The 144,179-nt window shown below is 39.8% G+C and overlaps 1 protein-coding gene and 1 long non-coding RNA gene across 4 annotated transcripts; one reads left to right on the forward strand and one right to left on the reverse strand.

Annotated features, from left to right (window-relative positions):
- Window positions 1-2,179: 2,179 nt before the first annotated feature.
- Window positions 2,180-104,613, forward strand: HHIP (hedgehog interacting protein). 3 transcript variants are annotated; one of them, XM_020783097.3, is made up of 14 exons: window positions 2,180-2,558; window positions 21,998-22,190; window positions 32,259-32,415; window positions 33,735-33,936; window positions 70,876-71,027; window positions 73,518-73,691; window positions 74,238-74,381; window positions 77,184-77,305; window positions 80,587-80,710; window positions 83,155-83,285; window positions 85,144-85,225; window positions 97,022-97,170; window positions 103,067-103,195; window positions 104,139-104,613. In XM_020783097.3, exons 1-14 carry the CDS (start codon window positions 2,286-2,288, stop codon window positions 104,147-104,149), a joined length of 2,043 nt encoding a protein of 680 aa, XP_020638756.1. In that variant the 5' UTR covers window positions 2,180-2,285; the 3' UTR covers window positions 104,150-104,613. The 3 variants fall into 3 exon arrangements, with proteins under 3 accessions (XP_020638756.1, XP_020638757.1, XP_020638755.1); XM_020783098.3 differs by having other exon boundaries at window positions 103,067-103,191; XM_020783096.3 differs by lacking the exon at window positions 104,139-104,613 and having other exon boundaries at window positions 2,181-2,558; window positions 103,067-103,400.
- Window positions 104,614-107,359: 2,746 nt separating this feature from the next.
- On the reverse strand, window positions 107,360-136,462 carry LOC144589632 (uncharacterized). The gene is made up of 3 exons (XR_013545871.1): window positions 136,375-136,462; window positions 136,203-136,292; window positions 107,360-108,187 (listed from the first exon to the last, which is right to left on the reverse strand). It is a non-coding gene; the product is annotated as an uncharacterized LOC144589632 (long non-coding RNA).
- Between the last annotated feature and the right edge of the window lie 7,717 nt (window positions 136,463-144,179).

Consider the following 144,179-nt stretch of genomic DNA (forward strand, 5'->3'; position numbering starts at 1 on the left):
TATTTTTGCATATTGGAAAGATATAATTACTGTATAAGCAAACAAAATTTATATTTGCTATTGTGTGCTCTGATCCCACGTCAACCTGTTTTCAGACCAGACACCTGACAATCTGATAATTAAATAATACAAATAATGTTCTGGATAGTTGCAAAGTACATTTTGTTAACTGCGGAGTAGCCATCTGGCATCTCTGGACGGCTGAGTTAATTTGTATTGCATGATGCTGTATTTTTATCCAACCTCTTCTCAAAGGAAGTCTTTGTCCAGGAAACTTCAGGTGCCCACTCTTCATTTATCTCAGCCTGCGAGATAAATGAGGCTGTGGGGAATAACTGGCCCAAGGTGAGCGTCTTTTTCACACGTTCTTGAGTGCCTTGGCATTCCATTTAGAATTGAATAACCGTTGCCCACAAGGACTGTAAATCCACTACTGTTCTTACGACTGCCATGTTATTCGTTTCTTGCCAAGTTTCCAGTGCCTTAAGCACTTGTGTGAAAGATAGAAATGCCACAGTAGGAAATGTTACTATTTTATTTATAACATTTGTGTTATTGCCTATCAACATATGTTCTCTGGGCTGCTTATAGAACAAAAAAGGAAAATTACGTACCATATGATGAGTAAAATGCAACCAAAAATGCAACCTAGACTTGAGTCCCCCCCCCTTTAATTTTAGCTGGGGGTGGGTAGGGCAATTAAAATGAAGCATACTTCAGACCTTCAAAGTTATGTTTCAAAAATTCAAACTGGCCCAAAGATGTTTCAAAATCCCTTCCAAAATAAACTGGTGTCCGCCTGGCACAAGGGAAGGCACCAGGCAAACCTCCCAGCTGGTGTTGTTACATAGCCAGGGTACCACCAAGGCTCTCTTGACCATTTTCTGGGGGTCTCTTTACGATGACTCCACTATATAAGGCAAGAGAAGCCAAAATCAGGCATAAGGCCTCCCTGTGTGTGGAATTTGCTGTTCAGAGAAGCTCACCTGCCACCTTCATTACAGTATTTTCATTCCAGCGTCAAGCAAAACTGGTTTTGTTTTCCCAAGCATGTACAGTTTTAATGGTTTTTTTTTTTTTTTTTTTGCTGTTTTGGAACTTTTATACTGGTTTATTTGTTTAAGTTAAACCACTGTGGAAGCAAAGCTTGAGGGTGTTATATGTCTGCAGTAAGTACATGAACTAGCATTATTGCTTCTATTGCTATCACCAGTACATAGGAATTACACCACAGAAAACAGGGGAGGGACAAATCTCCGTCCGTCTAAGTCCCTTGCACAATACTTTAAGTCCCTTGGTATTCCCGCCAAATTCCTTCCACAGCTGCCCAAGGCACTCTGAGGGTGTCCCCCAGCGCAGCTGCTGTCACGCTCGGTATCCTTCCTCAAAGCTAACCGTCTTTGGGTGTCTCTCCCTCCCTGACTCCCGCCACCCCGCTCTTCCCGACCAAACCTCTTCCCTTTCTTCCCTCCCCGAGTCCCTCCCGCTACCTATTCCCTCAAGCTCGCCCTGCCCTGCCCAGCCCAGCCCAGCCCGCGCCCTCGCTCTCTTCGCCTCATTGGCGCTCCCGCCCTGGGCGACTTCGCCTTCCTCCTTCGCCTGGTGCTCCCCGCGCGCGGCGGATACGCGCGGCGCTCTCCTTTTCTCCCCGCGAGTCCCTCTTTCGGTGACGTGAAGGGGGCGCGCGGTGGCAGCACCTCCCCGCGCGCTGCTTAAAAAGAAGAAGAAAAGAAGGAGCGAAACATGAGAGCCCTAGTGAGCGCCAGCTCTCGCCGGCAGCAGCAGAGAAGGCATCCCCCCCGAGCAGGCTGCCCTGGCGGAATTGCAGCCTCCTTTATAGGGGACAACGGGAAGGGACGACTGGCTGCTGCCGTCTTTGCCGGCCCTTTTCCGTCCGGCGCCCGCCTCACCGGGAACCTTCGTCACCCTCAGGTCGTCGTTTGGCGCCTGGGCGCCTCTGCCGCGCGGCTTCTTAAACCTGCGGCCGCTCGCGCCGGGAGCAAGGGTGCCTCGAGCATCTTCCCCTCGCGCGGCTTTGCCCACGTGCTGTGTTTTTTTCCCCAAAGCCCCAGTCTCTCATCCCTCGACGTTGCTCCCCGCACCCGCCTGGAAGGGGGGGATTTCTCTGCCCCCACCCGTAGCCACGACACTTCATTTGTATCTCCTGCCCCCTTCGGATGTTTGCTTGTGCGTCTTAAAGAGATCTTGCTCTTGGATCGCCTTAGGATTTTGTCACGCCAGCAGCAGGGGGGCTAGGACTTCGCCGAGAGGAGCCAGAAGAGGCCATGGTAGGGCTGAAGATGCTCCCGCAGAAACTGCTCCTGGTGGCCGTGGTCCTCTGTTTCTTCGAAGGGGAAGGCAAGTTTGGGGAGAACATGGGCAAGAAGAGAAGGTGCTTGAACGGCAGCCCCCCCAGGCGCCTCAAGAAGCGCGAGAGGAGGCTGATGCTCTTGGAGCCGCCCAGCGTTGGGGAGTTGATGTGCCGGGGCTTCTACCCCCGCCTCTCTTGCTGCCCCAGGGCGGAGAGCCCGGGCTTGCTGCAGATGGAGAATAACAAGGTAGGCATACCCTATGGGGCGAGGATCGGCTGCGGAACGAACGGGAGCGAGTGACGCGGTGGTCAACTTTAGGAGATTTTTTTGAGTTTGGATTTGGATGCAGGGGGCCCTTTTATGATGTGCAAGCGTAGAGGAGAGTTGACCGGTGTGGGGGGGGGGATTCCTGTCCTTAGGGAAATCAAGGAGGAGAGGAACCCCAGAGGGTAAAGCAGAAGGTGAGAACAGCATCGGAACTGTGTGGGGTGAGATTTGGTGGGGCCTCGGGCTGCCACATCCACTTTGCCAAAAGTAATGGAGCCGGGATCGTGGGGGAGGTCGGAGCAGGTACTGGACGATCTTTGGGTGGGGAAGGTCAGGGTCCCGGAAGATTTAGACCTTTTTTTTTTACCTGACCATGGGCGTGCCTAAAACTGCAACCCTGAACTTATCCAAGCTAATACTCTGAACGTGTGAATTCGTGTATCATCGGGTTTTTGCTCCTCTTGGGACCTCACTGGACTGGACTGGGCTACAAGAAGGGTCGTTGGAAGTTCTCTAGAAGTGGACGCTTCGGAGGGAAAAAGTTTATCCCAACACGTCCTTATTGAGCAAATGACTGTGCTTTTGTTTTGGCATTGGGCCGTTGAAAGATTAGCCCGGGTTTCTTTGCATGGTTGATGTCAAAGGACGTAGCAGTGAAAGATTCTGAGTGCCCGCAGGGATATCACAGTAAGAGAAGGAAGCGAGCATTTGCTTTCTCGCCCCTGGTATAATAATTTTTCAAAAAAATTGTGTGCGCGCCTATGCTTTCAGGTCCCTACGTCGCCTTTCTAAGGTTTCTCCTAGCCCTCTGAAACGTCATTCACAAAGTTGGAAGAAAAACTTATTCAGGGTTATGGTTCGTAACTGCTTTGGGGTCTTGAAATGAGGACGATGGAATGCCTCAAAGCAGCCTTTCCCAATCCGTCACCCCATCAATATATTTCCCATCTTCCCTGGCCACTCGCTCTGGACGATAAATAACAAGGGTACCCGTGATCAAACTCCGCCCGTTGGAAAGTGACAAAAAAAGGAACAGAGAAGGAACTTCTGCAAACCATCGTGCCAGAAGGTCCCATTTGGAAGACAGCAAAAGGAAGTTCCCGAGTAGAATCTCCTCCACCACCCCAGTCAAATCAAGGATGGATAATGGGGAGGAGAGTGGGTGGCAATGCTGCTGGTAGCGGTAAGGATACTGCCAATAAAGTCCGGAGGATTTTCTTGGAATCCCTCGGCGTCCTGGCTAACTGTAAATCAAAGGTGGCTGTGGTTTCCCGTTTGTTTTTTCTGAGGGTAGAAAAGTGTGTACGATTCTGTCCACATGTTTGGTCAGGAAGCTTCGAGTAGCAGATGGTAACTGGAAGAGCAGATGATGCCAGAAGGTTGCAAACTTTTTACGAGCTCTTCCACCGATTAAGTCAGCGCTCGCTGAGAGAAAAAGGGAGGGAAGAAGGGAGGGAGGGAGGGAGAGAGGATCCCAGTAAGTTGTTTCACTGCAGACTGGAGTGGGATAAACACCTATGGTGTGTGAGTGTCACCCTCTCTCTCAGTACGGGATAAACTGAGAATACATCTAGTGTACTGTAATCCGACACCCACCTCTCTAAATTCTGGCCCTAGACAATTTTAATATACAAGTCAATGAACAGGAACACTGCATCGCCTCTTGGTTACTCTTGGTGACATTCTAGAATCAGAATTCTAGAATTAAGAAATCCTGGAACTCAGTGATGTAAGTTTATCAGGCTATTTGTTTTAGTGGGGAGGGTGATACATCTAGAGAGGGAAACAGGATGAATAAATGTAATTGAGAATCACTGCACGTGAAATAAACAATCAGGTGTCCTGCTCCCTCTCTTCCCTACATCCTCCCTCTCCAGCTTTTAGGTTTAATTAAGAATTCCTCCATTACAACACTGCAGTTGTCAAGGTCTGAGAGCGTCTTGGAAAACTTGTGTTTCAGTCTTTCTGGCCCAAGCATTAAAAAAAAAATACCCAGCCTGAATCGAATTTTTATGCTCAGTTCACGGTAGATTTCACCCCCATTCTCATGTAAACAGCTTCTACGAATCAACATATGTGTCTGGGTGGTATCTCTCACTTTGTTTTGTAACAAAAAGCCATATTGCATCATTTAATTTGCTCAAGCCATGCAAATAGGGGGAAAAAATCAATAGGACAAAAAGGGGTCGACTTATCCTCCACCCCACTAAACTGCTGCCCACACACAGAGTCCTGTTGCTTATGGCAAAAGAATAACAACAACACCATTGTGTTTGTTGGTTGGTTTGCTAATGGGTGAAACTGGAGAACATCATTCTCCTTCAGTCCCCTAGTTCTGTCCAAATGTTCATGCCTTTGGAGGGAGCATTTGTCCTATCGCCTCCATTCCCAGATGAGTGAGAGCTGTCTTATTAGCTGCAGGGATTTGAGCGAAGGGAACTCTATTCTTAACAGATGCAGCAGGGGTTTGGATGGATATTTTCTCTGCCTGTTTGGCCAGAGGTAGTGTTAGCAAAGCTCCTGTGTGGTAATCACATTAAAATACACACTAACTACATTCAGATAACATCCTACAGGCTCTAACTCAAACCCGCAAATGCCTGAGAGAAGCTAGGGAGGGAAATTGTCCTTAGTTTACCCTGTTAGCAATATCCCTAGTCACTATAGCAGCAATACCAACAGCATCTGCTTTGAGAACTCGCTGGAAGCCTCTGTAATAGACAAGCTTTGTTCATATGAGAAAATAAAGGTGAGAATTTTGACAATGGTCACCTTTCTAGGTATTTAAGAAACATGAACTTTGTATCTTGCTTTGAACTTTGTAGTTCTTTCATATTTGTGGCTGGTGATCTTTCAAAGCACTTCTAAGTGAATGCATGGTGTTTAGTGTACACCAGAGAACACATGCCTTTCTGAGTTGTACCATCTATATCAATAGATTACTTGGCTGTAAACATGATTTTTGCAATGAACAAAATCACACTGGCCAGAATCTTACTAGCATTCACCCGCAGTTTTCCTGGCTTGCCACAGCTAGTTGCAATTAATTGATTAGATGCTGGGACACATCTCAGCCATGTAATTGGGTACATAACAAGGCTTGTGACCAAGATGTGATTCAGCACCTCATTAATTAGCTGCAACACATTATGCAAACCTTACACAAACAACAATAGAATTCTGGCCATTCTTTCCCTTTCAAAGAGGTTTTTCTCTCAATCCCAACACTCTGCACGCATGTTTAGTAGGGACATGGGCAAGGGTCTCCTTCTCTGTCACTGCTCTAAGACTCTGGAACTCCCTCCCATGGGAGGCCAGGCTGGCCTCATCTTTGCTGTCCTTTCACAAGCATATGAAGATCTTTCTCTTCAGGCAGACTTTCATCTAAGTCAGACATCGCCAAAGTGTGCACTGTAGTGCCCTACAGCCCTTGCTCCCTGGAGCACCTCCAAATCAGCCAGAAGCAACACAGAAGCTTCTCTTTGCTTTTTTGCCAAGCCAGCGGCAGCGACAGTGCTGCTCTTCTTCCGGCTCTGGCTCCTTCGTGTACCTTCACCTCTATGAATGCCCCACACCCCCTCGCCACTCCTCCTGCTCTCTCACTATCACTGCTGCTGCCACTCAGGGCAGCCACAAGTTTGGGAACGATTGCTCTAAATGATTGGTTGAACAAGGGGATTTTTTATTGTTGTTTTACTTGTGTTTTTAATATTGCTTTTATTTATGAGTTTTAATATACGTATCTGTTTAAAGCTTTTTAAAATACTTTAATAATTTAGCATTTAATGTTGTTTCTTTTCATATTATAAGCCACCTTGGATCCTTAGGAAAAAAAGGTGGCGGATGGATGGATGGATGGATGGATGGATGGATGGATGGATGGATGGATGGATGGATGGATGGATGGATGGATGGATGGATGGATGGATGGATGGATGGATAGATAGATAGATAGATAGATAGATAGATAGATAGATAGATAGATAGATAGATAGATAGATAGATAGATAGATAGATAGATAGATAGATAGATAGATAGATAGATAGATAGATAGATAGATAGATAGATAAGGGTACTTCTTTCAGACAATAGTGTGTCTTATACAAAAGTAAACCTCACTAATTTCATTGGAATTTATGCTGAGATCTGTGTTCACTCAACAGTGTGTCTTGTTGGGTACAACTGAATTTGTTCCCAAACAAATGGTATAGGACTGATGTCATGCTTTTAGTCATGGGACAATTGTCAAGAATTAGCCATTTTAAATGCACAGGATACGTAGGTGGTTTTATGATCAAAATGCCTACATTAGATCTAGAGATGGCAGACAAGATATTCTGGAAGGGCTCCAAGAAGTATATACATATATCTTTGATGTTTCACTTGTACAGATGATATATTCATCCAAGACAAAGATGACTTTTCTAAAGAATAGGTGTTTCAGCAATTTTTAAAAAATAACCAAGCATGCACAGCATTTGCTTTTAATTGCAAGTAGCTTCTTGGATTAAGACGAGCACTTTCATGATCAGATTATTGATCTATTGTTATAATGGAAGTCCTGCCGTCCTTTTAAACAGTGAAGAGCTGCATCAGAGGACACTGTTTCAATACAGTGACAAAAGATGACACAATCTGCCTCAGTTATTTGGCAGAGTTGGAAGGATGATGTCACTGACATTTTATCTTTACCTTCTGGTGCACTGGATTATGTTCATCATTTGATTCACTAAACTCATAAGCAAATAATGCCATGCCAAAGTGTCTCCCCCTCCCCACCAAAGTTTGCTTACAGGCTGTCAAGCATGATGATCTTCTCTACCTTACATGGTTTCACAGCCAAGGCTGTCAGGGAATGGGTGAAAAGTAATTGTTTTCAAGTGTGCCCTTTTGCAATCATTTGTTTGCTCTAGCTCTTTCCTGAACAAAAGCTATTGTTGAGCACATCCAACTAAACAAATAAGTCATTTTGGGGTCCCTTTAACAGCTGCCTTGGTACAATGATCTATTTACATATGGTCCTAAAACTGAAACCGAACTCCTTAATGACATAATTCAGCACTATAGTACCAAAGAAGCATATGTTCAAACTAGCAGCTGAATACTCTTGCAAGCATTCTGTTTTCAGAAATAATTGCTTGCATTCCAAATATTGCTTGTTGGCGGTTAAGTACTATGATTCTTCTTCTAAATTCAAGACCATTTTCCTGTGTGTACCTGTGTCAGCTGGTACAGACTGAATTGGCCAAATTATCTTGCAAAGATTATGGAAGTGTATCCCTGTATGTTACTTTGCCTTTTTCCATTAACTGAATAGTGGCAAGCCAATTTTTGCGAACTATAGATTCCTCTGCATTTCTTACATATCACATTTCATCTTCTTTGGATAGAGATTACAGGATGAGCTAATGTATATCATAAATTAGTCAGCAGTGGGTATAATTAGTAAGGATAGTGCGTAAGCTTAAAATATTATAATTTAATGTTTTTATGAGTGGTCCTTAAGTCAGAAAACAAATCATAGCACTCAGGACACATCCAGATAAGGGAAGTTGGATTAGTCTGGTTCACGCTTAAAATATTCTTATCTTTAGAGAGATCTATTTCATCTTTCAATTGAGCAATCCTTACATTCATACTGATCAACACTTTTTCTCCTGTGAGAAGAGTCCAGACAGATCTTTGGATCAGCCCAATGTCTCCTCCTTTTTATTAATGACACTCCCCTTCCATCCCGCTACCCCACCTTTTTCTACAGCTGGTCATTCAGTGGACCAAGGTGACTCCTCTTTTTTCATTAAATAAATAAATAAAAACCTAAAACAGTGAAGTTGAAGAAAATAGAGGTGGGCAGTTCACCACCACCCTTTTCAAAACCACAAACCATCAAACATGTCACAAGGTTTTCATGTCAGATAACACCGCTCACAGCTCTATTTTAGTGCATAACTAATCATCCGCACAGGCTACAGAATGGGCTAGTTAGGAGTTCTCCAAATTGCACCAAAAACTGTAGTCCTACTGCTGTGCCAAACAGGAGCAGGATAGCTCTAAAAAGGGGAGGGATGGATCACTCTAAGTCAAAGTACCTGTGGACCCATAAACCAAACAGTACCAAAAGCAATCCAGGTAGCAAACTATGCTGGCCGTGCAGATGTGCCTTCAGCTTAGATGTCACCATTAAGCAGCATTTGGCATATAAGTAAAAATTGCTCCTGAAAACTGTATGCTTTAAACTTTTAAAGAAACAGTCAAATAATTTGCATATAACAGCAAAATACATTTATCTTCAAATGTGGGCCATTTTATATACAATTGCTATCCTGAAGCAAGTGATAAAACGTGGTGGGATAAGAAACATTTGGTTCAGCAAGGGTGACCTTTAATAGTTTTTGTAAAAATGGGAATTTCAGTAGGCACAGTATGTAATAAGCTTGTTCGTCTCTCTAAGCAATATGGAATTCTTTTCCACCTGGACACTTTACCTAGGGCAAGAAATCAAATCACACTTTACAAAATGTTGCAGATTTCCCTTTTTGGAGTATATGAGCTCATTTCATGCAAATTCCTTATTTAATGAAACATGGCTACTATTCTAAATATGTTATGAGACATACACCATGAACATAAGCAAGTACTTGGATATAAACACCAGTGATGTAATTAGAGCTGATATGAGACAGCACAGCTAGACCTAAGGAGCTGAACTTAACCATTTTTCCTGACATTGGGGAGCAGTTTACTGACAGTGGGACCAATCTGTAAAAGAGCAGAGGATTTTCTCTTATTGGAGATCTTTAAGCAGATGCTATAGAGCTGTTTGTTGAAACTGCTCTAGTTCAGCTTTCTTGCATTCCTGGATTAGATGGTTTCAAAATCACCCTCCAACTTTATGTCTATAAGGCCCAAATCTAATAGCTACTCCCAATTAGAGCAGATAATTTAGTCTATTACAGAATGGTGTGATTGCATTTATGTCAATTCCATTACCTGAAATCTCATTGCGTTGTGTAGGAAGTTGCAACTAGACTAAGTCCATTGGATCAGTGGGGATTTGCTAAGTCAACTCCTCCATAAATTTCATTGGATCTATTCAAATTGTGATTTACTATGCTAAGCAACAGGATTTCAGCTATTGATTCAGTGGATCTCTACTCCAACTGGGGCGACCAGTCAGATTCAGGCCTAAGACTGGTTTAAATTCCATGGGAGTACTTTGCCTTCAAATGGAATCTACATAATCACACTCAAATGCTCCTTTCTGTAGAGATGAGCCTATGCAGCTCTGTACTATTTAGCAGAGAGGGAGTGCAATGGAACATGCTGGAAAATGGCTAGAGTGCATGTGCAGGAAAACTTATGATGGGTCTGATAAAATGTGGGTTGGACTTATTTAGGCTTATTCTGAAATAGTGATGAAGACAGAGAAATAATTGTTCTCTTAGCCATTACATTCTTACAGTATCATCTTCAAGTGGTGTGGGACTACTTCAATCTGGCCTAGTGGGGGACTATAGTAGATTAGAATTCTTGGTAGAATGTTGTGACACATTTACAAAATCCTTTGATGGCAAAATCACATCCAACAGCCATGACTTTTACATTGCAATCAGTGCAGTCTCACCAATAAAGATGTTCAGAATGCTATAGTTTATTTTCCAGGATATTTTTCAATTGTTGAGATAGTAGACAAAATGCTGAGCTGAGCTCAGCAACTCAACTCTATGCTTATTCTGTGGTTTACAAAATCTAGCAGGGAAAGCATGTCAACCCAGGTCCTGGGGTTGTACATGCTGTTCTCAGAAAAGGAGTTATCTAAGGGAATGGACAATTTAGACAGACCTTCAGTCCCTGCCACAGGCCACATGTGGCCCCGAAAAAGTGAAAATGGCAGTCTAATAACAAACCAAGCAAGCAACAAAATCAAAATTAGAGTGCCCTGGTTGTGGCTTCTGATTATTATTTTAAGTTTAAGTGAACACCACCCGACCAGATTAAATAAGAAAAGAAAAAAGAAAGAAAAAGGAAAAAAGGAACCAACCAACAGAAAATAGTTTTGTTCATAAAAAAATTGGTAAGGGAGGGCTTGCAGAGTTCAGGGTGGTTTGGAGGCCATAAAATTATGTGTCTTCCATGCAAAACAGCTCGTAGTGGCTGGTGGGATGCAAAGCTGAGTATCCATTTTTGCGGCCATACAGGTCTACTGTTATCCCCCTTTTTTGTTATGGTGTGATGTGAAGTCATAATCAACTTATAGCAATACCAATAGGGGCTTTCAGTGTAAGTGAAACATTTAAAGATTGGTTTTACCAGTTCCACAGACCCATGACTTTCCATGGCTGAGCAGGAATTTGAATCAAGGCCTCCTGAGGTGGGTGAGCAGGGAAATGTTTTCCACATTTCATCAATTTGTCCATAATTTAAGATGGGATGAAAACAAAAGCTGATTATAAAATTATTTTCAGTTTCACACAAAGACGGACAAGGAGATTACTTGACAGAGAACATGACTACAGCATTAACTTAGAAAGATATGTGGAGATAACATTTATCAATAGTTATAATCTGTGATATCTAAACAGAACAACCATGTTTAGTAGGAGTACTTAGACATCTCTGTAGGAAGCTTTTCTCTTCATGCCCATCTTATGAATTCTCAGAAGTATTTAGTTGGTTGGCAGCTAGGAACAGAATATTGGATTGAATGGCTCCTTCAGTCTGGTCTAGCGAGCCTCCTGTTAGGGTAAATGGGTACTGTGCTGTTCACATGACTACAGTAGTTTCTTATGGCAGGCTTGGGCATTGCCAGAGAAGACATACTCATGTATCCTAAGGCTACTAATTGTTGTGCTAAGGTGCTGAACGAAAAAAGAAACAAGCTGCTGTCTGCACTCACCCCTTGAATATTTTTAACCTCAGAGATGGAGATCCTCTGTGTTTATAGATCACAGCCTACTATTGAGTCTGTCACAGTACGGTACAGCTTAATTTGCTAAACTTTTTTCCATTTTCTGGAGCAATCAATTTTGAACTTGTAACCATTGAAGTTTTTCATCCTTGCATTAGTTGTTGCAAATGCATGACAAAATGAAAGAAGGTTATTGGAAGAGGCAGTACTTTGCTATTATGAAAAAATAATGCTTAGCAAGTGGTTTAAAATGTCCTATGATTAAATTAAGCATTCCTATGCCAAGTCAATCCCAGTGACTTCAGCACATTTCACTGGCACAAATGCATTAAAACTGCAGACTGATTACTTTAGCATAATGAAACACACTCTCTGATCTAATGCGACACCAAGTTTTATGTGGTTGCCACCAAGCATATAAAAAGTGATGAATCCAGACTTACATTACATCACTTCGATGTCTCAAAAGAGTCATGATACTGTGTGCACTACAGGGCTAGATCTAAACTGAATTAGCATTGCTGAATCTGGCACAGAAAGTGTTTAATTCAACCAGAAAGAATGGAGTAATACAGTGAAAAATTACTGTAATTTACCCAAGAAATTGTTCTATCTGTTGTTACAAGACTAATACACCACACATCCCACATACTCCATGGTCTAAATAATATTAGTAAGTGTTGAATATCAAATTGTTTCTAGGTTGCAAAATCTTCCAAAATGTGAATGTGGCTGTGACATTATCCATGTTGAAAACAGTGTACTGCAGGTGGAGGGGGATATAATAACCCATAAATAAGCATGCAGAGTTAATGGCCGTGGAAAGCTCTATGCAGTTCTCAAGGTTACAAATCCAAAATATTAAAAATAAAATATGTGCTGTTCCTAAAAACACTTACTCTTCACAGAATAATGTCAACATAATTCCTTGAATCCTATGATTACTTGTATAGCATCAGTGTTAGGCAATAGGCATATGTTAAGCATGCATACTTTAAAAAAAAGCCAAACACACACACACACACACACACACACACACACACACACACAAATACAAACAGGCTTCAGATCTTGTTGCACTGTTCTCAGAAAAAAGAGTATCTATGACAGGAGATAAGTATCTTGTGAGGAGGGGTCATATAAAATAAATATTAAATTATGTATGATTTCAATGCCGGGATCTAACGTTTGTTGTGGGTTTTTCGGGCTCTTTGGCCGTGTTCTGAAGGTTGTTCTTCCGGATGTTTCACCAGTCTCTGTGGCCGGCATCTTCAGAGGACAGCACTCTGTGCTCTGGTTGTATGATTTTATTTTACTTTCAAGTAATGAGTATGGAGAGTGTAATAGTGGTTGGAATTCTGCTGTTTAAGCCAGTTGATTTAGTGGGAATTTGGTGAGTAAAATACTCTGTAAGTTCCATTGCTCCAAATGGACTTACTCTAATTGTCACTATGCTAAATTAGATCATAACTGGAGTAGGCCCATTTGAATCAATTGAACTTACTGAGGAGTTGATTCACTGAATCCCCATTGATTCAGTGGGCCTACTCTAGGGCAACTTACTACACTAAGAACCAGATTTCAGCCACTGTCTTTTGACCTTTCAAATATATTAAATAGTCATGCATTATTTATGTTGTAGGCTAATGTTGCTGAGAGGTGGAATCGAGAGATATGTAATAAAGAGGTGGAGTCAGAGAGTGAGGCAGTCAGAGAGATCAGAGTGGAGAGATAGTGTGTGGTATTTGGAAGATCTGAAGTGTAATTAGAGTGAAGAGTAAATAAGAACTGCATAACAAATAGAAGGTCGAGATTGAGGATCAATAAACCTGTAAAAGTTACCTATGATTAATAATAAAACATCTGTAATCAATAAACAAGTTTTATTTAAAAGACAGTGAAGTTTGGACCTGCATCTTCATCCTTCCATAATTAATGTTGATTCAGTGATCAACTGGTGGCAGTGGGGTAAAAGGAGTATTAGTTTGCCTTCTTGTGCTCTGTGTTTGGAGAGTCAGGCAGGGGCCACGAGGTGCAAACGTCACAATTGGTGGCAGCGGTGGGATACGAAGAAATCCAGTCAAGCCTGAGTTTAAAGAGAATTTTTCTTGAGTCAAGGGTACCTTTTAGCCAGCAGTCTGTGGTAAAGAAGTTTGGTTACTCACTAGAGCTTTTGGGAAAAGCTTAGTGGTGGGGGCTTCTAAACCCAGATCTGGGGGGGTCTAAGATAGGGAACGACTCTGAGAGAAAATTCCTGTGTATTTACCTCGAGATTTGAAGACCCAGTGGGCTAGCTTAAGGTTCAAGGCTCTAAGAGTTTAGGGAGCGCTTGTGAAAAAAGCAGAAGCCAGGGGTCAGAGCAGATCTGAGGGAAGAGAAGAAAAAGCTAAGGCTTGAAATAGAAATCATTTCAGTGACTGGAAGTAAAAGAAGAAAGACAGGTCCATTATAAAATCAGTAGAAACACATTCTAGAATATGTAACTCAGATAAATATGCCTCCCAAAGAACTAAAAGGCCAGTAATGGTGGAAACTGAGTCTCCACAGGCACTAAGTTCATTACCTCAGGAAGTGGAGGGAAATGGGAACCCTCTAGACTCATGAGGGTGCCTCAGGGAGAGAAAGTGATCTAAGCTCTCAAAAGTTTGAAAATGGAGGTTACAACAGGAATTCAAGCTTAGAGAATTAGAAATTAGAGAAAAAGCCAGAGCTGAGGCTCAGGAACTACAGCTCAAAGCTCAGCAAGTGGCCAGACAAATGGCATTTGAGCAAGAGGCCAGACAAAGAGAAATGGAATTAAGACAAAAAGAGATGGATTTTCAAATACAGATAAGACAATTAGAAATAACCTCTCAAAATAACAACAATAATAACAGCTCCAATGAAGGAATTCTGGCTAAAATTGATCTTAAGAAGTTTCCCCAATATAAGAAAGGGGACTGTCCTGAATCTCTTCTTATCGCTTTTGAGCGTGCGTGTTAGGACATTAATATCAGAGATAGTGAAAGGATTATTGTTCTGAGGTCACAGATAATGGAGAATTGCTTGAGATTTATTCTCACATTCCCCTAGAACAGGCTAGAGATTTTGAAGCCTATAGAAAAATGGTATTTTCCAGATATTGCATAAATGCAGAACATCTCAGGCAAAAATTTCGTACCCTTACTAAAAGACCTGAAGAACTGTATGCTCAGTTGGTGTCTAAGTTATACCAGTATCTGGACAAATGGATGACATGTGAAAAAGTTACTTCTCTAGAAGTGATGAAAATTGTGATAGGCTTAGAAGAATTTTACTCTATTTTACCTGGGGAATTGTGCTATCTAGTTGGTTAACAGGCAGATCATATTAGGGAGTACAAAGACTCCAGATTTTCTGAGGTAAAAGTTAACAAGCCAACCTGGGACAACCATAAGAAATCCTTTAGCCAACCTTTCAACAAACAGTACCCCAGTAAAACATCAGGGAATGAAGGCCAGGGTGGTGCCTCATCTAAATTAGCATGGCCTAGTCCTCAGAACCAAATGACCCCTGAGGAAAAGTTTACCAGATCTCCTCAGAATGAGAGAAGGAATTATAAATGTTACAATTACAGCCAGTTTGGACATTTACAGTTCCAGTGTATGTGTAATAAACAAAAACGTACTGTTTAAAACAAGTTGAATCCTTTGAGGGAAGCAGTAACCAGAGTCCTGTTTCCATGGCAACCACAGCTTCTACTGATCTTGAGGAGGACATTCCTGAAGCCTCTGTAGTACATTATTATATCAAAAATGACAATACCCTTCTCAAAAACACCAGTGAAGAGATATTAATGGGAGGAAGGAAATAAATTGCTACAAGGGACACAGGATCTCAAATTTCTATAGTACATTCTGATTTGATACCCCAGGATGACATAATTCCAGGCATAACTATGACCCTAAAAGGAATTGGGAAAGAAATTGTAGTGCTGAAAGTGGCAGATGTTCAGATAAACAATGGGAATTGGTCTGGAAAGTGGCAGGTGGCAGTTTCAGACAAAATACTAGCTGCTTTTCTAATCGGTTGGGACTTAATAGAGCATGTCAAGAGTGCTTTTCTACTTACACGCTCAAAGGGAAGCCAAACATCACCCACTACAGCAGAATTGGATACAGTAGCAGAGGGAGGCAGAGAGAGAGAGTCCCTTGGATAACCAGATTAATAGTGGTGCTGAAGCTGATCTCATGCTTATGAAGAATCCCAATAAACATTATTTTGCCAGGAGCGGAAGGAGGACATTAGCTTGGGGGTTTGCTTTGAAGCATCCAGAATGCCCACTGTATTGTCTCCAGAATGCCCTCAGAGATTTTGCTTGTATAAAGACCTTTTGTATAGGGAAACTTTAGCCACTCCATACAGAGGAAAAGGAGAACCCCAAAAGCAATTAGTGGTCCCAAGTAAATACAGGGAGAAAATCATAAATCAAGCTCACAGTAGTTTGTTTGGGGCACACATGGGGATCACACAAACCAAAAGAAGGGTTGCCCAGAACTTCTTTTGGCCAGTTATGGGTAAACAGATTACTTATTATTGCAGAATTTGTGATGTCTGTCAGAGATGAGGGGCAGGGCAGGGCAGGACTAAAGCCAAATTATGTCACTTGCCAGTCATCTCTACCCCATTCCAAAGGCTGGGAATCGATCTGGTGGGTCCTTTGCCTAAAGCCACCAGAGGGGGGAATAAATACATTCTGACCATTATGGATTTTGCCACTAGCTATCCTGAGGCAATTCCTTTACGTAACATGGAAACTGACACGGTGGCAGATACCTTAATCAATTATATGAGCTGATTGGGATTTGCTAGCGAAATAGTCAGTGATTTGGGAACTAGCTTCACCTCCAGAATGATAAATAGGTTATGGAATGCTTGTGTGACAACCCAAATCAATTCTAGTCCACATCATCCCGAGACTAATGGACTAATTGAAAAATTTAATGGCACTTTAGTGCGCATGATTAAGGCCGATATAGCAGAGAACCCAAATGATTGGGACTGCAAAATACAACCTCTATTATACGCCTATAGGAGCATTCCGCAGGAAAGCACTGGATTCAATCCTTTTGAGTTGTTGCTAGGACGGGAGGTGCGCGGACCTTTAGATTTGCTTTGCATGAACTGGGAAGACCACAGTGAAAGTGACCCAGAGTCAGTAATAGAATATATGAACAGCTTGCAAAACACCCCGCAAAGGTCTCTGGAGATACCCAGAAAGAACCTAAAGGCTGCCAAGACCAAGCAGAAGACCTGGTATGACAGGAAAGCCCGGGAAAGAACTTTTGGGCCTGAAGATGAAGTTCTTTTACTTAGGCCAGCCAAGGGTCACAAGCTACAATTAGCTTGGGAGGGTCCCTATAAAGTAGTTTCAAAAATGAACAATGACAATTATGTAATTCAGAAGGAGGAAGATGTAAGCCCTGATGCCTTAAAGAGGGACGCATCCAAAGATGTTTGGGAGGAGGAGAGGGAACTGCCTACCCTTTCCCCAGCTGAGCAAGTGAAGCCCTGAGCCAGACTTAAAGCAGACATCACTAAGAAAAGACCAGCAGATGACATCCAGTGGACAACTGAGTGGCCAATGACCGCCAGTCGATGGAAGAGATTGTGGAAGAAGGAGCCAGTGATCAATAGAGGGATTCCTTAGTGCCAGCAGATGTGTGTCCAGTTGAAGGAGGCAGTAACAACCAGACCAGTCCGTGGTGCACCTTATTATGACAGGAAAGTTAAAGACTTGGACTTTGCAAATTTGGACTTTGAACATAGACTCAGATCGTGCCTCGAAAGCCCACAACATTGTCGCGGGTGCGCTTTCCAGGAGGCTAGGCAAATGAGGCAGGAACTTACAAAAGAAACTGGAATGGATTACTAGTTAATTATTTTATGTAAAATAAATTTATGTAAAGCTTCCTGACTGTGATTTCTGTAAGGTTGGTAATGTTAAATGTAAAAAAAAAAGCATCACTGATAAGGTAAAGTATATTATTGAACAGTAGTGAAATTTTTATTTATAAGGTATAGTAATTGTTATATTAATGTGGTATTGCCTATAGAATTGTGTTATATGGTAAGTAAAGTTAATGCAATTGTGCCTGTTTGTTTAGGAGGAAAAACTCATTTCCCCTCTGAAACAAACATATTTAAGGGGGGAGGTATGTAGCGTTCTTCCTATTATGTTAAATAGTCATGAATTATGTAAAAAGAGGCGGAGTCAGAGAGTCAGTCAGTCAGAGAGTAGAGAGTGGAGAATGAGACAGAAGGTGGTATTTGGGAGATCTGAGGTGTGATTAGAGTGAATAAGAACTGTATAACAAATAGAAGTTTAAGGTTGATGATCAATAAACCTGTATAAGTTACGTATGATTAATAATTAAACATCTGTAATCAATAAACAAGTTTTATTTAAAAGACTGTGAAGTTTGGACCTGCATCTTCATCCTTCCGTAAGTAATGCTGATTTAGTGATTAACTGGTGGCAGCGGGTAAAAAGGAGTATTGGTTTGCCTTTGTGTGCTCTGTGTTTGGGGAGTCAGGCAGGGGCCACGATGGGCAAACACCACAACATAAGTTTACTGCTGGACTTTAAAGCGTTCATTGCTGGACTTTTAGCCACAACATTATCAAGTCTTCTATATTTGTGGGAACCTATTATTTTCTCGATAAGGGTCTAAAGAGGCCTGAGGAAAGAGTGGCCTGCTAGATGTTTTGAAATATAACTCCCACAATATCTTGCCATTAGCCATGTTGTGTGTGAATAACAAAAGTTGTAATCTAAAACATATGGAGGTCCAAAGGTTCCCCACTCTGGTGTAGGTAATCTCCCTCTTCAGTGATGAGGTAGTTTAGTACAGTTTGATCCTGCTGGCATGATCATTTCACAGCTATGGGCAACACACACAGAAAAACATACAGTGTATTTATCAGCACTATGAAGTGCAACTGTGCACAGATTTTTTAAGTCCTTACATTGGCCAGATTAATTTGTGCAGCTTATCAATGCTGTGAGTTTTCAGTTGGCTTTCCCAGCTTTGAAATTTGCATGGAACAATAAACAAGGTTCTGAATAGAAGGAAATTTTGGGATCAGAATACCAATGAATCAAAACTTATTTTTTAATATACTTGGAAATTTGAGGTGGGTGGCCTGATATAAAACTGAGGAACCTATATTTAGTACATCTTGAAAATGTGAAAGAGCAAAGCATATGCTTCTGGTCACTCTGGAATTTTTTTTACCAATTATCAAAATAAAACTGAGAAAGGTGAGACCATCACTTAAATGCCCTGGATCCATTCCAGTCGGGCTTCAGGCCGCGCCATGGCACAGAAACGGCATTGGTCGCACTGTTGGATGACCTGCTGAGGGAGGCTGATGGGGCAAAATGTCCTTGTTGGTCCTCCTCAATATCTCAGCCGCCTTTGATACCGTTGACCATGGTACGCTCCTGGGGAAGCTCTCCGAGTTGGGAATCAGCAGGCTGGTGCTTGCCTGCCTCTGATTCTTCTTGGAGGACCGCCCTCAGAGAATACAGCTTGGGGAGAGTGTATCGGCCCTGTGGAGTCTCAACTGTGGGGTTCCACAGGGTTCAATTATCTCCCAAGTGCTGTTTAATATCTATATGAGGCCGCTGGGTGGGGTCATCAGGGCGTGTGGGCTTCGTGCCATCAGTACGCTGATGACCCTCAGCTCTACATCTCCTTTTCACCTACTTCAGTGGATGCCGTTCTGTCCCTTGGAGTGGATGCAGGTGAATAGGCTGAGACTGAACCCGGACAAAATGGAGGTCCTGAGGGTTGGCGGCCCCTCCATTGGTGGTTTGGGAAACTCCCTCTCTTTTGGAGGAGTGATTCTTACCGCGAAGAGTGAGGTTCGCAGCTTGGGGGTCCATCTGGATCTGGCACTCACCATGGGAACTCAGATGGCATCAGTGGTCCACTCCGGCTTGTACCATGTGTGGCGGATTGCCCAGCTGCGTCCCTATCTTGATGGCGGGGCCCTCATCACTCTGGTCCATGTGCTTGTAATCTCAAGATTAGACCACTGCAATGCGCTCTACATGGGGCTACCTTTGAGATTGATGCGGAAGCTTCAAATGTTGCAGAATGCGGTGGTCAGACTTCTTAGTGGGACAAGAAAAAATCAGCATATTTCTCCCGCTCTGGCTGCCTTGCATTGGCTGCCTGTTCGTTTCCGCATTGATTTCAAAGTGTTAATGATAACATATAAAGCCCTAAGCGGTTTAGGACCTCTATACCTAGTGGAACACCTTCTCCCACCTAGATCTACTTGAGTCACTCGTTATAGCCAGGAAAGATGGTTGAGAGGCCTAACGCCAAGGGAGGCCCGGAAAGAAAGAACAGGAAACCGGGCCTTCTCGGCAGTGGCCCCTCAACTCTGGAACAGTCTCCTGTCAGAGATTTGCCTGGCTCCCTCGCTGGGTGTTTTTAAGAGCCAACTTAAGACCTGGCTCTTTAGGCAGGCCTTCCCTCCTGTCACTACTTGATCTTTATTTTTCTATCTATTTTTTTCCATTTTGAACAATATCATTACTGTATTGTTGTTTAAACTGCTGGTTTTTAATTGCTTTTATGCTATTTTTATTGTAAGCCACCCAGAGTAGACATGGTCTAAATGGGCGGGGTATAAATTTAATAAATAACTAAATAAAATAACATAAAATATCTGCATTGATTCAGACTGTCTTACTCTTTAAGTAGAGCATGGATCATTTGGCGATTGGACCTAGCTATTAGGACAGCTGTGATGATGGAAGCCTCTGACTCAAATATAGGGGCTGTGGTTGACTTTCCTCCATGGAGGTGCCTATGGAGGCAAAAAGTGCCATCCCTCTATTTCACTTGGGGAATAGAATATTCAAAGCAGATGGGTTTCGCTATTCTCCCTGGTTTTCGTTCCATGGAGTTGGCACCAAGGACAGCTGCCAACAGTGGTGCCTGTTCTCACCACTGTTAAACCTTTGTAAGTACTGTATTATGTCATGATTCTATTAGCTCACATTGTCTTACAGTAGCTGTTGCTACTTCAAAGAGAAACTGAGTAGCCTCGGAACAGGCAGATAACTGGTTATGGGAGTCTGAAGACATGGTCATAGAATATAAAAGCATAAAAAAACTTTTTGTTAAATTCAGTTCCAGTGCTCTGTAATTGCTCTATGCCTCTGCTACGCCTAAGGAATGTAGGCAAAAACTGCATTTGTTATTATTTTGCTGTGAAAATGTGGTCCATCATCACATTGAGTATCCCATCTAAATACACATTGAGGAGTTCTCACCACTTAAGGTCCATTCAGTGAGAATGAAACATGGTTCAGAGTTTATCTCAGCAATCTGTGGGGGAAAGAATGAACTTCGGGTCCTCTGTATTCTAAGACCAGTGTAAAGCAATGGCAGGAGGGAGACAAGGGCTTGTTTCCTGCGATTTCTTTAGTAAACTCAGTTTTTCCTCTCAAGCCTTTTCTACAGATGCTAAAATGAAACAAAAAAACCCTTGATCTTTGTATACAGGATGTTTGTATATAAAACCCCAAACAACTTGGGACCTGGATACTTCAAGGAATGTTTCTCTCTATCTATCCCTTTCTGATCAATAAGATCTGCAGGGGGAGGCTTTTCCATGCCCCACCATGGAGAACGGTCCACTATTCAGTGACATGGGAGAGGGCTTTCTCATTTGTGGTACCTTGCTTCTGGAATGCTTGCGATCATAAAACATGCTGATTCGCCCAGGCTTCTGAGGATTAAGGCAGTAGGCTATGGAAGCTTCCTCACTGGTATTGAATTTTTAATGCAGATATATATTTATAATGTTTTAATGTGTATTCATTTATTTAGAACAATTATATTCCACCCAATATCTTGTTATCTTGGCAGACTGCAGCAATAAAAACAATATAAAAACAATTTAATGTTATAGATTTGAAACATTTTAAAATTAAATAGCTTTTAGACTGATTTTATTGCTATACTCTACCTGAATTTTGCAAGATATATAGAGGAAAATATGTGTTTGAAACAAACAAACCAAACAAACAAATAATAACTAACTCATGAAAATATTTTAACTTGTCATATGGAAATGAGAGACCCTAATCTGCACAGCTTGAACAAGAGAGGATATTACTGATGATAGACTTACTTGGGCAATTTTACACTTTGCAGAAGGTATGCCACTGTCAAATTTAAAAGGCTGAATTAAATGATACACAGTAGGAGTAATTTCAACAGAATATGTTTCACTTTTCTTAAAGGAGCAACTCTTTAAATGATCCAGATCAGATTATTCATTGTGTATTTAATCCCTTATAATACATTTATTTGTGTAGCCCTTATAATGTTAATATCAAAACTGTATGTTTGTTTTTAGGCTTATTTATGTATAATAGTACATTGGCATAAATCATTACCTAAGTTAATGGTATATTTTGAAAAAGACAGGAGAGCTTATTTGTCTCTTATTTGTTGATTGCAGATCTTTTCTGTTATGAACAACACAGAATGTGTGAAGCTGCTGCAGGAAATCAAATGTGCACACTGTTCTCCAAACGCTCAGAATCTGTTCCACACACCTGAGAAAGAAGCACTGGAAAGAGAACTATTTCTTCCTTTCCTTTGCAAGGATTATTGTAAAGAATTCTATTACACTTGCAGAGGTCACATTCCAGGTAAAATTTTGCAAAACAGAAATACATTGAAATTATGTATAACTTTTATTGCTTTTGCATAGTGGAAAGCATCATATATCTATTCTAATGTGTTTTGCCATGAAAATACTATTTATAGGCTTTCAGCTTTGGATTGGAATAAATATATCTGATATTGATTCTATTAACTTAATGCTATGGAGCACTAAGTGAGAAATAGCATATGATGTCCTTTAGATGGAGTTGCTGATTCTCAAGTAACAGTTTCTAGATGACAAACTTTAAATATAAATTCTGGAGACAGAGTTTGGACATGGAAGTATTCCCAGATAAAGCAGAATCCAGAGTTTAACTGACCTCTTATGATTCTGAAATCTAATATTTAAAGAGAATTCCAGATCTTATCCCAGAATTCTATATCATACCTAATAAGATTAAGGCACTACTCAAAACAGAAGTTAATACCAAAGGAAAAATTAATGCTACTAACATCTGGGCAACCCAACTACCATATTCTTTTGGAACTCTGGTGTGAAAATATTGTGATTTTGATTATTTAAATAAGAAAATCCAAATCCTACTGTCGAAATAGCAGCCCCATTATCCAAAGGTATGTATGGAGTACCTTCGTTTGCCCAGAAATATGAGCGTGTGTGGACTTGTGGACATAAAGAATCTCCGTATGGGTCAAATAGACAAACTTTGAAACTGCTTCCATTGGATCATACTCCCACTACATCAGATGATGGTAGAAAATCATGAAGGACTAACAGTATTATAACTTACAAGTGAGAACCAACCTACATTAATGAAAGCCCCACAGTTCAGGGATGCATGACTTGAGAGACCATTACATGGACGATAATATCAATAAGCAACAATTGAACCTATGACTTTAATTAGGCCATCTCCTGGTTGAAATGGAGGAATTCATATGCAGAATCGAAGACAAGATTATTTGCACTATTAGAAAATAATTGTGAAGCAAGGTTATGTGCTATATGCAATATCTGTCACAAATCCAAAGAAACAATTTATCATATTGTAGCTGAACACCTTAAATGGATTACATTTGCAGGCATAACCATGTTGCAAATATCATATTTCAACAACTGACTAAATCTTATAGATTAATCAGCTATTTTCCTCCATATTGCAAATTCCAGCTACCTCCAGTTTAGGAAACAAAATTGCAATAGTATACTGGGACAAGCAAGTTATTATGGATAGAACAGTTGATTTTAATAAGTCAGATATTATATTTATGGATAAATAATAAAGAAAAATAGACCTTACAGAAGTTGGAGTCCCATCAACAAGCAATCTCAAGGTATATAAAGTACAAAATACTGCAAAGTGCCAAACAGTAAAGCAAAAACTTAAAAGCATATAGAAGCAAGATAAGGTCATCCTCCTCCCCATATACTGTAGATTTCAGCAAATGGAATCTTCTAAAATTTCAGATTACTTATTTAAAATAATTGGCAATAGCTGCTAATTTGCTTCCTGAAATCCAGAAATCAGTGATTTTGCATATTATCTAACCTGCAGACTTGATTCCTCATTTTTATGAATGCCTCCAAGTACTAGCAATTCTGAGAAATAAGAAGTGCAGTGTAGTTAAAGTAGTAGTAGAAGTACAGTGGGGTCTCTACTTAAGAACGTCCCTACTTAAGAACAATCCAACTTAAGAACAGCTCCATTTGCTAAATTTTTCTTCTACTTGAGAACAGAAATCCAAGATAAGAACAGGAAAAAAAACCTTTCCTGCTCTTTTTTTAACCTTAGGTCATCTTAGGTTAAAAAAAATTCTCCCCCTAGTGGTAGAGTATGTATTAACCAGCTTTGCATTAGTTCCTATGGGAACTAATGCTTCAATGTACGAACGCACCTCTACATAACAAAAAAACAGCCAGAACGGATTAATTGGTTTTCAGTCCATTCCTATGGGAAATTTTGCTTCAACTTAAGAACGTTTCAACTTAAGAACGCCATTCCAAAACCGATTAAGTTCTTAAGTAGAGGTTCCACTGTAGTTTCTATGGACGGAAAAGAGCAGATACGGATTAAATGGTTTTCAATGCATTCCTATGGGAAATGCAGATTCAACATAAGAACTTTTCAACTTGAGAACCACCTTCCAATACGGATTAAGTTCTTAAGTAGAGACCCCACTGTAGCAATATTTTGTAAACCAGTTAGAATAAACTAAGTACTGTACTTTGTTGCAAATAAGAAAAGAGAAAGCTCTGTCCAAAGAAAGAGTGATATCATGTTCATATTCCTAGGAAACAGAGAAAGGAAAGATTTTGGGGAGTTCCCCATGTGCTCTTTTCCACACCAAATCTCATCCAATGGGTTGGAAGCATTCAGCAGGAATGAGAATTCCCTGGCTGTTTATATGTTTTGACATACAACTTCCGCAGGTGCCACCCAACATGATCCATGGAAAGTGCGGTGGTTCAGTCCATGCTAGTCAAATGTGCAAAGCTATATTTGTAAATATAATTGGTGACAGTTTTTTTATGATGAATGACTGTGAGTGCCTGAATAGGCTAAGTACAAGTATGATTGGATGATGGATGATAGAATGTTAAGTGCAGTGATGAATGGTGATTGGCTGGTCTGACTGGAATGTGGCAGTTGAATGGGAGTTAGTCTGTTTGAGAAGTCTATTTTGAGAAGTCCGCTAGTAAAGGTCTGTTGCAGAATCTGGTAGAGAACAGTCAGGGAGAGGAAGAGAATTAACAACAGACTGTCTTGTGATAAAGAGTTGAAAGGAATCTGATTGAGACTGTGCTCTGTCGAGTCTTTTAACGTAGTTATTCTAAACTTGAATACAGAAGAATATATTTACAATTTGCTTTACCCTTTATCTTATATATTGTAGAATCTACCTTTCCCTTCCTACCATTTACCTATGTTTCCTTTGTTATTACTCTTATGAGTAACTTAAACCATATTAATTGGTCTATAAATAGAAAACATTAGACCCACATCACACACGGCTATGTAATACTAGTGGCAAGAGTAATGATTATAGTAGAAAGAAGAGCCTTTTCATTAGCATCTGAATATAAAACATAGACCAGCTTTGAGCAAGAAAGGACGCTCAGTCTGGGGCATAGGAAAAGGGGCAATCCTAATTCCCTGGTAGAAATTTTGGGGATGGTTGGCCTTTGAGCTAAAGCCTAACCTGGTGAATAATGAGAGGTGGGTAGGTTTAAGGGTAAGGTGTCAGAGAGATGCCTGCAACTACCTAGGGTGTATGTGACTTGCTTATATGAAAATTAGTGGGGAGGGATGCCTCCTTCTAGAAGAATGTCACAGTTAACAACTGTGGTAATTGTAGACCAAAAACATCTGGAGAGAAAACATTCCCTACTCCTGTTCTAAAATGAGTGGGTACAACTATTCTGTCACACATTACACTGCAAAAGAATTGTGTATGAAATATGTATAACTTATTTCAAAGTTGTATAAGTAACAACTGCTGCACAACAAGAAGTAGACCAATGTGGAAATAGTTTAGAACAACTTTTTAAAAATGATTATGTACAGAGTACTTTTGATTTCTTTGAACTTCCAGGGATGTAGACATTTTTTGTCGTGTTCTCTGAATGACTTGAGAAAACATTTTGAAAAGAGTTGCTTTTTCCCTTTGGTGTGGTTTAACATGTATCTAAACTCATTCAAATATGAAAATATTATTATTGTCTTTGTAAACTACACAGACGTTTCTAAGGCTTTCTTAAACCAGCTGTTCTTTGCTCTTTATTGCATTCCTCAAAGCAAAACAGAATATATCAGAGTTGCCAAGACTGCCTGCTGAGCAGTGATAACAGATTAGATTAAAACTTTGGCTCCTTTTGGAGGCCCCCAGGAAGGGCTGTTTTTTTTTTTTAAAAAAAAAACCCTAAATAAATAACATTTTTAATTCGTCTATATGAAAAATCTATTCAGCAAAACTTTAGCACTATCTCTCTCTCTTGCAAAAGTCATTGTTCTTGGGGGAAATGTTCTTTCAAGCTGTGAAAAGAATAAGATGCTAAAGGAAATGGGGTAGTGGGGGGGGGAAGAGAGGGAGAGAGAGAGAGAGGGAGGGAGATCTGAGCTGCACAGGAGCTGGAGTCGAAAGAGCCTCGCTGCCCAGATCAACATATGTGGTGACGAATGACAAATTTATTTTCCTACAGAGTTTGTGTATATGTAAAACTGCTGAAGTGCATCAAGATGTCAAGTGCTTTTTGTGACCACCCAGGTTGCCTTGAAAGATAACCAGATGAAAACATAACTTTAAGCACTAGACAGAGCACTGGGTTTAGGAGGAAGCAGCTTACATGCTGTAGCATCAGCTACAACAGTGGTTCTTAACCTTTATTACTCGGATGTTTTTGAACTGCAACTCCCAGAAACCCCAACCAGCACAGTTGGTGGTGAAGGCTTCTGGGAGTTGCAGTCCAAAACTCCTGAGTAACCCAAGGTTAAGAACCAGTGAGCTACAAGAGGATTTGTCTTGCATCAGTATGCTAATAGTCATTCTCAAGACTCATTCTGAAAATGGGCAATTCTGACAAAATAAAAAAACAGCAAAACAAACAAACAAACAAAAACTATACACCATGCCCAACCAAATTAATTAATTTGGTTGACAGATTGACCACTGACACAAGTGTTAATGATTCCTTAAAGAGTTAGGGTTAGATTTGGTTCTTCTAGGAACAAGAAGCCAATGGCTATACTAGAGAACTGTGACTTTTAGAAAGACATACACTCCGCACCCACTTTTAAAACTGCCACCATTCTAAAAGTCAAACATTGGTTTTATTTATTCATTTATGTAAATGTTTAAAAGCTGACACTCTGGACCAGTCCCAGTGATGATGACAAAGACAAGAGAAGTGGAAAAAATTAAATATATAAATATTTGTAAGCACAAATATAAAAATGCCTGCCTGGAAAGGTGGAACCAAATCTCCAAAAGTAACAAAGGCATTAAAAAAATGTGGCATTGTGCTTCCTTTGCTCCTCTCCCTACCTCTAGCAATCTCAACACTGCTTGGAAACTAGTTCTGGGCAATTAAGGCCTCCAAAGCAGTATTAAAGGTTATATGGGGATGCACTGGGAAAGGAGGATAATTGCTCTTGATTTTGCTAATGAAAGCAGGTGCTTTGCTGGATGCAGGCTTTACTTTTTCATTTTTCTTAGAGACATAATAATTTCCCAAGGAAACTAAAGCTGAAGTTCTTTATCCTTCTGTTTGAAGTCAAGCAGAGGTAGCCTTCTCAACTTCTAGAAGTTGACTGCCCCTCCATCAGCAGAACAACAATCCTGTGACATTTGACCGGCTAAGAGGTAGTAACTGTCTGAGGTCACCCATTGAGGCTTGTGGCTGAATCAAGCCGGTAAATCCAAAGTCCAACACTAAAAGCTAAACATGAAAGAAACATCGGAGAATACGTTAGGGAGTCCTAAGAAAAGTCCACTTTTCTCATTTTCTGTTGCGTCATGAAGGCATAAGCAGTGCAAGATTGTGACAGTTTTACTTTTGAGTAAGTTAGAAAGTATATCCTAATTTGTATTAAAAATAAACTTTATGAAGTAGATGTGCAAAAATGCAGCTATATAGTGACAGTAGAAAACGTTGTTAACAATTCAGTGCTGCTAGATAGAACCCTCCTACTTGAACCTTTCATGAGTACTAAAGAGTACTGCTTGCATTCTGCAACAGACACATTCCTGGCTGCCTTTGGAATGCTATCTCCTTCATTTCAAGACTTGTTTAAGTGTGGCCAGACCGCTGTGTTTTATCAGACTTGTGGCTTGGATTACTGCCTTCTGCAGTGTTTGCTGCTGTTATGAGGTAGACTTGGTTTTGTGGGTTTTGGGTGAGAGGCATTAAAATGTCTAGTTTTCAAACACTTCCAAATTGTTGTATCTTAAACACATACATTACAAATCAACTTTCCACCTGTTGTACAACTACCTCAAGCAGCTGGATGTTCCTATCAGAAAGTGCAACTACCGCATAATAAATAATGTAGTAGAAGATTTGCATATGCTGACAAATAAGTCACCAGGAAGGGGCTTTGGCTGTCTTTGGCTAAACTGTTACGAACCTAAAAGTGGCCAACCTACAGCCTGTGTGGGCTTTAGACTGACAACCCGATTTCAACAGTGCTCTGCAAGCAATCTAGTCAGATCTCTGGCAGGAATTATAAGTTCCTTCCCAGGTGGCCAACTATGTCAGGAGAGAGGAAGAAACAGAGAGAAAGAGAAAGGAGATGGAGAGAGAGAGATAGCAGTCTTAATCACTTTGGCCACTGCTTCTACCCACTACTCACTTTAGCCCTTAACAAACTACTTCCAATGGAATGTGGGACCACAGAGCGAAAAGTTCTCCAATACCCCTCATATGGAAAATCAGGATGAGAAAGAAGTATGGAAAGAAACAAGACCCGTTCAGGTTTTATTGTGCCCATTTTCATCAGCCTATGAGCAAGGCAGTGCCTAGTGCCATCCTTTCTATCATTGCTTTCCTGAAGCAGTATATCTGAAGAGGATGCAAGCAGGAACCCTAGAAAATCAAGGACTTTCCTTAGGTACAAAGCCAACGTGCGAGCAGAAACCTCTCCTATCACTTTCCATGTCAATGAAGTAATGATGGAGTGAGGGAAAAGAGAGCTGGAGGACAAGTCTGCTGGAGGCTGCATTTGGTCTCTTAGGGGCTACATGAAGCCCTTGAGTTGCATTTTGCCAACCAGGTAGTGGTTCACAACAAAAAGACAATTAATGGAAGAGGATGTTAAGGAGGTGAGAGTTTCTCCTTAGGATTACAGGAAGAAGAGAAAAACATTCAAGGAGAAAATTCAGATCTCAGAAAGAAACTGTTTTTGAGATTCTTATTTAGAAGACCAAGATCTACAGTAGGTTTCCAAGTCAATATATTACCACAGTAAATATCTATGATTAACAAGGTCTTCCTTGCTTATTCCAAATTCTCATTCACCAGGAGGATTCTGGGAATTCTTGGGGGGGAAACTTCTTCCAGGACTTCCGCCCTAACTCCAGTTATTCAAAGGCTTAAATCTTGTTGCTTAGCACAGTAAATCACACTAGAGTAGGCCCAATGAATCAGTGGGGACTTGATAAGGCAGACCTTCCATAAGTTCCATTCATTCAAATGGGCATACTCTAGTTGTGACTTGCTTTAGAATAGTAAATGGAAAATGGCTAGCATTCAAATTCTCTCCTCCCCACAGCTGGTGTCTAGAAGTCCCTGTTTTCCTCTTCCCTTCCTGTTCCTTTTCATTTCTTTTTTTTTTTCTTTAAAGGCTTGCTGCCCTAATACTAGGACAGCTAGAGATGATCAAAGGGAAAAAAAAGAACAAGGAATTGGCAGAGAAAAAGGAGGAGGAGGAGGTTTTGAATCAGCCTTGTTTCCAGATTGTTAAGGTAGCTCTGCTGTAACCATGCTTCCTGCACATCTGAAGGGCCAGAGGAGAGCTACCCTAACAAGGCAGAAACAAGGCTGACTGAAAATTTCCTCTCCTCTCTCTAACACCTTGCTCTATTGTTCCCCACCACCACCTTTGGTCACCTAGCTGTCCTCACATTAGGACAGCAAGCCTTTACAAGAAAAATAAAAAATTTGGAATGGAATGGAAGAGAAGAGTGGTAGAATATACCAGATGGGTGGGATATAAATCAAACAAACAAATAAATAAAATAAATAAGAGGAAAACAAGCAGACCTAGGCAACAGGTATGGGGACAATAGGATTCAAATACAGTGGTGCCTCGCATTACGATAGCTTCATTTAACAATGAAATCACATTACGATGAACTTTTTGCGATCGCAAAACAATGTTTCCTATGGGGGAATTTCGCTTTGCGATGATCGGTTCCCTGCTTCGGGAACCAATTCTTCACAAAATGACGATTTTCCAACAGCTAATTGGCGGTTTCAGAATGGCTGCCGGGTAAATAAAATGGCTCCCCGCTGTGTTTAGGGACGGATTCCTTGCAAGACAGGCAGCGAAAATGGCTGCCCTATGGAGGATCTTCACTGGACGGTGAGTTTTAAGCCCATCGGAATGCATTAAACAGGTTTTAATGCATTTCTATGGGCTTTTAAATTTTGCTTTATGATGTTTTCGTTCTACAGTGATTTTGCTGGAACGAATTAACATCGTAATGTGAGGCACCACTGTAGTTAATAAGCTGCAAACAAGGCTGAATGCTTGTTCCACCACCACCCTGCCTCTGGCTCCTGTGTGGTCAGCTGAAGAAAATTAACCCAACTTCCTGGGTCTGATTTCACAGAGGATCCAATTGCACTTTTCCTGCTATGTATCCACACTCTCCTCATTTTTATGCCTGTATGTTTTGCTTACAGGCATAAAAATGAGCTATTTTTCTTTTAAGTTTGCTGAATTTGTAACTTTATGGTCATATATATGGCCATGTATATACAGTATGACCATAAAGTTACAAATTCAGCAAACTTAAAAGAAAAATACCTACATTCTATAGGCCAATTGTACTATGAGACCACACTGTCTGTTATTTGTTCCATATTTTTATAATTAGATATACAGTATTGCCATGTTATTTGTTTACATAAAAGATGTATGTAGATAAATTAGCACACTCTGTTTCTTGCAGAGTCCAGTTCTGAGTTGTTTGGCATGACTGTTAATAAGAGTTCCTATTGATCTACTCACTCATGAAACATGATTTATTTTAGTGCAAATTTGCCATTACTAATCAAGGAAGAAGAAAATTAACTGGTCGCAAAATATGATTCAAATGTATTAATATACTGTACTCTATTGTGTATAGGAATGTAAGGATGGAGCTACAATGGGGCCAAGTGACAAGTATTCCCAAGAGGACATTAGTTAGGGTCCCACTGAGTTACTCTGGATACTCTGAATGGCTCTGTAGACTACAATGATGTAATCTATATGGATCATTATGGATTGTCTAGGACATTCACATTACATGAAATCTTGAATGCTCTGCATTTTCAATGAGGAAAACTTCTCAACATTAGCTAAGATGAAAATATAAATAAAGAGTATGTGTACCTGTTCTTTGCATCTCTCTCTCTCTCTCTCTCTCCCTGTGTCATATATATATATACTATATATGCAAAGAAACCTTAAAGGATTTCTGTAGCACATTATTCACTAATATTTATTATTTTAAAGAATATATATATATAGATAATCCACAATACTGATTTTTACTGTGGGTTTATCTGAAAATAGGCATGAAACTACCTGTTTCACGTATCCTGCTTTAATGTGAACTCTCCCATCAAAGCAGGACGTGGAGCAGTCCCCCTCCTACAATTCTGGGCAGCACTGGGAGATTTCATCCTGCTGCTGCCAGAGCCAGGGTTGGAACAGCCTCATCTGCTCACCATGCTGGCAATAAGGAGCTGCTGAAGCTGACCCCTTCTGAGCCAAAACAATGCCACCAGCCAGCCACTGCCAAGGTGGCTAGAAAGCCTTCCCAACATTTCCTAGGCAGCCACAATGTTGGAGAAGTTCCAACAGATCCATATTTGCCACATGTTGAGCTCAAACCCTGGCAATGTCAACAGCTAAGAAGCCTTTAAGTACTAGCTGACTGGGATGGAAGCCCTGGTGTGAATTAAAAATGGCACCGACATGCACTTTTAAACCCATACCAGATTTGTGCCATGTGAAAAAACCAAAGTCACTGTGAATCAACTTTGGGCCTTCCTGAAAGTGTAGTTGCAGCCAATGACGTATGAGGGAAACATTAATTTCTTTTCTCAAGCATTACTTTGATTTAATTAATTGCACTGCTAAATATCTCATAAATATAAACCACTACAATATATTTCTCTTATGTGTTCATATTAAAACCAAGATAGAAAAGTATACTTAAAAGTTACTGCTTTTTGCACTTTTTTTTTCTATTTTCAGATACAAGATTTTAAGATTAGTCTATTAGACAAAAACCACTGTGGTAAAGTGGCATATAAATATATTTTTTTTAAAAGAAAAGAAAAGAAAAGTATTTACTACATGTTTCTTCCTATGCTTCTTAAGGTTTGCTTCAAACGACACCTGATGACTTTTGTTTCTACTATGCAAGAAAAGATAGTGGATTATGCTTTCCGGATTTTCCAAGAAAACAAGTTCGAGGACCAGCTTCTAACTATTTGGACCAGATGGAAGAATATGGAAAAGGAGAAGATATCGGCAGGTCCATACTATTTAATGTTTAAAATCTTATGATACTTTATGATTTTGACAGTTGAGTCGATCTGTCCTTTTGCTCCTCAACTGTGTCATCCAGATGTTGCTTTCTCTTGTGCTTGCTTTGTAATATGCTGAATACTTTTATGATACATACTTGGTTAATGATTCCTCGGCTTAATGCTGGATCAAATACATTGCAAATGTCTTACTTGAAATGTTATCTAAATGTAACTGTTGCAAATTGGATTTCTCCTGATTTGTTCTAAACAAATGGGTCCAATTTTTCTTATTGTCTCTCTTCACCATTCTACACCATCAATTATGACACAGACCAGATTAGTTTTCATGCCCTCCATTCCTTGAAGTCACTTGTACCTTAAAAGTCTTCCTGGAGGATTCTGGAGCACATCTGAGCACTGTGGAATCAGCCACTGGGGGCAGAGGGGACTTCCACCCACCATGGTTCAGGAAAACCACCTGACTGTCCACACTGTTTTTTTCAGGACCATATACAGTAGGTGGCTGCAGGAAGGAAGAGGAAACAGGATAGGAAATTTCCCTTCTATGACCTCCTTAATTTAAATGATCTTAGGATCCAAGCATGGGACTTTTGATGCCTCCTCCTATGCAGAATATGCATGTCTAATTTTTCCTAATTTATTGTTACATCCCTTCTATTTGTGAGCCATAAGGCGTTTCTGGGCAGCACTGCCATAATTAATATCCTCTACAGGAGAGAACACAGGAAACTTAATATACTATCGTGATATTTGCTTTGTTTGTAAATGTACATAGCATGATGCAAAGAAATAAACATTTCTTCATTAGACAGCATATTCCTGGGAGAGGTATACAGCTTCACGGCTGCATCTACAGTTTAAGCTAATTCCAGCCTATACATTCTCTACTGTATATCCAATCCCATCCTCTTCTTAAAGCTAAAAACATGTTTGTCTCGTCTGCTTGTTGCTCCTCTACTGCCTGGAGCAGTGTCATCTTCTGCAGAGTCTAATAGTAAGTGTTAAGAGAGAATCTCAGGAATTAGGAAGCAATTCTCTTATTTGTAAATGTTACAGAGGAAATGCATCCATTAGCTAACAGTCTGACTGAGAAAAGGATAGACAGCTAACAGCTGTAGCGCTATGTTAGAATATCCCTATCATTTGCTTCCTATTGGATCTAAACCTCTTTCATCTTCATATATGTGATGCCAAGTATTATCTTTGCTTATTCTGCTTAATCTATGTGATTGGGAGGAGTGGAAGTTTTTATTTCCTGCTAACCTGTAACTGGAAGAAAAATGTTTTTGCTTACGTTTTTTAGGAAACATAAACATAACTGCTTTTGCATGCATGAAGTGGTAAGTGGCTTGAGGCAACCTGTTGGAGCAGTACACTCTGGAGATGGATCACAGCGCCTGTTCATCCTTGAGAAAGAAGGATATGTGAAGATTTTCACACCTGAAGGAGAACTAATTAAGGAGCCATTTCTGGACATCCACAAACTTGTACAAAGTGGAATAAAGGTTAGAATCTCTTTTTATTTATCATTGACATCTCACTGTCCTTTTCATCTACTTGTACTTTGCAACAGTTTCAAATTTTGTTTAATTTTAACCTTTGTTTAAAAAAAATAGGATGCTTTAAAAAAGAGTGCTCAGTTAACCAAAGAGAGAGTGTTCCTTTTCTTCCTTTGGTTTCAACACAGTGCATGAAATCCTGTTGCATAGCTCTGCATGTGCAACACAAAACTGCAGCACCAGTTCAGAAAATAGAGGCACAGCAGAAGTGCTATTCACAAAGCACTTCTGTGTGTGTGCCACGCAACAGTTGTGATGAGGACCATATGACTGATTGTGCAATGAAATCATACAGTTCTTATTGCCTGGGTCTAGTGTTGCATTACATGAAGACAAACAGGATTTTCTCCAAAGAGCGTTAGCCCTGCTTAGTAAAATAAAGATACAAAGGCAGCAAGAACCCTTTATTAGCACATCCCTACCTGTAGATTTTGGTTTTCATTTTGTTTTCATGAACCAGCACAAATAGGCCATTGAGCTTAAGTGGCTCAAGAGCCAGTTTAATAGTAGGGAACATGCTTTGTATGACTAAAGTGTCTAGGTTCATTTTTTGGCATCTTCAATTATAAGGACTCGAGAAAGATCTATCCTTGAAAGTTTCTAGAGCTGCTGCCAGTAGATACAATTATCCTGGCTGGTCCTGCAATAAAATGTTTTATTTTACTTGCAGTATTACTATAGCTTAAATGATACCAGAAGTATATAATTTGTATCCAACCCATTTTTCATTCCCATAAAGATGATGGTCTTGATAGATAATCTCTACAAAAGCAGTTTTGTTCCTCAAGGTTTTTATTTCTTGACACTCACCATTGCCAGTCATTCTGGTTGCTCAATACAGAAGGGGGAGCTCTCACTGCATCAGCTGTTTAAAAGGATAGCTCTTGCTTGGCCTTTCCATACTTATTAGATACTGCTCTGCTTTCCTGGGTAAAGTATATTGTGTGCCAATCTTTCTCTTACTCCACAATGTATGTTGAATGGTAAACTCCTGAGAGGAATATTCTCTTTGTATGAGGAAAGATTATGACATTCATCTGTGAGGAGCAGAAACCTCATTAAACTAAGTGAAAGGATTTTTGTCAAATTCAGTGGTGCTAAACTGGAAACAGAGCAGTGATGTGATATTGTTATTCCACGGTATGCTAGCTTCCAATATAGTGCACTGCAGAATAAGTAAATTGAATTAAGAGCTAAGTACAATGTTAAGGAGCAACACAAAGCAATGATGTATATTCTGAGTATGTAACTCTGGGGGTTCTAATTTTACAATATCATACTAGATTTTACTTTCCAAGAACATTGTTCAATGCAGTTCAACTGATTCAACAGCCAAAGCTCTAAATAAGTTCAAACACAAAATGGCATGTACAGTCAAACCACATTTAGCATATGTGCATCTGTGTTAAAATTTGGAGATCATCTGGCTATGTAGAATTCTAATGCAGGAGAAATGAATCCAAACTACAATTGGTTTGTGTTCCTGTGTACGTGGGATTAATGGGGGATTCCTCAATATTAACCCATTCCAATTGTATTTATTGACATACCAAACTATGATGAAGGTACGTCTGCCAGTTCTTAAGCCCCTGAAAAGACTTTATCAGCCAGAAATGGAGGCCAATTTTCTCTTCCCTATCTCTTTTCCCTTTTCTATTAATTTGATTGGGAGGGAGAAAAACTGCAGCAGCTTTAGAGGTAGGATGGACTCTTCTCTTGTTCTAAGGACACGTCTGGGCATGAAAGGGCTTTGGCCCTATTAGAGCCAAGACCTTCCCCAACAGGTTGCTTATGGGGCATCAAAGGGTGGAAAACTATTGTGGTAGAGTTTTCGACTGGAAGTAATGAAAATATTTCCATAGTAGACTTTTCTGTTCCCTTGCAAATTTAAAAATTCTCATCAAATGACAAAGATCATATGAGTTTTGAGAGACCTTCCCAAGGACTACAGGATTTCATCCTTTACATTATTTACCTACTAGGATAACCAACCTCTTTATTCCATCAAAAAATTAATGGAGATTGCTTACAATGATCAAGGGACTGCAGCAACTCCCTAAGAGGAAAGGTTATGGCATCTATTCCCGAGGAAGTGTGACTACTAAATTTAGCTTAGAAAAAAAGAACAAAGAGAGATATGACTGAGTGGTGTGAAATTACGTATGGTGCAGGAATATAGACAGGGAGATTCTGTTCTCCCTCCGTTATAAAACTAGAACCTGTGATCATGCAATAAAGCTGAATGGAGGAGAAGCAGGACAGGAAAATAAGAAGTACTTTTTCACAAAAGGGACAGTTAAACCATGGAATTCATTGTCATAAGATGGTGACTGCCAACATGAGTACTGTAAGAGGGGATTTGATTCATGGAGGTTGTGGCCACCAATAGCTACCAGTCAGGATAGGTACAAAACACCTCCAGCATCAGAGGCAGTATGCTTCTTTATGGCACTTGCTGGGCAGTACGTTAGATAGTGTTATTGCACTCATGTCCTACAGGTGGACTTTTTATACGCAACTGGTTCTTCACTTTGAGAGTGCTGGGGTAGACAGACTTCTCATCTGACCAGCATGGTCTTTCTCCTGTGCGAAAGTTCTTAACATTCATAACAAAAATGATCAAATCATAGAACTTCCATATATTTGTGTCACAAACCATATCATAAAACAGTTCTTGGTATCGGAAGTACAAACAATCAAATTTTCAACACTTTCAATTTTAGCATCCATTTCATCAGTTCCTGACATGCTTTTTGAACTTCTTAAATCTAAAGCAGAGTTTAAGGATTTAGTGGGAAGAGTTATTTCAGGGATATGTATCAAAATCTTTAGCAATGTATGGGCCAATACTATGGATTTCATTATCCTCAGCATAATTTAGGCTGTAAACCTGTTGACTTAACTTGACATTAATCACAATCACTAATTTTTCAGTTAAAATTTACAGGATTGCATATCAATTCCTCTTTATGATACAGAAATGCCAGCAACATAAATTTTGTATAATGTATCCAGGCATAAAAATATATGACATTATTGTTGACCTGCTGTATCTTTCACACCATGAGTATGTACTAGGATATAGCAATGCTAGGTTATATTATTGTGGATATAAAACTTTAGTAGTGAAGAGAATAATGAAAATTTTACTGTTGTCAATGGTTAAAGATTAAATGCAGTGATACACACTTTAAGAAGGCAAACCTGTACTTTAAAATGAGCATTTGCATGTTTTTGTGATTAAACATGCAGTATTGTTTATTTATTGCATACTGGTTGGTGACAAATGTACAGTACATTGGTATGGAACTCTAAGATCTGCAAAAGAAATGTTCTACAAGATAAGGCTTCCCACTTCTCCTTAGGCAGTTTGAACTGTAGAGTATAGAGCAAAACGCGTGCCATGGAAACTTAGAAAGCTGTTGTATCAAAGTGATATTGCATTGAGATCAACCATTTAAGAAATGATAGTAGTGTTTTAGTAATAAATCTAATGAAAACAACATGACAAAAGCACAAAGCCTCTGAGGAGAATAAAAGAAACCCCTATGAAAGAGAAAACATATGTCAGGGAAATGAATGATACTGAAGATATGCTGTTAAGAATATATGAGCTAGACTCCTTGACCTCAGCCACCTTCTGCTCCCCTCCAGGCTATGAATTGTTTTTGCTTGTCACTATGGCTTAAATTTTAATAGAAAGTTTCCCTAAATCTTGAACCACATCTGCTTCTTTGTTTCTTTCCATAGTCAAATCCCCTAGTGAGGCTGGCTGTACATGCTTCAGTGTTCCCCCTCGTTCCTCCTTCCCCCCCACAGGAATTACAATATTTTTATATAATTCCTTTTGTAATCATTTCAAGAGTTTATAATTTGCCACTGTTGCAGATATAAAGCATTTCAACTATGTATGCCTAGCTCTGCAGTCAGTCTCTCTCCTTACAAGCACTCACATTGGGCCTATTATATTTTCTTCATTCCTAAAGATTTAAAACTGTTCCTGATAGTTCAATCTAGTGTAATATGTAACAAAAAAATAGGTAGGAGAATGATATGGTGGTACACGTTCATGGCTCTATTGTACTGAATGGAATTGTGGTTTTTAACACTGGTAACTATATTTAAAAGATTTACATATTTGAAATGTACATTTATCATTTTAGAGCAAGAGTGTGACCAACAAAGGAATGTGTAGGTAAATAAATAAAGACCATCAAATTACAAAGCACAGAAAGTTAGAATAATTTGGTCATGTAATAAGAAAGAAAAAATTACAGATAGTTACAGCTGACCGTCTAGGGTAAGTTAAAGGAGGAAAGAAATGGGTGGTGGAGAAGAACTTGTTAGTTGAAAAGCCTTAGGGAATCCCTTGAAGAAAGAAAGAAAGAAAGAAAGAAAGAAAGAAAGAAAGAAAGAAAGAAAGAAAGAAAGAAAGAAAGAAAGAAAGAAAGAAAGAAAGAAAGAAAGAAAGAAAGAAAGAAAGAAAGAAAGAAAGAAAGAGTGTTTGTGTGTGTGTGTGTGTGTGTGTGTGTGTGTGTGTGTGTGTGAGAGAGAGAGAGAGAGAGAGAGAGAGAGAGAGAGAGAGAGAGAGAGAGAGAGAGACCCTCCCCATGTTTTCTGCTTGCCTGATATTAAAAACAGCAACATTTATAGGAAAAATAGTTGTTGGTGCAGATGATAAAGAACCAGAATCAGTGAAAGAGTCGCCACCACTAGCACCATTATTACAAGCATCTTACATCTAAAAAAGGTTAGATGACTTTAAGGTGTGATTGAGGGTAAATGAGTCAATGACTACTAGTGTGATGGTTATGTGCAGTTTCCAGTTTTAGTGGCTATATGTTGTTGAATTCCAGTTGCTAAGGCGGAACACTTGCAGACAGCTGATCTCATGTCCTGCTGCTGGACTTCCCTCTTTTAAAGCTTTTCTGATCTAACCAAAATAGACCATTTTTCTTCATTCATATGCCTTCAAGCTGATTTGCTGGTATGAGAGTGCAGAATTTAGTAGCAGTGTTAGTGGTGATTTGGATTTATGAGTAGCCTTTTCAAAAATAAAAGCCAATCATCTATAACACAAATAATTTAGAGATGTATTTTAAGCTGCTCAGCCATAAACAGGCATTCTGCCCTTGGATTTGATACTATTCACATTCTTCTCACTGACTGAACATTTGTTTGAAAAATGGTTGTCATGAATATATAATACTAATGTAACATAGGTGTTTTTTAAAAAAAGTTGCAACAGGTGATGGCACTATAACCACAAATGCCTGGCCCTCTTATCATTCATTTAAAGAGTCAGTAAGGGAAACAATTTCCATATCTCAGCCCAATTAAGTTTGAATAAGCTGAATAATTTGATTTTGTTAACTATCAGTATAATACACCCAAGTGCTACAGAGACCTATAGATTTATACAAGATAATTTTAATGCATGCTGGTGGTTGTGGAACATTGCAGTTATATCCAAGTGGTCTGTTTACACTGAAGGCATTATAATCTATGTTGATTTTGGGCTCAGTAGATTCTTAGGTTAGAGGAACCTAGATGGGAAATGAAGATGGTATTTTATCACTTTACATGCACATGTGTAGGTTTAATGTTCTGTGTTTCCTCAAGAGGAATCCCATGGTGCCAATTAACTGAACGTGCTCCAAAGCAAGTCTCTGTTTGGAAAGTATAGTTTTCATTGTGGGTGTTCCTTGAAATTGTATGCCTTATACCCTGTTATTATCGAGACGTGTGTAGTATGATGAAGACTGCCAGCTTCCTTTCTGTGCACTGTATGAATTAGAGCTGCATCCCACACACAGCGCTAGATAATCCATGTTCCAGTTTTGCTTTGTGTACAACTTATTTTGGAGCATTCAACAATAATTTAATACAAAACTTTCACTAAAGTCAGTGGTTAGGTCACTGAGAGGCTGACCACTTTTTGTCAATAGAGATGGATTGCTTCAGTGTCACTATTTGATTCTATATCAGTATAAAACCTGACACATTAAGTCAGTTCCTCAAATCTTTGGACTGCATCTTGGAAGGCACTACAGATTGTGTGCCTTTAAAATCTAGTCAAGACTTTTTTGTTTCTCCCCACATTCCAAGCTGTATAATACCCAGCCTGAAATAGGCTTCTGGAGGACTCAAATACAGTACTTCCTTTTAAATAATATTTTAGCAGCTAATAAGTAAACCTGATTTTGGATTTTGCTCCTGGACCACAGTTGTATTTCTTTGTTGTTTTCTTCTGACATGTTGTTTGCTGTAAACCGAAGAATTGTTTTATTTAAAATTTTTCAGAAGCAAAGAAATGAGAACAAAATGAAATGTAATTTTTGGCATGTGTGTGTGTTGGAGAGAGATGTCTGATGGTAACATCCTGAGAGCCTGCATGAATAGTCAGCACAGGCAATTTAAGTACAAAACTTTGGGGTCATGAGGCCTGGAAAACTAATCATATAATTTCTTCAGCATTTCCCGTTTGTGAGATCAATCATACAACCAGTCATGTGACCAGAAGGCCTGCTGAAACAGAGAAAACATGCAGTACAGTATATACTGGCCCATTTGTTTTATCGCCATCTTGCTGAAGGAATATGGCCATGTCCAATCAAGTGGATATCCTACTCCTCTCCAAAAACTAGGAAAATTAATTTAATCTAAGAGATTCCTATAAAGTTAATTGTTTTTAATTAATTTCTATTACATTTACATTCATCTTTATAGCCACTTTAAATACTGTATATACTTGCTTTACATTCACCACCTCAAGAAATATGAAAGCACTATGTTGGACAAAAATGTTATCCCTATTTTTCATTAGGTAATGTTTATTGTTGCTGATATTGATGAGTGGTACTAGGTGTACTGCTAATCACACAAAGAAGAAAACATCATGGAAATGAGCTGGACATTTGTATCTTCCTGCTGTGTTAGAAAAGAATTAACTGAACCTCTGTACCTGATCAGAAATCTGGAGGAATAGAGGCATGGTGAAGTTTTCTGTTCCACTTCACAAAACTATAGAGAGTTGACAGGGATGGGAGATGTACTTCTCTGTATGGTGACATTCCATGTGACTTCGAGATGTGCGCATGAATAGAACCAATAGTGGGAGATCTCAACAGTGGAAGCCTTTTCCCTCCACTCAGATAAGCAATGCCTATGGTGCTGTGGGTATGTGTAAAGAGCTCAGACAGACAGCTTACCTAATGGTTACATACACAGTGTGGTGAGTGTCACTTAGTAAATTATTATCTGTATCATAATTCCAGCTCTGGGCATTTCTTATAATTCACAATAGCACTAGTAGGATGAAATATGACCTGGTAACAGACAAATAACCTTCACAGTGGTGACATCCACTATGTTTCTAATTTAAAATGAGGCAAATGTAGATGAGAAATCTGGTCCTGATTCTGAGCCTGACTAAACTGGAGCTGGTTTTTGCCAACCTGTGGCCTCTGGATACATTTGCCCAATGACCTGGCTGATTAGGAAATAATGGGATTTACAGTCCAACACATATGGAAGACAATGGATTGGATAAGATTGACAAGAAGTCATTGTTGTCCTCCTTTATTTGGCAGAATATGTATAAAACTGCCAGCAGAAAGTTTGAAGCCACATACCTTGTCAACAGCCCATGCATATATTTACCAACAGGCACTCTCATTTTTTCCTATTTGTTTTATAAAGATTTATTTCATAAATTTCTATTAAGCCAAGGTTCACTGTTTTATATAATCTGGAGAAAAAGTACCATGGTATCTGATTGCCCATTTGTTTTTCATTGAAAAAAAATTATATCTCTTTTTATTTAATTGAATAGATAACTTTTAAAAAAAACTTGATTCGTCTCATTTAGACTGGGTTCTAATTCAGAAGCTGAGCTGCATTTTCTGATTGTATTAATTAATTATCAGTTATGCACTAAATCAGTTATTCACTAAACACCCTCAATAATAATAGAAGAGATATTCTCACTTTTTAAATAAAGTTAATGGTTAAAACAGTGAGAAGTAGCAGCCAACCAAATTCTCACCAAGCAGATCAATTGGCATGTTGCTGTTTGGACCCAACGGTGGGATGATGCTTCCTGTCTCTTTCGCTAAGCACCTTACCATTGGATTTTTTTTAATCCAATGTGTGAGCTTTTTCTTATAGTAGCAGGATGGTCAATTGTTGATTTACAGACAAGCTAAGTAAGCTATAACTTGTCAGATCCTAACTGTGTATACTTTCAGTGGTTATTTCTTTGTGTTCGGCATAGAAAAATGACGGTCATAGAAGAACTGGGACATATAATTTTGAAATTGCCCTTTTTTTGTACCAAACAAGAAACAAGAGATGGAACTCTTTCTGAGAGGAAGGTGGAGCTTCCAAAAGTAAAAAAGGGAAACCATCACAAAAGGGGAAAAAAAGGTATGCAGGCCGGCTGAGGGGCATATAGATGGCTGTTGGGCTCAATTCTTTTGGTCTGCTCAACTGAAAGCTGCAATTCATATTTGTATTATGTGGGTCATTCATATCCCATTTTTCAGTCAGATAGACTCCCAGAGCAGCTTAGAGATCAAGAAAAACAAGACATATTCTGTTGACTCTGATACCAGATGAAACAAGAATAAGGAAAGAGAATGAAAACAGAAATCTAGGCACAAGTCCATCATGTTATATGATTCTTATAATGACCAGCTACAATGCAATGAAATGCAGCAGGATGTTGTTGACTTATTTCTCACAAACAGATGGAACGGAAACAGTTCAAAAAGAAGATGAGTAAAAAAAATTGTCCCTCATCTGAGTGGGATGGAGAAACTCTGGTTCTTATCACTCCCTCTTTTACTGCCTGAAATAATAGTTGTTGGATGATATTTGGAGGAGAGGCAAAGCACAAGGGTACAGCTTCATAAAGGGGTCAATGGTGACCCTGCTTCTTATGTTTATGGGAAGCTGCTTTGTATGACATGACAAGATTAAGAAATAATATAAAGTAGATAAATGTGGCAGGGTGGGTGATTTTTCTCTTTGTTGAAACAAAGCATGAACTTCCACTGATCAAATTACTTCAGCGATTTTGTAGCTTTTGTGCCAGGGAGGTCTGTTATGACAGTGCTGAAGTTTATCTAATCTAGGAATATCAGGTCTCCAAATTTACTTTCGTAGGTATTTATAATGTGCTAGCGATCATAGAACTGAGTGCAGATGTGTTTGCTTTTCCTTGTATGGGCTTTTGTACTTGGTATAATCACAGGGAAGTGTTTCTTCTTTGTGTACATGCTGTGCACTTTGGTGTCCTTTCAAATGGCACATTTTCAGCTATGCTGTGTAAGAGCTAAATGGTGATAATCTTGTGTGTTTCAGCCATCTGAAACATATAATAATAATAGGAAAATACATCATGTTTAGGATTACAAATCCTAGAATGCTCCAATTCTCAAGCCTGGAAAAAAAATGATACACCTAGAATGCTTCCATTTCATGTTTGTCTTATGTAAAGATTTTCCAAGACAACAATGAGACTGAAACAAGAGAATGTGCAGTTATTATAATAGACCTCAAAAGAGAAACAGAGATTTTAGGAAAGCAATGAAAACATAATTACAGACACATATATTCCATTTAGTGTTTCACCAAATGTACTAAATATCAAACAGGAGGTGTTTTCAGACGTCCCCTCATGAGGTTGCAACTGCCTAGAGGCAGAGAGTGGGACATAACATGCCATATTGTCCATTTTCCTGCCCTTCTCATACCATTCCTGGGCCTAGTCCCAAGCAGAGTCGATTCATTGAATCAATTGCTGAATGATAAACCAACAATTAGGGAAAGCCATTGATTTAAATAATATACATTAACAATTTAGACCATGTTGGGCTGGGATTGAAATAGGTTCTTTTTGTGATTGGAAATCATTGTCCAGACTAGGAAGGCCATAGAAAGGGTTCACAGACATGAGTCAGGCTTCTTTTTATAGCTGTGCCCCCATAGAAACCAGGGAGAGGCAAGGGGTGTGATTTCTCGCCTCCATACAAATACATGAGAAATTTGCTAAAAATAGGTTTTATATGAATATGATTCATTATTCCTGAGAAATCTGTAAAATATTATTTCATTAAACCCACATCTAGGTTTTGTGTTGATGCCACAAAATGAGAGGTTCTGATGAACACCTTTAGTTGAGTGGTTCACCACACAAAGAATCTTTATTACAACAGTTTTAAATGAATCTTTTACAGACTACTATCCCATATTCAGCGGTCAGTGTACTGGCTTATACTGTACATCTAGATTCACACTGTGTCCCTGCTTGCCAGTGTACTAGAACTGAGTTCAAAGCATAGTCTGGGGGAATGTGGTGTAGCCATCTTCCTGCCACTAAGTTGTCCTGGTCAATGTCTGGATGTGAGATCCATTTGGATATTTCATACATGCTGTGTTGACGACCATGAGAGAAAAAGGAGAGAATATAAATAGCTTGTACATACAAATAATAGTTTGGCAAGTGAACCTTCTGTGATGTTACTTTCCAAAAACTACAGTCCCACAAATGTGTGTGTGTGTACATGCAGAGAGAGAGGGAGAGAGAGAGAGAGATTTACGTATATATCCAATAAGATTAAAACAGCATACATTACTCTACTAGCCCCCTCTCCCAATCCTTACAACAATTATGTAAGACATATTAAGTGGGAGAGTATGATAGGCTCAAGGTCACCCAGTAACTTTCAAGGCTGGTTACTTTCCACTGAGCAGTGAAAGAGGGAACACAGGATCTTCTGCTCCCATGTTTGTATCATACTCTGGGCCCTTTGGGCCATAATTATCTATAAGTACCATCTGTCATCAAGTGAATTCTGATTTATGGAGACCTTTTTTCAGGATTTTCTAGGCAGAGAATACTCAGAAGTTGTTTATTATTCCCTTCTTCTGGGGGTGTCCTGGCAGCTTGCCCAAGGCCACACAGCTTGTCCAAGCTACCTGACTTGCCCAGGGCCACACAGGCTGGCTCTACTTGCAGGAGGCACAGTGGGGAATCAAACTCCCAACCTCTAACCACTGAGTTATCCAGCCAGCCTTTGGGCCATAGTAAGAATGAAAATTAATTCAAAACTGGTGCACTAGCCCTAGTTAGGGAACAAAATATTCCAGGTTTATTGGTTTATCTATTGCATCTTCCCGTTACTTTCCTCCCCCTACAAATTTTAGAATAATGTTAATGACAACAAATAAATTCTTTTTCTTCTACAGGTTGTATATGGTATGTGATATATAATGTTTAAGAATGCTGGCATCTGAAGGATTTTTGAAGATACAGTCACAATATTCTGAATCTCTTTGTCTACTGTCAGAAAGTGTTTGATGCACTAGCATACAGATTAAACCTTGGACAATTGCAAAAGACTGATAGGAGGAAAAATCTCTATGATTATTCAGATTCACAGTAAGCTAATTTAGTTAGCTTCTATGGTTCAAGTTTGCCTCTGATCTGGGTCTTCAGTGTGCATTTGGAGAGAGACAATGTTGCTGCAGTTTTTTAGCAGCTGCTTTCCCATAAACTTGACCTCTTTTCTGTGTGTAAACAAGTCTTAAACTTCAAATGCAAGCCACCCAAGAGATTATACAAAAACATAAAAGATTGTTAACAATGTTACCATGAAACAACACAAAATCATGACCAGTAGACAAATATATTCAAGGGTCAATTCAAATGTCTGACAGTGGAGGTGGGGTAGAAGGACTTGGGTTTGCAGCATTACTGTTCTGTCTGTTAGCAGAGCTTGGGAATTTTGGGGGGACAGAATACTTCCAGAATACCCCACCTATAATAGTCATGGCTATGCTGGATGGGTATTATGGGAACTATAATCCAAATGTGCACCAGCTGTGTCTATCAGAAGTTGCCCAAACATGATGCAACAGCTTCCTTCCATGATAAACTTTGTACAAATTCTTACAATTCTTCACCATTTGGATATCCAAAGCCATCCATGTTTCCCATCATCTTCCCCATCCCATGTCTTTCCAGATGTTTTACACCATAGCTCCTATCATCCTTTGTTCACTGACCAGGTTGTTCTTAGATGATATAAAATTGTGTGTCAGACCATTTAGAGAGACGCTGGTGGAAGAATGCTGGAATAAAAATTGCAGACATGGGTACAAATGTGATTTAAACAGAAATGCTTTCAGATTCGTTTTATTTATCTAGAAGCACACAACACCAAATGATGAAACAGATAAACAGAATTGTGCATGGACTTAATATACATAATATCGAATCAGAGGTTTCCTGATTTGTCTTCCTGAGCCAGCGCTCACAGAATCCACTGTGAGCTCAGAATGGCTTATAGTCTATATGGCCTCTGACCACGTGAACTGATAGTAATCTGAGGTTATGGTTCTAGAGCTCTGGAACACCTATTGATGTCACAGAGAGCACTGCAGGCTTGGTTCAGGCACCTAATGGGTAATACAAGCCCAATGTGACATTACAGCAGATCTTCTAACTATGCCATTAAGAGAGGCAGAACAGAAAGAAGCAGTAGGAGGAGATTCAAAGGGTTATGTTAAAATATTGATCAACGCTTTTTTTATATGGACACCTGTGAAAGTTAGAAAAAATATCATATTCTCACTGTGTCCCAAGCTGTTTTTTCAGCAAACCATGATGCAGTGAAGCAGAAATAACATGCTTTGTTTGTGAGTAGGTTGGCCTCATCTGGGATAAATCAATGTTTATACACTGCAAGAACAGGAATCTTCACTGAGAATGTTAAACCCTAATCCTAACCATAACCCTCACTTTCATCCTCACTATACTGAAATTTTCACTGAAGCCAGGGAAAAAAAGATATTTTGTCCTGGTACATGGAGGCTAACCATATGTCTTATTTCATTTTCAGTGGCAAGAAGCTCAGTTAAAGCTTTTGGTTTTTTAACAAATGGCTATTAAGAAAAAGATGTAGAAAAGGAAATATATTGCACACATTCCTTTAAAATAGGAGGAAGAAACCCAAGAGATACAGTGTGAACTTGATTTTCAAGTTTAAAAGCAAGTTTATATTATATGCCTTGGTGGTGGTGTTTCCTTTCAAAATGTTTCCCACAAACTAACACTCTGCTCTATTTCTCGGTCTACCAGTACTCATCCCCTCTCCCCAAAAATGCCAGTTACTATACATTATACAATAATTATATATGAAAGAAGTTTCCATTTTTGTTTCCATAGGTCAGGCAAATATAATTTTTCTAGATAATCTAAGCACCAAAAAAAGAAATGAACACAAAAGTACTAATTAAGGTACTATAACCCTAGTAATGTGAAAGTATGAGCACGAAAACTGTTGATTGTGTAAGTTGTTCTGGTAAAGTGTGCAGAGTTATAGTGCAATTCTGTACATCTTTACTTAGAAGAATTCCTGAAGAGCTTACTCCTAGCTATGTGTACATAGCAGTGAAGCATTATAATGCAATCTTTTATGTATCTAACCAGTAAATTTATTTGGTACAATGGGGCTTACCCCCAGGTAAGTGAATGTAGGATTATAGCATAATTTCATACATAACTTTCCCCCTGCTAGAAGAAAATAATGCTTATCCATCTAAGACATACAGGCCCAAAATCCAGTTGCACAAAAGACACAACTTTTAGTGATGAATTACCACAAGTTAAGAAATCTCCATAGGCATTATGTGTTTTGTACTGAGTCATGCAATTTACATAGGTGCAACAGATATTTCCTACAGGGACTTCTTAATATATAGTAATTCACTGCTAAAACATAGGCCCTTTGCACAACTGCACAATAGGATTTCAGCCACTGATTGCTTAGCAACAGTCATCTGCCCTAATTATGCTCATACACCTATGCTGAAAATCACAGAACATAAATGAATAATGGCTTAGCACCTTTTAACCACTTTGCAATGTTCATAATCAAGATGGTTTCTAGAGTGGCCAACATTTACACATATATTTTCCCCCAAACCAGTCCATTCCTATGAGTGACAACATATACTCATTAATAAAACATGTATCAAATTATTAGTGAATTGTTAGTGGAGCTGAGCATGTTTATGTGTCACTGTGAACTGCCTCAAGGCTGTATGACTGAGGACACAGTAACAACTAATAGCCTCCAAATTCTTCCATGAACCAAGCCAGAGCATTTTATGGCCTGCTATGAAGCAAAGCAGTTTATCAAACTCCACTCTTACAGGGCTATTTCAGTTTTGCAGTCCATTAAGTTGAAATTTTCTACCTCAATGAGGGCTCATTGCCCATGTGCTAGAGCCAACATAAAATGATTATATTTATATTTTTGTGTGTGGCAAGGCCCAATCTTTGCTAATGAGCACTGGGTTAATAGGTACTTAGCAACTTTTTGGATTTTCTTTCTAATAGTTTTACTCACCAACAGTGCAACCATTCACATATCTCTTCAGAGGTATGTTCCACTGGGTTCAATAGCATGTACTCCCTGTTTGCTACCAGAATGATTTTTTTTCTTATAGAGAAACGCATTGCTCATTTTCAGAGCTTGTTCTGGAAGATTCAAAGATTCAAGGAAAGCAAATGCTATTGACCAAAAAAGTTAAACATACATGTTTGATTGAGGAAATAAGTGTGGTTCAACCACTAGGTAGCAATGACCATAAAGTAATTGAACTTGGCACCCTCCCATGGGGATCGTACCATAAGGCAATAATTTTACAGCAAACTTCATTTTTTAATAAGATAGAAACCAGAAGTAGCCTAAAGGGGAACATTGGAAAGTTAACATCTGTATGATCAGTACTTAAAACATACACATTAGGTATTGAAATTCTGTAATATGAATAAAAAAGTGTTACAGCAAGGTAGAGGATATTCAGCCTGAAAACTTTCTGTCTCATGTGCAATTTGGTGCTCATTATTTGGCTGTAAATGTACAGCAGAACATAACAGCTGGATCAAACCATTATTAAACTTGCTTGCAAAGTTGAGAGTATGGTATGTAATCGAATACCCAAGGAATGTTTTTAGAATATATTAATAAAAACTATTGGAAAAGAATCCTCTTGGGACTATTTTCTAGGTTGTCTTTGCACAAAGTTCTGACAAAGTAATAATAAAGCCCCTGAGCATGGTGTGTAGACTTGAGCAGGGGGAGGGGACATTTTATCCTCCAGCTGTTTCATACTACAGTTCTCAGAAGCTCTAGTCAGCATGGCCAGTGTTCAAAGGCTGTGCGAGCTTCAGTTCAAAAGAGCTGGAGGATCAAAGGTTCCTTACTCCTAGTCCAGAGGTTCAAATATGAGCAGAGGTTCAAATCCAGTCAGTGGGGTATGGCTGGTGAGCAGAGTAAAGTAAGAATAAGAGTACTTTGGTGACTAGAGATTTCTATTAGTGATAAATCCATGCTCAGATCCAGATCCACACTGGAGGCTGAACCAAATGCTCTCTGTGAATTGTTTTGTCAGAAAATTGGAGGGTTCTAGAAAAAAGTGAAAAGCTTCCTTGAATACTCCTAGAAGTAAATGTGTTTATGCCAGTATACTGATGTTTGCAGCTCCAAGTGAGTACAGTTTAAACAAGAAGTTTTGTCTGAAAAATAGCTCTTCTTCATCTTGGGTAAGCCAAAACAATGGCAATATAACATCATGAAGACAAAAGTAGCAAATTAAAATTGTAAATAGTGGCTAAGAATCTTTCCTCTGAACTAGCTTTGTTTACCATGATAATCATCATTATCAGAGGCAATTGATCTTGTACACGCCTCTACTTCTTGGGAAGAAATAGTATGTCCATCTATGTAAAAATCATTGGGAAAATTCCTGTGAAGCAAGGGAATATTTTATGAAAATATTTGGCCCTACTTAGTCTGGCAACTCAATTTATCTGGGCAGATATCTCTTAAACTTGAAAGGTTTAAAATAATCCCATGTAGGCCACCCTATGTTTTCTTCTTCAAAGGTAGAGTTCAGATTGGGTAAGTTTAAAAAGTGATATGGTCATGTGGCCATCGTGGCTGGGGGATTCGGAGAATTGTAGTGCAAAAAAGTAATTTTTCCAGACCCTGATAGAATGAAAAAAAAAATGCTGGGCAAAAGTGATGTGTCAACAGAAAAAGAAAAGATAGTGATGGAAAAAAATGAAAGCCAAACAATGTTGTGAAGAATCTTAAGAGGGGTAAATGAACTTCAAAGTAGTTGAATTAATGACACATTCATGTAATTTATTATCGGGAGCACATATATTAATGGAGAGTGTCTAATGTTTCACATACTGTAGATTATGAAAAGTACAGTATTAGAAGTTATTTGGTGAGGTCGAGCAATGAGACCCAGAAGAAGACTAAAAAAACCTCTTACAGATAATTTTAACTTTAAAAAGTGGAGAGAGTGACAGAGCTATTAATCAAGAAGATTGTGGGCGTGGCTAAATCAGGCCAGATCAGACTACATAGGGTCAATTAAGGTTGCACTGAGGTCATTTGGGGCAATACTTGCATCCACGGGCAAGTATCAGGTAGCTTCAGGGCAAGACATCACACCACACCTCAAGCAACCCTATTAAATCCACCCATCTCTTTAAAGGGAAAGAAAAGTGAGACAGAAAGAAGAGAAAAGCAAAAATAACAAAAAGGGATCCTTTTACCAAAATCTCCAATCCTGGAACAGGCTAACAGTTCCACATCAGCTTGTGCCCACATGTACAGTGTGGGGCTAGCAAGAGAACATTTGGCCACTTGCTGCTGCCAGGTAAGGGGGTGTGCCACAAGTTTGAAAGCTGTGCCCACCAAGTCTGTGCTGTGAGGATCCTATTTACCAATTCCAGTCCCTTTGCCATTAAGGAATTGTGAAAAGAGAGCAGTTGAAACTTGGCAAAATCAGTAATGGCAGGCACAATGCCTTTTCTTTGGAAAAGAAATGTCCTTGTCCCTTCTGTGGGGCAGCAGGAGGAAGTGATCAATTATTTAAAAATCATTTCAAAGTGGTATAATCCTGAATTGAGCAATCAGTTCAGCACTATATTCAAAGGACAAGCTGGCTCACGATTGCCCATATGTCATGTGGTTGCTGGGAAAAGGAACAAGCCAACCAATACCCAGAGTAGACCAAACCTCTGGAGAAATCTCTGCCTGATTGCAACTTGTGCAGCAAAAATAGTATAAAGTAAAGCCTGTACTCTAGAGATGTGGAATATGTGGCCCACCATATATTATTGGACTGCAATACCATTAGCCCCACTCCCCCTTACTTGACCCAACTTCAGTCCTTCAGGCTCTTTTTCTCCCAACTCAGCTTAATTCTAGTGCTGAAGCCAGGCTGGGGAAAAATATCTACATCAATGGAACATAGGGATAATAGAGGGCAGGAAGGGGAAAGACCCTGCCCGTGCACAACTGGACCACACTATCACTGCTTATACATAACATCTCACCATGCCTAATTTGACGCCAGCTCTTTGGTTGAAAAAAAGATTCTTAGGCTTAGGATCCTTTAGGGCAGTGGTCCCCAACCTCGGGCCTCCAGATGTTCTTGGACTTCAACTCCCAGAAATCCTGGCCAGCAGAGATGGTGGTAAAGGTTTCTGGGAGTTGTAGTCCAAGAACATCTGTAGGCCCAAGGTTGGGGACCACTTCTTTAGGGCATAAATGATACAGTTCCTCTTTGGTCCCACCTGTCATTAGAATGGACTCTGCCGAGAGGTCTACCAGACAGGAATTCAGACCTTGAGCTGAAAAATACTCCCCATTTCTGCTTTAGGCTTGGATCTAATATATTTCTTAGGTTGCATGTTCTGCCTGGTTGTTATTTTAGCTGATTAATAGCTCACTTTGAAATATAAGACATTCTTCCAATAGTTAAAGACGTTCTTCCACAAAGACATCTATTAGCAACATGGTGTAGTGGTTAGAGTATTGGACAACAATTCAGGAGAACTGGATTCAAATCCTCACTCAGCCATGAAAGTCAGTGCTTTGACCTTGGGCTAATCGGTTCCTCAGGCTCATCTACTTCACAGGATTATTCTGCAGATAAAGTGAGGGGAGGAAAGCCATGGATACCTCCTTCAGCTCACTGGAAGAAAGGTGGGATATAAATACAACAAATAATTAATAAGATAATGAATCCCTCAAAGGAAGCATAACTACTTTTATAAGATTTACTTATTATTGCACTGCCCAAACTGTTTTGTACATGGTTATTGTGGGTTTTTTGGGCTCTTTGGCCATGTTCTGAAGGTTGTTCTTCCTCACGTTTCGCCAGTTTCCATGGCCGGCATCTTCAGAGGACAGGAGTGAGAACTCTGCTCTGGTGCAGTACTGGACAACACCAGCAATCATTATGTTAGACTGTACAGGGAAGCCATTGAAATCCACAAATCCACCAGCAGAACTTCAACAAAAAAGAAGAAAGTTTAAAACTCAACAAAGCCTGGCTCCCAGCACTGAAAAACACAGCCTGCAAAAGGCCACAAGGACCGGTGATCATTGCACACAAAAGACCAGTTAACAACACCCATCAATTGCAGTGACAGATAATCTCTCCCTCTTATCACAACAATATACCCACAATAAAAAAAACACGCTGATCACCATAACCACTCATCTCCTTAAAAGGACAAAAGTTGATCCCACCGCTATACTCAACTTTCCAAACAAACTGCACCAGAGCAGACAGAGTTCTGACTCCTGTCCTCTGAAGATGCCGGGCACAGAGACTAGCAAAAAGTTAGGAAAAACAACCTTCAGAACATGGCCAAGGAGCCGAAAAACCCAAAACAACCTTCAGAACACGGCCAAGGAGCCCGAAAAACCCACAACAGCCGTCAGATCCCAGCTGTGAAAGCCTTTGAGAATACATGTTTTGTACATATTAATAGAACTTGAGTGCTTACATCAATGGAGCATAGGTCAACTCATGGCTCTTTTGGTTCAAGACTCAACCCTGTATTGTGAGTTTCTTACCTCCTCTAATAACTTTAACAAAACAATAAATGAAAAGGATCATTTCTGAGATTATAAATTTGTATACAAAGTTATTGTATTGCTTTTTAGTATATGCTTAAGTAGCCTGAGATATGGTCCTATTACAGTAAGTTAGTCATTTATACGCATTACCTGCCATTATTTTTTAGATGCAGCTATTCCTGTTTCAGCAAATTCCCTTTGCTTCCTTTTCTCTCTCTATTAAAATAGAGTTCTTCTAAGAGTCTAAGAAATGTGTATTAGTATCTGCACTCAACATTGAAATATAATATTTACATTGTCCATTAAACAGATGGTAGTTTGAATATGTACAAAAGTCTTATAGAAATAGGTATGTTTTCAATATGCAACTAAAATTAAAATTGTTATATGTGTTGAATTTTCATAAGGAAGGGGATTCTGTATAACAGGTGCAACAATGCTTAATGCAGCACCCTGGATGATTTTCCAGCAGCACCAGGAAGGCCTCTTCAGGCAATCCCTCTGTCTACCCAGACAGAGAGACTAGGTTATAAAGGTTTTTAATGTTCAGACATTTTGTTTCTCAAAATGTCCACCCAGCTGGACCTTTCTTTGCATAGATCATCTGCTGTACCCTTTAAGACCAGTAACCTTGTTTAAAAAAAAAATCATGCAAGTGACTTGCTTTCTTCCCTGGCATTATCAAATTTTTGATTTTGTGATTCTGTCTTGAGAAGACCCTCCCAAATTAAGACATCCACCTTTGAGGTTAAAAGAGGTCTAGATAAGTACATGATTGTCCTATGCCCTTTTATCCCCACAACACTGAAGTAGATTAGGTTGAGAAATGGGAGCTGGTCAAAGGTCACTCAGTATGATATACGGAAATCTGAGTTAGGATCTCTCCAGACAGTATCAAATACTCTAGCTATCACATCACACTAGCTCTTTAGGTAAGAGCTAAATTACCTGACTGAGAACCGTTCATCTTCAGCACAGAGAACTGAACCAACTGAGCAGGATCAACCATGCTTAAGAGCCAGGGCATTGAGAGTAATCTAGCAACACACAAGAAGATATCATGATTCAGACCACCAGCAGTAGCCAGCACACAGGGGCCAGCTGAGACAGGAGGCCAGATAGCAGAGATTGCAGAAGTATTAGCTTGGTTCCCTAACATTTAAGTTAAATTCTAGCAACCAGGGACCTCTCTAACTCTTTCAAAGAGCCATGAAATAAAGCCTTTTAATTCAGACAGCTATCACAAATTTCCACGTGTGAGACTGATCCTATTCTCAAGATGACAAAATATAATTTGGGATTATCTAAGCAAACAAACCAGAAACATGGTACAGTACATTGCTTAGTACATTGGGTAAAGCTGGAATCCTGGATTTTTGCTTCTGAAGTCAAGATTTATCACTCAAATACAAACTGTGATTTACAACCCGGGTCTGTAACAAACTAAGATCCTAGTTTTGGGTGATATGCTAGGGAAACCATTTCTTGATTCCTAAGCCATTTGCAATAGCAGGTAGAGCCAGGCAAAAGCAAACAGGCTGTGAAATTGGACCAATTATGTAGCCCATTGTTCTAGGCAAACAAGGCAAGTGAATGCCTGTTTCTCAGTGTAGCAACCCCAGACCTACTGGAGTATCCCACCCTGTAGTTAGGCTGCCACCAACCATTCGCTCTACCAAGTCACCCAGACCAGGAATGGATTTTAATAAACAAAAGAACAAGGTTTATTGAAAAAACAAACAGGGTAAATAAAAGGATCAGGTAAATAGGATACTGGAACTTGGTATAGTCCCAATCATACACATACAACAGATTGGTTCTCACGGAACACTTTAAGGTAACGCACAGACCCTGAACCTATCAGTTCTGGCTACCTAGATAGAAACCTGAACCTATCAGGTATGTACTGTCTGACGAACAGTTGTACCCAGTCTGACCCACAGACTCCAACTCCACTTCTCCACGTCAGCTCCCCTACGATGGACTTCCCCCAAATATATATACAGTACAGCTCCTCCCCCCTGATGTCCCGCCTTCCACTCCTCATAGGATGGAACTTTCCCTCCAAACCCATGACAGACAGGTACCATCAGTGCTGTATGTGACACTCAGCAATCAGCTCTGGACTAAATCACATAAAAGGATACTCTTTTACAAGGTAGGTACAAGCCAAGAAAGTCCTTTGAATTGATTGGTTGGTTGGTTGGTTGGTTGATTTGAGTTTTATACCACCCATCTGGCTGCCAAGGCCACTCTGAGCAGTTTACAATACAAAATTTCAGTGCTGATTCAGCACTTCCCAAAATCAGATACTCTCATTTTTTTCAATACTAGCCCTCAAATAGCAGTGCTTAGGAATTTCATTCAATCCAGGCTTTTAAGTGAGTACCTTCCATATTACTACATAGAGTTATCCCTCAGCTTCTATACTTTTCACATTTTGCTTTACTGTTCTAATTTTTAAAACGTTCTAGAAATAAACATTAAAATTTGTATGTTGCTCAAAATATTTTAAAAAGACAAATTCAGGAATCACATTCAGAAATGTATGTGCATTAAGTGGGAACAAAAATCAAACCAGTGGGAATTTTCATGTAGATGGAAAGAATTGCAAATTGATGGGGAAAGGGGAAGGAAAGATTTTATGAATGAAAACATGTGATCAGCAGACCTGAAAATAACAGATGGATCCACCTATCTCTAATCTTAAACAATCATGGCACCTCAGCCAGACTTTTTAAAAACACTATATTTTTGTTACAATATAGTGTGCCTCAAGTAAGGTTGATTACATTAATATTTAGTAGTTAGGCTCATAATTTATGTTCAGATACTTATGTAAGGGAAATTAAGTTTGTTCATCAAAGTGATGCATTTCCTAGGAAATGAGCTTCATTCATATTATCTGAGCCCTGTTTTCTTTCTATAGCTATAGGTTACTTTAAAGCAGAATGGAACCTTTAATTTGTAACACATGATTAAGTTTTCATAAATTGGATCTGTTTCATTCCTGGCTTGGTGTTTTAACAAAGATGGCTTAACTTAAGACAGATTTTAGTTAATGGAATCCATTCTACCCAGAAGGTGTTCTTTACAACAAACAGGAAACATTGCTAAATGTAACACACAGTTTGAGCAATGGAAAGGTACATTGATGATGTCACATATTACAAATATTATTTGTACTTGCTAGTTTATTTCAAGGGAAATTAAAAGAATGACATCATAATGATGGCTGATTTTTATTACTGTTCTGTCCTTCCCTCTCCCTGAAACTCTAAACTGTTATTGAAGAAAATAGCTTTGAAAAGCCTCTGTCTCTGTTATATTTGTGTAAAGTTTGTTGTACAAATTATTTAGACAAAAAACAATATCATGATATCATTTATTATTGTGACTGGCTTTAACTCATTCTAAGCTTAGCATAATAATTACATAACTTCTTAAAATAGGAAGAAATCCAAAGGAAGGGACTATCAAGATGAGAAGTTGAAGATTACTGAGTGGTCTCCCAACACTAAAACCTTCTGAAGAACAGACAATAGTTTATATTCCATGTGTAATTATCCTATTGCTAGTCTCAGTCAGAGTAAACACATTGACTCAGAGGCTTTATACTGTATATAGTATATTCAGCTTTTCACCTACCATTCAGCAATTGATTAAATGTACTCTCAGGCTGAAACTAACAATAGGATACTGCCCATAGTGTTCCATCTTTTCACAGAACTGGAATCATGAACAGATTTCACTTGCCTTGCAACAAAAACACTGGTCTTTAAAGAAACTGTAGGCAATGAACATGGAGGGAAATTCCAAGAAAAGCATGCCAAGGCACACACATTGAAATTATGTACTCCATCTGTACATTTCTGTTCTTTAGGGAAAGTGCAGGTCAGCTAGTTTTAGAATTGCTCAGTTAACACAACAGTTAATTTAGGCCAGTTTATCCATAGCACGTTGAGACAAAGCAGTTGCGTTGTAGTTAATAACTGCTAAGCTGCTATGGGTTGTCAAACACTGACAACCATATTTGGATTCCTGGATTGTCCTTCAAGAGAAATTAGATGAACATTTGAATTAATCACTTCATAAATCTCTCAGCATTTTGAAATTACTGAGAGATAAGTATTATACCATATATCCTAGTATGGAATATATGATACCAAAAAATATCTGGTAATTCTCTTTGTAATTGTTCTAAGTCTTTAAAATGTTTTTTTTTTAATTCAGTTACTGTATGTTCATATATTTGATCTCTCTCTCTCTCTCTCTCTCTCTCTCTGTGCATGTGCAATATGGGCTAAACTATCTAAAATTTCAGACTTGATTCTATTTTCACCATGTTATGAGTACTTGGAGAGTACACTACCTGCTAGGTTGAAAGGTGGCATTCTGTATGCAAAAATGCATTGATTCCAAAGGGAGCATCTGGTTTGCTTTCCTTGTTGTATATCGCAGGCCTATAGGCTGCAGATTGCCTATGCACTTGTAAAGCACGATTGGTGGGAGACCCAACATGGGCAGTTTGCCCCATGACCTCAGAATTTAGAACTGTACCTGAGTAGCCTTGTGAGACCTATCCAGACCAGCTATTAATATGTCCCATGTGTTGAAGCAGTGATCTCAACAGGTAAGCCATGCAGATTGATCTTACTAATGCAACACACACACACACACACACACACACACACACACACACACACACACACTCCTCCAATCTTACATGTTTGGGATTTTTTTAAACCCTAGCTTTACTGATAAGAGTACACTGAAAATAAAGAAATACACTTGCAGTTTAAATGTTAATATATAAACATGCTGGCATTTTGCCAGCAGTAAATAACAGGATTGAATCTGTCAATTAAAATATAGGAGTTTATTACAGTTCTGGCTTTCATAATTTATACTGAATGAATTCTGCGTTTTTTTTTCCTGGGAGGGTGTTAAAAGAATCCAATTTTTATATGTTATTTCAGTAACATACACCTTTTAAATTTGTTGATATGAACATTGTATAAATAGAAACTCTATAAATCTCTGTAAAATGTTCCATTTTTTTCCTCCACAAAAATGTATGACCTTTTAAGTCACAACAATCTGTTGCATAACTCGGAAGGGGAAGTCACATGGTGAAAACCTCATCTTTCCTTAAATTTATGATTGTTTCTTGGTGGTCCGAAACACTTTTTAAAAAGTTCCCTTTCATAGTAGTAATCTTACTAAATTGTTTAATGTTTGGTCTAATAAAGGTCAGCACAAGTTCTTATTTAGATTTACAATGGGAAATATATAATCCCAGATAGCAATGAAACCTCAAGCAATGAAGTCAGAGATTTCCAGTGTTATGTTTCATTCTAATGATGTGGAGATAATGCCTTTAGCTGCATGACCACCATATTAGCTACAGGCCATAAAAGAATCTTTATGGAAACAAGAAGTCAAAACTCATATATTCCTTTCTCTAGCCAAGCATTTTTGTCATTAGCAATATTTTGTTTAGCAGAGTCCCCCTCTTCCCCCATCAACCATTTCAGTATCATATTTCTATTGTATGTTTTATTAGCATCAAAAGATAAAGGTGTAGAATAACCAAACAACAGTTGTCCCGTATGGTTTTTGGAATAAACAGAAGTAACTAATTCTGTGGTTTGTAGCACCAAAAACAATTATTTAGGATGTGCTACAAAAAGGATCTATTTCTTCTGCAATGCAAGGAATGTAATGTTATGCTTCCAATGCAGGAGGTTTTGCAGGTATTGCAGGTTGACATGTTATGATGTATTGCTTGTGTCATAGTAGCAAGACTGATGATTGGACTGGACAGACCATAACTAGAATCCCATTCAGTCAACTGATGATGCAAAGTACTATAGCATGAGGGGTTAAGCATTCATGCTAGTTGCACAAGAGGTGTTGCAGACCCATTTGCACTTATAAACAGAAGTTGGTCTTTCTCAGTTGGAAGCACCATTTACACAAGAGCATATTGCTGCAATGATGGAACTTTCTGCTCAGTTCTCAGTAGGTTTCTAGCCCCAGATTCATATGCCCAGTTATCTATGAAGCTCCCTGGATGACCTTGAGTCATCTACTATTTCTCATTCAAAGTGCACCTCATAGAGTTGTAGGGATACAGTCATTGGTGATGGAGGAACAACAATAAGAGAATTCATTGTCAAAGATTTGGTTTGGATTGCAATTTGTTGATCTGTGAAAAAGCCTAACTTGGCTCAGACTTCAAAAGTTGTCTGATTTGAATCAGGACCAAATCCAAATATCTATTTAGAAATCTAAATCTTAGTGCCTCAAACTGACTACAATAGAAATGAACAGAGCTATAACTCTTTTTTAAAAATAATCTTTGTCAAAACTGGATGAAATTTGCAGATATGGTATACTTATAGGTGATGTCATCAGCTTCCATAGTAAAATATAATTTAAATTAATTAAATGTTTTCTGTCCCTCTATTTTAGGGTTTGAGGCTCCCTGGGGCTCCCTTTGCCCTAGGCGAAGTCTTTCAGAGCCTTGGATTGTAAGGAGAACCTTTAATCCCCAATAATTACCAGTGCCAGGATTGGGACTGCTGGCAGTAATCCAGCATTAATTTTTGACTGTTAAAGGCTCCCACCTAGCCCTCATCTTGAGGCTTTCAAAGACTTCACCATGGGCAAAAAGAAACCCTAGGGAGCCTCGGACACTAAAATGGGGCATAGGAAGCATTTAATTAAGTTACATTACATTTTACCAGCAAAAGCTGGTAACATCATCACCACAAACAGGATTTTGGCCAAAGTTTAATAAAACAGAGGCAAACAGACACTGAATGTTTTTACTAAAATAATAATATTATTTTTGTATTGCATCTTTTTGAATTTTGATATTTTAAAAAAGAAGTTCCAATAACAACATCATTTGGAGCTATTTGATGAATTTTGAGAGAGAGTTGCTCCTTCAGAAGAGATGAAACTTACATGTTTATGTTGAATGGAAGCTTGAATAGGGAGCTTTCTATAAGAGTAGTCTTTATAGTTTGTGACTTTCTAAAATTAGACAGATGGATGGACGATCGGACGGACGGACGGACGGACGGACGATCAGACGATCGGATGGACGGACGGACGGACAGACAGACAGACAGACATGTGCTTCTTCCATTTATTTTATGTGGCCAATTAATATGAAAATAACATACAGCATAGAGATTGCCATAATTAGGAATCCTGATTTTTTAAAAAAATCATGAGTGCAGTGTTTTTTATTTGGCAGTTGGTTTGGCTTGGCTTGTTTTTTTATGGAATGGGCAGTTAGAGTTAAGTGACTGCAAGGAGAACAAACCTATCAATCCTTAAGGAAATCAACCCTGAGTGCTCACTGGTAGGACAGATGCTGAAGCTGAGGCTCCAATACTTTGGCCATCTCATGACAAGAGAAGATTATCGGCCAACAGTGTTATTTCAGTATTTTGCTCCATAGGCATGCAGTTATACACTGGGTGCCTGCTCACTCAACATTCTCACAATCAAGAGGTCAAGGAATGAGACAGCCTTTTAAAATATGTTTCCTTGCTGTAGAGTGTGTGTTTGTGTGTGAGAGAGAGACTTTTCTACATGAGGGTCTGGGGAACTTTAAAAAAAAACATCTCTGGGACAAGGAGAGAATAGGAGAACTACTGAGGGCAATAATCTTGCCAATCAATGCAATGATTTTCCAAGCCTTCAGCTTCTGCATCACCCAGCCCCACTTACCTGTCTGTACAGAGGGAAAACAAAAAGCCCCCACCACAGTCTGCTCTTCTGCAGGGCAGACTTGCTTCACTGCCAACAAGCCTCCCACCCATGCCAGATCATGCCAGAAATGGTGAGGTGACCCACATTCTTCCCACTTTTTACTCAGGCCTTCCACAGCTTGCACATTGTAACCCATCAGTCCGCCTAATCATCTCAAAATGCTTCCACTATCATCAGTCTTCTTTGGATCATGGATAGCTAGAGAAGCAGGTGTTGACAGACTTCCCCCACCCCCATGCTAAGCATTATTTTAGACTAACATGCAGCATTTCTTCTGCAAGATTTCTGGTAAATGCATTGGTTGATCAAAGATCCCTTTATTTCTCCTAAACTCAGTTCCAAAAATAGATACTTTAGGGTATCACTTGTATAAATGATAGTTTATAAAGATGTCACATTGAGTATCCAAGTTTTTTGTGCTGTTTTAATCTTCACATTCAAGGTGTGTGCCTGGATAACATAGTGGTGGGTAATACATTTCCAAGCTTTTATTTGATCTTGGATGAATCTAGCAATTGACTAATTCTGAAATGTCCTTCAGACAGCACATTTGCTACATTCTAAATACTTCCCCCTAGATCTTAAAAAAAAAAAGTCAAAATTTGCTCTTTAAGGGCAGTATCATCAAAGGCAGTTTTCTTTCAAAAGGTCAAATACTCAGAGTTAAAAGAGCTTATAACCTTTCTGGCTCCATGTGCTGCATTTCTAATTACCTCAAATAACTTGAAAATCAGTAGCCTTAAGTCTTTAAGCTTCTCAATCTGAGTGGGTAATATGGGGGCAGGGAGTTTTCAGCAAAGGTATCTCTTACAGGCTGTATATTCTGTTGCATCAGTAATCATGTTTAATAATATGTCAGAAACTGGATCGAAACAGTGACCAGAATTGTCAGGTTTGCCACTTTCTCCAGAAGATCTTCATCCAGGATCATGACAAAATTATCAGTCCAAATGAAGAATGTTGACATTGCTATGACAGTTCATTATCAGGTTCTCAACAAATTTAAAAATTCTGGGATGCTCATAATTGGAGAATTGACGCCACACCTGCCAGTTTAATGCATGAGGGAGGAAATAGCAACCCATAGTTCCACTGTTCTCAGTTTTGCTGGTTCATCCTGAACTCTGTCACATAACACCTTTCAGTAACTAGTCAATTGATGGTACAAATAGGATGGTACTATTCCATTCATGTCCTGCTTCTGAATTTTATCATAGAAATCTGGCTGAACACTTCAGAAGCAGAATGCCAGCCAACATAAGATTTTGGTGTAATCTTGCATGGACATGCTGAGAGCCCTTGTAATGCTATCTGATGAAAAAATTCTCAGATGATTTGATATGGAAAGGGTGAAAGAAAAGTTACACAAAAGTAACATAAACACAAAACTTGTATCTATCTCTTTTTCATTAACACGAATCATACATGTTTTATCGACTATCATTCAGTAATCAACTAAAGAACACAAAACACACAAAAGAATCTCTTCTTTGTTTTGAGACTTTTGTTGAAACATGAAAGGCCCATTCCTAATTGTATCAAACAAGTTCAATCTCTATGTCTGGATTCCATTCTCTGGGACCATAGGATCTCCCATACAGTAAATCTTCCTAACATTGAGATCTTCTCCAGACCTTGTTCTTTAGATATGCTTCTCACCAGAGGTGACAGTTACATTTCTCATCAGATATGAGATGGGCGTCCATCAAAAAGAGGGCCAGATAAAGAGGCCATAGTGAGGCAGAAAAAAATTGCTTTGGATTTAGTGATCCTATAGTTTGTTGCATGCTGTATTTTATACAAACACTGTAAAACCTGGACTGCCCTCCTCCCCAAAGAAAAAACTTTAATGCATAATGGCTTTCAAAGTCTTTCAGGTGGTATGTTTATATATACGTGGCAATTTATTGTTTTCAACTGCTTTAGCACATCTTTATTTATTATTTATTTATTTGATTTATATCCCGCCCATCTGGTCTGGTCAACCACTCTGGGTGGCTTACAATAAAAAATATACAATAAACCATAAGACACATGCACTAATAGAACAAAAAAATAAATGAGGAGAAAAAAGAAATTATTTTCTAGGAAGTTATTTTAAGCACTTTAAATTCATTTCATTGCTTTTAACTATGATGGAGTTTGTGATGACATTTGATCACAACTACTTGGAAAGCAACTTCGCAAACAAATGTTGCCGTTTGGTGATGAAGAAGCATGGCTACTTTGACCTCAAGGAGTCACATGGTTAGGCCCAGTGTTCACCAGGAATACGGCAAATATAAAATGAATGTTGAGTGGGATCATACTGAAGCAATTGCACATACCCACTCAGTTCATAAATCAAATTACAGGAAAAGTTCAGCTCACATTTAGAAAGTGGTAGCCCATTTTTATTTTCCATAACATGATTTTGTCAGAGATGGAAACCTGGGCAATTAGATTAAGTCCATGTTTATTTCCCACTGAGCATTCACAACACAAAACCTGCTGAAATGCAAGATGCAGAGCTGAGTAAAAGGGCATGCTATGTCAAAGAAACATCTTCCAGCATTTAAATAAACCCTACTTCTAACAAATACTTACTGCATAATTTAACCCATATTCTCAGCACAAACATTTGAAATATTAAGTGACTACAGCAGACTTTCATCCTAATGCAGGGGTGGGCAATTAATTTCTATAGGGGGGGCCACATGAAAAATCTGAACTGTGTTCGGGGGCCAAACCAACTTTACTTAAAAATAAAATGAAACAGTGATGTTATGATTGTTTTTATATTAAACTTGTTAATCTTCACAAATACTAAAGAGGTTTTTTTTTGTGGTACGTTAAAGATAAGCGACTGATCAACTTTAGACAAAAAGCTATAAATGGACAGGAGTGGCTCGCGGGCTGTATGTGGCCCTCGGGCCGCACTTTGCCCAGGTCTGGCCTAATAGGTTCCCAGATGCTGGTTATAAAATGACCCCTTGTAAGCTGAAAAATATTTTCACATTAACTTCAATAGCCAAAGCTTATTCATAATGGCAGAGTGTAACTGCTTCACAGGCAGAATGCTCTACCATTCTCAGGCAATCTCTAGCTTGATGTTGTGCAAGCCAAAGATCACTCCATTGGAAACAATGGGTCTTATATTTGCACAAGGGATAGTTAAAAAAAAACCCCCACCAACAATCTTGCTGAATTAATGTATTTTGGCAACTGCATGTAAAACAGGGCGTTTGTGCACATGGTAAAGATTAACAGGATTCCAGCCATTGTTAAAATAGGGGCGTAATTCCTGAAGACTTTCACACCTTATAAATGAAACCTATGTGCCGTCTCACTTTTCACTCACACCTGCTTGCAGGGCACTCCCTTTTGACCTCCACTGTCTTCTCACTTTTCTGTTTTTTCTCTATACTTTCTGGGTGCACCCTATCATTTATGTTGTCTTCTCTCTTCTCCCAGTCCAATCTCTACTCTCTGTCCGTGTCTTTGGTGAAGTAAATATCCTGGTCTACAACAGTACTCACACTGATTGATAGTAAGTGTTTGATACTTGGGCATTTTGGTATGGCTGTAAAACTTGGGATTTTATAGCGAGCCATTGTAAGTCAAGGTCCCGTGTACACACAACAGGTAGGTTATTTTCACTCCAAGAAATGTAAACCACAAATATTAATGTAAGTACTAGCATTTTTCCTTTGCCCCAAAGTTAATTTTATAAATTGCTGATTTATTGATTGATTGATTGATTGATTGATTTGATTTGATTTGATTTGATTTGATTTGATTTGATTTGATTTGATTTGATTTGATTTCTATCCCGCCCATCTGGTATATTCTACCACTCTGGGCGGTTTCAAAATAGCAAGCCATTATTGTGTAATGTTCTTTATACATTTATCTGTGTTGCAAAAAATGTGTATTAATGTATTTTAATGCAAATTAGATCTTCAGAAATTAGAAACTCTTGCCTTTCAGTAATTGTCATGGTGCACGTCCTTGAAATTAGCAGAGCCAGAGTCCATAAGGAAACACAAAGAATGAATAAAATGTATGCAGTGCATAATGTAGAAACATGGGTTTGAATGAAAATTCTGCTCAGAACAATCACAGTTTAGATTATTGGTGTTTCACTAGACTTTCTTTTCATGAAACTGAAAGCAGCATCTCATAGCAGCTTGAAAGCAGCTGTGTGATAGTTTCATTCATGTACTAAGAAAAGAATGGATGGTTTACCGGAACTTTCATCCTGGTTGCTGCTAATTGGAGTACTTATGAACCATTCAAAGTTCAGTGTAATGAACTGTGGCTAGAATCCAAAGGCCACACAAGGAATGCAGTGAGTCTTTGAAAGTACCTTCCATGCTACCAGACAGGCTGTACTCAAAATTTAGTGGAAATTTGAAGCTGATAGTGCTATGCTGGAATTGATATTCTGCATTAGAGGTCACTGTAGATAGAAACATGGAGGGATTGATACGTTTCTAAGGTCTTTTTGAGATCCTGGCTGTTCCTTTTAATATCAGCAGCAGCCAACTCCAGCATTAGATTATATATATGGTGAGAATCTATGATGCATTAATAAGGCTAACTTAGTAATAACATCCACATTGTTTGAGTCTGACCGCAAGATAGCCACCAAATGTTCTTGATTCAGATGGTAACCAACAAGCTCTGAGACTATCAAACTTTAAGTCAAAATTCCGCAGAGGCCACAGTCTGCAAAAATGCTAGGCAGATGGGGTCCAGACTAAAGATTTAATGTCCCATTTAAAAAAAGACTCTGTTTCCAAATGTTTACTATCTTGAAATATTTGCTGTATTTCTTAGTCTGGAATCTGTAGTTACTCCCCTTTTAATTTCAAGATAAACAGCCATTTTACATTAATGAAAAATTACACTTCTCCATTGAATTGCACACATTTGGTTACACGTGGATTTCATCAATCAATCAATAAATATTCAAAGAAATAAATATTCAGTAAATACTGTGCCCATGGCCAGTCAGAACCTCATGAGTTCAACACTGAAGGCATCTAAATGGTCTTTGTTGTTGTTGTTTAGTTGTTAAATCATGTCCGACTCTTTGTGATCCCATGGACCAGAGCAAGCCAGGCCCTCCTGTCTTCCACTACCTTCCGGAGTTGGGTCAAATTCATGATGGTAGCTTCAATGACACTGTCTAGCCATCTTCTCCTCTGTCGTCCCCTTCTCCTCCTACCTTCACACTTTCCTAACATCAGGTTCTTTCCCAGGGAGTCTTCTCTTCTCATGAGATGGCCTAGGTATTGGAGCCTCAGCTTCAGGATCTGTCCTTACAGTGAGCACTCAGGGTTGATTTCCTTCAAAATGGATAGGTTTGTTCTCCTTGAAGTCCAGGGGACTCTCAAGAGTGTCCTCCAGCACCACAATTCAAAAGCATCAATTCTTTGGTGGTCAGCCTTCTTTATGGTCCAGCTCTCCCTTCCATACACCACTACTGGAAAGACCATAGCTTTGACTATGCGGACCTTTGTCAGCAAAGTGATGTATCTGCTTTTTAAGATGCTGTCTAGGTTTGTCATTGCTTTCCTCCCAAGAAGCAGGCGTCTTTTGTCCCCCTGAGATAGGTAAGGTGGTCATGCACGCCCATTTCTTTAAGGACTTGCCATAGTTTGCTGTGGCCCACACACGCAGTCGAAGGCTTTTGCATAGTCAATGAAGCAGAAATAGATGTTTTTCTGGAACTCTCTGTCTTTCTCCATAATCCAGCGCATGTTAACAATTTGGTCTCGAGTTCCTCTGCCCCTTTGAAATCCAGCTTGTACTTCTGGGAGTTCTTGGTCCACATACTGCTGAAGCCTACCTTGGAGGATTTTGAGCATAATGTTGCTAGCGTGTGAAATAAGTGCAATTGTACGGTAGTTGGAGCATTCTTTGGCACTGCCCTTCTTTGGGATTGAGATGTAGACTGATCTTTTCCAATCCTCTGGCCACTGCTAAGTTTTCCAAACTTGCTGGCATATTGAGTGTAGCACCTTAACAGTGTCATCTCCACTGGCCTTGTTGTTGGCCGTGCTTTCTAAGGCCCACTTGACTTCACTCTCCAGGATGTCTGGCTCAAGAGGAGCAACCACACCAATATAGAATTGGTCAATTTCAGCCTCTAGAGTATTGGTGGTTGGTGCATAAACTTGGATTACTGTGATGTTAAAAGGTCTGCCTTAAATTCATATTGAAATCATTCTATCGTTTTTGAGATTATATCCCAGTACAGCTTTTCCCACTCTTTTGTTGACTATCAGGGCTATTCCATCTCTTCTACAGGATTCTTGCCCAGAATAGTAGATATGATAATAGTCTGAATTGAATTCGCCCATTCCCATCATTTTAGTTTACTGGCGCCCAGGATGTCAATGTTTATCCTTGTCATCTCCAGTTTGACCGCATCCAGCTTACCAAGGTACATAGATCTTACATTCCAGGTTCCTATGCAGTATTTTTCTTTGCAGCATTGGACTTTCCTTTCACTTCCAGGCACGTCCACAGCTGAGAGTCCTTTCAGCTTTGGCCCAACCATTTCATTAGCTCTGGAGCTACTTGTACTTGTCCTTCGCTCTTCCTCAGTAGCATGTTGGACACCTTCTGACCTGAGGGGCTCATCTTCCAGCGTCGTATCATTTAGTCTTTTGTTTCTGTTCACAGAGTTTTCTTGGCAAAGATACTGGAGTGGCTTGCCAGTTCCTGCTCCAGGTGGATCATGTTTAGTCAGAACTCTCCACTATGACCTGTCCGTTTTAGCCCATAGCCCATAGCTTCTCTGAATTACTCAAGCCCCTTTGCCACGACAAGGCAGCAATCCGTGAAGGGACTAAAAGGTCTACTTGCCCCTAAAAACAACATCTCCAATTCAACATGTAGATTGGAGGTCATAAGAACTTTTAAGGCTCATTACACATGGTATTATATGGAAGAATTGTCAACACGAAGGAGGAGAACACCAATAGAGAGAACTGGTGTGTATGTCTGAAATAGCTTTATTATTATTATTATTATTATTATTATTATTATTATTATTATTATTATTATTATTATTATTATTATTATTATTATTATTATTATTATTATTAGTATTAGTATTAGTATTAGTATTAGTATTAGTATTAGTATTAGTATTAGTATTAGTATTAGTATTAGTATTAGTATTAGTATTAGTATTAGTAGTATTAGTATTATTATTATTATTATTATTATTATTATTATTATTATTATTAGTAGTAGTAGTAGTAGTAGTAGTAGTAGTAGTAGTAGAGTTGTTGTTGTTGTTGTTGTTGTTGTTTTATATGCCGCATTTCTCCCAACAAGGGACCCAAAGTGGCTCACAACATTAAAATTAACACAATTTAAAAATATAAGTTAAATATTAAAAGATAAATTAAACAATATTTGATTTAAAATACAATTAAAAGATTTAAAAAGTAAAAAATTAAAACATAAAAATCTTTTGTAATTTTTTAAAGTTTTGTAATTATGTTTTTGGGAGCATGAGAGTTAAATACTTGAACTACAAGGGGTCAAGCACCCCAAGCTCTAGGGTTGTTGAAGGAAGAAGTGTACATTTTGTAGGTTTTCTGCCAAAAATACCCCAGCATATAGTAGGCTAGTCGTATCTATATTCAAGACAAAATCGATATCCAGAAAGAAGCACTGTGCTCAAGTAGTCTACCTCCACACTCTGGAGTCCCGAGGAGAAGAAATAGCCTGGCATTCAGTTTCACTTTACCCTCATTATGCGTAAATCAGAATCATAGTAAATAATAAATTTGTCCACTAAATAAGCTAGTATGATCACCGGTGGTTTGATGTTAGCTTGTTTAGTACATAAGTAGTTTATTTAGGAGGGCCTGGCATGCTCTGGTCCATGGAGTCATGAAGAGTCATACACGACTTAACGACTAAACAACAACAAGTTTAGACAATCCAGAAATAGGGTCCAATGATCATGAATGCTGGTTTATGCCTGGTACACAGGAGATGAGATGAGAGGCTTTACTTTGGCTCTATTTTTCTCACTCACATAGTCTTAAATCACAGTTTAACATTACATTCAATCCCACCCAGACTATGCAATTACTAATCTTCAAGTGCACAAATATACTGGGCTGCACTTTTATCATTTTCTGATCATAGGAGTATATCTAGACGTATTTATAGCTAGCATAGACCTATGGAGAACAATGAGATATAAACTGGGCTACAGTATCTTAAATCCCACTGATTTGAATTGGTCTTTTCTGTGTATGTGAGATCCAGTGTGGTATAATAGATGAAGACAAGGACTCAGAAAATCTGGTTCAAATCTCTGTGTAGGCATGAAAACCAACTGGGGGTGACAATGGGGAACCACTCATTGAACATCTCACATACCTGAAAAATCCTATAAGGTCACTGTAAGTCAGAAGCAACTTCCAGACATACCATGATGGGAACTATTCGAGGTCTGAATTCAAACCATAATCTTTTCTTTTCTATGTCCTAAATTCAGTTACTAGTCATATCTTTGGCTTGTAGACAAAGGGCCTTCTCGGCAGCTGCCCCCAGACTATGGAACACTCTCCCAACTGAAATTCATCTGGCGCCGACGTTGATGACATTTCGGCGCCAGGTCAAAACCTTCCTGTTCCAGAAGGCTTTTAATTGAGATAACATCAACTGTGGGTCCTGATGATGGCAAATTTTATTGTATTTTAATTGTATTTTAATCATTTTATTTTTATTGTATTAAATTTTAATTATTGTAAGCCGCCCAGCGACCTCTGGGTAGAGTGGACGGCATATAAATTAAATAAATAAATAGACAGACAGACAGACAGAGATAGATAGATAGATAGATAGATAGATAGATAGATAGATAGATAGATAGATAGATAGATAGATAGATAGATAGATAGATAGATAGATAGATAGATAGATAGATAGATAGATAGATAGATAGATAGATAGAGTACACCCACTGAATCTACTGCTAAATAATGAGTAACACTTCTGTAAATCTCTTATTCAACAGGTCTACTTAAGTTAGGACTACAAATTGGATTCAGGACTATGTCTTTTTGTATTTCTGTAGCTGGAAATCTTCTTTTGCATCAGTGTTTATCTAACTGGAAACTATACAAGAATATATTTATACTACACTGTTTGGAGGGTGCTCTTTGGCTTTTTTTTGCATTTCAAGGCTTTGAAATATCCTTCTTTCTTCTTTTCCTTCCTTGTTTTCAGGGTGGTGGTGATGGTAGTTCTGCATCATGTTGCTGGCATTTGTATTGTCACAGTGCATGAATTTGATGCTAAACATATAACTGTACTAATCTGTGTTGGATATATAAATAATGGAAAAATCATGTCTAGGCACATTTTAAAGAAATAATTAATCTTCACACTATAGCCTTGATACAAAATGTGACATTTATGCAATAAAATTGGAAACAGTTTATTTCCTATCACAACCCCCATAGTAGGCAGGGGGATTCTGGGAGTTGTAGTCCAACCCATCGAGAGCATGCCAGGTCAGGAAATGTTGATCTACAGTATACTGGCAATGATAAGCAGACCACCATCTTTGTGAGAATTGATGTGGTCACCTCCAGAGTAAGATAAAAGTTTATATATTAAACAAGTTGACTTTTTTCTAAATATTTTGCCACGATAGTGGGAGTTAGCACTGTGTTTTAGATTGTGGATACATCATTTTGAAGCAACTGCTGGTTATAAAACTTTTTTTAAAATTGTGTTCCATGTACAATATGCAGCCTACTAATCCAGCAAAGAATTCTCCACAGCATTTAATTCTGCCTTATGGCTTCCAAAAGAATGCATTCAGAAATCACTCCATAAAAGTAGCGTAAAGAGACTTGCGTACTGATAGCTGCACAAAACACTTGTCCTTATCCAGCTCTCAAGGAGCACCACCCCTCCGCTGCCCTGGCCAATCCTGATGAAATGTTTTATAATCCTTTTTTGTGCTGTGTTAAGAAAAGGAAGAAAGGACCTGGGAAAAGATTACTTACAAGGGGAAAAAAGAAAGTTGGGGGGGTGCTCTTAAACACAATGCGGAACATAATTAACTTCACGATTCTTTGTGTTTTTCATTTGACTGCAGGGTGGAGATGAAAGAGGGCTCTTAAGCCTTGCATTCCATCCCAATTACAAAAAAAATGGAAAGCTGTATGTGTCTTATACCACCAACCAAGAGCGATGGGCCATTGGTCCACATGACCATATCCTTAGGGTTGTAGAGTACACTGTCTCCAGGTATGCATTTTATGTTTGACCTTTGTAGAAGCTCTCATTATACAATGTGATTTGAAATGCCTATCTAATTTGTTTGGTGTATTTCAAAGTCCCTGAATGCCATGCTTTTCAACAAGGTTCCTCCAATTTCCAGGGGATACATCCGCATACTGTCAGAAAGTATCAGTGATACTGAAAAAAAATTAATCAAGAAATGCTGAGACCAGGAGCAACTACATTACTTTGTACACATCATGTTCATTCTCATTTATATCTCAAATCAGCCTGAACTATCTCTGGAAGCAAAAATGTTGAAACTGAGGCTGTCCTACTTTGGGCACCTCATGAGAAGGCAGGATTCCCTGGAAAAAACAAGAATGCTGGGAAAGGTGGAACACAGCAGGAAAAGAGAAGATCAAATGCAAGATGGACTGACTGCCTGAAAGAACCCACAGGCTGGAGTTTACAAAAACCAAGCAGGGCACTTGACAACAGGAGATTTTAGAGACAGTTCATTCATAGGGTCGTCATCAGTTGGAGGTGAATTGACAGCATATAACAACAACCTCCAATAATTGCAGTCATTTAAAAATAGTTTTGTCCATTATTCAAAGGTCAGGCTGTTTCCTGATGCACCAGGTTTTTCAGTTTAAAATGTTGCTTATATATACACACACACATACACACATACACTACACAATTGTAGCAGTTTGATGCCACATTAATTACCTTGACTTCACTCTGAAATATTTGGATACATATTCAGACAAAATGCTATAACTGTGTGGTACAAATACATCCTATACCCGTGTGACTTAAGTCCAGGCAGAGGAATGGCTAACCGATTAATCAGTGCTCAAGTTAATCAGGAGTAAAGAAATAGTCACAGTGTTTATGATGATTTCTTAAGTCATATACAAATGATACTGCACAAACCATGTCCACTTCCACTTGCTAGACATGAAGAAATATGGAGCATTAGCTGCAGACTAAATTTGTAACTGCAGTACATGTGACAGGCATGTCTCAGGATGCTTTATACAATTATGATGCGGTTTTCAAAGACAACCCTTTAAAGAATGGTACACTCAGGTACCTCTCGTTACCCATCCCTTATGGATTACTCTCAGTCAAAGACAGAAATTTTACTTTCTGGTCATTAGGCATCCTTCAGTCTCAAAAGACTATGGTAACGTGCTCTGTATGGAGGACTTGGAACAGCGTCTAGTGTGGCTGAGGAGGCCCATTTGAGTTGTTTCGATGCTGTATGCGAAGCTGGAGTGTCCTCTCCAGAGCACGAAGCCTGGGTAAAATAATATAGAGGATGGGCTGTTACCCAAGCAGCAAATCCCCCCTCTCCACGTCGCTGAAATAGTCCAGTGGAAAGGCAAGAGCCAATACAACTGATTCCAGCGACATTGCAGGAGTTGCCAGAACGAGACGAACTGGTTCTGGGACTCCGGCTCCGGATTTTGCCTCAAGGTTAACTCCTGAAGCCTTTTCCATGAGTGGATATAGCCATAAGGCAGTGGAGGTTTGAAATCAAAGTTTTCCTTCTCCTACATGAGCTGCCTTCCAGGGCTGATGAGCCCCACCTACCCAGCACTGCTGTCCCTAAAAGCCCACAGTGAAAATGCCTAATGGCCATGGTGCCTGAGAGGTTCTTAAGTTTTATATTACAAAAATGCTGTTGTTCAAAACTGTTCTTTGGAATTGTAATTAAATTTCCAGTCTCTGTTCTTGGTTTACTTCCCTCTCCACTTGTATTGCTTAGTGACTTATTTACCAGATACAGTACTTCACTGTATCTCCATCCTAACAACATTCCTGGTACTTAGATGGCTTGTATGATTGGCCCCAAATCACCACTTGAGCTTCATGTTTGAGCAGAGCCGTAACTAGAAATTTTGAAAACCAGTTTTGTCACAGTCTCCCACACGTTCTGTGTGGAGACAACAGCACGAATCTCATCAAGTGAAAGGAGTAGCATTTGATGCCTCCCAAAAGAAAAAGGAGGTTTCTAATTAAAAGGGGGAATTAGGAGGCATTGCCATATCTTTTCCCAACATTCACCATTAGATTCAGCAAAGCCCTGGCTGCACCACCCTAATTACAGCCCTGTGCTTGAGCATCAAGCTCTCCAGTTTTAGTCCAACGTTCTGAACACTATAAGACACTGCTACTCTTAAGAGCAACAACAAAAACTAGGATGCATTTAGGATATAGATCTTTGCCACAGGGATAGTAAAGAAAAAGAAAAAAATAATAACAGTATTTGGTGTCCAAATTCAGTAACTTGCAAAAACATTGGTCCTCTGTTCAGAACACAGCACAGATCACAATGGTGGTGGCGGCGGGGAAGCTTGATAAGGCTTATCTTGTGGGAAGCAGAATTTCACAAACGTTTAGTCCCTGCCATTCTAAAGTAATGCAAAATATGTTTCTGTGACATAGAAAAATATTAGAAATATATTATTGGGATTAACTCTGCATTCTTTTCCTATGGTGCAGGAAAAATCCGCATCAGGTTGATATGAGAACAGCAAGAGGTTTCCTAGAAGTTGCAGAGCTACATAGAAAACACCTTGGAGGGCAATTGCTATTTGGCCCTGATGGATTTTTGTATATATTTCTTGGTGATGGGATGATCACTATAGATGACATGGAGGAGATGGATGGTCTAAGGTACAGTTATTACCCATGGATAAAATCTTATTTGTTATTTATCTTAATTTTTTCCCATATCTGTAAAGTATTTTCTCATTAGTTGTCTAATAACTGAACCATAGTCTAATTTTGTCTGTACTGAACAAATTGGGAAATTATGTTCACTACACCATTTATTTCTGGATGAAACAGAAAAGAAAAATATATAGCAGAGACAGAGTTGGAAAGAATTGTTCAGCCTTATTTATAACAAGGCATGTTACTTAAGCAGAATTGCTAACAGGAAGAATTATTTGAGCAAAAGTGGCCAGTACAATAATAGGCACATGTTGATGTGTCAGTCTCACCTCTAAAACTTTGCAAAGCATGGCTGCAAAATCACACTCAAACTCAACAAAAATTATACTTAGTGAGAACATGATATATTACACTAATGGAGATAGCTCCTCTTGCTGTATGATTTTTTTTTTTTGCATCTATCTTGGTGTTATATCAAATTGAACAGTATCTAGTTATTTAAAAGATGTTTTTAAAATCAACTGAGTTATCCTCCAACTTTCTCAGTGATTTTACAGGTTCTGTTTTGCGTCTGGATGTAGACACTGATTTCTGCCATGTGCCTTATTCCATACCATGGAGCAATCCACACTTTAACAGCACCAATCAACCTCCTGAAATTTTTGCCCATGGACTCCATAATCCAGGCAGGTAAGTGGGTTTATGCATTTTCATCACAATTTCATTAGATTAACACATTTTTTTAAAAAAATCTAAATAATTAGAATTCCTTCATCCACGCATAAAAGGAAGGACAGGAGAAGAAAAGAAAATAACTCAGATTAGATTGTTGTTTTTCATGGACAATTTATTTATAAACATTAAAAACAACATTTTTTTCAACTGAGGAAACCAATAATATCTCTACCCTAATCTACACAAGGTTGGACTAGGTTATAGAAAGATGAATGTTAGAATCCCTTTCTCAAATCAAAACTTTCAGCACTAAAGTGCCATTGATTTTGGCCAGTCTACTTGAGGCTCCAAGCCCTTCAGTTATTATTGATACATAGAGCTGTATAAATTCAGAGCTTCAAACCAAAAGGACAAATAAACATTATTGTTCAGGAATTTTCAAAATAAACTTTTCTTTCTGTTAAGAAGCTGACTCAGTATTATTCAGATTCAAATTACTATCCAGATATTATTCAAATTATTCAGGTACTCCTTATCCAGTTACATATGGGCAAATGCTGAATACAATGGCCCAAGTAAAAATGAGAGGCTACCTGGTTATACAGGCAACAGAGCTTTGACTTAAAAGAGAAGCTGCTGCAGGATAGAGGAGTCTGACCAATAAGGCAGTTTGCAGGGTTGCCTCCAACTGCAGCCATGGATTTAGATTGAATGGCTCAAATTACCATCAAACATTCCAAAATCAGAAGGAGGCGGTGGACCCAGTGCCATGAAGACTCCCTGGCATTGTTGCTCTGGCACAGACATTATCCATTCAGCAACTTTGCACTTGTATGGCTGTGGCACTTCCTGCTTCCCATCCCAATGCTTAACTATGGATGGGAATTCCTGTCATCTCTTAACAACCATGTCAAGAGATGACAGGAATTCCCATCCACCTTTGAGAGTTTCAGCCAGCAGACGTCCACACAACATTTTTCTGATGGCAGGTATATGCTAGATATTATGGCAGTATGATGTATAATACTTGGCTATAATAATAGGAGTATGTAGGTGTAAATACATCATTTGAACCTAAAATCTATTAGTGTTTTAGACCCCTGATTTAAGCAGATCTTGAAGGCTGAGTTATCAGACTTCAAAATGAAGTCTATGCTTATTTTCTAATGATAACTGCAAGACAAGATAAAAAATAATTTTATATGAAAAACTACTGCTATGACAATCAGACATTTTAAACTCTGAAATAATTCCTTTTCTCATGACAAATTATAGTTTGCCCCATAGTGGCCAAAATCCAGCTGGCAAAAATCAACGTATATAAGACAATCATGCAGCAGTTTTTCCACTCCTGTTAGCTCCCCTTCATATATTTGTGCGCATGACTTCTCAATTACTGCAGCACAGGGCATATACACAAAAGCACCTGCTAGGCATGGGACTTCTGGTTTGTTGTTGTTGTTGTTGTTGTTGTTGTTGTTGTTGTTGTTGTTGTTGTTGTTGTTGTTGTTGTTGTTGTTGTTTTACTATAGCTCTCAGAATTCATGAAAAATTCCTTCAGCTAGAATTCCGGTAGCTGTAGCCAAAAAAATCCAAGTCCTTAATTTCAGAAGACACACATGTGTCTCAGCAAGTCTCTCTCTGAAGCAGTGGCCATTAGCCTGAAGAAAAGAGAAAGGGATGTCAATGGCTAAGATCCATAAGAGCTGCAAGGACTGTTTTTTGAGAGGAAACTTATACGTAGCCTAACACACAGAGAGATTACCAGTCCCGTAACCACTTGCAGCTCCCATGGAGTTTAGTCATTCCATCCATTTCCTCCTTATTCAGGCTAATGGCCATCACTCTAGAGAAAGACTTGCAGAGGCACAGATGTGTGTTCTGAAACTCCTCTAAGGACTTGGACTTCTTAATTACACCTACCAGAATTCTGGCTGAGGAATTCCTGGCAAACTCTGTAGTGAAAAAATATCTGAATGTCCCATGCCCAGGAAATATGATCACTGTTTCATAATCCCATAACTGACCAGGACTCTGGACAGTGTGTTTTGAATGATAAATAATAGCTTATTGCTATGAGAACAGAAAAAGAAAAACAATCTGCTGCTGTGTAAAACAAAGTGTTCATGAATGGACATTGGCTATCCTCAATTATCCTGCCTTTTTGCTCCCAATCTTATAGTTCCAAATTCTTCTGTTTTAAACAACATATACAGTGGTGCCTCGCTTAACGAGCGCACCGCATAACGATGAAATCGCATAGCGATCCATTTTTTCGGATCGCTAATGCGATCGCTTAACGTTTTTCCTATAGGGCACAATTCGCTTTGCGAAGACCGGTAAGCGTTTCCCTTACCGATCTTCGCAAAACGAAGCCCGACGATCAGCTCTTCGGCGGCCAAAATGGCCGCCGGAAGCCTGGAAATGGCCCAAAATGGCCGCGCGCAGCGTTTTCGCGCCCTCGTTAAGCGAGGCGAGGGTGCGAAAATGGCTGCCGGCCATTACGAAGCTTCGTTGAACGGTGAGTATTTGGCCCATTTGGAACGCATTAAACGATATTTAATGCATTCCAATTGGTTTTTTTGATCCGTTCAACGATGCTTCTGCATAGCGAAGGTTAATCCGGAACGGATTAACCTCGCTATGCGAGGCACCACTGTACAAGAAAGGGCATTTGAAATAATTTGTCAAAATGCAGAACATCAGTGGGTTACTGAAGGAAACAAAAACTTGTGATTATTCTAATAATAAAAACTGAAACATAATAAAAGATTTTTTTATTTTATCTTGCTTTTTTAATATACTGTTATTGCACAGGTGTGCTGTGGATCGCCACCCAACAGATGCAAATATTAATTTAACAATACTTTGTTCAGACTCCAATGGAAGGAACAGGTCTTCAGCAAGAATCCTTCAGATAATAAAAGGGAAAGATTATGGTAAGGTCTGTTTAACATACAATGCATTGTATACATACCCTTGGTGTATAAAACACTGAGGGCACTATCCTCATATGTTTTAGTCATGTACTAGGCTAAAGCAGGGGGAGTAGCTTCAGCTAGTTCACAAAATGCCACTCCATTGCCTCTCTGTCTTAAGATACAAATGACTAAATCCAATTTCAGTCCTAGGTAGAGTAGATATATTGATATGTATTGATACAAGCAAAACCAGGGAGCTGGACAGGGGACAGATTGTATTTGTCTTCAATGTGGAAGAGATTGTCACTCTCAAATCGGCCTTCTCAGCCACACTAGACGCTGTTCCAAGACCTCCATACAGAGCACGTTACCATAGTATCTCGAGACTGAAGGATGCCTACTAGAGATATAAACGGGACATGTTAGTCATCAATTTGTATGTACCCTGACATTGAAAAGGGAGCTCCATAACTGGCAGCAGTCTGCAGGTGGTGGTTGTATAACTCCAGCTATATCAGTGGAACTGCACAAGAGGATACTGGCCATTTATTGTGAAGAAAATGCTGATTACAATTAGCTAAACATCCTTTGAATATTTCAGATACTTCAAAAACCTTATCAGGGCAGCCTTAAGTCAGAAGTGACTAGATGGCACATAACAGCAAATGTTTAGACATCACAGCTTGCTTTTAAGACACACATATAATCTGTTTTACTGTTTCACAGACTGATAATGTGGCAATTCAAAGGGGATGTTAATTTCAATTGAGCTTTCACACAAGAACCTGAAGCTTCAGCCCAGATCTTTATATTAGTAGCACAATTCTGATGCATGATTGTTTTGAAAATGGAGAAAAGTTATGAAAATAATTGCCATCTTCCCCCACATTGAAGATATTCAGCTCATGGTTAATGTTTCTCTAAGGAATTCAACAAATAGAGCAAGGTTGCCATAAGTATATGGCCAGACCTATTTGCCACAGAGGGTCTGTCATATTTCTGTGCAGACTTCCACATTGTTATAGAGTATGAGAACCTCTTTTCAAGTCTCTAATACTGTATCTACCCATATAAGCTTCCCAAAGACTACAATATGTGCACTCAGATCCTTTGCAATCAGTTCAACTTGAGCATGCCTTACTATGTGCTGTATTCCACAAGTATCCTATATATCTGTGAAGTTATGTCAAAAATATCATGCCTTTTGAGAAAGGCATTATGAAGCCCCAGCTCCACTGGAAAGTTCACCTAAAACTAATGTCAATCAAATGAAGTTATATTGTGATGTAAAATTATTGTCATCCAAGAAAAAAACCAATTAGAGTCAAGTACTGTGATCATCTGCTTTAAAAATAATGTATCAGATTGCACGGTATTTCCTACCTCATCCTGAAAGCTTGACATGCATATTCATTTTCCAAGTAATAAAATAAAATTAGTTTCTGGCTTCCTATTAGAGTGCAGCTAATGAAGACCTACCATATCCGTGCTGTTAATATAAAACCATGCACTCTGGAAAAACAAAAGAGAGTCTTGTGGCACCATAAAATTTGGCACATTTATTATGGTATAAACATTTATAGACTAGAATCCACTTCATAAGAAGCATGAAATGGAGAGAAAAAATAAATGTATATGGTAGAGGGGTCAAATGACAATGTAATGCAAAACAAAACAAAAGAAAAGAAAAACTCAGTGCAAACATTCAGTTAAGGATGAAATGAATTGTCATAGATCACAAGCTAAATATGAGCCAACAGTGTGATGTGGCTACAAAAAAGGCAAATGCTATATTAGGCTGCATTAACAGAAGTATATTTTCCAAATCTCATAAGGTACTAGTCCCCCTCTATTCAGCACTGGTTAGGCCTCACCTTGAGTATTATGTCCAGTTCTGGACACCACACTTCAAGAAGGATGCTGACAAATTGGAACAAGTTCAGTGGAGGGCGACAAGGATGATCAAGGGGCTTGAAACCAAGCCTTATGAGGGTAGACTGAAGGACTTGGGCATGTTGAGAAAAGAAGAGAGAGGGGTGATATGATAACACTTTTCAAATACTTGAAAAGCTGTTATACAGAGGAGGGGCAGGATCTGCTCTTGATCATCCCAGAGTGCAGGACACGCAACAATGGGCTCAAGTGACAGGAAGCCAGGTTTTTATTGATTATCAGGAAAAACTTCCTAACTGTTAGAGCAGTAAGCCAGTGGAACCAATTACCTCGAGAGGTAGTGAATACTCCAACACTGGAGGCATTCAAGAGAAACTTAGACAAGCACCTGGCAGATATCTTTTGATTTGTTTTCCTGCATTGAGCAGGGGGTGGACTTGACGGCCTTATAGACCCCTTCCAACTCCACTATTCTATGATTCTATGAAGAATAAGGATGCTGACTATTCACAACAACAGATTTCGGTGGAAACACAGGTTTCCTAGCATTGCTCAGTGTGTTGACGTATATAGTAGAACAGGAAACAATTTTCTTTATTTATTACCCCAAAATAGAACTGAACTGTGTTATTCATTCCTATAAAGCTACTTCAAACTATAAAATCTCTTTGAAATTCCTCTGTAGAAGAATGACAGCTTTCTTGGAAGTACATTTGAGCTTTGAATTATCTTCATTGATCCTGAAATATGTTTTGATTTTATTATGATTTCCTTGAATACTTTGTCCAAGCTGCTACTTGCCAAGAAGAACTTAAGAAACCTATCCAACTGGATGATGCTTACAGGACACCCACAGTGCTAGTCCTTCTTATAAAAGAAAGTGTAAACATGGCAAATAAATAAACATTTTGTTTTCTTCTTCCAGTAGCTCAAATTATGTAGTCTTGCACATTATTTTTCAAGCTATGACTAAAGACAACAGAAACATTCCTGGCCACTGTATCTAGGCTTGCTTGTATTACTATTTTTTTAAAACATTCATGTATTCTTGCAAGCCTCAGCTGTTCATGAAGTGTGAAAGCTAAAATAAATGCTGTAGCTTCTAAAGACCTATGCACTCTAAAACTGCTTCCAGATTCTTGCCATGCATGATATTTCTCTGGGGATATGTATGTGCGCTCTGATTTTCACATTCGATTTCCCTTGTCTTTGAGACCTAGGTATGACATCTCACAAAAGTATATAAGCATCTTTAAAAATATCATGATCTTCAGTTAGAAGAGTTCATTCTGTATTATAACACACAGTAGAACTGATATTCTAATTACTACTGCCTTCCCTGAATAAAATATATCTTCAACAAATGAACTTGCAGTTCATCTAACATTGTGGTCATTTCTTTTCAGAAAGTGAGTCTTCGCTTTTAGAATTCAAGCCATTCAGTAGTGGACCACTGGTTGGTGGATTTGTATACAGAGGTTGCCAGTCTGAAAGACTATATGGAGCTTATATATTTGCTGATCGCAATGGGTAAATTTCTTTAAATATACATTTTTAAAACAGATTATATTTTATGCACACACACACACACACACACAGAGAGAGAGAGAGAGAGAGAGAGAGAGAGAGAGAGAGAGAGAGAGTGCTCCCAGGTTGTGACATGCTCTCCTCAGGAGTAGATATAGGTATGAACCAGGAAGTTCATCAAAAATCACTGGTTCTTTGGTTTGGTTTGGCCCATTTTCTCTCCCCTCACCCCCACAACCTGCCTGCCCCCTTCCCCTGCTCCCCATGCCCTTCCTTCTGCCCCCCAGCCCCTACCTAGTCCTGCCTCCTCCTCCTCCTCCTCCATTGTTGTCCCGGTGGCCTTCATTTTCAGGCAGCTTTTAATAACCCTGCGTCCCTGGATGCTTTTTAGCTAAGTAATGATAAACCTTAAGTATTTTTAATTAAAGCATTTTAATTACTATTGTAGCTTAATTGTTTTTTAATGTGCACTTTATTGTGTTTTTTAATTTTACTAGTTTTAACATTGTGAGCTGCCCTGAATCCCCTCATCAGGAGACAGGTGACCTATAAATGAGACAGACAGACAAATATATATATATATATATATACACACATATATATATACACACATATATATATACACACATATATATATATATACACACATATACATATACACACACACACACATACATACATACATACTGTGGGCTATAATACCACACTATAGTACTGTATGTCTTGAAAACATTGTGTTGCAGTGGCTCTCTCCTTTGTAGAGGGCTAGAATCAGATGATGTTTCTGGGTGATTTATTATCTAGTTCACAGCTACTGGGTGCCTCAAGTTTCCATCTTGTCCCACAGTAAGTTCAGCATCATCATGAAACCACTGGAAGATGTAGTCCAGAGTTTTGGACTAAAGTGTACATGGGTGGCATGCAGCTCTTGTTTTCTTTTCTGGAAATAAGTCTCAGGGGGGTGATGGAAACCCTGAACAGATATCTGGATGAAGCCTGAGGGCACATGGAGGGCATATAAAATGAAATTTCCTCCAGTTAAGATAGATATGCTGTGGGCTGGAAAATCTGAATGGCAACCATTTTGCTTTGTTGACAACTATCTGAAAGACTATGTATGCTAGTTAGTAGTTTTACTTGATCAACACTACTAGTGGCTCGGTGCCTTAGTACTTAAGCTGGTTCACCTAAATAGAGAATACAGGCCTTACTTCTTGCTCTGGTTACATCTGGACTAGAGTACCATACTGCTGCAATGTGCTCTGTTCAGAGTGGTTTGGAAACTTCAACTTATTCAGAACATAGCTGCTTGGATACTTGTAGGGACTAAGAATCTGGAGCATATAATAGCTATACTGTACTAAAAACCAGTTAGGTAGTGCCTTTATTAGGCTACCAAAATATGAAAAGAAAAAAAAGGAAAGAAACTAAGGTTTTGAATCCTTCAAAACTCTTCACCAAGCTAGTCTACAAAACTAGACTCTGCTAAGAATGGTAGCAGAAAATTCATTCCGGCCTGAAGTTATAGCCATGGGAGTAATAATCACTTAAGTTCCGAAATGGAGACTTCAAATTCAGAGAGGCAAGGAATCCTTTGAGGTGTGATCTAATGACACTACACCTCAGGTTGTCTCTTCACACTTGCAGTCTCCATTTGGGAACTTACATTTTAACAGCTCCATGGCTATAGCATCCAGCAAATCTGTGCGAACACCCACATTTATCATAAACCTGTTAGTAACTAAGTAACTTTATTGGGCCATAAATAACAATCACCTCTGGTTTTGTTTTGCTTTTTAAATTTTTCCACTTGTGGACATATGGTAAGCTTCCTTTTAATTTACTATCATTGATATAAAGGAAAGCAATATTTCATAGGCCCATTTGTTGCTGTTGTTTCTAATAAGAGGTAGGTGATTCAAGATCTCTCTTCAGTGCTCTACACCAGTGGTCCCCAACCTTGGGCCTCTAGATGTTCTTGGACTACAACTCCCAGAAGGCTTCACCATGGCCTCTGCTGGCCAGGATTTCTGGGAGTTGAAGTCCAAGAACATCTGGAGACCCAAGGTTGGGGACCACTGCTCTACACAACATATAATCTGGAACATGGGTTTCGCAGCTCAGACGTTAACATTGCAACCTTATATTTGCTTCCTCAAAAATAAGTCCATTTAGTTCAATGTAAGTAAGTACGTATAAGATGATAGTCTAATGCAGTGGTTCTTAACCTTGGGTTACTCAGGTGTTTTTGAACTGCAACTCCCAGAAACCCCAGCCAGCACAGCTGGTGGTGAAGGCTTCTGGGAGTTGCAGTCCAAAAACACTTGAGTAACCCAAGGTTAAGAACCACTGGTCTAATGAACTCCTGTTTATGTACAGTATCTTTATCATAATTCCTGTGTTGATTCTATTAAAGTTATAAAAATACTGTCATTATATGTTTACAGGAATTTTTTAACACTGCAACAAAATCCCATGACCAAACAGTGGCAAGAGAAACCATTATGTCTCGGCAACAGCGGCTCATGCAGAGGCTTCTTTTCGGGACATGTCTTGGGATTTGGCGAAGATGAATTAGGTAAGAAGAAAGCAACTTCTTAATACTTTACTTCAAACCACCAATTGGAATTTGGCCAAAATGTGCCTTGTTAATTTTCATTTTTTTTAAATGAATGTGCACACCTCCTTCAAGTATACCGTTATCAGTGTTTATTTTCACGACCATATTATTATCAGCAAGACACAAAACAAAAAATAATAAAACACAAAAAATGAAGATAATAAATAAAATTGGGGAAAATAATAGCAGTAAAACTGTCCAGTATTTAAAAATCTCATTAGACTTTATTAGGCCATTATAAAGGTTTTCAGATGACCCAAGATAAATACTTATCAAGAGTGAACAAAATTCAGCCTCCCAATGGTGATTGGGCTCTGATTCGTAGTAGTCCTTTAGCTGTGGTGTGCAAGGGCTAGCAGCTGCTAGTGTTGAGCTGTGATTGGACACTTCCATAATGAGGGTAACAAAGGAGCTCCCCATTAATTGTTAGTGAATTTAGAGGTTAGTCAGGGGACGTGGTGGCTCTGCGGGCTAAACCGCAGAAGCCTGTGCTGCAGGGTCAGAAGACCAAGCAGTCGTAAGATTGAATCCACGCGACGGAGTAAGCGCCCGTCGCTTGTCCCAGCTCCCGCCAACCTAGCAGTTCGAAAGCATGCAAATGCAAGTAGATAACTAGGGATCACTTCGGTAGGAAGGTAACAGCGCTCCATGTCTAAGTCGCACTGGCCATGTGACCACAGAAGATTGTTTTCGGACAAAACGCTGGCTCTATGGCTTGGAGACGGGGATGAGCACCGCCCCCTAGAGTCGAACACGACTGGACAAAAATTGTCAAGGGGAACCTTTACCTTTACAATGAAGGAAAAGGAACAAATAGGAAGTGTGAGTGATAAGAAGACAGCACGTGACTCAAAAATGATTTTTGTCTTAAAATGTGAATAATGTTTAAAACTGGGATGTTTGGAAGCTTTTTTTGGTGGAGGGAGGACACAGAACGTGTTCACATACATCTACAACTGAGTGCTTCTGAGGGGGAGGTGCCACCAATGCCAGTGCCATTTGTAAGCAAGTGTGATTGTGCACTTTTTTTTGGTATTTTGCAATGGGAGAACAAAGAGGAAGGAACAAATTAAAATGGACCAAAGTGCATGACCACCTCGTGCATATCTGTGCATGCAAAACTGCAGGGATGTAGAAGCAGTATAAAACTGCTGACACAATTCAATTTGGAATCCAGGAATCCCAAGGATTCTAAATCCACATTACACATGCACTGAAAAAAAGAATGGCCACATCCACAATTTCTAAAACATGTGAAAATTCCCAGAAAATAGATAACCATGGCTGGAATATATTTGAAATGCATCAGTGTACAGTCATTTTGTATGATTAGTACTGCGACCATTTTCTTGTTTCTTCAATAAACATATTCAAAAAGTATTCACCAGTGTTGCCCTGCCAACATTTAGTACCTATTCACACCGTTAAATGAGCTGTAGTAGAATGGAAGAGATATGCCATAATGATTAACAATACATGCCTAACTGATACTAGCAGAAAGAATACTAAGTGCTAAGAACAGATATTGTGACTGAAGAGCATAGTATGTATTAGCAAAGTTAATTCATAGACTTTGATCAGAGACACCTGGATTCAAATTCTTTTTTGAATCATGAATTGAGAGGGATGGTTGGCTCTTATTCTTCCTGACCTTCCATTTGCTACACTTGAAATGAAGATACTCATCTGTTATGATAAGGATGAACAAGATGAACTAGGCCACAAAAGGGAATGTCATTTTGAGACCACTTTCTGATATATAAAGAGTACTTTACTGAATGCCAATATTAATGTATTCTATGTATTTTATTAATAGGTGAGGTTTACATTGTAGCAAGCAGTAAAAGCATGACACAGTCTCACAACGGGAAGCTCTACAAGATTGTTGATCCCAAAAGGTAAGAAATTAAGCCAAGTGTCTAATGGGGACATTATTTTGGTTTCTAGAAATATCCAAAGAATGGGTAATTTAAGCAATGACCTTTGGCATTGCATATGAAAACAAGCTTTACTGAAATAAAAAATAAACATGTTTATGATCAGAGTGTTATCATGTAAATCTGGTTCCCTTCTGACAATCAGAGAATCAAATTCTAAATATATGTGTATAAAAATATGTATATGGAGAACATGATCTTTTAAATTTATAATTAAACATGAAAAAATAAATATTTGTAGGACATTTTATTCATCCCATTTTATGCCACAAAACAAGATCCAAAACAAGACTACCTCCATCATCCCTACCCAAGAAAGGACTGCCATTCAAACTAATAGTGCAGTTCCATGAATTAAGTACGAAGAACGTATTCATCAACGTTTTTAATGAGAAGGGGAAGGATACTGTGGAGAACTAGGTAGTAGGGCAGATGATAACTAAATGAATGCTTGGACTTTGGCCTACTGGGATGCGCATAAACGTCCAAAGTTGTAGGGAAGTAGGTATCAGACAATTTTTCACAGAGGAGGGGCAGCTGTATTTCAGAATTTGAAACTATCTCATAAATATATGCTACAGTGAAGTTCTAATGTTCAGGGGTAGATCTGCCACTGTAATACAATGTTATTGACTAGGAAGCAGACATTGCAGCAGTCAATCATGCATATTATATTTTCATTATTTATGTTTTCTAATGGGAAGTATTTTTACAGAACAAATCTTGTTGACTTAATTTTGATTGTTTAGTCTGTTGGTATGTGGACTTAGGTGAATTTTACACCTTTAAACCACTATTAGTATCTAATTACAAATGGGTTACTTTGTTTGACCTTGGCTTTGTGCTGCTGTTGCCTCAGCGATTAGGGTGGTCTCAAAACGACATACCTGAAAGGCCAGACCTCCCAATGCAGAGTTCCTAGTTAGTTATTTGATATGTGGCAGAGGGTAATATATCTAGCTGAAATAAGACAAGAGGAAAAGACACTGGGCTAGCGACTCAATGTTCTGTGGGATACATTTGAAATTAAAAATGAAACAGTGATCAAAATGTGCTGCAGAATTTTATAAGGATTCTATTTCTGATGTTTTGACATGTATGAAACACTACAGTGTAAAAATTAGCAACATATTTAATGCAGTCTTTAAATGACTCATCTCAGTTTGAAGAGTGCACAGTAAAGGAGTCTATATCACGACTGCGAGGTGGATATCTGCAGCATACCATTGACAGCCAGTGACATCACTCTCATTGCACAGAAGAAGCTATGCAACAGGAAGCCAGCTACAATATATATGGATGGTTGTATCCACAAATACGCACTGAAATTGCTCTGCCAGTCTGTACAGGGTTCCTTCATTATTTGTGTGCAACAGAGTCTTATATCATTTCCAGTGAGTGACAGATAGAACAGTAGATCTTCTCATGCTTTATGCCATTAGCAGGATCTCATAGGGACTCCACATAAAATATTGCTCTTCTGTACACATAGCATCCCAACTGTATGTAGCAGAGGTCTACTGAATCATATTTGCTCATACTCTGGATATATATATATGTAACAGTTTCCCAGAACATATATTAAGTATTATGAGAGACTTTCTAGGTTACTTGATAGAAGAACAGGAACCTCTCCTCTAGGCATTCCCCCCTTTCCTGCATCCACATTGATATTCTCAGAAAATATAAAAGCTGAATAGGGCTTAACTCACAGGGCAAGTTACCCATCCTAGAATTCTCTCTGCTACACAACTTGTTAAGGCATAGGTATCATGTCCTCCCCCCCTTCATGGATTGCTGCCTTCTCATAGCGAAGGGGCTTTTGTAATTCAGAGAAGTTATGGGCTATGCCATGCAGGGACACCCACGACAGATGGGTGATAGTGGAGAGTTCTGACTAAATGCAATCCACCTGGAGCAGGAAATGGCAAGCCATTCCAGTATCTTTGCCAAGAAAACTTCATGAACAGAAACAAAAGGCTAAACGATATGATGCGGGAAGATGAGCACCTCAGGTTGGGAGGCGTCCAACATGCTACTGAGGAAGAGCGAAGGACAAGTACGAATAGCTCCAGAGCTAATGAAGTGGTTGGGCCAAAGCTGAAAGGACTCTCAGCTGCGGACGTGCCTGGAAGTGAAAGGAAAGTCCAATACTGCAAAGAAAAATACTGCATAGGAACCAGGAATGTAAGATCTATGAACCTTGGTAAATTGGAAGCGGTCAAACAGGAGATGGCAAGAATAAACATTGATACCCTGGGCATCAGTGAACTAAATTGATGGGAATGGGCGAATTCAATTCAGACTATTATCATATCCACTACTGTGAGCAAGTATCCCATAGAAGAAATGGAGTAGCCCTCATAGTCACAAAAGAGTGGGAAAAGCTGTACTGGGGTACAATCTCAAAAATGATGGAATGATTTCAATACGAATCCAAGGCAGACCTTTCAACATCACAGTAATCCAAGTTTATGCGCCAACCACCAATGCTGATTTACAACACCTTCTATAACTGACACCAAAGAAAGATGTTCTTGTCATTATAGGGGATTGGAATACTAAAGTAGGGAGTCAATAGAAAAAAGGAACAACAGGTAAGTCTGGCCTCTTTTCCAACAACACAAGAAGCGGCTCTGATCATCAGCTACTTATAGCAAAATTCAAACTTAAACTGAAGAAAGTAGGAAAAACCACTGGGCTAGTCAGGTATAATCTAAACCGAATCCCTTATGAATACACAGTGGAAGTGAAGAACAGATTTAAGGAACTAGATTTGGTGGACAGAGTGTCTGAAGAACTATGGATAGAGGCTCGCAACATTGTACAGGAGGCAGCAACAAAAACCATCCCAAAGAAAAGGAAATGCAAGAAAGCAAAGTGACTGTCCAATGAGGCCTTACAAATAGCAGAGAGGAGAAGGGAAACAAAATGCAAGGGAGATAGCGAAAGTTACAGAAAATGGAATGCAGACTTCCAAAAAAGAGCAAGGAGAGACAAGAGGGCCTTCTTAAATGAACAGTGCAAAGAAATAGAGAAAAATAATAGAAAGGGAAAAACCAGAGATCTGTTCAGGAAAATTGGAGCTATTAAAGGAACATTTTGTGCAAAGATGGACATGATAAAGAACAAAAATGGTAGGGACCTCACAGAAGCAGAAGACATCAAGAAGAGGTGACAAGAATACACAGATGAATTATACCAGAAAGATCTGGATGTCCCGGACAACCCAGATAGTGTGGTTGCTGACCTTGAACCAGACATCCTGGAGATTTAAAATCTTAAAAGAAGATGCTGTTAGGTGCAACGCTCAATATCCAAGGAAGTTTGGAAAACTTAGCAGTGGCCAGAGGATTGGAAAAGATCAGTCACATCCCAATTCCAAAGAACGGCAGTGCCAAAGAATGCTCCAATTACCGTAAAATTACACTCATTTCACACGCTACCAAGGTTATGCTCAAAATCCTACAAGATAGACTTCAGCAGTGTGTGAACTGAGAACTCCGAGAAGTAGAAGCTGGATTTCGAAGGGACAGAGGAACTAGAGACCAAATTGCTAATATGTGCTGGATTATGGAGAAAGCCAGAGAGTTCCAGAAAAACATCTACTTCTGCTTCATTGACTATGCAAAAGCCTTTGACTGTGTGGACAACAGCAAACTATGGCAAATCCTTGAAGAAATGGTAGTGCCTGACCACCTTATCTATCTCCTGAGAAATCTATATGTGGGAAAGGAAACAACAGTTAGAACTGGATATGGAACAACTGATTGGTTCAAAATTGGGAAAGGAGTACAAAGCTGTATGTTGTCTCCCTGCTTATTTAACATATATGCAGAATGCATTATGCAAAAGGCTGGACTAGAGAAATCCCAAGGCGGAATTAAGATTGCCAGAAGAAATATCAACAACCTCAGATATGCAGATGATACCACTGTGATGGCAGAAAGTCAGGAGGAATTAGAGAACCTCTTAATGAGGGTGAAAGAGGAGAGCGCCAAAAATGGTCTGAAGCTCAACATAAAAAAAACCAATATCATAGCCACTGGTCCCATCACCTCCTGGCAAATAGAAAGGAGATGATATGGAGACAGTAACAGATTTTTGTTTCTTGGGCTCCATTATCACTATAGATGGTGACAGCAGCCACAAAATTAAAAAATGCCTACTTCTTGGGAGGAAAGCGATGACAAACCTTGACAGCATCTTAAAAAGCAGAGACATCATATTGCCGACAAAAGTCTGCATAGTCAAAGCTATGGTTTTTCCTGTAGCGATGTATGGAAGTGAGAACTGGACTATAAAGAAGGCTGACCACCGAAGAATTAATGCTTTTGAATTGTGGTGCTGGAGGAGACTCTTGAGAGTCACCTGGATTGCAAGGAGAAAAAAAACTATAAATTCTGAAGGAAATCAACCCTGAGTGCTCACTGGAAGGACAGATCCTGAAGCTGAGGCTCCAATACTTTGGCCATCTCATGAGAAGAGAAGACTCTCTGGAAAAGACCCTGATGTTGGGAAAGTGTGAAGGCAAGAGGAGAAGGGGACGACAGAGGTTAAGATAGCTGGACAGTGTCATCGAAGCTACCTACATGAATTTGACTGAATTCCAGGAGGCAGTGGAAGACGGGAGGGCCTGGCGTGCTCTGGTCCATGGGATCACAAAGAATCGGACATGACTTAACGACTAAACAACAACAAATCATGTCCTCCTTTTTATGTGAACAAACTACTAATGGAATGTGATGGCGAGAGTTCTGATTCTGCTGAATCAGAATCAAAATCCATCTGGACCAACATGCTGTTTCCTGAAGTGACCAACCCGTTACATCTAGGAAACCAGCAACCGGACAATTTTTCCACCACTATTTATCCCAAACAAACTGTGTTCAATAGAATAGAGTCTCTAGGCCATTTCAGAAATACCTTCCAGTAATTCTGTTAATAGCTGAAAGAGAACTGGAACTTTGCCAAATAACCCTGTCCTAAAGTCATGCATGCCTGAATGCCAGTTTGTCCTGACACCTAATATCCATGTGTACATCAGCAGCTGGGAAGATATTACATATACAGCTGTAAGTAGATTGGCTAGGCACAGAAGAAAACAAGGACCCTGCATCTTTAATTATTGCATACAAGAGGGAATTTCAAAAGGCATGTACACTGAATTCCCCTATTAAACATGTCCTCTTTTGCCTCTGGCCATTCAAGCTGTATGTATGCAAGTGTACATGCCATCCAGAATTCCATTTAGATAAGTAAAAAAGAAGAAGAAGTAATCTTCCAAGAAGGATCTTGGAAGACTAGTGATGATGAAGCCTGTTTGTGTTTTCCAGGAAAAAAAAATTAGAACTACTAGGAACATACAGAGTTTAAATTTATTTTATTCCATTATTCATTCATTAACATTGTTTCTGTTTAATTGCTCATTGTTATGCTCATGTATATGTCTCTCAGATTTTCATTAGCATCAGGGCTGTGAGATATGGGAGAAGTCTCATTGTGCAAGAGTTCCAAGAAGTTCCATTGTGCAAGAGACTTTGAATGCATCTGCACTACCCCATTGGAGCACTATGATACCACCTGAACTCCCATATTTCCATCCTACAGAAGCATGAGACTTGTAGTTAAGTGAAGTACTTAGAATGAACCTCGCCAAACTGAAATCCCAGGATCCCATAGGATGGAGCTATGGCAGTTAAAAATAGTTATCAAACCATTATAATTGTGCAGTGTAGAGATACTGTTGGCCCACAGAATATGTGGCTACTCCTTTCAGATTCCCAAGAGGATCTGCAAAAAACAGCATTGGCACAGATACTTCAAAAAATCAAGAAACCCATACTGAGCACTGCCTCTTTCACCGTAACAACTGCATTCATTGCCCTGAAGGAAGAAATGAAATAAGAGCTCAGTTTGATTTTCAGGATTGCAACTGGGAATGGCCCTTCTCTCCTACTCCAGTTGCCATCACAAACCTTGCTCAAGGATCATCCTGACCTGGGGGGATGATAAATTTGGCTTTTCAAATGATTTCCTCTTCTCCTCTAACTTGTCTTTACTTTGTATGTCTTTATTGATTCTTTTTTTAAAAATGTAAACCACACTGTGAGCGTCTTCTCAAAATGATACACAAATGCTTTCCATATAGAAAGAGATCGGTATAAGACATCTTGACAGTACTATTACAGTTCAGAGGGTTGGCACATCTAAGTTTATACTGCTTTCGAAGCAGTAAATCCATTTTTACCTATTTCAATATTTTCTTCTTTCATTTCATATCATAATTTCTTTGCTGAAAATGAAAACATTATTCTTTTGCAATAACACAAAGACGTCTCAGGATCTCTTCCTCCATCTTGAGTGGAATTTATGTTATTTACCAAGCTTAACTTAGTAATGACAATTAGAGAAAGAAGCATTTTTTTTAAAGTCATATCTTAATCCATACACAGTCCATTTCCATTCCCCTCTCATTTCCTTCTCTCTTTCTTCTATTGACTATTAAGGACCATTCTTCATACTTCACTTTATAAGGCAAAAAAAAAAATACTTAATTATATTTATGTTTTTGCCTGGCTTTTGGTGCATGCAAAGAAACTTACTTCCCCACTGTCATAAAGAATGTAGTACATAATTGAGCAGCTTTAGCCCCATAAGCCTGTTCTTTCCTGATTCATCCGTCAAAGTGCTATGCAAGTGGCCCCCTAAATTGATAAATTCCCACAGTGCCTGTTGACCCAGCTGCCAAGGCCTCATACAGCAGGTGTTGTTTTCATGGCCACCCTGACAGTAATACAAACTGTTTAGCAGTTGCATTGACCTCACAGCTATTAACACTGATACAGGCTTCGCTGGGGACTAGTTTTCAAATATGACAGAATTTCTAAAAGACTAGAGGTCATGAGCAAGTATACCATATAAGAATAAATTTGATACGCTGCTGAGTTTAAAAATCTGAAAGGGGGGAGGGGGGAGAGGGTTTTCTTCTTCTTCTTCTTCCTCACCACATCACTCCCCTGTAGTAAATCAAGTAATGAGCACTTGGCAGGCCTCCCAGTCCTAAAGTCAGTGTATTGAAAAAAATCATACCTGAAAGGGCACTGTATTTATCTCAAGAAAGTAGTAACTTCTCATGATATATCATATATTAGTGATCTGGGCTAAGGGAAAATAAACTAGAAAAAGTACAGAAATTTGTACTTTAAAGATGGAGACATTTTTATTCTTATGTAGATTCTCACTTCACAATCTCCACGCCTCACTTCGATAAAGACAATTTAATGCTGACGATTTAAGGTTCTCTCCAACTATGGATGGATAATTCAAAAATTAGATTTTTCATTGTTTTTGTGAAACTCAGCTAAAGAAATGAATATGAACCAAATATGTGCCCTGTGTCAACCAACCCAGGCCATACTCAAATAAGGGTAGACAGATCAGACCCTCTCCTGTCCTGTGCTCTTTCAGATAGAAGTCCAACCCAATCTTTGTTCATGTTTGTGCTAGTAACTGTGTGCTTACCGATTTCTGCAAAAACATCCATTCTCTCAAACTGGGAAACACAAACATTACTGGTGGTAATGGTGGTGCAGTTACAGAACGGCATAATAATTATTTCTTGCAGAATTATTAGCCTACTCTATCCAGCCCAGGGAACACAAGATGAAGAGAAGCAGGAAATACCGGTAGCTTCCATGGAGTGTGGCAACGACACCACCCAACAACAAGAAAGGAGAAACCAAACGGGGTGGAGTAGGGAGGACACATCCTAATATCCTAATGTGAAGCACTGGCTTAACTAAAAGAATGAGGCATTTATATATACATGCACACAAGCATTCACATGTACACATGTGCATGTGTGCACATACACATACATTCCTAGCAATGCAACTATGAAGAAAAAAGGCAAGATCCAGGAAATATGCTAGACTGGCGGCTGTCCGTCACTTTGCACTACTTTTTTTTTTTAAAGGCAGAAAACAGCTGCTACAGCCTAGTGACCTCACTCAGAGACCTTCTGTAGCACACCTGAAGGGTTAGCCTGTCCAGGAGAAGTTTTGGGCTTTATGCAGGAGAGCTATTCAGCTGTTAAAATTATTTTACTTTGGAACCAACGCTTTCCTGATACCGTGTATTAATTCACTTACCCTTTCTTCACATGGCTTATCATTTTTATTTTCCCATTTTTAAACCAAGATTGCCATATTGAACATGAGTGACTCAAGTAGGGTGCCTCTCCACCCTATGGGCAACTAGAAGTTATTTGCTCAAACTCGTGGTCACTACAGGACCATACAGTTGGACCTGATTTGGTCTGTATTTACACATATCTCCCAAACCAGTGAACATTTATAACACTAAATAGTTTCTAGGATTCACCAGACATTCCAAAGTAACAAAAACTACTTTGAATATGTGTCATCTTCGTGTAACTTCATTCATTCTACCAGACAATCACAGATGTCTTAAGGGAAAGTCCTAATATGAGGGCAGGGTGCCATTTGCAGGGGAGCAGTAGTAGGGGAGCAGTAGTAGGGGAAAGGGCATGTTTAGGTGATTTTGTCCCACAACTCTTGTGGCCTTCTGGATGTGGTAGAACTGCAGCTTCCATCATCTCTGGCCATTAGCCATGCTAGCTAAGGCTGATGATAATTGTGGAACTACACCATCTGACAATACCCAACAGTTGACATTTTTGGCTCTCTTATGCTTGCAGAAAGCAGTGTAATATGAAGTCACTTCTAGCTGCCATTTAACAAGTCCCCAGTGGGGTTCTCAAGCCAGCAGGTGCATGGACCCCTGAGAATCCCAAGGTGACTTGTTAATTGACAGCTAAAAGTGACTGAAATATTACACATTTGCCTTCTACATGTGTAAGAAAGTAATAAAATGTCGGCCAATGTATGCACACTATTTACCTTTTTGTGACCTTGTGATGGTCACAAAAAATATAAACGCATTTCTTCCAATTTCAGCTTTATGCAATAGACAAGGTCATCTAGTTCTCTTCCTTTCTCCTACTTGAATAGCAAACATGGGCCCCACTAGTACTATGTTTAACAACTGAGAATTCAACTATCTATTACATTCTTTGGTCATACGTCTTATTCCAGACATGATATCCACATTTTATCCTTGCTACTGGTAAGATAGATCTGACAAAGTTCATGTTATGGAAGTAGGAACAACTCTGTCTGAATCTTTTGGAAGGACATATAAACCCTTAGAGGGCTCAAATTCCTTTTAATCATATGGCATATAATTTTATTTTTCCATTTCTAACCCATGAATGTTAGACTGAACATGACAAATTCATGTAGGGTGCCATACCACCACATGGGCAACCCAAAGTTACTTGCTCAACCCTGTGCTCACTACACCACCCCACAAACGGGTGATTCTTTCATAGTCCTTGAGGATACAACACTTGTGATAAGCTGCTGTTGGAGATTTGTGTATATGTACTGTAAAGTATAAGCAGGAACATGTCCATAAGCAGATCATAAATGTTGATTTGGATTACTGTCTCACACTATTCCCAGCGAGGTGTAGATTACAAAATGATCATAATAACTTTGATATAATTGAGAGAGGCACATGCCTTGGACACTTGTAAAAGATAAGGCATATTCAACCCCTGGTATTGCCAACATGGGAACAGATAAAGGAGCAAATATATTTTACATGCAAAGATATGCAATGGCACTCTTTAGAGGAGGAGGTGGAAGAGAGAAGATGTCTTTCCACTTTTCTTTCAAAGCAAATACAATTTTGAAGAGAGAGGTGTAAACAGAAGCATCAAAAGAAAAAAATAAATGCATAACCATTTCTGTGCCTGCTTTTTCTTTGCTACAGCATTGTCTAAACTCACAAGTAATACTTCTCCAAGGGGTCACGTTGCTATCTGAATTAATTAGAGGCATTTTATTCTCAATAATCTTTTTCTCACTAAATCTTATTGCACCTTACATTTTGGAAAGCAACACAGGAATAGTAAACAAGGAAATCCTTCATCCTCTGCACACAGTTTCCTCCTCCTAAGAAGCAAAAGTTGATTCCAAAGCTGTCAATTTTTGCTTCTTCTTCTTTTAAGGGCAACAGAGTGCTATTATCTATGATGTGCTCAGGTACTACATGCAACTAGTTCTTCAAATAATAACTCAGCTGCAGCCATCCCATTTTGATTTATGGTTTACAGGATCATATCTAATACTCCACAAAAAATACATAAGGAAAAATACAACATGTCTATGTTAATATAATGAATTTGAATTTGACCTAACTCCGGGACGCAGTGGAAGACAGGAGGGCCTGGCGTGCTCTGGTCCATGGGGTCACGAAGAGTCGGACACGACTAAACGACTAAACAACATGTTAATATATGGGGAGAGGGATTTTGTTGGGCACAAAAAAGGGTTGTTCTCATCGTTCAATAGTTACTTTTATCCTAATAGGCTTGGATTCTGGGTAGTGTGAACTGTTTCCAGAAAAAATGTGGGGAAATGGACGAAATCCAATTTTACTTGCCCTCCCCAACTGGAAAACTCCAGATTTGTTGACCACAATTCCATCCCTAAGTAAACTGGCTGATTTAGATCTTAAATGTGGATATCATATTTCCAACTTTGTTTCTGAAAAATTGATTAGAATCCTGCTGCTTTATTATTGTCATAAGCCAAGTGGGTTTGTTTATTGCATTACGTTACATTACATTTGTGAAATATAGGGAAATAATGGGCAAATCCTATTGCGTAATTTTGCACAAACATAAACTAGATTAGGGTGCTGGAAATAATTAATTTAAATTAAATTGAAGCCTCCTATCCCCCATTTCAGCTTCTGAGGTTCCCTGGGCAGCCTTTGAGAGCCTTGGGATGGAAAGAAAGATTACAAAAGTCAACATCATTGTTGCATCACCGCTGCTGACAATCTAGCTGCAATTTCTGACTATTAGAACGCCACCATCCTAAAGCTTCAAAAGGCTTCTTTGAGGCAAGAGGGAACCCTAGGGAGCTTCAGAAGCTAAATCGAAAGGATAGGAAGCTTTATACCCATTTAAAGTGATTATTCCCAGCACCTTGAATCAGTTTATGCCAGTGGAACTGCACAAAGCAGATTTTGCCCCTGTGGTTCTTATGCACTATCACGGAGTTGCAATCCTAAACAGAACTATTTCCAGTGTGAATATTATTGAGATAGATGACTGCCAGCAGAAATTCTGAATGCCTTTGTTTATAATGATCACTGCTAATAATGGCTTTATGGGGTATATGGGTGGACAGTGTTTATCTCTGTTTAAAAAAAAGATAACAGAACTGCTATTGGAGAGTTTGGACTGTCAATTAAGGAAAGGGTTGCCAAGTTGTTCTTTGGAACCTTTTGTTTAAAAGGCCAATTCTTAATACTGTATTACCAAAGGGAAATATCCAATATTCAAATATTCAACCGAATGGCATAGAAATTTCCTAAATATTAAACATGAAATTTCCTTGATAAAACTGCATCTTAAAATATTTCCTTTAAAATATTGGTGCTGGCTATGGCTATGATGTTCATTCTAAAAGTGTACTTCATACCATAAAAACTTCTACAGGGTACAGTGTCCCCTGTTTCATTTTTTAAAAAAAGAACCTCAGGCCCATTTTAAATAGTTTTCTTTGAAAGGAAAAGTAAATTTGCCCATTTGTAAAGAACTCCTCTTTTAAACATACCTATATATATATGTTGTCTGTATATATGTAATTTCTACAGGCCCTTAGTCCCAGAAGAATGCAAAAGAACAGCTCTTCCCACTCAAATTCTGACCACTGAATGCTCAAGGCATTGTCGAAATGGGCACTGCACTCCCACTGGAAAATGCTGCTGTAATCAAGGCTGGGAAGGCGAGTTCTGCAGAACTGGTGAGTACTCACTTCACGGTAGTTTGTGAAAATAGAAACCCTCGAGCAACACCTGACAAAGTATTTCAAATATGAGCAAATACCCCATTTATTGAGGCTTCTAAAAATAAACAGTGTAGAGGTGACAAGGGAAAGAACACAGAAGGGAAAACAAGGGAATTCAAGCCTAGTTTATGAAATCAGGTTTTCCTTTTGTTTTATCACGATATGTACTAGGATTCAGACATGCTTGGGGACAACCAATGCCACCACACAGAAGCATATTATTATTCAGATGTGTCTCAAAGCAAAACTTTTCAGTTAATTGCTTGGCACATGCAAGTAATGTTGAGCTACAAAAATAAAATTGCTGAAATTGGAAAGGTGAAGTAGGAAAACTTCCAAAACTTTATCCTCCCTGAAAAGCATCTGTTACATACAGCACTGATGTTACCTGTCTGTCATGGGTTTGGAGGGAAAGTTCCATCCTATGGGGAGTGGAAGGCGGGACATCAGGAGGAGGGGCTGTACTGTATATATATGTGGAGCCTGTGTGGAGAAGTTAGGAGAGCTGGAGGAGAGCTGAGAGAAGAAGCTGGAGTGGGAGTCTGTGTGTCAGACAGGGTACTACTGTGTGTCAGTCAGTACCAACCTGATAGGTTCAGGTGTCTGTATGGTTAGCCAGAACTGATAGGTTCAGGGTCTGTGCTTTATTTAAAGGTGTTCTGTGTGAACCAAACTGGTGTATGGATGATTGAGACTAAGCCACGTTACTGTATCTTATTCACTTGATCATTTTATTTTCCCTGTGTGTTATTTAAATAAACCTTATTCCTTTGTTAGTTAAAAATCCATCCCTGGTCTGTGTGACTTCTTATAGGGAATGGTTGGTGGCAGCTTAGTGAAACTGTGGCATCTCCCAGTAGGTCTGGGGTTGTCACATTGATTGGTGTCCAGCGTGTGGGATACGACTGGTCCAGTTGTCCAGTGGTCCAGCAAAGCCTTGGCAAGTGTGCCCAGAGCAAGGGGGGTCTAGTCAGGGACAATCTGAGAGCGCGTAGGTAATCTTCTAGGCTTACCTCACGGGGAGGTAGGCTAGTGGAAGAACGTGTAACCTCAGATTGGGGACTAGATTAGGGAGCTCTGAGGCAACCTGTTTTGGCGGGGAAAAAGCTGAGGCAAAGCTGAGTGAAGTAGCAGTGATCTAGCTTGTCTGCTGAGAGGCCTAGCAGAGGGGGGTGGACTCTGGCTGGCAACAGTTGCAAGTTAGTGCTGAAGAACAGCAGCAATCTATAGAAGGCTGGTTCTGAGGCAAAAGAGAAAAAAAAAGTGGTCACTTTATTTTGAGGCTTGACTTTTGAAAGCAGCCTGTTCTGGGGGGGGATTATGCCCTTGACTCGAAGCCCAATGGCAGAAATGGGTGAAGTGAGGGAACCCCAGGTGGACCAAGGTTCTGAGGATGAATTTGGCTCAGTGCAGGATGAGAGCACGGGAGAGCAGAACCCAGAACTCAGGAAAATGAAGGGAAGCCCTCAGACATGAAACCAAGACCTCAGATTTTGGAGGGAAAACCAAAACCAGATGAGAAAGACTCCAAATACAGCAGAAAATGTTATTTCTGTCAAGGAAAGGGCCATCTAATCTCAGAGTGTGAGAAATTAAAGCAGCTAAAAGGAAATGTGCCTCATGATTTGAGTGGAACCAAGCCAAAAGCTGTGTTCTGTGTCCAGAAAGAGCAAAGCTCCTTGTCACTGAGGGAGCCTGTTGCCATGGCTACTCAATCTGGAACAGATACATCTGCTGATCAGGCTGGGGAAAACTGTCCTCTTGTGGAGGTCAAGCGCTGCTTGCTAGTGAGAACAGATTCACAGTTGTTTCAAACCGCAGGGGTGGACGTAGGAATACTTGACCATCAGTATAGGGGGCTGAGGGATACTTGTTCCCAGGTGACCCTGTGCCATCCAGATATTATTCCTAGGGAGTATATAATCCCGAATGAGAGCATAAAGGTGGCGGGGATTGAGGGACAGGTGATCTCGCTGCCAGTAGCTGAGGTACCTGTGAACTTTCAAGGCTGGAGGGGAGTTTGGCGGCTAGCGATTTCATCGACTCTGCCAGCAGCCGTGCTCGTGGGAAATGACCTGGCTGAACATGTGAAACGGGTGCTAGTGATTACACGCTCACAAGCCACCACGGGGACAGTTCAGGGGGGTACTGTCGAGCCCGAGACGGAAGCAGGTGGGTGGAGTTCCGAAGCTGTAGTGGAAACCTTGACCACGGACAGCAGATTTGGCCAAGAGCAAAAGGCAGACGCCACTCTCCAAAAGTGTTTTGAACAGGTGACAGACGCCCAGCTAACACCTGAAACCCCAGTGAGATTTCGAGAGAAAAAGGGAATTTTATATAGAGAGACCCTGAGGAATATCTCAAAAGGGGGAGATGGGATCAGAAGTCAGCTGGTGGTACCTGAAAAGTATCGCCCCATGATCTTACAAAGGGGGCACTCTGACATGTTTGCTGCGCACTTAGGGGTGAACAAAACACAGCAGAGAATTACACAGAATTTTTACTGGCCTGAAATAGGGAAGCAGATCAAGGAGTTCTGTAAACAATGTGATGTGTGTCAGAGGCAGGGGAATAACCGGGACAGGACCAAAGCAAAGTTGTGCCCTTTGCCTGTGATTGACACTCCGTTCAAATGCATAGGGGTGGATATTGTGGGACCTTTGCCCAAGGCCACAAAGAGGGGGAACCGGTTCATTCTCACCATAGTGGACCATGCCACGAGGTACCCTGAAGCCATTCCCTTGACTAACATTGAAACTAACACAGTGGCAGATGCCTTGGTGGGGTATATGTCCAGGATGGGATTTGCCTCAGAAATAATCACAGATTTGGGCGCATCGTTTACATCGAAGCTCATGAAACGGTTATGGCAAATCTGTGGAATTAAACACAAGGAAACCACTGCCTATCACCCTGAAAGTAATGGGTTAACGGAGAAGTTCAATGGGACTCTAATGCGCATGATTAGGGCTTACTTGGCCGAGAATCCAAACAATTGGGACCAGAAGCTGCAATCCCTTTTGTTTGCTTATCGATCAGTGCCACAAGCCAGTACCGGGTTCAGTCCGTTTGAACTTTTATTTGGGAGAAGGGTGAAAGGGCCACTTGATTTGATCAAACAAAATTGGGAGCAGATCACCCAGGATGACCCACAAGACGTTGTGACATATATAGACACCTTGATGAATGACCTAAAGAGAAACCTAGAGCTAGCAGCAGAGAACCTGCAAGCTCAGAAGGTCAGACAGAAAACCTGGTATGACCACAAAGCCAGAGAGAGGCACTTTGACCCAGGGGAGGAAGTGCTTTGGCTTAGGCCCTGCAGAGAGAACAAACTGCAGCTCAAATGGGCAGGACCATATAGGGTCATTTCCAAGATGTCAGATCTGAACTACCTAATAGAGCAGGAGGAGAACCAAGCAAGGAGGGTGGTACATGTGAATGCCCTAAAACCCTACTACAGAGGGGAACAGAGGGTTTTATTTGCAATAAAAGCAGCTGAGAGTGAGGAAGCTGAATTACCCTTCTGGGAGGGTAGAGGGGAAGTAAAATACAACCCAGAGGAGGTAAAGATTAGTCCTGCACTCACCCAAGACCAGCAGCAAGAACTAAAAATGCTGCTCATCAAATATCAAAAGGTGTTTTCCAATAAGCCGGGGATAGTGAAGGGAGTGATGCATCGGATCCACACAGGGGATGCACCCCCGCACGCAGTATCCCCATACCGAGTAACGGGACCCTATAGGGACAAGGTGCGGAAGGAGCTGGACGAGATGCTTAGGGAGAACATAATCGTCCCCTCTTCTAGTCCTTGGTCCTCTCCGATAGTCCTAGTGGACAAGCCTGATGGGAGCATTAGGTTTTGTGTAGATTACAGGAAATTAAACCGCGTAACCACTCCTGATGCCTACCCGATGCCCAGGCTAGACAACCTGATTGAAACCATAGGGGGTTGTCGGTTCATCTCATCATTGGACCTGGTAAAGGGATATTGGCAATTAAGAATTGATCCCAGGGATCAAGAAAAGACCGCCTTTTGCAGCCCTTTTGGTCTCTATGAGTTTAGAGTCCTGAGTTTTGGTCTCAGAAATGCACCAGCCACATTCCAAAGGCTGATGGACCAGACCTTAGCAGGGCTCAGTGACTTTACTGTGGCCTACATTGACGACATAGGGATCTTCAGCAATACCTGGGAAGATCACCTGAAACACCTGGAGTTAGTGCTGCAGAGGTTAAGTGCAGCAGGGCTAACAGTAAAGGCCAGCAAGTGTCAGCTGGGTAGCCCAGAAATAAAATACTTGGGTCACATAGTAGGGGGAGGAGTGATCAAACCCCTAGAGGCCAAGATAGAAGCAGTTCGTGATTGGCCCAGACCCAACACCAAGAAAAAGGTCAAATCATTTCTTGGGTTGGTGGGCTACTACAGAAAATTCATCCCGAGGTTTAGCGAGATTGCGGCTCCGCTGACCGATCTGACGAGGAAGAAGACTGATGACCGCATCCCATGGACCAGCGACTGTGAGGAGGCGTTCCAGAGGTTGAAGGAGACCCTCATCAACTATCCAGTGCTGCGTGCTCCAGACTTCGACCGGGAGTTCATCATCTACACCGATGCGTCTAACAGCGGGGTAGGAGCAGTTCTTTGCCAGGAGGATGAAAATGGTGACCAGCATCCAGTGTCCTACCTGAGTAGGAAACTCCAGAAAGGTGAGAGACATTTGGCAACCGTGGAAAAGGAGTGCCTGGCCATAGTCTACGCGATCCAGAAGGCCAAGCCTTACATCTGGGGAAGACATTTTATTCTGTGCACTGACCATTCACCATTGCAGTGGTTAAAGACAATGAAAACCCACAATAGTAAACTTATGAGGTGGGCTTTAAACCTGCAAGACTATGACTTTGAAGTGAAGGTGGTCAGAGGGTCAGTGAACTGTGTTGCTGACGCCTTGTCAAGAAGACCTGAAGAATGAAGATGGCGAAAGAAACATGGACTATGTATATATTTTGGTGACCAAAGGTTAAATGTACTTGTTTATTAAACATGCTTGGTTTGTATGAATAAAGGTAACTTGATGTATTGTAAATGGTAAATGTTTAAATGTCTAATTGATATGTTTATCCTAGAGTAAGTATAAGTAAGTATGGTATTGTATGTTAATGTATAACTGTTTTTGTATGTTTTGGATCCAGGTTGTTTTTTGGTGAAAAGCACTTTAGCTTTCCCCCTACAAAACAACTTATAAAGAGGGGAGGTGTTACATACAGCACTGATGTTACCTGTCTGTCATGGGTTTGGAGGGAAAGTTCCATCCTATGGGGAGTGGAAGGCGGGACATCAGGAGGAGGGGCTGTACTGTATATATATGTGGAGCCTGTGTGGAGAAGTTAGGAGAGCTGGAGGAGAGCTGAGAGAAGAAGCTGGAGTGGGAGTCTGTGTGTCAGACAGGGTACTACTGTGTGTCAGTCAGTACCAACCTGATAGGTTCAGGTGTCTGTATGGTTAGCCAGAACTGATAGGTTCAGGGTCTGTGCTTTATTTAAAGGTGTTCTGTGTGAACCAAACCGGTGTATGGATGATTGAGACTAAGCCACGTTACTGTATCTTATTCACTTGATCATTTTATTTTCCCTGTGTGTTATTTAAATAAACCTTATTCCTTTGTTAGTTAAAAATCCATCCCTGGTCTGTGTGACTTCTTATAGGGAATGGTTGGTGGCAGCTTAGTGAAACTGTGGCCTATCCCAGTAGGTCTGGGGTTGTCACAGCATCTACCTCATTATATCCTGAATGTCTAGAAAGCCAAGGAGAATTCCTGAACATAGCTTTAATTCATGTTTTTGTTTTTTACAGCAAAATGTGATCCAGCCTGTCGACATGGGGGTGTCTGCATACGACCAAATAAATGCTTGTGTAAAAAAGGATATCTTGGTGCTCAATGTGAACAAATGGATAGAAACATCCGAAGAGTGACAAGGGCAGGTATTCTTGATCAGATCATAGACATGACATCCTATTTGCTGGATCTAACCAGCTATATTGTATAGTTTCTGGGACTATTTGGATACCACATTTTCCATGGGCATTTATTTTTGAATATTTTCTTCTTTAAACAAGAGAGAGAAAGACTGTTATCTTGCTTTGAAACTCCAGTGATTACATTTGGCTTTTAGATCTGTCTTTTACATTTTTCAGACAAGCAACAACGTACAATTCACGCACAAACACCTGATTGTATAGCTGGTGGAATATCAAAACTATATTTCTTCATGTGAAGTAGTTGACAGAAATTCCACTGTTGGCCACATATAATTTTCAATAATGTTACTATGAATTCTTTGATGGCCCACCAATTTTATCTCTATAACTACTCACCTATAGCCAACAGAAAGGAGTTTTGAAACTTTTTGACATTATTAAAACTTAATATTTTCCATCATTATGGTGCCACAAAATAGTGGGTGGATTCAGATGACCTATTGGCATGTATAATAAATGTGTTGCCTCCTAAATGTCATTCCCTGAACAGGATGAAAAAGCTATAATGGTAAGCTTGAATGATCAAACTGTCCAGTTACTATGTGGAAAATATGGCCATGTGAATTCAGCTCCCAACTATAAGACAATACTTCAGAACTTCTAATTGTGTTTTATACTTAATTCATTGTAAGACTGTAACCTACACCGCTATCAATGTAACAGAATGTTATGCACTTAACTACTTTCCATGGCATATATGCAAAAAAAATCTGTCGCAGCTTAATTTCCACACTGTTTCATGTTTCTTAATAATTAAATTATATTTGCATATTTTAAAACTGGTCATTCTAAAAGGTCTGATTTTTATTGAATATCTTATTTAACAAAGGGCACTGGGTTTGTGTTACATATTTATATTATTTTATTTTATTTTTTTATAATATAGACATCACCTAGATGAACAGCTTTGCCATGTCCTGTAAAATACTAAAGTTACATTTTTCTCCAACTTTAATTGGAATGACGGGGAATGAAAGAGACAACAAACTCTTTCCTATCTTGCGGACCCAATGTAGAAATGTATCTTTGTTTCGACTTTTGTTCATAATCGACGGAGAAGCAACACCAATCAACTAGTCACTGTAAATGTTGAAAAAAAGTTATTTCCTGTGCGTCAGGACTGGTCCGTTTATATGCTAATAGAATCTATTACAGAATTCACACTGAATGGAACATCACTGGATAGGAGCTCACTTTAGCTCATGTCTTGCCTGTGTAAGAGGATTCTTGTACAAATCATTAAAATTATGATTGTTGACAAATATGGTTAAAAATGTAAATGATTCTTGGAAAATTAACAGAATACTATTTTCCTTTTTGTAAATGTATCAATAAATTTGGTGTACATGCTGTATTCAAAATTGTTAAAGTATTAATTAATAGTTGAAGATTTTCTTTATAGGCTAAGTCTCAGAATTTAAAATGTTTCTTTCTGCAATACTTGTGGAAACGGTCTGTGTTGTCTGTGCTTGCAAAACACACCAATCTCTTTGTGCTATTGTTTTGATAGAGAAGGCTTCCCACACAGAGAAGAGGGGAGAGCAAGTGTGCCCTTCGTCTCGTAGTTCATCAAACACCTGTTCCTATTCCAGTAGTGTGCAATGTGTTAAGCAATGTAGCCTGACACTTTCGCCAAACATTCCCAGACTATGAAAATGGTCTCTGTAGGCAAACAGAATGCCAACAGAGTCGCAAAACAAATTCAAGCAATTTCTTATTATTTAGTAAATCTGTAATGTGTAAGCAAAAAGCAATAGGTAATCACTTCTTGTCCAGACATCTCTGTTCAAGAGAGCACAGAAGGAAACAGGATCTACACTTGGCATCCACCTATGATTATTCTTGGGCTTCAAATGACCTCTTGACAAATGGAAATTTGTTGAGAAATCTTGGTCGAGTGCTTAGTGAACAATGGTCTGCATTAAAAAGTGCATACATAATTTTGCACAATGTAGACCCAACTGACACTCTATTCAGAAGTGAGTTCAGGATTAAATGAGCATGGAGACCAAATTACCCTCTTACCCCAGAAAAGGGTGGTCTCCTCCACTCACACTAGCACCTCATTGGCTAAGCAGTGTGACAAATCTTGCAATGAACCCTGCAGCAGCCTGCATCTGTAGGTTAATAGCAGCCCTTTGTCTCCATTGCTTTCTCCCTATAGTCCCGTTACTGAATCACATCACAAAAAGTTTTACAATTAGGAAAAATATCCTGGCAACCATTTTTGTACACTGACCTTACCATCAAATCTTCTGATACTCAACATGGGGGCGACGTTAACAAAATGTGAACTTCTACAGAATAAGGCAGCTGTCTAAATCTGTCAACTACTGCCATTTTCACTGAACATTACACTGTTCACAGCTTTGGCAAAATAAGAATTAATTTACTGAAACATTTACAAGCAGCTCATATTTAATTGTTTCAAATAGCAGGTATTTCCCTCCAGCATGGGGAGTGGGCCAGAAGGAGGAAAGAAGGGATGAGTTATTTACAAGCTAAGGTAACTTCATATGTTTCAAGCAAATATTTGCCCCCTTTTCAAGCAATTAAAGCAATACAGTGTTTACTGCAGTAAAGAAAACCTGAAGCATCATTCTCTCAAAGGTCCAAAGCTTCAGAGTGAGTACATACGTATATCAAGCACTACACATGTTGACTGGGCATAAGCACAGGGATACATATAACCAAAATCACTTATCATTTTGTCAATGATTGGAATTAAAACATAAACAAAAATTGGTGCAATTTAATGATATCAAGTTGCAGTCCTAGCATACCTTCTGGTGACAATGCCATAATGTCTGCTTTGCGATATTGAACCAGAGTAGCGATCAGTAGAGTTCAGTATTGAAGTAGGGTAATACAGAAAGTCTGTAAATTACTGAAATCTCTTCTATCCCATGGCAACTGACCTCTCTACTCATCTGCCATGAGTGCATAATTTAACACGAGAACCCCTCAATGGAAATGAATGGTTCTGAAGTAAGTCACTTGAAGAACTTAGCTTTATACTTATGAAAAGTCCACCAGTTACTGAAAGTTGGTGAGTAAATTTGATCTTTGTTCCTCTTCATCACCAGCATTTGAGACTAATTTTGAATGCTTAGGTTGCAGTCCCATGCCTCCAGCAACCCCTATTAAATTCAGTGGGGACTGCTTCTGAGCAAGTCTTTATAGATTTGCACAATTTAGGGTGCATGGTAGTTACCTTGAGTAAGAACATGCAAAAACATGTTGATTGTTTCTCTGTCAATTTCTTTGCCAATCAAACTCAAGTCTCAGTGACACCCTAAAAATGAAATTTACAATGAATCATTTGCCACAGTAAAACTGAGATCAGTAGAGCAATCAGTTAAAAGGCTAGATCCCCTCCAAAAATCCTCACATATTATTTTTCTACTTCCATTCGTATTTTTAATCACTCTTCTGCTTGTAGCTCTAACAAGCTTATTATGGTTTTTTTTTCTTTGTTTTAACAGCAATGCGTATTTTGGGATAGGGAATAAAAGACACCTTTTTCTATCAGGTATACATGTATAATTTGAACTAACTGCAATAATGTATACATACTACAGTACTTTAACAATACAAATATGGATACTTTCATCTGACTCTCTTTTTGAAAATGACATAAAATAACCATAGAGACTATTTATTGAGGTTTATGATGTTCCAGCCTGTGCATTTTATCTACATGCAACCAAAGCTGCAATGATAACCTGTAGAAAAAGTAAGAGAAAGCAATGGAACCGAGAGATTCCAATTACAATGGCTTCCCGAATTAAAGAATGAAGCAAGCATACCACTGGCCTTTCTACTTCCACTGATTTTATTTATTTATTTACGGCAGTTCAAAGGAGTCACATATAATATCTGTAGCTTTTGTGTCTGAAATCCTGTTGCACAGCTCCAGGTGCACAGCAGTGTTGATGGCAGCAGCAGCAACTTGCCACTGATAAAAGGCTTCTTTGGGCAATTTCGCAGTGCACACAACTTTGTTGCATTGCAGACAAATACATGCACCCAAAAATTGCCTTTAATCGATGATGATTTGCCTTTAATCATGACCCTTGCATATGCAGAGTTGCACAATAGAATTTCAGCCAATGTTTACGTGTCTATGCTTATAAAGGGATAGGGTGAGCCCTTATCCAGAGGGTGAGGGTAAGATATTTTCATTATGGTGTATGTGTGGACCATTCTGTAAGTTTCAATGTCAAGGACTCACATCACCTCCCACTCTGACAATTATAACTTCTAGCATCTTACAATGAAGCAATCAGATAGATACATGCAAAACCTGAATCTACCCTGCCCCACCCATGACTAGAATTTATAGCTCATGAGCAGATAAAGTGCAATACTCACCCTAAGTTTAAGTGCCTTTTAGTATAGCTTGGAAACACTGCTTTTTTGGATTGCAACTCCCAGAATTCTTAAGCATTCCAGCTAAGAGATTATGGGAGTTATTGTTCAAAAAAAATTTTTTGCCAAGGGGATCATCTTTAAGTAGTCTAAAAAGTAATGTTTCTAATCTCTGCCCTTCCATTCATATCTCTGGCAAGAACCATCTGTCCTTTGGTCAGCAGTTTTGTGGCTCAAGAAACGAGATGATGGAAGAAATGTCATAACAGAAAGAGAAAGACATGGGATGGTCTTGCCCATTTGCCTCTGATCCTGTCCAGTACTGCCATGCACCCTCTTAACAGGTTGCCTTAGAGAGAACACAGGTCTCAAGACATCAATAAGAGGAGTATTCCACATGGCTCTCTTATAATGGTGTACAGAGTGAAATAATAGTCCAGCATGGGATCATGTGTTGATAACTTTAGAGAACCAAGGGCAGTGAGGAGGATCTTTCTCAAACTATCATACTAAAGAAAGCTTGGGATTTTCTGGGGTTCATCTCTTCAAGGCATTATCCTCAATCTGAAAAGTAGAGGAGAGAAGTAGTAATACAACATTTAAAAGGCAGTATAGAGACAACAGCATACAGGTACGAGAGCAGTTTAGATAGCTATAGTGCAAGCAGATTAAAAAAATGTTCATATATTCATTCTCACATCTCAGTGGGTAGGAAGTAATTACATTAGAGATCCATTCAAGTACCAAGTCTAAAATCCATTCTCAGCAGAATTTTTTAAATGTAATACACTGCAGAACTAAACTTAAGGTGTAAAGGATTATTCTAATGTTACTAAAAGATTACTTTCTTTTAAACAAACACAACTTTAACATTATTTTAGCTCACACGTGGTTATGAACATCCTCATTCTATACATAGCATAATATCATTACATTGTTGTTGTTTAGTCATTAAGTCGTGTCCGACTCTTAACATTACTACTGTATATAAACATCAAAATGTTCTAAGCTAAAACACAGGAGAAATTTGAACAAAGAAGAAGATGTGATATCCAGAGTCTTGTCTTTCGATGAAACATGGTAAAAATCTACTTATTGTTAATCAAACAGCTTAACATATTGCTTGTTTGTATTTCCTTTGCTATTTTTCCTGCATTGTCCACTTGCTTATATACTGACAATAAAAAAATAATTTTGAATCTTTGGAAATATGTCTACTATATCTCAAAGCCAACATAATGCATTTGGAAGCTGTTAATTAAAGGGCTGATGAAATTAGCCTTCAAAAATCTCCAACATGATGGAGAAATGGATTTTGCCCCACATCAACAAAGTCCCCAAATAGTGTACGACAGCAAGCTCCTTTGCGCCACCCAGTGGTAATAAAAAGTTGGAGCAGCATTCAAAACAGGTCATCTTTGAGAACCTGAGGTGACATCCTGCATATACAACCTGGTCACACTAATATGCAACAATGTGGAAGGATAATAGCCCTTTTTGTCACTTCTCAGCAGCAAAGATTGGAATCCTATCAGCACTTACCTAAGAGAAATACTCTGCACTTTGTAGATATGGATAGGTTTGCAGAGTACAGTAAAGGGGGAAATTAGGCATTCAGGGCAATGGGTATTTACTGCCCTCCAGACACACAGATTCCTTGAAAGCTCTGTGCCTGAGCGATCAGATTTGCAAATGAGACCCATTCCTGATGACCAATCACACATACCCCCTGAAAGGCATTTGCAATAAGAAGTAGCCTCTTAAGGGAGAATCCGTTCTAATTACATGCTCATCTAGTCTGACCCATGTCACATTTTTCCTATTTACACTCTATTCAAGTAAGTTTGAGTCTGCAGCCCGTATTTTGAAACTTGCTTTAAATGAAGAAGCCTGGTATAAACATGTGCGTGTGAGCTTTGGAACTTTTATTCCTCTTCTGCATCACTCCCAGCTCTGCAGTGTATGAGACTGTTGTTGTTGTTTGACAGAAGTATCAGCTTGCCTTTACTTATATAGAAGCATCGTATCGCTTTTCTTTTCTCTTTTCTATTCAAGTAACTACACATCACATTAAATGTTTTTTTTTTTCATATTGATCAGTGAGTAATGTTTTTATTTTTAAAACTAGCAGCCACAGGGCATCCTGATCAAAATGGCAGCCATGGCACTCATGCGCTAAGCCACTGGTTCTTAACCTTTGTTACTCAGATGTTTTTGGACTGCAACTCCCAGAAGCCTTCACCATCAGCTCCGCTGGTTGAGGTTTCTGGGAGTTGCAGTTCAAAAACACCTGAGTAACAAAGGTTAAGAACCACTGCACTAAGCTACAGTCTTGGTGAAAATCCCCTCCCCTTGATGCCAGACATTCACTATTCCAGGGAAACTATTCTGATTAGGTCTGTGAGGCGGAGGGGAGGGTTTAACCATCCTTCTCACTTCAGGAGTCCTTAGTCTAGGCTCAATCATGGTTGCTCGGTAGAATTTTTTAAATGCACTCATGAGACATGCAATTTTAGACCAGGCTCAGACTAAGGTGGTAAAGTGCAAAAGAAGTCCTCCATTTTTAATACTTAGAAAACTGGGATCCCACAACTTTGTACCTGACCATCCTACTTTAAATCTTTCAGGTACAGTTGTGCATCTTGATGGACCACACTCCAGAAGGTACTTTCTTCAGAATGCCACTTGACAGGGTGATGCAATGCTAACAGGCTTTCTAAAGCTTGACTAGCACAGAAGAGGAAAATCTAGCATGCACTATGCATAGCGTCAAAGCACTATGCAGTAGGACTGAATAAAGCTGAACCAGCTAAGATTCTCTTTGGTGTACACTCTGTTCCTCATGACCTGTAGTCACTCTATCTCCAGCACTTGTGAAAACTATTTAAGATGTTGCCATCACCCAGTCTGAAACAGATGTCACTGTTGGCCATATCCTAAATTGGATAGGAAATGTGCAGTTCTCCAAATGTTGTACCATAGCTCCTGACATCCTTCACTCTTGACCACATTTACTAGGATTTATGACAGTTGCTGTCCAAAAACATCTGGAAGGCTCTATATTGCTCACTTGTACCCTAAACTGTCGGGTTATTTGCAACCAACCAAAAAGATAAAAATCAGAAGATGCTAAGAAGCACAGGTCAATGCAGCTGTATAAACATATTACCACCAGCAGTGCAGGCCATGGATTTGATCAGGTTCTGCTACCCCAAAACCCAAAGGAACAACTACCGTTTCCTATTATTTATAACTATATAGACCCATCTGTCCCAGAACACAGATATATAATGAAGTGGAATGTGAATAAAATCCAGTCCAGACAAAGTTAGCCATACCTGATCATCTAATCCAATATATCTTCAAACCAAAGTGCACCCCCGCACAGCTCAGTGAGGCTATCTGCCCAATAAACATATCTAAAAATTCAGGTAAAGTCCTGTTACTGGTGGCAACAGAGTGCAGCTTGCAGCACAATCCTGGAATGTCTATGCAGAAGTGAATCTCACCGAGTTTCATGGTACCAACATCCAGGTAAAGTACAGAGTATAAAAATTTATATAACTAACCTAAACACTAGGTAAATTGCAAACAAATTCTTTGCAACTAACTTTTGCACAGAATTTGTTTCCAAACTACCTGAGCATATGTTCTGTAAAGATTTAGGCCTGCTTACAAACTTGTATGCTATCTGTAGTTTGACTGACTGAGAAAGACTTTTCTGAGTTGCGGTGACTATCTAGCACTAGCCAATTATTCCTGCCAACCTTTAAATTCAAGGAGAGCCCCATCTCTCTACTGAAGGTTCTTTCCCCTATCTTTCCTGGATTGGTGCCAATTTTTTTGTTTGCTGTTGATCTGTTCAGTTGGTTGTTAAGTATGTGTGAATAAAAAAAAGCAGCATAAACAAGTTTGCAATTTCAAGTAACTATAAGGAAAGAAATGCTTTATATTTTTTTCTCCTACAAATGTCCCAAGAGTGAGTTATTGAGACTTTAAGTGCCAGTTAACGAGAAAGGAGGGGATTCTGGGGAACATGTAGCTATTATCCTCTGAGATTCTGTATTTCTATTGCATAATGAAATTGAATTTTACCAGAAATTCAAAATTCTGTGTGACGGCCTTCCTCACTACTCATAAAGGGAGGTCATCACGTCACTTTAAAACCCTTCACTCTTCTTTACTGCCACCAACCATTCCTTAATGAATAAATCATACAGCAGGCCAGTATAACTTTTAAAAATAAAAACTTGGTTTATTGATTACAAAAAGAAAGGAATGGTAAATCACTGTTAAAGGAATAATCAATCAATCACTGTTTCTCAGGCACTAGCTATCACAGGCTCTCTCTCACTGACTCTAATCTCTAACTCGCAGCTCAGACCATCATCTCTCATCTCTCATCTGTCTACTATCTCCTATCTCTCTCTCTATCTAAACTGATCTCTCAAACACCATACACCCCTTTATATCCCAGCTCCTCCCCCTTTAGCACCACCTTCCGTCCCCTCATTGGCTGCTGTTCCACTGCCCAGCTGTGACGGACAGGTGAGGGCAGGGCTGAACGTTACATTCTGCAACAGGTATAACTGCTGCCATCCCCATTAAAGGGCTCAGGAAGAATGTGATTCGTAAGATTCAGCCTGAGGCCTTGAGAGGAGCTACCAGAAACAGCAGAGATGAAATTACTATTCCACCTTTTTCCCAAGGAGCTCAAGAGGGTCTAGTGGTTCTTTACACACATCTGCACTCTACTGCTGAAACAGCTCTGTGTAGTAAATCAGACTAGAAATAGTGACTTGCCACCTAAAGACTTTAAAATACTAGGCCAGATAGACAAATCAAATATTGCCTATCTCGTTATCTCTCAAATAATGATTGGGTTGAACACAGGTTTTTATCTTTTGCACCCTTTATAGTATTTCCAACTTTTGTTCTGACAGAGGTTTTTGGCCTGTAGAGGAAGCATGAGAAACCCAGGATCAAATACGTTAGTTTTTCCCAGCACAGTGAAGGAGAATCACTGTGGAGAACCTTAACCTCTGTCAAGAAGTGGTGTGTGTGGAGATACTAATACAGTGGTGCATCGATACAAACTTAATTGGTTCCAGAACTCCGGTCGTAACTCGAAATGGCCATAAGTCGAAGCAACATTTCCCATAGGAATGTACTGAAATGCAATTAATCCGTTCTGGCCAAAGACAAAACATCACCAAAAATAAAAAAACAAACCCCCCCACACACAAAACACTGCAAGACCCATTGGAAATGCAATTAATCCATTCTGGCCGAAGGGAGGAAAAAAAGAAAAGCAAACAAACCATGCAAGACCCTTCAGAAATGCAAAAAAAGCAAAGCAGAAAGCAAACAAACTGCAAGACCCATCAGAAATGCAAAAAAAAAGAGAGCAGAAAGCAAACAAACCCCACAAGACCCATCGGAAATGGGGGGGAAACCAAAAAACAAACATACTCTGCAAGACCCATCACAGCATAGAAACATAATCCCACCACCCAGCCCCAAACACACTGCAAAACCACCCAGAAGAGTTTTTAAAAAGTAGAAAGCAGCACCTTTCCTTACCATGCAGTCCAAACCTTCCTCCGATCGCACACTCTCTAACCACTGGGGCGAAAGAGCTACAAAGAAGCAGCCTCTTTGCCACCAACGGTTATCAATTTGAATTCCCTGCCTTTCCCCCCCTGCCTTTTTCTGGTTGTAACTCGAAGCTCCGGCCGCAAGTCTAAGCAAAATTTTGCAGCTGGAGCTGGTTATAACTCGAAATGGTCGTATGTCAGGATGTTCGTAAGTCGAGGCGCCACTGTACAATGAAGGAGAATCACTGTGGAGAATCTTAAACTCTGTCAAGAAGTGGTGTGTGTGGAGATACTAATAAAAGCAAAACTCTTCAACCTTCTAAGCTGTCTCCAAGGAAGAACAAAAGGCTTGTATTAAAAAAACACATTGGTTTTACAGAAAAGCACATTGTAAGGCTCAGCAACTAATTACAGAGCATATGGCCTAGCCCTCATGAGCTGTCTTGGTGTGATTTATTAAGAAGTTACAAAAAGCTGCTGACATATTTATATGCCTTGTAATTAATATGCACCTGACCTTTCATTTTTGTTTTGAACAAAGTTTACATAGAGGTTTTACCTTGAGTCCTGGGAAAGCTCAGCTGGCCTCTGTCCTGTGAAATCACTGGCTTTACAGTAATCTCACCAAAATTAGATACATGCTAGTAACTGATTTCAGGATGGTGTCCATTCGGACTAACAAGGCTTTCCTTCCCTCAGCTACTCCAAATGACATCTGGTTTCTCTTCCTGCACCACTCCACCTTTTTCCTCTATGTCTGCTCAAGTGCTTTAAAGATATATTCTGTCACACAGGACAGCTACAGTATATTGTTTTGCCTCTGCCATTTGGGCTCTCAAGCCAGCTATGGGGAAGGGTGGAGTCACCTGAAATGTTTGAAATCAAAGTATTTGCATCTGGGAACCCCACCTCTTCACATTATTACAACCATTTTGCCCTTCACCATATTACAAACCCATGGGTGGAGAGCACACCTGCTAGAAAACATAATATTGTTGCTGCAGCTGCAGCTTATAATGGCCACCGAAGGCTTCAACACCTCCATTACTAAGGAAGAGATCAAGAGTGAAGGAAATTGGGACTTTTTAAAAGAAATTAAATGTATATATAAACCATTATTTAACATGATACACATATATTGAATGAAGTCTGAATTGTGTATGTGACAGAAATGTAACCTGGCACTTTGGGGGTTCTGCATCTCTTGAATGTTGGTAGATTAGTGTGATCTCAGATGTAATCAGAAGGCTGTTTATGAACTTTGTCATCATGCAGTTCAAAAACAGCAACTGCTCATCTTAGCTCTGATCACAAAGGCAGTTGAACCAGTGATGCTTTATTAAAGTAGTCAGGATTCTAACAGCACAAGTACACATTTAAGACTCAGGAATGGAAGCTCAAGAAGATAGCAACCATTTCTGAAAAGTGGAAGCATCACACTAACATTTATCCCATCAATTGTACTGTTATGACAGCTACTAAGTTCTCCTCCTCTTCCTTGACAACAGTTCAGGGAAACAACATGCTACTCCCACTTTTCTTATTATGTCTTCCTGCCACACCATTAGGGAGAATAAAGCAGCTGCCTTATGCAGCAGATCTGGGATGTCAAGAAAGTATACCAAATTGCTGTGTTTTTTTTAATGTGTTGTGGACATATTCTTAAGGGTGGAAGTGGGCAAGAGATATTTGAGGGATCTTCTCCTTGCTGTGCCAAAATAACTTGCCTGATTTGAAGTACTGTACTTTTGAACTGGGAGATGGAGATAATACATGCTACACTACTTCAGACAGGAAAATTAGTTCATATAACTCCATTCCTATGGGGCTTTAAAACTCTCCACCTTATGTTTTAAACTGATATTAATAATTATGACTTGTAAAACTATAATATTGATTTATGTTTGTATTCACATTGAAAAATACATACTCACACACACACACAATTTTACGTGTACTCTTACTTCCACTGACAAGATGGGAGAGGGAAGAGAGAAGTCAAAGAATTCTGGGAAACCAGAAAATGAAGAAAAATCTAAAGGCACAACTACAAACAATTCCAACAACAACAAAAAGGTGAAAGACATCAGAAACAAGGAATGTGGCTTAACAAAATGCTCAGAGAGGAGCTGAAAAGAACAAAAAATGGACTGATTATAATAAATAAAAATTTACCATCTCAATGCTGGAGAAGCAAAACAAGAAAAAGGGACCTATATGCATATGTGGTGGACATGTGAAATAAGAAAGAAAGAAAGGGCACTGGTTTTTAACAAAATTAGAGAAATTATTGGATATAATATTAAAATATCACCAACTATAGCCTTATTAAATATAATTAAGAATGACCACATTGAAAGAGAACAGAAAGAGTTAATTATTATAATGGTCACATCAGCGAGGTTAATATGTGCAAAGAATTGGAAATGTGATAAGCAAATTAATCTTGAAGATTAGTACAAAGAAATGTGGAATTTAGCGATTAATGATAAACTAACATGTGAAATGAAAGTAAGAAGGGGAATGACAAAATACAATGATTTTAAAGAGGTATGGAATTTGTATCTGAAACATGTCTTTGTGAAAGGGAAAGGTCATAAGCCAGCAGAGAAATCAATGTATTTTTGGAGTGGAATGAGGTGACAAGGGATGAAAAGAGTATTCTAGTTACCTAGTCCCAAGAGTGAGGGTGGCACAGGAGGTGAACTATAGGTGTATTGTATTGTATGTATATACATTTTATGTTAGCGTTGTCATTATTAATTATCTTTAATAAAAAACAAACAAACAAACAAAAAACCCCAAAAGGGACACATATAGGTAGTGGAAGAATGGCTATGCTACAAAAAAAGAGTACAGACAAGTAGCAAAGAGTTGTAGGGATGGTGTTAGGAAGGCACAAGCTGAAAATGAGCAGAGGTTAACAAGGAAAACTAAAAGCAACAAAAAAGCATTCTTCAAGTACGTGTGTAGCAAAAGACAAAAGAAGGGAGGGGATAGGATTGCAGCTTGAGATTCATAAACAAATAGTCAAATACCTTACTACTTTGAATGAGTTCAGATACCTGAGGCTGGATGATCTGCATCCAAAGATATTGAAGGAACCGGCTGAAAAGATCTCAGAACTACTGTCTATTATTTTCTTTAAATCATGGAGGATAGGTGACATGCCAGATGACTGGAGGAGGGCTAACAATGTCACTATCTTCAAAAAGGGCAAAAAGGAGGAACCAGGGAACTACAGAACACTCAGCCTGACATAAGTCCTAGGGAAAATTCTGGAGCAGATTATATAACTGTTAATCTGCAAGCACCTTGAAAACAATATACAGTGGTGGCTCGCTTGATGATGTTAATTCGTTCCAGCGAAATCGCTGTAGAGCAAAAACATCACCAAACAAAATAAAAAAAACCCATCAAAACACATTGAAAACTGTTCAGTGTGTTCGAATGGGCTGAATACCTGCTCATCCAGTGAAGATCCTCCATACAGCGGCCATTTTCAGTGCCTGTAAAGAGAGGAATCTGTCCTAGAAAACAGCAGGGGGCCATTTTCTTCAGCCGGTGGCCATTTTGAAACCCGACGATCAGCTGTTTGCTGATTGTCGTAAAGTGAAAATCGGTTCCCGAAGCAGGGAACCGATCATCATTAAACAAAAAAACCCCATTTAAACTAAATGGGGAAAACCTAATCCTACGGCGATTTCCTTGTTAAGCAAGGCAATCGTTAAGCGAGGCACCACTGTAGCAATAACCAGAAGCCAACATGGATTTGTCAAGAACAAATCCTGCCAGACTAATCTTATCTCACTTTTTGACAGAGTAGCCTCCCTGGTAGATGGTGGGAATGCTGTAAATGTATAATAGCTTGACTTCAGCAAAGCTTTTGACAAAATGCCTCCCAATATTCCGATCAGCAAGCTAACTAGGTGTGGGCTGGATATAGTAAAATCAGGTGGATACAGAGTTGGTTAGAGAATTGTATTCAGGGAGTGCATAGTAATGACTTTCTCAAACTGAGAAGAGGTAACAAGTAGGGTATCGCAAGGCTTGGTCCTGGACCTGGTGCTCTTCAGGATAAAACAACCCCAACACATTCTTCATTTTGTACCAGAGATAGCTTGCAACAATAAATGCTTACCTATAGAGCTACTATGAGGATTGCAGACATATTCAGATGAAACAGCGAAGCGCGAAGGAGTGGCAAACGGTATTGAGTTAATGATTGTTGAGGGTTTTTCGGACTCTTTGGCCATGTTCTTAAGGGTGTTCTTCCTGACATTTCACCATGAAGATGGCCAGCATCTTCAGAGGACTAGAGTTAGTCTCAGATTAATCACTGCAATGCATATCTATACAACATGAATGGGGTGCCTCCAGATATTGTCAGGCTACAATTCCCATCACTTTTCTCCAACAGTTATGCTGGCTATGGCTATTGTTTGTTGTAGTCTAACAACAGGGAAACCCAAGCAATGTTTCTTCTAATTTTCTGCTAGCACTGGATGCTCCCCCACCCCCTGCATCCAGGATTCCACTGCAACTGGAAACACATGGGCAGCAACACTGGCTTGGATGGAACCCTGTACTTAGATGGAACATTGAATCCCCCTCTTCATGCTAAATATCCCAACACAACAATTTTATATAGCTCTAAAGGTTGCAGTTTACTATCTATGTACTTACTTACTTCTAACCTACCCTATATCAACAGGTCTCAGGGAGGATACAATCAATAAAATTGTGTTAGAAGATACGATTTAAATACTGCCAAACAACCGAAACCTACTAGAACACTTTGAAACAGTTTAATTCTTCTCTGTTTTATAATTCTTAGACAGGGAGCCATAACCTTTCTGATTACCAACTGCTCAAACAAATTGCAAGGTTTTAACCTGATACCCAAATCACATTCCTCTTTTTAAAAAAAAGTCTGAAGCAGACCAGTCTATGCACTCTCAATCATCTTGCCCCAGAAAGGGATGCTTGTAAAGAGGCTGTAATATTCACACACCTCTAGATTCAGAGAGACCCTCTTCGGCGGATGACACACCACCACCTCTGATAAACTGAGTGATGGCAAGCACCACTCCCTGACACAGTGAGGTTTTCATTACCCATGGAGCCACCATCCAATCCATCTCTTCCAACTCTTTATCAGCCAAGATAGACAAGAATTGAGCTGACATGTAATGGTGCTAGTAGATTACAACAATATTAATTGTGTGCTGTCAAGTCTATTCTGATTTATGATGACACTTTTCAGGGTTTTCTAGTCAGAGAATACTCAGAAGTGGTTTACCATTCCCTTCTTCTAGGGCACTTTGGGATTCTGCAGCTTTCCCAAGGCTACAAAGGCTGGATCTTTTGGAATGCACACTAAGGAATTGAACTCCTAACTTCTGATCCTGTAGCCAGAAACCAAACTCACTGAGCTAACTGAGCTATCCAACCAACTGAAATGTCTATGGAAGAGACAAAACAAGACCTTTCCTCTCTATTGCACAGAAGGTATAAAAAGAAGTTCTTCCTTCTTTCTGATTATTGTCATTCTTCGACTTATACCACCTCTTATATTCTAGCCATCAGTTGACCTGTTTCACTCTAGCAGATTGTCTGTGAACCACAGAATATTGTGGGCTCTGCAGCATTGAAGTGAGCACCTAGGAGTGGTTGTGTTTATAGCCCTTTCTGTCTTGCCATTCCATAGAGAGGCCAAGGACTTGACAGAATCCTCCAAAGGCTAGCAAGATAAAAGTTCAAGGCTACTAGCATCCCACTCCATAATAATACTGTCTGGATGCAATATAGCAAATTATTAATGCAACAATTTTCTTAGTACTGCTAGCAAATTTATATAGGGGGAATGGTCCAATGTGAAGAAGTCATAGTGAGCTTTGTACCATCATTTCCCGCAAGGATAAATAGCAAAAAAGCATCTAATTGTTTGTACAATTTGTCTCCTAATATATTATCTCCTAGTGGATGAATTCCTAATACTTCTCTCTTAATATATCCTGCTTACTCTTAGCAGAAAAGATTGTTTCTTCCTTCAATTTAGCTTGTCAACCACTTTGTACCATCAATTGGGGCGGGGGGGGATGAGTTTGCAGCAAAGTGAATAAATGTTGCTTTTAGAAATCTCAGATGCTTCTGGGGCATGGAAATGGAACATATTTTCTCATTAGGTTAATTAACAGCTCTGCTTGGGTGGCATAATTAGGTATAAATTTCCTCTAGTTCTGTGTCATACCTTAAAAGGATCTTATTTTTGTTATGTTTTCTGGTGTCTTTAAATTTTTATGGCTTCAACTCTGTTTAGTCTGCATGTAATCCTTGAGAGAGAAAAAACACCTAATATAAAAAAAAAATTAAGAATAACAGTTCTTTTTCTCCAGACTGGCACTGATTCTCTTTTACAGTCCTTTCTGAGTTTTCTTTCGTTCTTTCTTTCTTCTTAGAACTTTCATGCAAATCCTGAACGTGTAGTCCACAAGTCAGGGAATTTATGATTACATCGTCAAAGTAAACTGAAGCAGAGTGATATATTAAAGCTGACAAGATGCTGTTCATTAATCTTTGAAATACAGCCAGGTGTGAGGTAGTTACGAGAGACTTCCAAGCAGAGAAGTTTAACATAGTACCCACTGGCTCAGCTATATGGAGGGTTCTCTTACCTCATCCAGTGCCGCCTGGGTGGGGACTGGGGACTGGATGTCACTTCAGAAAAATTTAGTTGGAGAGAAGAAGGGAAGAGTAATCCCCCCCTCCTCGTGCCAAGGGTCTTACAACCCTTTCAATTTCTCTTTTCATTTCCAGTTAAGACTAATATGGTTGAGTTGACAGGGTGTTGGCTTTAGACTTTCTTTGTGTTACCTTGGCAAATTTTCTAGCTTAGTTCCTCATCTATACACATGAAAATAACAGCAATGCTCAGCACATGAAAGGACTGGTATAAAGATTTTAGGCCTAGCTTGTAGAAATAAGAAAATCAGAGATGGGTAATGTTGCTTTCCTGGAACACCTTCTTATTCTTCTTCTACAGATATCATTATGGCTATTCTGAGTCTCCAAGGTTCTTCAGCCAACAAGCTCTTCTCCTTTCTACACTTCTTTCCCCACTTATTGAATGAACAGCTTAACTATCTGTGGTTTTAATTTCTCACTACATGGTCAAAGTATTCCAGTTTTCTGAGTGTGGTATACTGTATTGTTTCTTGGTCTTTATATATTCACCTGACTCCTTTTTCATTAGTTATGCTCCTTACTGAGGAAACATTCTTCTAGAAATGCATATTTCAAATGTTTCTAAGTGTTTGTTTCTTTGTTTCTTTGTTTCTTTGTTTCTTTGTTTCTTTGTTTGTTTGTTTGTTTGTTTGTTTGGTTGTTTGGTTGTTTGGTTGGTTGGTTGGTTGGTTGGTTGGTTGGTTGGTTGGTTGGTTGGTTGGTTGGTTGGTTGGTTGGTTGGTTGGTTGGTTGGTTGTTTTGGGTGGGTGGTTATGTTGAAGCTGTGATTTCACACCATGAAGAAGAAGCAAGAATATATAGAACCATAAAATATGAATTATTAAATCAAAATTTTAAATGTTATTATGTCACTTTCTCCATCTTATGGAAACTGCTATGGGGTATAGGCCATCTTTATTTAGACTTTTATTGCACATGGATGATTCCGATGTTCATTTAATCATATCCAATATACCTGTGTTTACCAACATACTCTGCAGTATACTTCTATTTTAGAATTTTAACTCTACTGTATTTATTATGCGGCTTTATTTTTACTGGTAATTAACTTAGCTTGCCATCGCCTATCATATTCACAAACTGTAACATAAATATATTCTACTTATTTCAATACATTTTCAATTCTCTCTTTTGTTTACACTTTGTTATCATTTGTAAAACATGTTCAACAGCCAGGAATGTTATAGTACAGTGACATTGCTTTCTTGGGGAGCCGGCTAACTATTTTGCCATGACTGTTTTTCAAGACTCATTTTTGAAGGCACTTTCATTTTCAGGGCTGTGTTTTCCATACATTTCTTAATTATTTTAATACTCTACACACACAAATTTTCAAATGTTGCCATATCCACCAGTAATGTACATTGTTTGACTTTATAAATCCATATTAGTGGAATTGTGCATTTTCTCTAGCTTTTCTGTTTTTGTACATTGTTTGGACTATCATTTTTCATTGGCTTCCCTAGCTTTTTTTTTCTTTCAGATTTTCCTGTATAGTTCTCTGTATTTACACAGTAGTTTTCCACTTTTGCTCTTCTTCTGTTGAGTCAAATAGTTCTTCTGTCATCTGCTCTCTTCTTTTAAAATTTTTTTCTACTTTTGAGTGATCTCCATGTACAAAGTTTCCCTAATGGTAATCTGAATATGGATTTGAGAACTGTTAGGTTTTTCTTCACAAAGCTCTATTACAGAATTTGTTCACTAGATCCAGTCAATGGTCCTAGTCCATATTTTCCAGCAACGTCTCTACAGACTCATTTGCTAAAATTTTGTTTTAGGAAATTAGGTGCTGCTTCTGGGTACATTTTATAACAACTTTTGAATTCTTTGTATATTTTTTCCATGTTTTCTTAATTTTTATGAAGAGTTAGCACACTGTGACTGTGATGTTGGTGGGATTTCCCTTTAGCTGGTTAAGAAGTACTCAATCTGAGAACGGAACAAAATTTGCAATAGCTGCACTTATATCTTTTGTTACTATCATAGCAACTCCAGAATGATGCGGTACCTCACTGTTGTTGTTATGTGCCATCAAACCACCTCCAGTGTATTGTGACACTATAAATGAGCAATCTCCAAGACCTCCTGTCCTCAACAGTCCTGCTCAGCTCGTAAACTCAACACTTTGGCTTCCCATATGAAGTCAATTCACCTCAAATGTGGTCTTCTTATTTTCCTGCTGCCTTCAACTTTTCCTAGCATTACTGTATTTGCAAAACAAAACAAAAAATCTAGTCTTCTCATGACATTCCCAAAACATGACAGCCTCAATTTCATTATTTTTGCCTTCAGAGATTTTTGATCTTGGAAACTCTATGAAAAGTACCTCATTACTACCAGAATAAAACATAGCATGCACAGTATTTATCTGCCAATTCCTGGCCAGTGAATTTCTCTTATTCCAAAGATTTAAATGTCCTTCCTTTTAATTTCTTTTACTGTGTTATGGATTTTTCCTGCTGCATAGATACTCTATATAGTCTAAGTTCCTAATTTAAATTTCAACCCACATATTCCTAGCACCCTCTGGCCATCTAAGTCTGCTCGGAATTGAGAGCCTTTTAACATTTCTGTGTAGCCAGGATGGGTGTACTTGAAGGATTTAACGGGTTGTTGTTGTTTTTACTGTTGCCTTCCACAATTGTCTTCCATTCTGAACGACATCCAGCAGACTTTGTCTTCGGACTCCCCTTGGTACTGGCACTGCTGCTGTCCAAGAACAAATGGAGTTTATAATTTTGTTCCCCAAGGCTTCATGAGTCAGGTGCCTCAGTCTGAAGCTGAGGTAGATGGTAGTACTACTTACAAATTCAGTCCAGAGGCTGATACCTCAGTGTTGGCTCTAGGATGCTGGGACTTGTAATTAAAAAGAAAAAAAGAAAAAAAATCTGATGCATGTTTCTCATCTCTGTAGACGATTATACTGTGGAACTGATGTGGTGACCTCCAGACTGGAAAAATGTGTGTCATAATAAATGTGTTATACAGTATTAACATTAGATCCTTGGAGGAAAGGTGGGATAACAAATGCAATAATAAGTGCATATGTTAGCATTTAAGTTGCTAGAAGTCACTTGGTTGTTATTATGAAATGTTATTACCCCTTTCGAATGAAAATGGGTGGGTCTTCTTTTGCCCATGCTGAGGTCACTGGTAGAGTCTCTTGTTTCAAATGCTAGGAAGCATTTGATGATTGGAAGGTATATTCACTCAACAAAGGGATTCCTTTGGAATGGTATGTTCTCTAAACTGTCTCACTTCAGATGGCATACTAGACATTTCTTTTGGATTCTTTAGATGATTATTATCTCAGTTATCTATCCTCTCCCATAAAGGGCTTCAGGCAGAGAATTAACAGGTAGACCCAATGAAATCAATGGAGTTTAATTTTCAAAGATGCATCCATCTTGACTTGTTGCAGCACATACCAAAAAAAAAGAGTCCTGAGGCAGTTTAATTATGGCAACAGGTCTCATGGGCTATAAATCTAATATGAGTATCACTGGGTTTTTACTCTCTATATGATGAACGCTGAAGAGAATATAGAATTTGCTGTTTAGGAACTTCCTTTTGTTGGTACTTGTAAATCAGGTTTTAAAGTAAAATGCAAAATATCTGCAGAAACTTAGGAATGTTTTGAAAATGTACTGTGAGATGTAGTGTCCTAAAAATGTTTGTTCTAAAAATGGTATAATAGTTTTTGCTTTAAGTCTCACTGACAAAAGAAATGCAGTTTCAAGTTATCTCATAACAAATGTTCAAATACTTGCACAGATGCAATGAAAGCCAGTCTTAGAGTTAAATAAATCTTTATGCAAATATTGTACACATGGTACTATGCCTCCAAACAACAACAGCAACAACAACATGCTGTCAAGTCAATTTTGACTTATGGCAACACTTTCCACAAGAGATTAGTCAAAAGTGGTTTGCCATTCCCTTCTTCTAGGGGCACCCTTGGAGTGTGAAGCTTTCCCAAGGCTACAGAGGCTGGCTTTTCTCCTGGGAGGAACAATGGGAAAAAAAACCCTCCCAATCTCTGGCTCTGCAGTTACCTAACTCATACACAGAAGCAGTCTAATGGACTCATGTTGTTGTCGATATATATAGAAAATTATACAGGCTGTAGCTATGTTGTGCAACAATTCTGGAAGGGATGACGGGCGACTTCCAACTGATCCTGCTTTGAAACGGAACTGAATCAGAAAATCAACCAATCAGAAAATTGCTATTTCACTGGCTGGGATTCTGGGAGCTGTAGTCCAAAAAGCTGTAGTCCGGGAGCTGTAGTCCTGATCTCTCCAACCAATGAAAAAAAATTTTAAGCCCAGGTAATGGAGAAAGATGTTTTGAATTTTGTTTTTAAAAATCAACTGGCCATCACAGCCTTTCAGTGCATTTTTCAGAGCATGTGATTGCAGGGTGTGGCAGTTATTCTTCATGTTTTTAAAAGAGATTTGCCCCTTTACATTGCATATCTTGGTTCTTTACCATTTCATATAAAGTTAAATGCAATACCCCAGGTGAATTAAAGACTTTTTCTGAGCAGCTGTGGACGTTTGTCATAGTTCTACCCACAAACCATTTCCTTGCTAAGAAAGCCAAAAACTGTCATGTTGTTTTGAAAAATTAGTTTCTCCTGAAACTGAATCCCTGTCTAAACAGAGAGGTTAACAATATATCCCTCTCCCTGTAGCCTTGTGCTTTGATTTTTATCTCAAATATTAATTTCTGTTAAGACCACCCATTCACTTCTTTAAAGTAACTTAATCTTGAAATCTTTCATCAACAACTACATCTACAGACAGGTCTAACTTCTCAAGTAGATTGATAACATATTTCATTGGTCTACATTTTTCCTTCTGTCAGATCTTTGCATCTGACTGCTAAATATCCTGCATCTCAAAGTTTTTATCTGAAGTCCATGGTGTGCACATAAACAACTGTCCTCCCTTGGACTGAACCCAACAGTGCTACGCATAATACTGGAAATTGCTTCAGGAAGTGACTTTCCGTACAGATAAGTTCATCTTCATATTCCTAAACATTATTATTAGCAGCTTTTAAAGTGATAATTGGTGTGGTGCGAGGTTAAACTCTCAATGTGGGAGGTGCAGTATTTATTTCTTCCCTCAGCTACAAAAGGATGGTGCATAGCCCTTAGGCTGTTGCAAGCCTCATTCTAACCTTCCCCTCACTCAGTTTGGGGTTTTGGTTTTATTTTGGATTTTTAAATTTTAAAAAAGAGAAGAAGATTAGAATTCTGCAGCACCACTTCCCAGTCAAGTTATGTTGTCACAACACAGTTGCAACTTTGCCATACTACAGTGGTGCCTCGCAAGACAATGTTAATTCATCATCTTGCAAATAAATCATTATGCGAGGTAATCGTCTAGCAAGGCACCACTGTATATGATTTTTAAAAATCATTATTAAAATATTTCTCTCTCTCTTTCTCCTTTCCTAATGAAGTCACCCAAGGCAGATGGCAACTTCTTCTAAACAACTCGTAGAACTATATTACACACAAAAATTTTCAGGCATGTAACAAAATGTGCATACTCCATATACAGCAAGTAAAAGTGCTAACACCCCCCCCAGCTCACCATTGTTTTCTTCATGTGGAAACAACTGTCTCAAAAGAGCCCACGTTGCAACCATGCAGGCTGGATATTTCTCTGCTTTTAAAAACATAACATATGAATGTTTGCAAATAATGTCTCTACTGAAAAAGCAGATGCTAACAGTAAAAAAAAAAAGAAATACATAATTTGTTCCATTTTTCTTTACATATTTTTATAAATATTTCTAACATGCAGTATCAAAATTGTCTGCAAGAAGGAAAGCAAAAGTGTTTCCTTTTATTTGTTTAGTTTTTTCAAATGATCATGTAATATGTTGATAATTTTTAACATAAATAATTGCTTGCATAATACTAGGGATAACTTGGCAGTAACCACAAATTAGTAACACTATAAGCTTCTTTTCAAATGTTAGCATGGTTAGCATGTTCGATGCTCTGATCAAATATAATTATATGGGGCTAGAACCAGTTCCCTACTGTGCCTTGTAAGAGAAAGCCAACCAATGTAATCTTGGGCAAGCTACATAGTCCCAGTGTATCCCTAGAGGAAGGGAGTGGTAAACTACTTCTGAGTACTCTCTACCTGGGAAAACCCTAGAAAGAGACTCCATAAGTCATAAAGAATTGTTGGATGGCAAGTGATTCAGGTCTCTGGCTACAAAGCTTGAGGTTGGGAGTTTGAATCCCCACTGTGCCTCTTTGACAAGGGCTGGACTCCATGATCCATAGAGTCCCTTCCACTTCCAAACTACCGGAAAAGAGATTCCATCTGAACATTAGGAAGAACTTCCTGATGGTCAGAGCTGTCCGACAGTGGACTAGGCTGCCTCAAAGGGTGGTGGAGTCTCCTTCTTTGGAGGTTTTTAAGCAGAGGCTGGATGGCCATCTGTTGGGAGTACTTTGATGTATGTTCCCGCATGGTGGGGGGTTGGACTGGATGGCCTCAGTGATCTCTTCCAACTCTATGACACTATGATTCTGCAGTTTTAAGATGATGATGATGAACTTGAAGGCACATAGTAATACTAAGCCACATGCACTTATCTACTGTATGAATAGTAATACTAGAAGTACCATATAATTGTAAATGGGATCCGAAAACATTATCTTCATCCACTGAGGTAGTTATGCAGCCAGTGTCATGCCCTCCTCTAGGAATATAATGGCAAAGGACTGAGTGAGCTCAATTTTCTCTTCTTCATAGTAATATTGTACCTCTGCATGTATGCTCGCTCTCTCTCTCTCTCTTTCTTTCTTTCTTTCTCTCTCACAGACATATGGTTCTGTTCACAACAAGAATTGCTTCATCACTATTTCTCAATGTATTATTTCATTTTATTGTATTGTTGGGAATTTTTCAAATGAAAAAATATATAAATGCCTTGATAAATTAACAGGTATTCTAGGGGCACTTTGCTCACTCTCGTTGGGCTTTTTTGAAGTGGGTCTTTTTGTATCCTGCAACATTCAAGGGTAACCCATGATGCTAATAGCTCTCTTTTGTTACTCAGCAGTTGTCTATGGATTCAAATGATACGTTTGCTATTGAATGAATTGAACTACATTATTTCAGATGGACTTTAGCATTCCCATTTCTTAATAACCTGAAAAAGAGTAGGTAAGCATCCTTCAATCTCAAGAGACTATGGTAACATGCTCTGAATAGAGGTCTTGGAAGAGCATCTAGTGTGGCTGAGAAGGCCAATTTGAGAGTGACCATTCCTTCCACATTGAAGACAAATACACATTGTCCCCTGTCCAGATCCCTGATTTTGCTGCTTTCGGGACTGCCTCTTCGCCTCAGCCTGCTGGACAAGGGTCTCTTCAAATTGGGAGAGGCCATGCTGTACCACCTGCCTCCAGGCTGAATGCTCAGATGTCAAGGTTTCCCATCTGTTGAGGTCCATTCCTAAGGTCTTCAGATCCTGCTTGCAGATATCCTTGTATCGCAGCTGTGGTCTCCCTCCAGAGCGATTTCCCTGTACTAGTTCTCCATACAGGAGATCTCTTGGAATCTGACTGTCAGCCATTCTCACGACATGCCCAAGCCAATATAGACATTGCTGTTTCTGTAATGTATGCATGCTAAATATTCCAGCTTGCTCTAGAACTACTCTATTTGGAACTTGTCCTGCCAGGTGATACCAAAAATGTGTCGGAGACAACGCATATAGAACGTGTTCAACTTCCTCTCCTGCCATGCACAAAGGGTCCAGGACTCACTGCAGTACAGGAGTGTGCTCAGGACACAGGCTCTATAGACCTGGATCTTGGTATATACTGTCAGCTTCTTATTGAGGCATATTCTCTTTGTGAGTCTAGAGAACATGGTAGCTGCTTTGTCAATGCGTTTATCCAGCTTGACATCTAGAGATAGGGTGTCAGCGATCATTGAGCCAAGGTACATGAAATCATTAACAACCTCCAATTCCTGTTTGGAGATAGTAATAGAGGGAGGTGAATCCACACCCTGGCCCATGACTTGTGTTTTCGTCGGGCTGATTGTTAATCCAAAGTCTTGGCAGGCCTTGCTAAAATGATTCATGAGTTTTTGGAGGTCTTCAGTGGATTGGGCAACAACGGCTGCATCATCGGTGAAGAGGAAGTCCCACATGCATTTCAAGTGGACTTTGGTCTTTGCTCTCAATCTAGAGAGATTAAAAAGCTTTCTGTCTGATCTAGTCCGTAGATAGACACCTTCGGTTGCAGTTCTAAAAGCTTGCTTCAGTATGACAGCAAAAAAGATCCCGAACAGAATCGGCGTGAGGACACAGCCCTGTTTCACTACACTTCAGATGTTAAAGGGATCTGATGTTGAGCCATTGAAAACTACAGTGCCCTTCATTTCCTCATGAAAGGACCTGATTGTGTTAAGTATTTTAAAAAGGCCCTCCCTGCTAACCATATCAAAGGCCTTTCTAAGTTCTATGAAGGCCACAAAGACTGGCTGTTGTTGTTCCCTACATTTCTTCTACAACTGTCTGAGGAAAAATACCATGTCTATTAGCTTGAAATCCACACTGTGATTCTGGATAGACTTTGTCTGCAAGCACCTGGAGCCTTTTCAGCACAACATGGGCAAAAAGCTTGCCCGTGTTGAAAAAGAAGGATAAAAGAAAAAAAAATATCCTGAAGAGAAACACTATGGAAGAAATTAATGCTAATACAAAGGTTTGAGGTTAAATGGCTCCCTTACCATGAGAGTTTTTATGTAAGCATGTCTTACATGAAAAAAGGGAATTGTAACCCACTTCTGACTATTCTCTACCTGGAAAACCCTAGAAATGTCACCATAAGTCAGAATTGTCTTGATGGCACATGTGTATGTGTGTTTGGGATCATTACAATTTCTACACAGGAAAAAACAATTTTAGTGAAAATGAAAAATACATTATATTCTGAAATGATGAACAATAGAGATGATTATATATTGTACTGTGTTCTGGACTACAAGGAAGGCATTGTTGCACTTTCATTATCTTTTGGGTGCTATCAGTTCTCAAAAGGTTTGGATGAAAAGTGTCAAGAAGACTCTCATTGAACTAGTAAAAAATATTTTATTCCCCTCTGTTACATAACAGCACTGATGTTACCTGTCTGTCATGGGTTTGGAGGGAAAGTTCCATCCTATGGGGAGTGGAAGGCGGGACATCAGGAGGAGGGGCTGTACTGTATAAATATGTGATGCCTGTGTGGTGAAGGGAGATGCTGAGACAGACTGTGAGACACTGGGTTGGGACGAAGCAGCAGCTGGGGAAGAAGAAGCTGTTGTGGGAGTCTGGGTGTCTGACAGGGTACTACTGTGTGTCAGAGTACCAGCCTGAAAGGTTCAGGGGTCTGTTGGTTAGCCAGAACTGATGGGTTCAGGGTCTGTGCTTTAAGTTAAAGGTTCTAGGTGAACCAAACTGTATGCTTGTGTGTGTGAGAATAAGCCACGTTACTTTATTTTATTCACCTGATTGTTTTATTTACCCTGTTTGTATTTAAAATAAACCTTATTCTTTTGTTGTTTAAAAATCCATCCCTGGTCTGTGTGACTTATTATAGGGAATGGTTGGTGGCAGCTTAGTAACTGTGTGATAGATCCCAGTAGGTCTGGGTTTGTCACATTGATTGGTGTCCAGCGTGTGGGATACGTCTGGTCCAGTTGTCCAGCGGTCCAGCAAAGCCTTGGCAAGTGTGCCCAGAGCAAGGGGGGTCTAGTCAGGGACAGTCTGAGGCGCGTAGGTAATCTTCTAGGTGTACCTCACGGGGAGGTGCACTAGTAGAAGAACGTGCCAACTGGGGAGACTTAGATTAAGGTGCTCTGAGGCAGCCTGATTTTGGCGGGAAAACGCTGAGGCAAAACTGCGTAGCAACAGCGAGCTAGCTTGCCAGCTGAGAGGCCCAGCAGAGGGGGGTAGGCTCTGACTCGATACTGTTGCGATTTAAGTGCTGAAGAACAGCAGCAATCTCTAGGGAGAGCTGGTTCTGAGGCAAGAAGGAAAAAAAGTGGTCGTTTTATTCTGAGGCTTGACTTTTTAAAGCAGCCTGTTCTGAGGGGGGATTATGCCCTTGACTCGAAGCCAGATGGCAGAAATGAGTGATGTGAAAGACCCCCAGATTGACCAAGGTTCTGAGGATGAATTTGGCTCAGTGCAGGGTGACAGCACAGGAGAGCAGAACCCAGAACTTAGAAAATTGCTCATAGCCCAACAGCATGAATTGAGGATGAGGCAATTGGAAAAAGAAGAAAGATTAGAGAGGGAGAGAATGGAAATGGAGAGGGAATTGCAGAGAGAGAAAATGGCGTTTGAATTAAAAAAACTGGAAATGATGAACCAGAACAATAATAACAATAGGGATTCTGAGGGAGGCCAGTTGTCTAAGGCTGATCTGAAGAAATTCCCTGTGTACCACAAGGGAGATTGTCCTGAGGTGTTCTTTTCCTTAGTGGAAAGAGCGTTTGTGGACTTCTCAGTGAGGGAAACTGAGAAGATGACCATCATGCGGTCTTTAATCAGTGGTAGCCTGGCTGAGGTTTATGCCGAGATGCCTGAGGAACGGATGAAAGATTTCGCAGAGTTTAAAAAACTGGTGTTTGCAAGACATGGGATAAATGCAGAGCAGCTGAGACAAAGGTTCAGGTCCCTCACCAAGAAGCCAGAACAGACTTTTACCCAAGTGGGGGCCCAATTGGTGAGGCTGCTTGAGAAATGGCTGTCGCAGGAGGGAATAGAGACCTATGAGCAGCTTAAAGACTTGATAGCCCTGGAACAGTTCTATTCAGTCCTGCAGGGGGAATTGAAATTCCAGGTGAGGGAAAGGAAACCGAAATCTGTGGCAGCAGCCGCAGAAATCGCGGATTTTATCTCCCAAATAAGAAAGCCCTTGGGTGAGGGGAAATCTGTAGGTAAACCCAAAGAAACCTACAGCAAGTACTCTCAGGGACCAGGGAAAAGCCAGCAAGGGGGAGGGGCCCATGGTGAAGGGAAGCCCTCAGGCATGAAACCAAGCCCTCAGAATTTGGAGGGAAAACCGAAACAAGAGGAGAGAGAATCCAAATACACTAGAAAATGTTATTTCTGTCAGGGAAAGGGTCATCTAATCTCAGAGTGTGAAAAATTAAAGCAGCTAAAAGGAATGGTGCCTCAGAATTCTAGTGGGACCAAGCCAAAAGCTGTGTTCTGTGTCCAGAAAGAGCAAGGCTCAGTGTCACAGAGGGAGCCTGTTGCCATGGCTACTCAGTCTGGGACAGCTGCCTCTGCTGATCAGGCTGAGGAAAATGGTCCTCTTCTGGAGGTAAAGCGCTGCTTGCTGATAAAAACAGATTCTCAGTTGTTTGAGACAGCAGGGGTGGACGTAGGAATACTTGACCGTCAGTATAGGGGGCTGCGGGACACTTGTTCCCAAGTAACCCTATGCCATCCAGATATCATCCCTAGGGAGTTTATAATCCCAAATGAGAGCATGAAGGTGGCAGGGATTGAGGGGCAGATAATCTCTCTGCCAGTAGCAGAGGTACCTGTCAACTTTCAAGGCTGGAGGGGAGATTGGCGGATAGCGATTTCATCGACTCTGCCAGCAGCCGTGCTCGTGGGAAATGACCTGGCTGAACATGTGAAACGGGTGCTAGTGATTACACGCTCACAAGCCACCACAGGGACAGTTCAGGGGGGTAATGATGAGCCAGAGACGGAAGCAGGTGGGGGGAGTTCAGAAGCTGTGGTGGAAACCTTAACCACAGACAGCAGATTTGGACAGGAGCAAAAGGCAGACGCCACTCTCCAAAAGTGTTTTGAACAGGTGACTGACGCCCAGCTGACACCTGAAACCCCAGTGAGATTTCTGGAGAAAAAGGGGATTTTATATAGAGAAACCCTGAGGAATATCTCAAAAGGGGGAGATGGGATCAGAAGTCAGCTGGTGGTACCTGAAAAGTATCGCCCCATGATTTTACAAAGGGGGCACTCTGACATGTTTGCTGCACACTTAGGGGTGAACAAAACACAGCAGAGGAGGGTGAAAGGGCCCCTTGATTTGATCAAGCAAGATTGGGAGCAGATCACCCAGGATGACCCACAAGACGTTGTGACTTACATAGACACCTTGATGAATGACCTAAGGAGAAATCTAGAGCTGGCAGCAGAAAACCTGCAAGCTCAGAAGGTCAGACAGAAAACATGGTATGACCACAAAGCTAGAGAGAGGCACTTTGACCCAGGGGAGGAAGTGCTTTGGCTTAGGCCCTGCAGGGAGAATAAGCTGCAGCTCAAATGGGCAGGACCATATAGGGTCATTTCCAAGATGTCAGACCTGAACTACCTAATAGAGCAGGAGGAGAACCAAGCAAGGAGGGTGGTTCATGTGAATGCCCTAAAACCCTACTACAGAGGGGAACAGAGGGTTTTATTCGCGATAAAAGCAGCTGAGAGTGAGGAAGCTGAATTGCCCTTCTGGGAGGGTAGAGGGGAAGTAAAATACAACCCAGAGGAGGTAAAGATCAGTCCTGCACTCACCCAAGACCAGCAGCAAGAACTAAAAATGCTGCTTAGCAAATATCAACAGGTGTTTTCCAACAAGCCGGGGATAGTGAAGGGAGTGATGCATCGGATCCACACAGGGGATGCACCCCCGCAGGCAGTATCCCCATACCGAGTAACGGGACCCTATAGGGACAAGGTGCGGAAGGAGCTGGACGAGATGCTGAGGGAGAACATAATCGTCCCCTCTTCTAGTCCTTGGTCCTCTCCGATAGTCCTTGTGGACAAGCCTGATGGGAGCATTAGGTTTTGTGTCGATTACAGGAAATTAAACCGTGTAACCACTCCTGATGCCTACCCAATGCCCAGGCTAGACAACCTGATTGAAACCATAGGGGGTTGTCGGTTCATCTCATCATTGGACCTGGTAAAGGGATATTGGCAATTAAGAATTGATCCCAGGGATCAAGAAAAGACTGCCTTTTGCAGCCCTTTTGGTCTCTATGAGTTTCGAGTCCTGAGCTTTGGTCTCAGAAATGCACCAGCCACATTCCAAAGGCTGATGGACCAGACCTTGGCAGGGCTCAGTGACTTTACAGTGGCCTACATTGACGACATAGGGATCTTCAGTAATACCTGGGAAGATCACCTGATACACCTGGAGTTAGTGCTGCAGAGGTTAAGTGCAGCAGGGCTAACAGTAAAGGCCAGCAAGTGTCAGCTGGGTAGCCCAGAAATAAAATACTTGGGTCACATGGTAGGGGGAGGAGTGATAAAACCCCTGGAGGCCAAAATAGAAGCTGTTCGTGATTGGCCTAGACCCAACACCAAGAAAAAAGTCAAATCATTTCTTGGGTTGGTGGGCTACTACAGAAAGTTCATCCCGAGGTTTAGCGAGATTGCGGCTCCGCTGACCGATCTGACGAGGAAGAAGGCTGATGACCGCATCCCGTGGGCCAGCGTCTGTGAGGCGGCGTTCCAGAGGTTGAAGGAGGCGTTAATCAACTATCCTGTCCTGCGTGCTCCAGACTTCGACCGGGAGTTCATCATCTACACCGATGCGTCTAACACCGGGGTAGGAGCAGTTCTGTGCCAGGAGGATGAGAATGGTGACCAACATCCAGTGTCCTACCTGAGTAGGAAACTTCAAAAAGGTGAGAGACATTTGGCAACCGTGGAGAAGGAGTGTTTGGCCATAGTCTACGCGATCCAGAAGGCCAAGCCTTACATCTGGGGAAGACATTTTATTCTGTGTACTGACCATTCACCATTGCAATGGTTAAAGACAATGAAAACCCACAATAGCAAACTTATGAGGTGGGCTTTGAACTTACAGGACTATGACTTTGAAGTGAAGGTGGTCAGAGGGTCAGTGAACTGTGTTGCTGACGCCTTATCAAGAAGACCTGAAGACTGAAGACGGCGAAAGAACATGGACTATATGTATATAATGAAAACAAAAAGTTAAAATGTACCTGGTTTTAAATTGGTTTGTATTAATAAAGGTAAATTGATGTAATGTATATGGTAAATGTTTAAATGCCTATTTGAAATGTTTAACTTAGAATGTAAGTAAGTATAATATGGTAGGTATAATTGGTGTTGTGTGTTTTATACAGGTTGTTTTTTGGTGAAAAGCACCTTAGCTTTCCCCCTACAAAACAACTTATAAAGAGGGGAGGTGTTACATAACAGCACTGATGTTACCTGTCTGTCATGGGTTTGGAGGGAAAGTTCCATCCTATGGGGAGTGGAAGGCGGGACATCAGGAGGAGGGGCTGTACTGTATAAATATGTGATGCCTGTGTGGTGAAGGGAGATGCTGAGACAGACTGTGAGACACTGGGTTGGGACGAAGCAGCAGCTGGGGAAGAAGAAGCTGTTGTGGGAGTCTGGGTGTCTGACAGGGTACTACTGTGTGTCAGAGTACCAGCCTGAAAGGTTCAGGGGTCTGTTGGTTAGCCAGAACTGATGGGTTCAGGGTCTGTGCTTTAAGTTAAAGGTTCTAGGTGAACCAAACTGTATGCTTGTGTGTGTGAGAATAAGCCACGTTACTTTATTTTATTCACCTGATTGTTTTATTTACCCTGTTTGTATTTAAAATAAACCTTATTCTTTTGTTGTTTAAAAATCCATCCCTGGTCTGTGTGACTTATTATAGGGAATGGTTGGTGGCAGCTTAGTAACTGTGTGATAGATCCCAGTAGGTCTGGGTTTGTCACACCCTCCTTCAGCTAATCCATCTTTATATACCATTTCTTAGATTATGCTTCAGAAGAATTATCAATCCACCCTAAAATATAACATTTCTTGTATTATTTGATTAACATTCTTATAACACAATACTTTTATTTCAGCGTTAGTTTAAAATCATGCCACCTAGCGGTAGCATTGTTTAGTTGCATTGTTTAATACTTCTATTTCCTTTTACAAAAATGAAACAAAAACGAAAATATTGTGGCACCTTTAAGATTAGTTTAGTGTCAGCTTTCATGGGATTAACCCACATCTTCTGACTATGCATATGAAGAGGTTGGTGATTGCCCACAAAAGCTCACACATGACATGAGTTTGTTAGCCTTAAAGATGCCACCATACTTCTGTTTTTGTTTTGTTTTTTGTCATTGCTGAAAGAGACAACATGGCCTCTACTCTGACAACTATTTTCTGTATAACACGGTTCTTCTTATTTCCTTTGCCTGAACTCTTTACTGCAAAAGTTAGGCGCAGAGACATTCAAAAGCTCATTTGGTGAACAGGGCAATCAATATCCCTGAAACTATGGATGGCACAATAAAGAAAGTTGTGCATCTCATTTCCTGCTAATAGAGCACTGTTACAGCTTTGAGGCAATAAAATTGGAAGATGGACAGGAGAGGAATCCAAATCAGGACTACGAAGCGATGACCCAATCCCAGAATAGGGTCTCAGTTGAGGTAAAATGTACTGTCTTAATGTTGAATGAAAAGGGGCCGTGGGTGGGTGAGGGAGAGATGTCACAATGAGCTAGCTCTTTAAAATATGCTCCAGTGTTGCCTTCAAGTTCCCTCAGCTTTCTGTACAGCTATGGAATATCTTTCTGAGCTGTGGAGAAAAAAAAAACCTCCCACCCTTCAAAACTAGAATTTTGGGCCTCCCAAACTGAAGGGCATCCTATCTGAGCTGCTATACTGACTGACCAACAAGGTCTTTCTGGCATGCTTCTATGAGTTCCTTCACTCTGACATCTGGTTTGTTCCTCAGCTTTGGTGCCATGACTTAACTCTTGGCTCCTGGTTCTTGGCTCACCTCTTAACAGCTGACATACGCACTCTCTCTTTCTTACCTAATAAAAACTAGCTGATATGGGCATAATGATTTTTAACAAAGAAGACTTGTGAGTGACATATACTTCTTTCAATACGGAATAAACTTACAGTACCAACACTCAATAAACTTTATGAGTTGCCATGCCCCTGCTTCTGTTTCACATTATTCTCCTAGTCCTTCCTGCGATGCAAACTGAAGGGTTGACATAAGAAAGTAAAGAAGAAGTGATTTGATAATTTAAAAAATTGTCTGATACAGAGGAAAGTCAGTGAGAGAAAGAGACAGGGAGGGAGAGCAGAAGAGAAACAAAACAAGCCAACCTGTACTGCACCATTGTAAACACACAAAAAACCAGAATCTGGCACACGAACTCTTATTACCTGTTACAACTCAAGTGGTCTTACACCAGTCCTGGTTTGTGCTCATGGTAGATGAAGACATTTCCTCTGTGCTCAGACTAGCCTTCAAGTCTAGAAGAAAATGGTAAAGGTTATATGCAGACTGGTCAGGCAAAGTGATTTTTAAAAGAGGTTCAAGCAGTTCTCTGCTTACCTTTGAAGGACTTGCTATGGATAGAGCTTCTGATAGAACCACCATGAACCACTCTGACAAAGAAACATGGAAGAGGAGAAAACATTTCATTACTAATCATCAGAATCTATCTGAAAATAAGACATTTCTGAAATCTTTAGTTCCACTGCCTGCTCCAAGGCAAGCCCAGCCATTAGGCAGAATAAGCAATCCCCATGAACAGCAAATGTTGGGGAAGGGGTGCTGAAACCATAGCCACCCAGCCTGCTGGTAGACTAGCCTGCTATCGTCATGGGGACAATGGGGGGTGCAGTTCTACCACCACTGTTGAAGTAAGATTCAGCTACCTCCCAAGCTAGATCTGTATATGGAATGAGGAGGGAAGACCATCTTGTCCAGTTGTAAACAAGCAAATATGAGGAAGTGACACCAGCAGCCCTAAGATATCAGTGTATATTGAAGGAAAGTAAGCATGGTCAGAGAAGGCAAGGACAGGGAGCAAAACGTTTGGATATCCTTCTCCATCTAACCCCAGCCCATACAAAGACATGCATCTTCTTCAGTTGCATCCAGTCACCTTGAAAACAGGTTACAGTTGTGCATAAATATTTAATCATCCAGTTAATAATTATGTCCCAGCAAGTCGATTCTGACTTATGCCCATCCTTCAGGAGATTTCAGTGTATACTACAAAGTGATGTACCAGTCCCTACTTCTACTAGCACTCTGGGATCATGCAATTTGCCCAAGGCCACAGAGATTGACAGGAAATGTACACACTAGGTGATGTTCTTGCCCTCCCCCCGAGAAGGCACAGAGGAGATTCAAACCCCTGGCTCCTAACTCTATGGTCAGGTGCTCCAACTCACTGAGCTATATTAGCTCGTAAATAATCTACTTACATTATATATGTAATGTACTGTATGTTTTTTATAGTGCCAGCAGAAGCTCTAAGCCCCTTTCCTGAAGAGAAAGGAGAGGCAGGAGGGAGATGTGCTTGGGGGACATTTTATTTGGTGAGATCTGTCTGGTAGGCTGACCTTTGTACTCCCTGACCGCATCGTCTGAGGGGGTGGGGCTTTGGCTTTTAATTAGTCCCAGCAGAAGGGCGCGCCTAACGGTGTGTGAAATTCTCTGGTTCTATTTTTGACTCTATTCTGTTAAATAGGAAAGCCAAATAGCATTTCATACACCTGGGGGCAGGAATGTTTTAGGAGTAGGATCATACTTCCGCACTATTAGGGAGCAGGGCAGGTAGGTGGGGCTCGTCAGCCCTGGAAGGCAGCCCATCTAGGAGAAGGAAAACTCTGATTTCAAACCTCCACTGCCTTGTGGGTATATCCACCGATGGAAGAGGCTTCAGGAGATAACCTTGAGGCAAAATCCGGAGCCGGAGTCCCGTAGGCAGTTCATGTCGTTCTGCCAACTCCTGCAATGTCACTGGAACCAGTTGTATTGGCTCTTGCCTTTCCATTGGACTATTTCAGTGATGTGGAGAGGGGGGATTTGCTGCTTGGGTAACAGCCTATCCTCCATATTATTCTACCCAGGCTTCGTGCTCTGGAGAGGACACTCCAGCTTCGCATACAGTGTCGAAATAACACAGGAACTAGCAGTTACTGGTTATAAGTATTTGCTCAATTGGCGTAGAGCATGACGCCAGGGGCTACTTCTGATGGTGGGAGGGTGAAAGCCAACAAGCAGATCGATAACCCTGCACCATGCAACAATCAGAAGAAAACTTCTGCCCTAAAGTTGGGCACCTGGAATGTTCGGACAATGACCCCTGGCTTTTCTGACAACCTGCAGGAAATAGACAACGTGCGCAAGACAGCTGTCATCAACATCGAACTGAGTAGACTGTGGATGGACATTGTTGCCCTGCAAGAGACGGGATTGCCAGACATGGGATCTGTCAAAGAAAAAAACTTTTCAATCTTCTGGCAGGGAAAACCATTGAATGAGACCAGGGAATATGGTGTTGGCTTTGCGGTCAGAAATACTTTGCTGGAATCCATTGTTCCACCTACTGTGGGGAGTGAAAAAATCCTGTCTCTGTAGCTCCAATCATCAGCGGGACTGGTCACCCTCATCAGTGCATATGCACCAACACTGTCGTCCACAACAGAAGTCAAAGACAAATTCTATGACGATCTGGCAACTACTATCAAAAAAGTCCCTGAGAGAGAGAGACGCTGTTCATTCTCGGAGACTTTAACGCTAGAGTTGGTGCTGATCACAACTCTTGGCCCACCTGTCTAGGCTCTTTTGGCATTGGGAAGATGAATGAAAATGGCCAACGCTTGCTGGAGTTTTGCTGTTATTATGGTCTTTGTGTCACCAACACATTCTTTAATACAAAGCCTCAACACAGAGTTTCCTGGAGACACCCAAGATCGAAGCATTGGCATCAGCTCGATTTGATCCTCACTAGATGTTCTTGCCTTCCTAGTATTACGATCACACGCAGTTACCAGAGTGCTGATTGTGATACTGATCACTCCCTGGTGTCTAGTAGAGTAAAACTGCGAACAAAAGGATTGTATCACACGTATTGACATCAACAAGAATTGCAATCAAAGAAAAGTGGAGGAATTTGCCCAAGCGCTTGAGGAAACCTTCCAGGCCCGGCTGATGCAAATGCACCTGAACGATGGGAACATTTCAAGAATGCTGTTTATAACACTGCCTTGTCCGCATTTGGCAAGAAGACCAAAAAGACGGCTGACTGGTTCGAAGCCCATTCGGAGGAGTTGATGCCAGCCATCAAGGATTAGAGGAGAGCTCTAGCAGCATACAAAGCGTGTCCTAGTGAGTACAACTTGCAGGCTCTTCAAGCTGCTCGTAGCCAAGTCCAACAGACTGCCAGGAGATGTTCCAACGACTATTGGCTTCAGCTCTGCTCTCAGATACAGACAGCAGCGGACACAGGTAACATCAAGGGAATGTATGATGTTATCAAGCAGGCTTTAGGTCCAATACAGAAGAAATCTGCTCCCTTGAAGTCTGCTATAGGCGTGATCATCCAGGACCGAGCACAGCAGATGGAACGCTGGGTGCAGCACTACTCTGAGCTATATTCTAGAGAGAATGTAGTAACCAAAGAGGCATTAAATAACATCGAGTGCCTGCCTGTCTTGGAAGAGCTGGACAGTGAACCAACTTTAGCAGAAATAAAAGCGGCTGTGTATTCCCTTGCCTCTGGCAAGGCACCTGGAAAGGATAACATCCCTGTTGAAGTGTTGAAGTGCTGTAAAGAGATCATCACCACCAAGCTGTATGAAGTCTTTTGTCTTTGCTGGAGGGAAGGTGGAGTACCACAGGATATGGATGCAAACATCGTCACATTGTATAAGAACAAAGGCGACAGGGGCGACTGCAATAACTACTGTGGTATCTCTCTTCTCAGCGTTGTAGGGAAGCTGCTGGCCCGTGTTGTGCTGAAGAGACTCCAGGTGCTTGCAGACAGAGTCTATCCAGAATCACAGTGTGGATTTCGAGCTAATAGATCCACCAACTGACATAGTATTTTCCCTCAGACAGTTGCAGGAGAAGTGCAGGGAACAACAACAGCCACTCTTTGTGGCCTTCATAGATCTCACAAAGGCTTTTGACTTGGTTAGCAGGGAAAGCCTTTTTAAAATACTTCCCAAGATTGGATGTCCACTTGTTATATATATAACATACACCTCTGGTCTCTTGTTTTTAAAGCTCTTGATTCTTCACTTATTTAACACATAATTTATGTCCTTAGAACTATTTTACGGTGATCTGAGCATTTGCGAACTGAGTTTGAGAGAGAGAGTGAGCAATGGAGAGAAAATGGTGGAGATTATAGTTTTTGTACTTCTAAATTGGCCTCATCTGCATTCACTCAATGCAGCTATGCAGTTCCCAGATGACAAGCTATAATACAACTTAGCCTTCTAAGTGAAATGTGTTCTCCATATATCCTGACATTATAGCATGTGTGTATGGGTGATTCCACCTCTGATAATGGAGGTACAAATCTTCCACAGATGGAAGGACTTCCTCTTCATTGACAGAATTGTGCTCCCAGAATGATACCTTTTCTTGGTTGTTGTGGGTTTTCGGGCTCTTTGGCCATGTTCTGAAGGTGGTTCTTCCTAACGTTTTGCCAGTCTCTGTGGCCGGCATCTTCAGAGGACAGCACTCTTTGCTCTGGTGTAGTTGGCTTGGGAGTGCAGTATTTATGGCTGTGAGATAGGCTTTTGTCTTTTTATGTACTAATCACCCATCAACAGAAAAAGACAAAAGCCTATCTCACAGCCATAAATACTGCACTCCCAAGCCAACTACACCAGAGCACAGAATGCTGTCCTCTGAAGATGCCAGCCACAGAGACTGGTGAAATGTTAGGACGAACAACCTTCAGAACACGGCCAAAGAGCCCAAAAAACCCACAACAACCATTAGATCCCGCCCGTGAAAGCTTTCACGAATACATTGATACCTTTTGTTACTGGAATGACTTCTCCTTTGTGTGAAATTCATGTTCTATAAACAAGTGAATCACTGGAAGCCACCAAAATGGAAACATTTAAATGTCTGGGAGTGAAATCTAGTTGTACTGTCTTTCACTATTAATTACATGTTAAAGTAACATGAAACATAAGACAATGATCCAGAAGATAACAGGCAATGGATTTGTGAGAGAAGGTTTATATGTTTACATTGCAAGTACAGTAAATAGATAATAGAGTTAGTTACAAGAAGTGTTGACACACCCATAGGGAAATATAATTCATATCTGTAGACTGAAAGGCACAGATCCAAAATGCCACTCAGTCTTGAAGCTCACCATCTCGTCGCTTAAACTATTTCACAGGACTGTTGAGAGGATAAAATGTGGGCAAAAAGAAACCACGTGTACTGTACTAAAATTCTTGGAGAGAGGGCAGCATAATAAATAGATTATAGATGTCAATGATGTTTTTTTTTATCACCTCTCTGTCAAGGCCCAATATGGGTTTAAATACTTCATTTGACTCTGTTTTTCCAAATCTACAATCATACAACATCTTTATATATCCACAGTCATGCGAAACCTTTATATATTCAATCCCATCCAGGGCATTTCTCCTCTTAAGGTTTGTTCTGTCATTGACCATTAACGAAACAAAATAAATGTTAAGTAAGTAAGGTAAGCCAAGTGGAAACCACAAATCAGGAAGGCCACTGGCTAAGGTTGCCTTCACTGCCAAAGTCTAATGTGATCTATAATGGAAGGATAATAAGAGGCTCGAGTTGGTTTTATGGGGCTTCATATAAATTTTGGCAACACAGAAGGGCTGAGCTGATCTTCTCGATCCTTAAACAAACAGGTGATGCGATATTTAAACTTCTTTTCATTACATTGATATCCTGTCTTCTACCCCCTGATGGCCTAAGACTTTTTACCCCAGGATGGGGTAAAATCCATCCTTGAGAACCTCCTTACTCTTTTACCACTTGTTTGCCTGCTTCAGCAACTTCCAAATGCACTTAAGCTTCTGCTCACGCCAGATTTTGGACATCCTGAAGGAGCAAAATGAGGTGGCCCTGTGAGGAAACTGTTCGGCACTGGCAGCATATTAATCAGATCACCACCCCTCCCTGCGTTTATTATTCATAGCACTAGTGGGAGGGCAAGGTGAGTGACTCATGCAATGGCATGTCCGAGCTGAAAGTTAATACCAGTCCGCACCCCCACCACTGAGAATCAGAGCTGGATCAGGTCAAAGTAGTACATTTCCCCCCCAAGTGAAAAGCTGAAATGCAAGGGACCGGCAGCTCGGGGAACGCACAGTTCAGTTGCTATCTCCAAATAAAAAAACAACAACAACAAGAGACCCCGTGAGCTTCTTGCCAACCGTTTTGCAGAAACCCTGTCTTTCATACACGTCCGCCAAATACATTAACACTGATGCTTTTAACAAATGTGTGAGGGGTCTGAATATCTTTCAGGTGTTCTGAAGGAGGGGAGGGGATTATGTAGAAGAAAAATGCCAGTGTAGTCAGAGATTGATTCAACTAATTTCAGAATTGAAATCTCATTGTCATTTATTATTTTTGACAGCTTACAGCTTGGTAAGCAACAAACTGGGAGGAACAGACATAGCTCTTAGAAATTTAGATCATCGGCAGCATTTTATCTACCTTGAAAATATTTATTCCTCCAATTAAATTGCCATGGACAACAACCTATAAGCCTGTCACTCTTCCACAGACTTTCAGCTACTGATTACCTCTGAACATATGGTAAAATTCATTCTCCTATTGTCTGGTACAGCCTAATTCCAATTAGAGAATGTCTCTCAGAAAGAAGAATGACGATCTTTATATGTTTAATGTGAAGTTCTGCAAAGGAGCCTATAAGTACTTTCAGCTGGATACACTTACAGGTTTCTTGGCAGACTTTCATGTTTCACATGTGAAGGTCTTGCTGATTTCTGGCTGGGATGCGGACATGGGGGGTAGCAGTTACATCCATGCCCCTAACCGTGCGGCCTGTTAAGTCCTCCACAGTTTCAGAAGGACCTTCAAACCAGTGCAAAGTAAATGCTTTCATAATGGACACAGAGCACAGTACAAACACATAGTACACTCTTATCTGTATGAAGGAATAAATGTTACATTTTGCACAGTCTATTCTGTCCCAGACAAGGCAACCCTCAATTGTCTGGGGGGCATTTCTCCAGTCCCTACAAACTAAGGGTGAGCAAACCAAGGCATCAAGGGACATTTTTCAGATCTGCCCTCAGCCTGAGAGCCATAATTCCAAGAGTCAGTGGCAGGAGAGAGAGTGTAATGGCCAAAGAAACTAATTGGCATATGTAATTTTTTATTTTTCATTTTTAGGAAAGGCCCTTAGATGTAATCATGGAATTTTGTACTGTACTGTAATATATGAAATCATATTTAAGCCCCCACTGAACAATATATACTTGAATAAGAGTCCATTAGAATTTTTTTTTTGAAAAAAAGCTATGTACTTATAGTTCAGAAAAGGAAATTCATCTCTTATTTATTGATAATACCCCATTGCAAATGCCAGTTAAATGTATAAACTCACTGAATTAAATGAATGAAAAAAGCAAGAAAAAACAGCAAGCAACAACAGATAATCACGTTTCTATGGTTTTTCCAATTGCTAGAAAATGTAGCTGGAGCCCAAGGAAAGCAAGAGTTACGAAGAATGAGGGGTACTGCTGATGATTAATTATTGGATATGTCTGCTTATTGTTATTATTATTGTTGTTAAACATATTGAGTTTAGGGTTGCTGTGACTCTTAAATTTCAGGAAAGAGGTTTCCAACATGATATGGAAATAATTATATCCTATTGAAAGTAATAATTCAAGATATTTCTGTCGTGGGAATATGGTATTTCCCTTTGAAATGCTGACTCATATACAGTATATGTTCTACTAACTTAAGTGGGTTTTGTATCTCAGTGAATGTATAGGAGATGGATATATCTATATAGTTATTAGGGAGAGAGATGAGAAAAGTTGTTTTCTTGGACTACAACTGCCAGAATGCCCCAGTCAGCTTGGCCAGTAACTACTCTAGGTAAGGGATTCAGACTGTTTTCATCTGAAAAGAAAATTTTCAATTTCGGCTATGAATCTCATTCCCTGTTACAGTGTAGGTACAGCAGCTTATGGGGATATGGGTTTAGAAAGGATTTATATTGTAAAGCAGAAGCAAAATATGAGATATGGCAACACTACAAAAAACCCACATACCTATTTGACGAGATTATCATCAGAAACCTCTGTATATGACAAAATGTATTACAGAATCATAGAATAATAGTATAA

This window comes from Pogona vitticeps, chromosome 5 (assembly GCF_051106095.1).
Source record: "Pogona vitticeps strain Pit_001003342236 chromosome 5, PviZW2.1, whole genome shotgun sequence".
Classification (NCBI taxonomy): Eukaryota; Metazoa; Chordata; class Lepidosauria; order Squamata; family Agamidae; genus Pogona; species Pogona vitticeps.

Coding starts and splice junctions, on each gene's coding strand:
- HHIP (XM_020783096.3), top strand. CDS start 2,286: ATGGTAGGGCTGAAGATGCTCCCGCAGAAACTGCTCCTGGTGGCCGTG. Junction 2,559..21,997: donor TGCAGATGGAGAATAACAAG/GTAGGCATACCC, acceptor TGTTGATTGCAG/ATCTTTTCTGTTATGAACAA. Junction 80,711..83,154: donor ATATTTGCTGATCGCAATGG/GTAAATTTCTTT, acceptor ATATGTTTACAG/GAATTTTTTAACACTGCAAC.